The sequence below is a fragment of the Sorex araneus genome, chromosome X, assembly GCF_027595985.1.
Source record: "Sorex araneus isolate mSorAra2 chromosome X, mSorAra2.pri, whole genome shotgun sequence".
Classification (NCBI taxonomy): Eukaryota; Metazoa; Chordata; class Mammalia; order Eulipotyphla; family Soricidae; genus Sorex; species Sorex araneus.
Genome location: NC_073313.1, coordinates 80,973,044 through 81,105,827, shown reverse-complemented (window position 1 = coordinate 81,105,827; position 132,784 = coordinate 80,973,044). Strand labels below are relative to the sequence as shown.

Sequence of the window (132,784 nt, the reverse complement as noted above, 5' to 3'; positions counted from 1 at the left end):
CTCAGGAATTACCTCTGTCAGTGCTCAAGGGACCATATGCGATGCTGGGATTTGAACCCGGGTTGGCCGAGTGCAAGGCAAACACCCTACCCGCTGTGCTATCATTCCAGACCCTACCGAGGACTTTTTGAGGGGGCTATGGGGCCACGTCCTGCCTGCAGTGCTCAGGGTCTGTTCCTGACTCTGTGCTCTGGGGACCCTGTGTGATGCCAAGGATTCAAATCCGCACCAGGAGTGACAGAAATCCCCAGGTTTTCCCCTTGCCAGTTGCCCCTTAGCTTCTCAGAAGAGGCTCCCTCTTAAAATTCCACCGCCATAAGACTCCAGTTTGCAAGGTTCTTTTCTGGATTCAAAAGCTGCTACGGATCCAAGATTTTTCTCCCGACCCGGGCAGCCACCGTTTCTAGGCAACCATGTTCTCGGGTCTGTTCAGAGACAGTCAGTGATGGTGACGTTATGTCCTGAACCAATCCAGGAGGTAATAGAATTCTGCAATACCACTGGCAGTCGAAATCAGACTGAAAGGGCCAGAGAAATTGTACAGTAGGTAAGGTGTTTACCTTGCCCACCAGAAGGGATCCTTGAGCACCGCCAGGTGTGGCCTAAAAAACAAACAAGAAATGACTGGCAGAATTTCTTTATGAAGTGATGAAATTGCAATTAGTGATTTATTCAAGGCTGAAATGTGGTGAAGGAACAGGTGATCATACGTTTACAGGTAATAAATGGGCGGGGCCAGAATGGTAGTATGGTGGGTAAGGCCTTACACATGGCTGATCCGGGTTTGATTCCCAGTATCCCGTATAGTTCCCTGAGCACCACCAAGAGTCATTCTGAGTGCAGAGCCAGGAGTAATTCCTGAGCATTGCTGGATGTGGCACGAAAACGATACAACAATATATACTTCTAAAAATAAAGTAATAGGGGCTGGAGCAATAGCACAGCGGGTAGGGCATTTGCCTTGCACGCGGCCGACCTGGGTTCAGTTCCCGGCATCCCATAGGGTCCCCCAAGCACTGCCAGGAGTGATTGCTGAGTGCATGAGCCAGGATTAATATGTAATGCTGGGTGTGACCCAAAAAGCAAAAAAGTAACAAATGTGATGAGAGAGCTAGTACGGGGCTTAGGCTGAACTGGGTTCAATCCCTGACTCCGCATAAGGTCCCCTGAGGACACTTGGGTTTGGTCCCCTAACGCAAAATAGTTTTGATAGTAGATGGTTATTATAGAAAATTTAAATATTGTGGGGGCTACTGGGCTAATGGTGGAGGGAAGTGGATAACGGGGAAGGGTGTGGTTTGGGATCATGCTATGCATGAAACCCAATCAGAAATAGTATTGTAAATCATAGTGCCTAAAATAAAATTTATTGTAAAAAGTAAAAAGATGGACCAGAGTGATAGTACAGTGCCTTGCACACGACCGACGCAAGCTTGATCCTATAACACCTTGTGGTCCCCTGTGCCCAACCAGGAGTGATTCCTGAGCAGAGCCAGGACTAAACCCTGACCACTACTGGGTGTGGCCCCAAGACCAAAATAATTTTTTAAATGTTCAAAGTTGTACAAATGAAATGTGAGACCACGCCCCAGCTGCCAACCTCTATCCACAAACTTAGTTTTTGGAATTCTGTGTGTGTCGTGAATGTGTGTGTACAAATACAGAAGGTGTACATTTTTGCACAGATCATTGGATCATGTTTGACGCGCACTTCTATACCCTCTTTTTCTCTTGCACAACAAAATGTCAGAAGAAGATTTGTTCATTTTCTGGTTAGCAGCTCGAGTATTGTGTGGACGAACTGCCAGTGTTCAGTCCATTCGCTCAGGCTAAATTGCCCTAAGTGGAACTTCTAAGTAAAAGGTTGATGCATTTAAGGTTCTGGTAAAAAAAAAAGATGCCCTCTAAAAATATAGCAAATTGAAAGTCCATCTGCAGGGATTATTAAATTGCTCTGTTCCACTCCAGAAGAGTGTTTTTTAATGAAAAGAACCTTTTAAAAACACATCTTTTACCAGATGAGCTCTTCCCAAGAATCTTCGAGGGCCAGAGCAAACACATCATACACACTTTGTAGAAAAAAATCGTGTGGGGTATATAGATTAGATTGTATCTCAAAATGGAATATAAATTACCTTAGGGAAACTTGACACATTCATTTGCAAAAAGCTAAATCAAAAGGGTTTTTTTTTAATTGGTGAGTCATTTCCCTTCTTCCCGCTTTCTGAAAAGTAACACATTCTCATAACTGTACATTATTCTCTCCAGATGAATCTTTTTCTGACACTATAGGGTTGGGTGAGTTGGTTAATATGTGAAGGCGTGTGCTGTTTACTGAAATTTTTTTCTTTTTTTGGGGTGTGTGTGGTCGCATCCAGTGGTACTCAGGGCTTCCTCTTGGCTTTGCATTCAGCGATCACTTCTGGTGGGTTTGGGGGACCATCTCTGGTGCTGGGGATCGAACCTGGGTCAGCCGTGTGCAAGGCAAACGCTTACCCACTGTACTATCCCTTCGGCTCCCTATTGAAAATTCCTGTGCTCTTTACCTGCTCCTCGATGTTTGTTCCTCCCCTATCGTGATTGTGGCAAACCAGTGGTCAGTTGTGCAAAACCCAGATACAACCATTTGTGCTTTCACTTTTCAATAATATGTTTTGCCCTTTAAAGGGAATCCTGGGGGCTGGAGTGATAGCACAGCAGGTAGGCATTGGGGTTCGATTCCCAGCATCCTATAGAGTTCCCCAACAATGCCAGGGACAATTCCTGAGTGCAGAGCCAGGAGTGACCCCTGAACATCGCCAGGTGTGACCCAAAAATCTAAAAAAAATAAATAAAGGGAATCCTGGGGCCGGAGTGATAGCACAACGGGGAGGGAGTTTGCCTTGTACACGACCAAACTGGGTTTGATCCGGCAGCGCATATAGTCCCCTGAGCACCGCCAGCAGTAATTCCTGAGCATCGACCCTAAGCATTGCTGGATGTAACTCCCTAACAAAAAAATATTTAATTAAAAAAAATCTTTAGAAAAGGGAATCCCCAAAAATTTTCATCACTTACCATCAGAAAAGCAAATCAGAAAATTGAGGTATCACCTCATACCAGTTAGACTGGCACAAATCACAGAGACAACCAGTGTTGATATGGATGTGGAGAAAACGGACCCTCATTCACTGCTGGTGAGAATGTTGACCAGTCCAGCCTTTTTGGAACACAATATGGACTTCTCAGAAATGTAGGCTATGAGCTAAATATGATCCAGCAACCCTTAAACACTATTCAGAAGAGACCTTTCACTCCTCTGTTCCCTGCAGCACTGTTCACAGTAGCTAAAATATGCAAACGACCCAAGTGCCCAAGAGAAGGTGACTGGATAAACTATGGTGCTGCACATACGCTGCCAGAGTGCATGTGTTGCTGCCACATGCATGTCTCTCCCCTCTTGAGATGTGGACTTTCATACCTTCATACTTCAACGCTGGGATGTATACTGGGCTCTCTCCACTCTGGAGAAGCCCACATTCTCTCTTGAATGTATTACTTTCTCTGTCTTGCTCTCTTTCCCCCCATCCCAACTTCTCCCTCAGAACTTCCGAATAAAACCTGTTTTTACATTTTTTAAAAAAATTTATAATGTAGGGGGCTGGAGCAATAGCACAGTGGGTAGGGCGTTTGCCTTGCCTTGCACGTGGCCGACCCGGGTTCGATTCCCAGCATCCCATATGGTCCCCTGAGCACCACCAGGGGTAATTCCTGAGTGCAGAGCCAGGAGCAACCCCTGTGCATCGCCGGGTGTGACCCAAAAAGCAAAAAAAAAAAAAAATTTATAATGTAAGAGTACTTAATCAGCCATTGATTAAGCTGATTACGGTGGTCATGAACTCCACATTACTTTTTTTAAATTTCTATTCTGAATGTTAATTCTACTTTATTATTTTATTATTATTATTCCCCCCCTTTTTTGATTCACCGTGAGATAGTTACAAAGCTTTTTTTAAAAAATAATTATTTTTTAATTAGTGAATAACCGTGAGTTACAGTTACAGATTTACACATTTTAGTGCTTCTGTTTCCCTCATACAATGCTCAAGAACCCATCCCTCCACCAGTGCCCATTCTCCACCACCAATAAACCCAGTATCTGTTTTCACTTTTTTTAAAAAAATTTTTTTTTGCTTTTTTTTGGGGGGGTCACACCTGGCGATGCACAGGGGTTACTCCTGGCTCTGCACTCAGGAATCACTCCTGACGGTGCTCAGGGGACCATATGGGATGCTGGGAATCGAACCCGGGTCAGCTGCATGCAAGGCAAACGCCCTACCTGCGGTACTATTGCTCCAGCCCCTGTTTTCACTTTTTAAAAAAAATAAAAGGAGAGAGAACTTTAAAAATATAAAATAAAATAAAAGGAATCCCAGAGCCAGAATGATAGGACAGCCTTGCATGGGGCCGACTCGGTTCAATCCCTGGCACTGCATATGGTCTGCAGAACCCGGCAGGAGTGATCTCTTGAGTGTCGAACCAGAAGCCCTGAGCACCACTGGGTGTGACCTCCCCTGAAAAAAAAAGGGGAATTGGGGCTGAAGCAATAGCACAGTGGGTAGGGCATTTGCCTTGCACGTGGCTGAACCCAGGTTTGATAACCAGCATCCCGTATGGTCCCCTGAGGACCGCAAGGAGTAATTCCTGAGTGCAGAGCCAGGAGTAACCCCTGTGCATCACCGGGTATGACCTAAAAGAAAAAAAAAAAGAAGGGAATCGTAGAAAAACCAGAAAAATGGGTTTAGTGTACATATCTTTATGATTTTATCTCCTTTGGTAGAAGATGATATATTTTTTAAGTGATTTTTTTTTATTTAGCAATTTTAAGCAGCAGGGCTGGAGAGATGACTCAAAGGGCTAGAGCACATGATTTGTTTTTTTTTTTTCTTTTTGGGTCACACCCAGCAATGCTCAGGGGTTACTCCTGGCTTTGCACTCAGGAATTACTCCTGGCAGTGCTTGGGGGACCATATGGGATGCCGGGGATCGAACCCGGGTCGGCCGCATGCAAGGCAAACGCCCTACCCACTGTGCTATCGCTCGGGCCCCTGGAGCACATGATTTGTAAGGTGGACCCCTGAGTTCGATCCCCAGCACCGTATGGTCCCCTGAGCACTGAGTCTGAAATAGCCACTGAGAAACTCCAGATGTGGCCCAGAAACCACAAATAAATAAGAGAATTTCGGGTTGGCGGGATAGTACAGTGGGGAGGGCACTTGCCTTGCACACAGCTGACCTGATTTCAATTCCCAGCATCCCACATGGTCCCCTCATGCACTGCCAGTATTGATCCCTGAACTCAGAACCAGGAGTAAGCCCTGAGCACTGCTGGACGTGGCCCAAAGAACAAGAAAAAAGAATTTCCAGCAAGTCACCTGCATGTCTGAAAATAAATTGTTGATAAAATTAATAGATCAACTCAACATGGAGCTGCGTTGTGAGTGTCTAAGGAAAGAATCCCACATGAAAAGTAGTGTTTTCTAATTTTCAAAATTGCCTCTTGTGCTGATTTTCTTTCATTTTTTTCCGGGGGAGGGGTGGTGAGGGGCCACAGCAACAGTGCTCCAGGATTACTTCTGGCTCCCGCACTCAGAAATTACTCCTCGTGGTGCTCAGGGGACCCTCTGAAGTGCTGGGGCTCGAACCCAGGTTAGCTGCTTGCAAGGCAAGCTGAACTATTGCTCCAGCCCCAATACTTTCTAACATTAGCCCGAATCTTCCTTTTTTTAAAAAAAAAAAAAAGATTCCAGTCTGATGTCTAATTCATGAGTATAATTTTAATGTTCTCGTGATAAGCCAGCCTTTGATCATGTTTTTTTTCTCCTTTACCATGTCTACGAAATAAGTCTGATGATGGACAAAAGACGGAAGGACTGTGTTTGAGCTTTTCCCGAACACGACTGTTGTTTTCGTTTCAGGGGTTAGCCAGGCAGCTTAACACAAGGCTTATTTTCCAGAGTTCTTGATCCTGAAGCCCAATAGGCTTATGTTCTATATTTAGTATTGATTTTGTTCTACCAGGAAGCAATCAGTCTTTGGACCCTGGTCTCATATGTTCTTGGTTAGAGAGCGAGTGCAAAAGATAAGCAATTTCTGTACATTTGCAGATCAGAGCTGGAATTTTGGCATTAGCCTCGATTGCAACTAACTGCCTTTCCTGCCTCCTCCTTTGTGTGCTCAGATAGCTTGAGACTGCTCCAGTTTGCTGGGAAGACAGCTCAGGGCGCTGGGTTAAAGGAAGCGTGCCCGCTTAGGGGAGAGGCTTGACAGATTTCCTCCCACCCTTGGGAAGAAGCAGGGTAGAAGAGAGGAGATCATGGGGCTGGAGCAATGGCACAGCGGGTAGGGCATTTGCCTTGCACTCGGTTGACCCGGGTTCGATTCCCAGCATCCCATAGAATCCCCCGAGCACCGCCAGGAGTAATTCCTGAGTGAGTAACCACTCTGCAATACCGGATGTGACCCAAAAAGCAAAAAAAAAAAGAAAATGGAGAGGAGATCTGAGCAGACTCTGCTCTGGCCTTTGAAGTATTTAATTACCGGGCTCAGTCCATTCCCGGTGAAAGGTGAAATGCCACCAGCTGGAGAGAGGAAAATTGAAACAGAACTTGGAACAGTTTCATCTTTATTCTTTTTCTCCTTTGATACCAACCTGGTAACTGTCTGCTCTTCATTTGTAAGATCTGTGCCATCTTTTTCAAGACCGTCACTTTTTTGTTGGTGGGCAGGATGCCTAGCAATGTTTGGGTTCCACTCCCGGCAGTGATCAGGGGACCATATGCAGTGCCAGGAGTCAAGGGTGGGGAACAGACACATGTAAGAGTTCTCTCCTCCCCTCTCCTCCTTTCCTCCCCTTCTCCCCTTTTTTATTTCTGTTTTACCTTCTCTCTCTTATTTTTGGGGGGTCTTTGGCTTTTGGGATCACACCCGGCAATGCTCAGCAGTTACTCCTGGCCTTGCACTCAGAAATTACTCCTGGCGGTGCTTGGGGTGCCATATGGGATGCTGGGAATTGAACCCAGGTCAGCTGCGTGCAAGGCAAATGCCCTACCCGCTGTGCTATCACTCCAGCCCTGCCTTCTGTTTCTTTCTCTATTCTTTTTTTTTTTTTTTGCTTTTTGGGTCACACCCGGCAATGCACAGGGGTCATTCCTGGCTCATGCACTCAGGAATTTCCCCTGGCGGTGCTCAGGGGACCATATGGGATGCTGGGATTCGAACCCGGGTTGGCCGCGTGCAAGGCAAACGCCCTACCCGCTGTGCTATCACTCCAGCCCCTCTTTCTCTATTCTTTTTCTCCTTCCTTTCTTTAACTCTTCCTTTTGAGGAGTCTGCACCCAGAAATGTTCAAGGGCTACTTCCTGCTCTGTGCTGGGGGTAGCTCCAGCAGTGTTAGGGTTAAAACTCCCACCTGCAAATCATGCCCTCCCGCTGAGCAACCACCCCATCCTAAGACCATCCATGTTTTCATCGATACTTTTGGTTTTCCTTTGTTGTTGGGTCAGACGCAACGGAGCTTAGGGGTTACTCCCAATCTTGTGCTCAGGGGATAGAACCCAAGGGATGGAACCCGGGTCTCCCGTGTGCAAAGGGTGCTCTCAGAGTCATCTCCAAACCACCTATTGTCCGGTTCTTCTTCCTGTTTCTTCTGTGAGTCTTCCACGGGGTTCTTTCTTGCCATCCTGAACTATTAGCAGGATATCACCAGCTGTGGTCCCAAACAAAAATATGTCATTTTTCTCTCTCCTCTCCATTCTAGTTGCTGATGAACTTGTTTGAATTTTACTGCTTTGCTTTTCTTTTGGAACCTTTTACTCACATTCCTCACTTCTGCTCTGTGTTCCAGTTCATTCAGATTTGGTTCCTTGGGGCGGCGCTGGAGCAATAGCACAGCAAGTAGGGCATTTGTCAGCACACGGCTGACCCGGGTTCGATTCCCAGCATCCCATATGGTTCCCAAGCACCACCAGGAGTAGTTCCTGAGTGCAAAGCCAGGAGTAACCCTTGTGCATCACCGGGTGTGACCCAAAAAGAAAAAAAAAAAGCCCTGGTTTCTTCTTTTTTTTTTTGGCCACACTCCGACAGTGCTCAGGGCTTAGTGATGACCTTTTGCTCAAGACTGAGCCCTGGCAGTATTTGAAGGACCACGTACTGTGCAGAGAATTGAACCAGGGTAAGCAGAATGCAAGACCCTTTTACCTTAACCCTTGTACTGTCTCTCCAATTACGTGGTCTAGATTAAAATAACTCATAAAATCACCGTCATCCGATGCTCATCAATTTACTTTGAGCAGGCACCAGTAATGGCTCCATTTTGTTTTTTGAGATTTGTTGCTGTTTTTGGCATGTTGAATACACCACAGGTAGCTTGCCAGGCTCTGCCGTGCAGGAAGGATACTCTTGGTAGCTTGCCAGGCTCTCCGAGAGGAGCTGAGGAATCGAACCCGGGTCACCCGCGTGCAAGGCAAATGCCATACCGCTGTGCTGTCACTCCAGCCCACTCATAAAATAAAATAACTCACCGTGTCTAGGAGGGCTGGCGGGTATTACTAACAGTAGGGCACTTGCCCTTTCAAACACTACCTCCCTTCAAACTCACTCCTGTAGTCCAACTCTCTAGTTCTCTAGCCTTTGCTTCATTGATGCTACTTTGCCATGTGTCTACAAGTACCACATCTGAGCGAGCTCTGTTCTGTATCTCTCCCTTCTTTTGGTTTCTGGGGCCACATGCAGTTGTGCTCAAGGCTTACTCCTGGCTCTGCTCTCAGGGAACCATATGGGATAGAACTCGGGTCAGCAGCATGCAAGGCAAGCACCCTACCCACTGTGCTATCTATCCAGCTCCACGATTCCTTTCCTTCTGACTGACTTCATGCAGCACGATATCTTCTAATTCAATCCATGTTGCAGCAAATTCCATGATTTCGGTTCCTTTTCAGAGCTGCATAGTATTCAGTTTTGCATATAGACCAGACCTTTGGTGGAGGGAGAGGCCTTGAACCACATCCTCAGTGCTCAGGTCTTTCTCTTGTCTCTGCACTCAAGGCTCAGGCATCCCTATTGATGGACCAGATAGGATGCCATGAGTAAAACCCAAGTCGGTGTTGTGCAAGGCAAGCACCCTCTCCACCTGCTATACTACCTCTCTGGCTTCAGTATACCACAATTTTTCCCCCTGTTTTTTGGGGGACACACTTGGAGATACTCAGGGCTTACTCCTGGGCTGCAGGAATAGTCCAGTAGTCCTGATTTCTGCACTCAGGAATCACTCCTGGTGGTGCTTGGGGAACCATAAGGTATGTCAAGGATAGAACCTGGGTTGGCCAAATGAAACGCCCTATCCTCTGTACTATTGCTGTGGCCCATACCAAAATTTAATCTATTATTCATGGTTAGACATTTGGGTTGTCCAAATGTTGTACAATAGCCTTATTTGGCTGTTGTACTAAGCACCCACTCGTAGAAATTTAATAGGGCTCTGCAAATATCTGCTCTTTCCTAGGTTAAAAAAATAACCTCAGTTAAGGATAGAGTGAACTGTAGGTCTGAGGGAGGTAAAAAGGCAGAAGCGGAAGTTAAGTGGGAGGTTGAGACATTGCTATCAGACAATGGCATTAACTAACTTGCTGATGAAACCTGCCATGTGCAAAGACAAAGCTTGAAACACATCAGAACACAGCAGTCATTTATGACCTAAACCATGTATATGCATCATTTTCGCCTAGTAGAAAAAAAAATAAAACTGGGGCACCACCAGGGGGCATTCTGTGCTCGCAGAGCCGGGAATAGTTCCTGCACACCTCCAGGTGTGTCTCAGAATGGGCGGAGGTGGGGTGGGGTGGCGAAAGCTTGTGGCATATGCCTGTGGACGGAAATGACTAGAGCTAGGCTGGAGAGACCGAGAGCTACAGAATTGGAGTCTTAATCCCAAATCACATATCGAACTGGACAGCACGCAGGAGCGACGAGAGGCGCTGAAACAATGCAGGGTCTGAAAGACCTGCGTCGGAAGCCTGGTGTGCCACAGTATCTCGTAACTCTGGGAAAGGTATTGGCCTCATCTCGCCTCAGTCCATCCTCCTGTGAAAATGGCAACCTCATCCTTTGTATCACTGGCTTGTCTTAAAAAGCACATAAAATATGGTGCCAGAGCGAATAGTGGATAAGACACTTGCCTTGCAAATGACCGATCTGGGTTCAATCTCCAGCACTCCATATGATCCCCTGAGCACTATCAGGAGTGATCCTTGAGCACAGAATCAGAAGTAAGCCCGAAGATAGCTGAGTGTGGCCCCAAATCCAAACCAAAAATTTCTTTTTATTTCTTTTTTCTTTTTTTTAGGGGGGGGCGCAGTCACACCCAGTGATGCACAGGGGTTACTCCTGGCTCATGCACTCAGGAATTACTCCTGGTGGTGCTCGGGGGACCATATGGGATGCTGGGAATCGAACCCGGGTTGGCCACGTGCAAGCAAACACCCTGCCCGCTGTGCTATCACTCCAGCCGCCCAAAACTTCTTGAAAGAACAGATTGTTTCTGTGGTGTCCCGAGCCCCAGCAGTCATGACCCCTGAGCTCTGAGCTTATGACTTATCTCTGAGCAATAAGCCCTGAGCACTGCTGGGTAGAGCCTCCCAAACCAATTTTTAAAAAAGACCAAATAAGACAAAGCAAGTGTAGGTCAAATGAACTGGTTTGTGGGAGAGAGTAGTGCTCTTTATTTATTTTTTGGTTTGGTGGGGGTCAGAACTAGCAGTGCTCAGGGCTACTTCTGGCTCAGTGCTCAGGGATCACCTTTGCTGGTGCTCAAGGAAGCATGTAGTGCTGGGTATCAAACACAAGCTTCCCACATGCAAAGTTTGTATTCCAACATTCTGAGCAATCCCTGTGGCACTGGCACTGGCACTGTCATCCCGTTGCTCATCGATTTGTGCTAGCGGTCACCAGAAACTGTCTCTCATTGTGAGACTCATTGTTATTGTTTTGGCAAATCCAATATGCCATGGGTAGCTTGCCAGGCTCTGCTGTGCGGGCGGGATACTCTCGGAAAGGCGAACGTCCTACCGCTGTGCTATCGCTCCAGCCCACCTGTGGCACTATTTTTTTTTTTTTTGCTTTTCGGGTCACACCCGGCGATGCACAGGGGTTACTCTTGGCTCTGCACTCAGGAATTACTCCTGGCAGTGCTGGGGGTAATATGAGATGCTGGGAACCGAACCTGGGATGGCCGTGAGCAAGGCAAACGCCCTACCCACTGTGCTGTCACTCCAGCCCGGCACTATTCTTTTTTAATGTGAAAAATAATAGTCTCTTTTCCACGTTGATCCTTCAGATAGCAAAGTGAGACTGCCCCTTTATTTTTCGTTAATTTGTTGGTGGAGGGCACACCTGGCAGTGCTCAGGACTTAACTCTTGGTTCTGTGTTCAAGGCTCACTTGTGGTGATGCGGGGGATTGAACTGGAGTTGGCCGCATGCAAAGCAAGAACCTTATTTTTTTTATTTTGGAGGGGTGGCTTGGGCTTATTATGGGTGGTGCTCAGAGATCACTCATGGCAATTTTTCAGAAAACTTTTGCATTGCTGGGGACCCAACCCAGATCAGTCCTGAGCAAGGCAAAAACATGAACACATGTGCCATCTCTCTGGCCTGGCTTGTCAGCTTTAAAAAGTTTTAAAATTTCGGGACTGGAGAGATAGTACAGTGGGTAGGGTGGTTTGCCTTGCACATGGCTGACATGGATTTGATCCTCAGCATCGCATATGAGTCCCCGAGCACTGCCAGGATTAATTCCTGAGCACAGAGTCAGGAGTAATTCCTGAGCATCACTGGGTGTGACCCAAAAAGCAAAAAAAAAATATTTTCTAATTTCCCTATTCACCAATGAGTGATGGTCCTTCTACTGAAATTAGAAAGTACAGATAACTTAAATCATTCTGGGAACCGTAGAAACCATAGGCCACCATTGTTTTATAAAAATATTTTAAAAAATCATTTTACATGAAATTAAATGGATTGGGCTTGTGTCATACCTATCATAGTATATTCTGATTTTTTTGGGATAATATGGCTGGCAGGACTCAGGAGTTGCTCCCAGTTCAGTGCTCCTTTGGCTGTACCTAGGCGATCACATGGCAAGGGGAATAGAATCCAGGACTTCACACATGTGAGGAAAATGCTCTACCACCACTGAGGCCCTCCCTGACCATGTTCTGTTTTATGTGAACACAAAATTGACCGTATCTTTACAGGTCAGGAAACATACTCTATATCATTGTTATTGGTTGAGTAATAGTCCTTTTTAATGGATGTATTACAGTTTAATCAATCAGTCATTAGATAGTTGTTCTCAGGGTTGGTTTTTGCTGTTATTTTTCTATTGCAAACAGTGTTGATCTGATCCTGAGGAAACAGAAGAAAACCTCTCATCTGTGCTCTTCAAAAAACCGAATCAGGGGCTGGAGTGATAGCACAGCGGGTAGGGCGTTTGCCTTGCATGCAGCCAACCTGGGTTCAATTCCCAGCATACCATATGGTTCCCTTAGCACCGCCAGAAATAATTCCTGAGTGCAGAGCCAGGAGTAATACCTGTGCATCACTAGGTGTGACCCAAAAATTAAAAAAAAAGGAACTGAATCAGAGCCAGAGACATGGTACAGCAGGTAAGGCACTTGCCTTGCACCCAGCTGACCTGGACTCAATCCTCAGCACCGCATGTGGTACCTCAAGCATTGCCAGGTGTAAGCTCTGAGCACAGAGCCAGGTGTAAGCTCTGAGCACAACCAGAGTTTGATTCCCCAAACCAAAACCAAAAAAAAAAAAAAAAGATGATGTCTTGAAAAATAAAGACGGGCTGAAGAAGTGTTCCTATGCAAAAGTAAGGAGAGGGGGCAGAGCGGTAGTACAGTGGGTAGGGCGTTTGCCTTGCACACCGCTGACCCAGGTTCAATCCCCGGCATCCGATATGATCCCCCGAGCACCTCCAGGAGTAATTCTTGAGTGCAGAGCCAGGAGGAACCTCTGGGCATTATCAGGTGTGACCCAAAAAGCCCACCCCCAAAGAAAGTAAGGAGAAAGAACTTACAACTCTAGATTCTGCACCATTTTTTTTTTTTGCTTTTTGGGACACACCAGGCAATGCTCAGGGGTTACTCTTGGCTTTGCACTCAGGAATTACCCCTGGTGGTGCTCAGTGGACCATATGGGATGCTGGGAATCAAACCCAGGTTGGCCGCATGCAAGGCAAATGCCCTACCCGTGTGCTGTCGCTCCAGGCCCTGATTCTGCACCATCTTAAATAGAATCTTAAGTTCAGCAAGAATGAGTTTGTTCTGGGGATGGAGTACAGCAGATGTCTGACCCAGGTTCAATACCAGCATCCTATATGCTTCTTTGAGCCCTGCTAGGAGTGATCTCTGTGCACATACCCAGGGGTAAGCCCTGCACACCACCGGGTGTGGCTCAAAACAAAAAAGAATTTGTTTCTCATGTTTCTCAGAGGGGCATTTGGGAATTACTGAGTCAGTAAATCTGGACCAAAGATGAGATAATATTTCGTCAGTGCTGATTTCTTCATCTGAATCAATGGAGTTCTATAAGCAACTTTTCTTTGTTATTTGGCTTTTTTTGGGTCATACCCAGCGATGCTCGGGCTGACTCCTGGCTCTGCACTCAGGAATCACTCCTAGGGTGCTCGGGGGACCATATGGGATGCTGGGAATCGAGCCCAGGTCAGCCGTGTGCAAAGCAAATGCCCTATCCGCTGTGCTAGTGCTCCAGCCCCATAAGCAAATTTTCTTATCCTTAGAAAATATATATTGATGGGCAAGAGGGACATAGAGGGAGTGAGGTGCTTGTTTTGCATATGGCTGACCCCTGTTCTAATTCTCAGCACCACTTATGGTCCCTTGACCACCAACAGGGATCACTCTTGAGCACAGAGCCAGGAGTAACCTTTGAGCATTGCTGGGTGTGCCCCCTCCCCCAGAAAAAGAAAATCCATATGGAAGCCTTTGGAAAGAATAGGAGTCATGTCTATGTCTCAGCTGTTAAAAAAATAAAGTGAGTGTGGGGGCTGGAGCGATAGCACAGCGGGTAAGGCATTTGCTTTGCACGCGCCCGACCCGGGTTTGATTCCTAACATCCCATATGGTCCCTTGAGCACTGCCAGGAAAAATTCCTGAGTGCATGATCCAGGAGTGACCCCTGTGCATCGCCGGGTGTGACCCAAAAAGCAAAAAAAAATGTGAGTTGTGTGTGTGTGTGTGTGTGTGTGTGTTAAATAAACCATACCAGTAAAATGTCACATGTTGGTCAATCTTGTGAAGGACACACAACAGTTCTAGGTACTATTCTTGCAGTTTTTCTTTAATCCTGACATATCTTGAAGCTGAACACATCAGCAGAAACAGCAGCTCTTATGAAGAGATTTATGGGCACAAGATCAGAGAGATAGAACAGTGGGCAAGGCACTTACCTTGCAATGGTCAACCCAGGTTCCATCCCTGCCATTGCATTGGGTCCCCTGAGCACAGAACCAGAAGTAAGCCCTGAGCAATGCCGGGTGGGACCCCATAATGACAGCAAGAGCACAGAGTTTCCTGAGGAAGATCTAAACTTGGCCTATTGGAGTAAGCCGTTGGGAATCACTGGGTTCAGCATGGTTTCCCAAGGAACCAGGTGGGTGGAGAGAGAACAAACTGTATTTGGGTCATATGGACCTAGAGCAAACCCTCCTTTTTCAGCGCTCAGGGTAATACCCAGCCTTTTCCACCAAATCCGCTGAGTAGAGAAGAAATTGAACTTTTATGTGTGGTGTCTGGGATTGAGCCAGGCAAGGCCTGCACTCTGCCATGAAATTAAACTGGGGGGAGGCGGGGCAGAATGATAGTACAGTGGTTAGGGCATTCCCCTTGCATGCAGCCGGCCCGGATTTGATCTCTGACATCCCATACCTCTGAGCAACGTCAGGAGTAATTCCTGAGTGCAGAGCCAGGAGGAACCCCTGAGCATTGCTGGGTATGGTCCAAAAAGCCAAAAAAAGGAAGAAAAAGAGAAATGAAACTGGCATGACACTGAAATGAAACATCCCTAAGCCAGAAATGAAACTGAGGATGAGGGTCTCCGAAGTAGTGCTCAGAGGCCTGGGGTTCACTCCCACTGATGCTCGGCTATGTGGGCTCAGTGGTTCATTGGCCCAGTGGTGGGATGCTCCTTAGGTCAGGCAGGGCTAGGGGACATCAGGCCCACAGCTGACAATGCTCAGGAGACCACCGCCTAGTTTATGTGGGATATATACACCAGCACCCTTTTTTTTTGCTTTTTTGGTCACACTTAATGATACACAGGGGTTACTCCTGGCATTACACTCATGAATTACTCCTGGTGGTGCTCGGGGGACAGTATGGGATGCTGGGAATCGAACCCGGATCGGCCGCGTGCAAGGCAAATGCCTTACCCGCTGTGCTATCGCTCCAGTACACCAGCCCCTTTAAGCTGTGTTCTAACTCCAGATATTTAATTTTTGAACTACTCTCAGCCTTCTACTGCCACTGTTTTGTCTAAATCTCATGACCTCATCTATATGAAATTTGTTTCTCTTTTTTTAAAGGACTGGAGCGATAGCACAGAGAGTAGGACGTTTGCCTTGTTGCATGCAGCTGACCTGGGTCCGATTCCTCTGTCCCTCTTGGAGAGTCCGGCAAGCTACCGAGAGTATCCCGCCCGCATGGCCGAGCCTGGCAAGCTACCCGTGGCATATTCGATATACCAAAAACAGTAACAACAAGTCTCAGAATAGAGACGTTACTGGTGCCCGCTTGAGCAAATCGATGAACAATAGGATAACAGTGTTACAGTGCTTTTTTAAAAGTGTATGAGTACTGCTATTTATTCAGACATTGATTAAGCTGATTGAATTGGGCATGAACATTAAAAAATGTTTTTAATTGAATATCCGTGAGATAGACCCTTACAAAGTTGTTCATAATTGGGTTTCAGTCATGCAATGATCCAGCATCCACTCCTCCACCAGTTTACATTTCCTACCACCAATATCCCCTGTTTTCCAACCACCATTCCCCAACACCCCACCCCCACCTCAAAGTGCCTCTATGGGAGGCACTTTCTTTCTTGCTCTCTCTCTCCTTTTCCTTTTGTGCATTATGGTTGGCAATACAGGTTCTAAGAGGTCATGGTGTTTGTTCAGGGCATTTGGTATTTTTAACAGGATGGTAAGGCTGGAGTACCTTTTCAATTGTCAGCTTTGGGCTGTGGAAATGACTACTGAGGCTTCTGGAAGTACAGGGAGGTGGGGGAAGTTAGTCCATCCTGACCCCAAGAAAGCCTGGAGAGAGTGCCCAAAAATAGATGACTGGTTAAAGAAACTTTGGTACATCTACACAATGGAATATTATATAGCTGTCAGAAAACATGAAGTCATGAAATTTGAGTATAAGTGGATCAACATGGAAGGTATCATGCTGAGTGAAATGAGTCAGAAAGAAAGAGACAGACATAGAAAGATTGCACTCATATGTGGAATATAAAGTAGCTGAGAGGTACAAGCTTGCAAGGATGCAATTTCTGGAAGATATTTCTTTGGACTTAGTTACTTAAATACTAAAATACAGAAATCCAAAACCATGTGGCCACTAGTTTGGCCACTCGACCTCATAGCTCTTCATTCTCAGCAATGGAAAACAAATTATCAAATGCTTCTTTGCAGCAGGTCCGACTTTAGGGGGGAAAAATCCAAACAATAATAGTGAGTTATTCACCCAAGAACTGTAGAAATAAGTACCAGGAGGTTGACTCCATGGCTTCGAGGCTGGCCTCACGTTCCGGGGAAAGGTCAACTCAGAGAAGCGATCACCAACTACATTGTAGTCGAAGGCCATGTGGGGGAAGGGAGTTGCGGGCTGAATGAGGGCTAGAGACTGAGCACAGCGGCCACTCAACACCTTTATTGCAAACCACAACAGCTAATTAGAGAGAGAAAACAGAAGGGAATGCCTTGCCACAGTGGCAGGGTGGGGTGGGGGGGAGATGGGATTGGGGAGGGTGGGAGGGACACTGGGTTTACGGGTGGTGGAGAATGGGCACTGGTGAAGGGATGGGTTCCAAACTTTGTATGAGGGAAGTATAAGCACAAAAGTGTATAAATCTGTAACTGTACCCTCACGGTGATTCTCTAATTAAAAATAAATAAATTAAAAAAATAATAGTGAGTTATTTGTTGAAATATTGAATGTAATCAAAGTTAAGTGAAAGTAAAGTGAAATTTATCAGTTACACAGGTGGGGTGGGGGGCTGGGGAGGTGGGGGGGAGGGGGGAGGTTTACTGTGATTCTTGGTGGTGGAATATGTGTACTGGTGAAGGGATGGGTGTTAGAGCATTGTATGATTGAGACTTAAACCTGAAAGCTTTGTAAGTTTCCATATTGTGATTCAATAGAAGACTAAATTAATTTAAAAAAGAAAGCATGGAGATTTCAGTCACAAAACCTGCATAACAGAACTTTCAGCAGATGATGTCTTGATGAGACGGTGGAGCCAGGCTGGGGGTATGATTTTGTTTGTTAGTTTGTTTATAGGCCATACCCACAGTGCTCAGGGCTCACTGCTGGCTCTATATTCAGGGATCACTCCTGATGGGCTTGGGGGATCATATCGGATGCCAGGGATCAAACCCAGGTTAGCTGCATGCAAAGCGAACACCCTCCCTGCCTGCTGTACTATCTGTCCTGCCTCAATAGTACTTCTTGATTGTCTTTAAACATTTAGTGTTTACATGTGTCCTGTCCTGTGTTGTTATTTAATGTGTCTGTAATTAACCACTTCTCTGTCTGTTTCTCTCTGTCTCTCTGTCCTTGTCTCTGTCTGTCTCTCTGATTTTTTGGGCCACACCAAACAGTATTTGGGGGTCTACTCCAGGTGTCATTCTCTGATTGATACCTGATTCTATGCTCACGTATCATTCCTGGTAGTGCTCAGGTGGGGGCTGGAGGGAGGGCGTTTGCCTTGCACGTGGCCAACCCGGGTTCGATTTGATCATGCTGTGCTAGAGATCAAATCTAGGGCCTCACACAGGCAATTTATACAATTTTACTTCTTTCAATATACCTCTAATGCTGTGCCACATTGTATAAAATGTAATATATTAGAAAGTGTGTTGGCATGGTAGTACTTTCAAGCTGCTTCAGTTTGAAATTTCAGTGTTAGTTTTAAGAAACACTATTCTCTTTTGTTAATGTAATGATACACAGTGGACTGGAGCGATAGCACAGCGGGTAGGGCGTTTGCCTTGCTTGCAGCCGACTCGAGTTCAGTTCCTTCGTCCCTCTCAGAGAGCCCAGCAAGCTACCGAGAGTATCCTGCCCACACGGCAGAGCCTAGCAAGTTACCCGTGGCATATTCAATATGCCAAAAACAGTAACAAGTCTCACAATGAAGACGTTACTGGTGCCTGCTCGAGCAAATTGATGAACACCAGGATGACAGTGCTACAGTCCCTATACTACAAGTGCTGTATTAGTCCCTAATTCTTTGAAGACTGTTTTTTTCCTTATTGATTGTTTTGTCTGGCTGATACATTCAATGATGAAAGACTGTGGTCAAATCTCAGCTGTTGTGTTGCTGTTCATATCTTTGGGCCTATTAGAAGTTTCCTTATATAATTTGATGCTCCTTCACTTGGCACATATATATATATATATTCATTTATTATGTCTTCTTGATCTACTGGCTCCTTAATATAATATTCATTTCTGTCTCATTCCATTTGTCTGTTGTGTCTTATATACGTATGTCTATCCCTGCCTTTTTGTTTACTATTTCCTGGATGAAGTTTCCCTTCTTACTTATAAAGTATTTATCATGAAAATTCAAGTGGCTCTTTTGTAACAGGCAGAAGACTGGGTTTTGTTTCTTGATCTATCTGGCCAATCTGTGCCTTTTGATTGGTAAGTTCAGGCCATTGGCACTTCACATAACACTGTAGCACTGTCGTCCTGTCCCGTTGTTCATCGATTTGCTCGAGCAGGCACCAGTAATGTCTCCATTGTGAGACTTGTTGTTACTGTTTTTGGCATCTAGAATATGCCATAGGTAGCTTGCCAGACTCTGCCGTGAGGGCGGGATATTCTTGGTAGCTTGCTGGGCTCTCTGAGCGAGACTGAGGAATTGAACCAGGTCGGCCGCTTGCAAGGCAAACACCCTACCCGCTGTGCTATCGCTCCAGACACGTCACATAATTATTTCTTTTCTTTTTGGGTCACACCCAGCGATGCACAGTGGTTACTCCTGGCTCTGCACTCAGAAACCACCCCTGGTGGTGCTCAGGAGACCCTATGGGATGCTGGGATTCGAACATGGGTCGGCTGCGTGCAAGACAAACGCCCTACCCGCTGTGCTGTCACTCCAGCCCCAACATCACATAATTAGTGAAGAAATTTTAAATTGTTAATGATCTTCTAGGGCCGGAGGGTACTGAGGTTAAGGCACTTGCCTTGCATGTGGCCACTTCAGCTTGGATCCCTAGCACCACATACATCCCTCCACCCGTATCAACAGGAGTGACCCTTACGCACAGATCCAAGAGTAGCCCCTGAGCACCAGAGCCCCCAAAACAAAAGCAAACGAAAAGTTCTTCTATAAGTGAGTGTTTGGGAAGTTTGTCTTTGTGTCTTTGACATTTTTTAATTCTTCCCTTGTAATTAATATAGAGATCGGTTTCCATTCGCCTTTCCTTTTGTGTCTTCCAAATCAATTTGTCTCAGGTCACCACAAATTTTGCATCTGGAATTCTAGGCTTATATCCCCTATTAAATTTAAAGCAAGTAAGTCTGAAGTTCATTAAAAGAGACCCTATTATTCCAGTCCTATTTCCCGAAATTTCATTTTTAAAGTATATTGCTAGTTCCTTTTTTTTTTTTTTTTTGCTTTTTGGGTCACACCCAGCAGTGCTCAAGGGTTACTCCTGGCTCTGCACTCAGGAATCACTCCTGGCGGGTGCTCAGGGGATCACATGGGATGCTGGGAATCGAACCCGGGTTGCCCGCGTGCAAGGCAAACGCCCTCCCCGCTGTACTATCGCTCCAGCCCCCTAGTTCCTTTTTTAGGTATAACAGACTTTATAGACTGTATTTGGAAGTTTTGAGGAAGGGGATGGAGGTGGGGAGAGCGAGAGGGGGTGGGAGGAGAGAGAATGCAGGCTTGTCCAGAGTGTCCCGAGTGGAGGGCGCGCCCCAGTACACATCCCAGCCTTAGAGAGGAAAGGATGAACGTCCACATCTCAAGAGGGCAGATGCGTGTGGCACGTGTTCTCCTGCAGCAACACGTGGGCGCGGGCAGCACTTGGGCTCGGGCAGCCTGTGCGTGCCGTTTCTTCCTTTGTTCAAGTCGGCTTTTACAGGGTTTCTCATAAGCTGCCCCGAGTCCCGCTTTTTACTCAGATAAGAGTCGTTGCTAAGGTGGTTGCCAAGGGGTAGCGTTGAGAGCAGTGGATAGTCTTTGAAATTCCTTCCCTGGCCTTTGTTCCTGCTGGAGCTTCTCTCTGAGGGGGGGGGGAGCAGGCGCCTGGCAGGGAGGCGGGGGCGGGGAGGGGGGAGGGGCCAGGAGGGGGGAGGGGCGGGGAGGCGGGGGGGGGGGGCGGGCGGGGAGGGGCATTCAGCCTTCCCAGGGTCCCTGCTGGCAAGTAAAGGTCTTATCATGTCTTTTTTTTTTTAATTATTCTTTTTTTTTTTTTTAATTATTCTTGTATTGAATCACCATGTGGAAAGTTACCAAGCTTTCAGGTTTAAGTCCCAGTTATACAATGCTCGAACATCCCTTTACCAGTGTACATATTCCACCACCAAGAATCACAGTAAACCTCGCCCCCACTCCCCCACCTCCCTAGCCCCCCACCCCACCAGTGTAACTGATAAATTTCACTTTACTTTCACTTTACTTTGATTACATTCAATATTTCAACAAAAAAAAACTCACTATTATTATTAGGAGGTTCTCCCCACTAAAGTCGGACCTGCTGAAATTCCTTTTCAGCATTTGATAATTTGTTTTCCATTGCTGAGAATGAAGATATATGAGGTCCTGTGTCCACAAGGTAGGTTTTTAGCAGCCTTAGAGCTGTCACTGTATCACTGTCATCCCGTTGTTCCTCGATTTACACCAGCGGACACCAGTAACATCTCTATTCCTCCCAGCCCTGAGATTTTAGCAGCCTCTCCTTACTCATCTCTCCCAATCATTGGAGGCTCCTTCAGGGTCAGGGGAATGAGACCTATCGTTACTGTTTTTGGCATATCGAATATGCCACGGGTAGCTTGCCAGGCTCTGCCCGTGTGGGCATGATACTCTTGGCAGCTTGCTGGGATCTCTGAGATATATATATACCTTATAAATCATTTCTTATAAATATTTATGAGCTCTTGAAAAGCTGACTAATCAATTCTTTGAAATGGGGACACCCAGTAGGGCAATCCCTAGGTGTTATATATGTGTGTGTATGTGTGTACATATCTATATATTACTTTCTATGATTTGTTGCCTACAGTCTGAACTCCATCAAATATGGTGTGGTAATTATGGAAAATGGGTAGGAAGTGTCTTATAATGTGTCTTCGTGGCTGCGGTTCGGAAAGTGGCCTAGAGTGTGGTGGCGATTGGGTAGTGGAGGCCGGCTGCTGGGGCTGGGTCCTTTGGGGCAGGGAGGATTCTCACCCTCCCCGCTCTGGGGCGCCCCGAGTGAAAACAGCCTGGCGTAGAGTCAAATTTTCTATATCACTGTATCACTGTCATCCCGTTGTTCATCGATTTGCTCGAGTGGGCACCAGTAACGTCTCCATTGTGAGACTTGTTGTTACTGTTTTTGGCATATCGAATATGCCACTGGTAGCTTGCCAGGCTCTGCTGAATTTTCTACATACTGATTTATTTTAGGCATGTGTTTGCCACTTGGGTCTTTAATGAATAGATACTATGCAAAATGTATTTCTGCCTGAATCATTAATATTTTACTTTTCTTTGAGTATAAATGGGCTATAGGTTTTAACTCGGACATCTATTTTTGTGGCACATATATTTGTATACCTAGAAGTTATACTCCCTCAAAAAAGTCTAGACAATCTGACTTCTAGGTAATATTTACAGTGTACATTTGAATGTAGAAGCCACTTTAATTATCCCGTTCTTAATAGACACTAGTTATAACTAATATACAAGCAGCATGTACAGAAAAATTGGAGCAGAAAGTTTTGTAATTTAGTCCAGTGGCTGTTTCCAGTTTCTAGCGCAGTTGCCATGAATGAGTAAATAATTGTTGGATTATGGTTCTAAATATTTTAGGTTTAATATTGGTTTGTCCTTTTTCCTCTGCCATTCCTCCTCCAAGATGCAAGAAGCCTTAGGGATATTGGTTTTAGTCCTTCACAAGATTTCATTGCAGGGGGCCGTGGTGGGCTGGGGGCGCTTTCCTGTTCCCTATCTGCCTTCCTGCAGACTTCATAATGCCCCTAGAGCTTTAACTGCCTTAAGTGGGGGAAAGTTCCCTCTTCATGCTGACCAAAGACCTAAATATCCTGCCTGCTTCAGGGGCGAAGCCTCATGCTGCCTTCATTTTAATGGGCCCCAGGCAATGAATTGGCTGGGTTTGGGAAGTTATCAACATCTTTAAGAAAGAAATTAGATCAATTGGGCAGAGGAATGCCACCCGGAAAGGATTAGACCCTGGATGAGTTAAAAGTTGTTTTTTTTTTTCTGTCCACGGGAAAGCTGAGTGGCTTGCTGCTTTAGAAAATACTTTCTGGGATGGTGAGACAGAAGTTAAATCAACAAAAATGAAAATAACCTAGCACTGCACCTACTCCTATGTTTTATAAGAACAGAAAGTAATTTCTTAAACACAAGTTTGTTTGATTGAAAAGAATTGTGTCCAGGGGCTGGAGCGATAGCACAGTGGGTAGGGCGTTTGCCTTCTATGCGGCCGACCTGGGTTCGATTCTCAGCATCCCATATGGTCCCCTGAGCACCACCCCTGAGTATCACCGGGTGTGACCCAAAAAGCAAAAAATACGTGTCCAGGTTCCATAAAGGACATGGAAACACTAGGCCATTCAGATACATTGAACCTGATAATAGAGATAGAGAAAGAAAGAAAATCATTTCTTATAAATATTTATGAGCTCTTGAAGAGCTGACTAATCAATAGTTTGAAATGGGGACACCCAGTAGGGCAATCCCTAGGTGCTAGATAGAGGCATAAGCCACATTCCCAACATACACTCTGATTCTTTTCTTTTCTTTTCTTTTCTTTTCTTTTCTTTTCTTTTCTTTTCTTTTCTTTTCTTTTCTTTTCTTTTCTTTTCTTTTCTTTTCTTTTCTTTTCTTCTCTCTTTTTTCCTTCCTTCCTTTTTTTTTTGCTTTTTGGGTCGCACCCAGCAGTGCTCAAGGGTTACTCCTGGCTCTGCACTCAGAAATTACTCCTGGTGGTGCTCAGGGGACCATATGGGATGCCGGGGATTGAACCCGGGCCGGCCGTGTGCAAGGCAAACGCCCTACCCGCTGTGCTATTACTCTGGCTCCCTTTCTTTCTTTCTTTATTATTTTCTTTTTTCTCGAATTTTTGGGTCACACCCAGCCACACTCATGGGTTACTCCTGGCTCTGCACTCAGGAATTACTCCTGGCAATGCTCTGGGGACCATATGGGATGCAAGGGATTGAACCCGGGGAGGCAAACGCCCTTCCAGCTGGATTATCCCCACTTTGACTTCTTTCTTTTGCACATTAATGGGCCCACTGCAGAAACGTGTTAGGCCGTGTTTCTGTTAGCTGCATACCAATAATTATTATTAATTATTATTATTATGGAGCAGTCTTATTTTTTATTTTCTATTTTTTCAAAGGAATATATAACATCCTTGGCAAAGTCTTTACTTGCTTGACTCTATGAGGCACAGTTTTTTCTTTCACGGGGAGTTTAAATTTTGTTCAGTACTTTTTTTTTCTGCTTTTTGGGTCACACCTGGCGATGCACAGGGGTTATTCCTGACTCTGCACTCAGGAATTACTCCTGGCGGTGCTCAGGGACCATATGCGATGCTGGGAATCGAACCCGGGTCAGCCGCGTGCAAGGCAAATGCCCTACCCGCTGTGCTATCGCTCCAGCCCCTCAGTACTTTTTTTTTTAATTTAAAAAAATATTGGGGCTGGAGCGATAGCACAGCGGGTAGGATGTTTGCCTTGCACGTGGCCAACCCAGGTTCGATTCCCAGCATCCCATAGGGTCCCCTCCCTGAGCACCGCCAGGAGTGATTCCTGAGTGCAAAGCCAGGAGTAACCCCTGTGCATCGCCGGGTGTGACCCAAAAAGCAAAAACAAATAAAAAATTAAAAAAATATATTTATATTTTTAACTGAATCACACTGAGATAAATAATTACAAAGTTGTTCATGTTTGGTTTTCAGTCATAAAATGTTCCAACCCATCCCTTCACCAGTGTACATTTCCCACCACCAGTGTTCCAGTTTCCCTCCCGCCACTTCCCACCCGCCTCTAAGACATTTTTCTTTTCTCTTCTCTTTTCCTCTCTCCTCCCTCCCTCCCTTCCTTCCTCTCTCTCTCTCTCTCTCTCTCTCTCTCTCTCTCTCTCTCTCTCTCCTTATGGGCATTATGGTTTGCAATACACATGCTGAAAGGTTATCATGTATATCCCTTTACCACCTACTTTCAATGCTCAGTTCCTGTCCAGACTGGTCATTTCTAACTATTATTGTCATACTGGTCCCTTCTCTGTCCTAACTGCCCTTTGACCCCACACACTTGTGGCAAATTTTTGACCATTGAGTGAAATGAATCAGAGGAGAGCGATAGATGTAGAATGACTGTATTCATTTGTGGGATATATAAAAAATGTATGAGACTAATATCCAAGGCCAGGGAAAACAGGAGCCAGGAGCAGTTTTGGATAGAGACATGATACTTAGCTTTTTGATGGGCAGGATTTTTGAATTTTTCTTGTCTTTTTTTTTTTTTGCTTTTTGGGTCACACCCAGCAATGCACAGGGGTTACTCCTGGCTCTGAACTCAGGAATTACTCCTGGGGGTGCTCAGGGGACCATATGGGATGCTGGGAATTGAACCTGGGTCAGCTGCGTGCAAGGCAAACGCTCTACCCGCTGTGCTATTGCTCCAGCCCCCCGATTTTCGATTTTCGAATTTTTCTTAAAAGAAGTTGTAAGCCCTTGATGGGTTCACAGAAGTTGATTAACTTGTTCTCCGTGGGAATCTCATCACTCACATCTTTCCTACAATACTCAAGCACCCAAGGGCTTAGGAGTAACTTGTAATTGGGCTGAAATTTTCCTGTTACCCTATCTTAGCACACACTCGAGTCTCTCCATTTTCTGACTTGAATCAAGGTCTCTCTTAGGAAATTTCTTTTTCAGTGCCAGGGTTTGAGCTCAGGACCGGGTATGTACTCTACCACTGACCTATATCCTCAGGGCCTGAATGGGTTTTCTTTATGAATGCTTTGTTCACAAATCAGCTAATTGAAATAATATACCAGTCTGGGAAAGAGGTATGCTTTTGTTGTATAAGTTCCCAAACTTTTTTGGCCTATTATCTTTTTACTTATTTATTTATTAGACCTCATTTTATTTGGCTTTTTTTTAATTCTAAAGGATACAATCATAGTATTCATTCACCATGTTTTATTGTTATTTGTAGAGCATTTGCCTTGCATGCAGCCAATCCAGGTTTGATTCCTCCGTCCCTCTTGGAGAGCCCGGCAAGCTACCGAGAGTATCCTGCCCGCATGGCAGAGCCTGGCAAGCTACCCGTGGCGTATTCAATATGCCAAAAACAGTAACAAGTTTCACAATGGAGAAGTTACTGGTGCCCGTTCCAACAAATCGATGAACAACGGGATGACAGTGATACAGTGATTGTCATTTGTATTTTAAAAAATAGTTTGGGGACCAGAGCAATAGTGCAGTAGGCAGGGTGTTTGCCTTGCATGAGGCCGACCCGGGTTCAATCCCCAGCATCCCATATGGTCCCCTGAGTACTGCCAGGAGTAATTCCTGAATATAAAGCCAGGAGTAACCCCTGAGCATGATCAGGTGAGACCCAAAAAAGTAAAAAAAAGTTTTTATTAAGTCACAGTGAGATACACAATTCCAGAGTTGTTAATGATTAGGTTTCAGTCACGTAATGTTCCAGCACCTGTCTCTTCATCAGTTCCCACCACCGATGTCCCCAGTTTCCTTCCTCCCTCTACCTCTATGGCATCTGCTGCTGCTTGCTCCTCTTCTTCTTGTTCTTCTTGTTGTTCTTGTTCTTCTTGTGCTTATTCTTGTTCTTGTTCTTCTTGTTCTTCTTCTTCTTGTTCTTCTTGTTCTTCTTCTTTTCCTCCTACTCCTCCTTCTTCCTTCTTCTTTCTTCTTACTCTTCCTCCTCATCCACCTCCTCTTCCTCCTCCTCTTCCTCTCCCCCTCCTCCTCCTCTTTCTCCTCCTCCTCCTACTTCTCCCCCCTTCTCTTCCCCTCCCTCCTTCTCCTCCCCTTCCACCTTCTCCTCTTCCCTCTCCTCCTCCTCTCCTTCTGGGCATTATGGTTTGCAATACACATACGGAAAGGTTATCATGTATATCTTTTTACCTACTTTCAACACTCAGTTCTTGTCCAGTGTCATCCTTTCTAACTATTATTGTCATACCGGTCCCTTCTCTGTTCTAACTGCCCTTTGCCCCACACACGCTTCTGGCAAGCTTCCAACCCACTGACCAGTCCTCCCTAGCCTATGACCTTTTTATAAAAAAAACCCTCGCTGCCCATTTTTCCTTTGGGGAGGGAGGATTGGGACACACTTAGTGTGCTCAGGGTTGTGCTGCCGGATCTGTGCTCAAGGAATCCCTCCTGGAGGGGCTCAGGGGACTCTGACGTGCTGAGGATTGAACTGGACTTGGCACATGCAAGACAAGCACCTACAGCCCTGTCCTCTCGGCCCAGCCCTCCAACTTGATTGGTGCTGCCTACACAACTGAGGGTTGGAACTAAGCAAAACAGAGTTATTTGGGGAGTGGGTGGGGTACTGTAAAAAACTAAGGCACACCGAGGGGCGTGTGCACTTGTGGGCTCTCCGGGCGGCTCTGTCTCACCGCCCACGTTCGGTGCTCCGGAACCATTGTGTATGGGCTGGATCGGGACAGCTGTTGGCCAAGGACAGGCGAAGGAAGAACAAGGACCAAGCTGGTTGCTGGTCAGTTACCGTTTATTCAATCTTCCAACTTTCTCATCTCCCGCACTCCCAGCTCCGGCCTCTCTCTGGATCTACTGCAGCATCTCTTGATTTTCTTGTCTCTCCCCCTACTTGTCTCTCCCACCTTGCCCTCTAGGCTACACACAGCCAGGTAGCAAAATCAACATAAGAAAGCCCTTCCTGAGGGCCAACATTCCAAAGCCCTTCCTGACTCTTAAGGTGTTTTTCTCCTTTCCTTAGTCCAAACACTCATTAACATCTTTTTGTTTGTTTGTTTGTTTGTTTTGCTTTTTGGATCACACCTGGCGATGCACAGGGGTTACTCCTGGCTCTGCACTCAGGAATTACCCCTGGCGGTGCTCAGAGGACCATATGGGATGCTGGGAATCGAACGCTGGCTGCTCGGCTGCATGCAAGGCAAACGTCCTACCCGCTGTGCTATTGCTCTTGCCCCAACACTCATTAACATCTTAATACTAGTTATTTCTGTATGGACATAGCAAGAGATACATTGAGGCTTGCAAGGCAGCTCTCCTGGCAACATCTTGCCACAGACTCAGACTACAACACTCAGGCCAGATTAATCATTCCTCACCCTAGCAGGGTCCAAATCTAGTTATCACTGTTTGGACCATGACATTTGTCCATGATCAAGCTCTTAACTTATAGTTAAGCATTAGGCACTTTGGCCAGGCCCATCTCGATGCCAGGGTAGCACACAACTCAACGCTTGCCCTGAGTCCGTCCCATCCCTCGTCAAGGACCCTGCTTTTGGGGTGCTAGGAAGTAAGGGCAGCTGAGGCTTAGGTCGAGAGAACAGATGCCCAGGAGGTAAATATCATGCAGAGTCAAATGACTCCCAGGTTACAAAAGCATTTGCTAAGTCTTCCTGTGTCCATACATAAAGGACATTTCTCTGAATAAACTATGCAAAGGACTCAAGGAGAAGAGAGAAACAATATTTACAAGTCAACAGAATACTAAGAAAGAAGCTACAAATATACAAAGAGGAATGGGAGCACTGTGACCGGAGTAACCCAATAAACCTAAACTACCTGAGGCTATATTATCCTACAGGGCACAGAGACAGAACACCAGGTAGGACACTTATTTGTCTGGCACACATCCAATACGGGTTTGATCCCTAGCACCCTATAGGGTCCTGCAAACCCTGCCAGGAGTGATCACTGAGTGCAGGGCCAGGAGTAACCCCTGAGCATGGCTAGGTGTTGCACAATACCTCCCTGACAAAGGGTTCTCTCTCTCTTTTTATTTTTTAGCTTTTTGGGTCACACCTGGCAATGCACAGGGGTTACTCCTGGCTCATGCTCTCAGGAATTACTCCTGGCAGTGCTCGGGGGACCATATGGGATGCTGGGAATTGAACCCGGCTCAGCCGCGTGCAAGGCAAACACCCTCCCCGCTGTGCTATCGCTCCAGCCCAAGGGTTCTCTCTTTTTTTTGCAGTTCAGGGAATGGAACTCAGGGCCTCACAAATGCAATTAATTCAACTGCTGTACAGCTGAGTCACATCCCCAGCCCAAGAAGCAGAACAAGAAGGAAAGGAAGCTCTGACCATGCCTCTTGGGAAATGAAACATTAAAAACAGTTCCCATCAGACGCTAATAGAACCCAATTCAATTTCCCCACCTGGTCTCAGCCCTGTTTCCTTTCTCACTCCGGATGGCAGTATCGTTGGCTGAAGTCATCTGCCTTAGGGCTAAGCTAGGCCCAGATCCTGAGTCTTGAGTGCTTGGAAGGAAACCATCTGTTCGGTTTTCGTTTGGTTTGCTTTTAGCGTGGGGGTTGGAGAGGTTGAGCCACAACAGGCAGTGCTTGGGGACTAATCCTGGCTCTGTGGTGACAGTCACTTTTGGAGGTCCTTGGGGGGAAATCTTGCGGTCCTGGGGGTCCATTGGGGGCCTCCTGCAGACAAATCATGCACTCACCCTTTAAGCTCTCTCTCCAGCCCCTGGGATGGTCTGTTAGGCATATGCCATTGATAGTGATATCAGTATACGCACAGTTGTCTACTTCTTCTTCTTTTTTTTTGCTTTTTGGGTCACACTCAGCGATGCACAGGGGTTACTCCTGGCTCTGCACTCAGGAATCACTCCTGGCGGTGCTCGGGGAACCCTATGGGATGCTGGGGATCAAACTTGGGTCGGCCCCGTGCAAGGCAAACGCCCTACCCTCTGTGCTATTGCTCCAGTCCCCAGTTGTCTACTTCTAGTACAGTCTCTCCTACTGGAACGCTGAGGCTGCTGTTTCTCACTCCGTTGTTAAGACCCACTCTTTAGTTCCAAACTTAAAATATTTTTATTTATTTATTTATTTATTCTTTTTTTTGTTTTGCTTTGTGGGTCACACCCAGTGATGCTCAGGGATTACTCCTGGCTCTGCACTCAGGAATTACTCCTGGTGGTGCTTGGGAGACCATATGGGATGCCGAGGATCGAACCCAGGTTGGCCACGTGCAAGGCAAATGCCCTACTTGCTATACTATTGCTCTGGTCCCTTGAAAACTTTTTTTTTTCTTTTTGGGTCACACCCGGCAATGCACAGGGGTTACTCTTGACTCATGCACTCAGGAATTACTCCTGCCGGTGCTCAGGGGACCGTATGGGATGCTGGGACTCGAACCCAAGTTGGCTCCGTGCAGGGCAAACGCCCTACCCGCTGTGCTATTGCTCCAGCCCCCTTGAAAACTTTTTAGAACTAAAACTTTCTAGAATTAAAAAAATGAATTAAAAAAATGTGCAAATACAACAGACACGGCTATGCGTGGCTATTGGTTTTTTTTAAATGTGATTAGTAGGACTGAGGAAATGAATGATATTTACCTTGGCAGTGCTCAAGGGACTATATGGGATGGTGGGGATCGAACCCAGGTTGGCTGTGTGCAAGGCAAACGGCCTCCCCGCTGTGCTATTGCTCTGGCTCGCATATGTCATTTCTAGCAGGAGGTTTTTAGGCACTCTGAAGAGATTGCTGAGACCACAATTGGGGAAAGAATGGTTCTGTTTTATTTCTGATAGTTATCTAAAGCATTCAAATGTAGGCAAATAGAGAAGCTCATTTGGGAATAATGCACAGGTGCTTGGAGCTACCTTTGACTGTTTGCTCAGTATGATAACCAGGAGGCGAGAATAGGATCACTCCTCAGGCCATGAAACTGTCCAGTGTGTGGCAATCGCTAGCAAACCGCAGAGTTGTTGGGAATGGAGCCATCAAATCTGTGTTAGAAGCCAACTTTTGTTTTGTTTTGGAGTTGCACCTGGTGATGTTTGGGACTACTCCTGGCTCAGGTGTTGTTCGCGGCCATGTGAGAGATCAAACCAAGTCCTACTACATGCAAAGTTTGTGCTCAGGCCTCTTGTTTGTTTTGGGGCCACGCCTGGCAATGCTCAGGGGTTACTCGTGACTATGCACTCAGGAGTCACTCCTGGCAGGGCTCGAGGGACCATATGGGACACCAGAGATTGAACCTGGGTCAGCTACATGCAAGGCAAGTGCCCTCCATCCCCGCTCTACTATCCCTCTGGCCCCAGGATTTGCCTTCTTTCTCCTGGAGGGGTGGTTGTTTGGAGAGACACAGGTAGTATTCAAGGGTTGCTATTTTCTCTGTGCTCAAGGGTCACTTCTGGTGGAAGTTGGGGGAGCTATATGCGGTGCCAATCTGATGTATTTGGAAAGCAAGCATCTTAAGCCCTTCTTGGTGTTGCTCAAGCGTTACTCCTGTCTCTGTGCTCAGGGACCACTCCTGGTAGGCTCGGGGGACAGTATGTGGGATTGAACCTGGGTCAGCCACATACAAGGCAAACACCCAAACTAATTTCTATTGCCTTGGCCCCCAGAAATGCACTTTTTAATAGCCACCCTTTAGGCCTTGCACATAAGCATGAATGTTTCTCAAAAATACACCTTGAGGGGCTGGAGCAATAGCACAGCAGGTAGGGCATTTGCCTTGTATGCGGCCGACCCGGGTTCAATTCCCAGCATCCCATTTGGTCCCCTGAGCACCACCAGGGGTAATTCCTGAGTACAGAGTCAGGAGTAACCCCTGTGCATCGCCGGGTGTGACCCAAAAAGCAAAAAAAGAATACACCTTGAAGCCAGAGCAACTGTACAGCAGGTAGGGCGCTTGACTTGCACATAGCTGACCTGGGTTTGATCCCCGGCATCACATATGATTCTCCCCAGCCCACAAAGAGTGATTCCTGAGCACAGAGCCAGAAATAAGCCCTGAGCACTACACGGTGTACCTCCCCCAAGAAAAAAGCTACTAGGGGATATCGGCAATAGAGGAAGCCTTGCTTCTCTCTTACCAATTGAAGGCACATAGAAAAATGTATGTACCTTCAATCCACTCTTACTGTGAATCTGTATGTACTGGAGGGGACCCTTAGTCAATTTGGGTACAGTGGTTGGCTTAATGATTATAAGTGCCTACTTGCAAATGTGTGCCATCTTTCTTTGAATCCTTATCTTTTAGGACTGTTATCAGCATGGCAGTTGTACAGAAAAGAAAAGATCTTAGGGTGGGGCTGTGTAATTTTCCCGGGGTAACACAGAGCTAAGGAAGAGCCTGGCATGGACCCCGTGGCGTGTTAGATTTGCCAAATACAGTAACAATAACAGTCTTACTCCCCTGACCCTGAAAAGAGCCTCCAATCGTTGGAAAAAATGAGTAAGGAGAGGCTGCTAAAATCTCAGGACTGGGACGAATGGAGACGTTACTAGCACCCGCTTGAGTAAATCGATGAACAACGGGATGACAGTGACAGTGACTTGCAAATGTGAGGCTGTGAGTTTGATCCCCAGTGCCTCCCCTATGCTCTGGGAAAGGCCCCCATACTCTGCTGTCTAGCAGTCCCACCAGTGACACATAAACATGTGTGAGCTCCTGGCCTGCCTGTGAAGCCTACACATACACAAACACTCACACACACTCACACACACACTTCAGGATGGGTGTCATTAGGGCTTTTGTAGTTTTTTTTTGGGGGATTATAATTTTTTGGATTTGGGGCTGGAGTGAGAGCACAGCAGGTCGGGCACTTGCCTTGCATGTGGCCAACCCGGGTTCATTTCGCAGCATCCTATATGGTCCCCTGAGCACTGCCGGGAGTAATTCCTGAGTGCAGAGTCAGGAATAACCCCTGTGTATTGCCGTGTATGACCCCCCCAAAAAAAGCAAAAAAAAATTATATTTTTTTGGATTATAATGCTAATCCCTCATCCTATCACTGGAATGAACATGAAAATGAGCAGCAAGCAGCTATTGTTCAGGCCCACAATACAGGGAAAGTTGTCAAGTCAAAGACTTTGTGTTCATGTTGCAGAGATAGGAAATTGTATATATTTTCAAGTTGTATTTTCTTTTCCCTTTTTTTGGCTGGAGCGATAGCGCAGCGGTAGTATGTTTGCCTTTCACACGTCCGACCCGTGTTCGATTCCTCCGCCCCTCTCGGAGAGCCCGGCAAGCTACGGAGAGTATCGAGCCCGCACAGCAGAGCCTGGCAAGCTACCCGTGATGTATCGTATATGCCAAACACAATAACAATAAGTCTCACAAAGAGAGATTACTGGTGCCCGCTCGAACATATTGATGAGCAACGGGATGACAGTGACAGTTTTTTGGTGGGGAGGGTGCCACATCTGACAGTACTCAGGGCTTATTCCTGGCTCTGTGCTCAGGGTTCGTTCTTGAGGGACCACAAGTGGTGCCTCGGATTGAACCTGGGCCAACTGCATGTAAGGCAAGTGCCCTGTCCCTTGTACTATCTTTCTAGCCCTTCTTGAAAGTGAAGAAACCTGGCATTGCTTTCCCAATGAAACCCAAATGTCCTTCAAGAGGAGAGACAGAGACAGAGACAGAGAACAAGAGAGTACAGTGGGAACAGAAGTTGCCTTCTGTACATGGCCCCTGGGTCCTCGCACCTGGGTCCTATTCCCACCACTGCATAGGGATCTCCGAACATTGCAATGAATGGCCCTGAGCTCAGAACCAGAATAAAGCACTGCAGAGTGAAACCCCCAAATCCAATAAAACAAATGACTTTCAAGAAGGAGACAATATATATAGTCGAAATGACATCTGCACTTGTATGTTCATCGTAGCACTGTTTACAATAGCCAAAATCTGGAAAAAAACTCGAGTGCTCGAGAACAGATGACTTGTTAAAGAAAATTTGGTACATCTACACAATGGAATACTATGCAGCTATCAGAAAAGACAAAGTCATGAACTTTGTATATAAGTGCATCAACATGGAAAGTATCATGCTAAGTGAAATGAGCCAGAAAGAGAGAGACAGACATAGAAGAATTGCACTCACCTGCAGAATATAAAACAACAGAATGGGAGACTAACACCCAAGAATAGCAGAAATAAGTACCAGATTTGCTCCATGGCTTGGAAGCCGGCCTCACATGCTGGGGAAAAAGACAGTTCAGATAGAGAAGGGAACACCAAGTAAAATGTGGTGGGAGGACCCACTCGGGATGGGAGATGCATGCTCAAAGCAGACTATAGACCAAACACGATGGCCACCCAATGCCTCCATTGCTAACCACAACACCCAAAAGGAGAGAGAACAAAAGGGAATGCCCTGCCACAGAGGCGGGGTGAGAGGAATGTGGTGGGGATGTGGGAGGGATGATGGGATCATCAGTGGAGAACGGGCACTGATGGAGGGATGGGTAGTCAAGCTGTGTATGACTGAAACACAAGCACGAGACTATGTAAATCTGTATCTGTACCCTTACAGTGATTCATTAATAAAAAAAAAGAAGGGGACTATATAGGACTATATATATATATGTGTGTGTGTATATATATATATATATATATATATATATATATAATCTGTATCTGTACCCTTACAGTGATTCATTAATAAAAAAAGAAGGGGACTATATAGGACTATATATATGTGTATATGTATATATATATATATATATATATATATATATATATAGCTTCTTGGGTCACTCCCAGCGATGCACAGGGGTACTCCTGGTTCATGAGCTCAGGAATTACTCCTGGCAGTGCTCAGGGGATCATATGAGATGTTGGGAATCGAACCCGGGCTGGCCATGTGCATGGGAAACGCCCTACCCACTGTGCTATCGCTCCAGTCCCAGAAGGGGACAAATTGAGTATGTGTGTCTCTTTCTGTGGGGGCTATGAAGGCCATACCATTGCTACCATTTATGTTTTTGTTCCAGAATGGAATGCTTGCCCTTTAAAGTAACACCAACCAGAGTGGATTAGGGAAATTACTACAGGGTAACTGGCCAGTACCCTTCAAAAGTGTCAATGTTGGGGCGGGGTGGGGGGGGGCGGAAATCCTGGTTTTCTAAGATGCTGGACAAACCGGAATCATAGTAATAATATCATTTTGCATTGCTTATATGATAATTTAAATTTTATTTCATATTGTTGACATGTGTTGGCCATGCCGAATTGAACAAAAATACATCACTAAAATTAATTTTGACTATTCAATTTATATACACAAGTGCCCCGGTCATAAAAAGATGGAGGAACTGTTTCAGCATGAAGGACATTTTCAGAGTTAAGAAGGAAAATTTGAGTCTTCAGAGGGGAAGTTGCAGATTTAAGAAAATGCAACTTGCTTGTGAGTCATATCCAGGTCAGGGAAAAGAACAGTAATGGGACAATTGATGTCATTCAAGTAAGGGCTCTAGGAGCCAGGAAGATGGCTTCAAATGTCAATGCTAACATGGCACAGGGTCCCCTGAGCACTGTCCATGGTGAGCGACTCCTGAGCACAGAGCTAGGAGAAAGTCCTGAGCACTGCTGAGGTATTAATTCCCCCCATTTTCCTTGTTAGGTTTTGGGGGGTCATATCTAGTGGTGTTCAGGACTCCTCCTGGCTGTGTGTTCAGGGTCCACTACTGGTGGTGCTTGGGGGAATATATGTGAGGCTGGGAATCAAACCCAGGTTGGTTAAGTGCAAGGCAAGTGCTTTGATCCCTGCCTGTTCTATCTCTCTCGTCTGGACCACCACTTTCTCCCCTCTTCACAGGGAAGGAACCCCAGACCATAGGGTCATGAAGATCACCTCAGCAAGCACACAGCACTCAGGCTTCAACTTTTTTGTTTTTGGTGTTTGTGCCACACCTGGCAGTGCTCAGGACTTCCTCCTGGCACTGTGCTCAGCAGTCACTCCAAGTGTGTTCTGGGGACCATTTGGGAGCTCCGGGGACCATTTGGGATGTCAGGGATGGAACACAGATGGGTTGCATGCAAGCAAACACCTTTCCCTTACCCTCTGCACTAGAGCTCCAGTCCCTGGGGCTTAAACTCTTTTTTTTTGCTTTTTGGGTCACACCTGGCGATGCACAGGGGTTACTCCTGGCTCTGCACTCAGGAATTACTCCTGGCGGTGCTCAGGGGACCATATGGGATGCTGGGAATCAAACCCGTGTCTGCCACGTGCAAGGCAAACACTCTACCGGCTGTGCTATCGCTCCAGCCCTCTGGGGCTTAAACTCTTGACCTCCTGCTTGCCCTGGGCTCTTTCTCAGCCACTGTGCAGCCTTCTGAGCTGTTTCATCCTGGAAGTCCTAGTGGCTGAGTTGTGTGGACCTGTTCTCAGCGCCTGTAGACAGCGCCATTTATGAGCCAGGCTTATCAGACACAGGCTTAAAGCCACTAAGCCGCCTCCTGGGCTTTTCTCCTCAGGGATCCCAAAGGGCAGAAATGTCTTGAGCACAAAACATATGCGGTGGTACCAGGGCTTGCACTCACGACCACATAGATTCCTGTTTGCCAGGCAAGAGCCTTAAACCATCGAACAATCTTTTTTTGGGGTGGGGCTTTTTGGCTTTTTCGTCACACCTGGCGATGCACAGGGCTTACTCCTGGCTCATGCACTCAGGCATCACTCCTGACGGTGCTCAGGGAGGGGAACCATATGGGATGCTGGGAATCAAACCCGGGTCGGCGGCATGCAAGGCAAACGCCCAACCCTCTGTGCTATCGTTCCAGCTCCAAACCATCAAACGATCTTGTCGGGCTCTGGATTGGCTCTTTTCAGGTTCCAGCTTCTGCCATGGTCTCATCTACTAGCTTATGAGATTCAGGTACTGGGCTCACTTTAACATAAAGTTAAACAGAAATGACAAGCAGTGATAAACCTTCTGCATTTTCCTAATCTTTCCCAAGCAACTGCCATCTCCCTCTCAAAAGCAGCATGCACGGCGTTCGCTGATAAACAAAGCGGAGGCTCTGAGATGTGCAGGATGAGGGACAGCGAACACATTCTCATTCCAGGGGGAGCAATGGCGTCAGAGGGAGGAGATAGCTTTATAGCCGAACCAGAGTGAACAGCACTGAAAACATGAGCGCGAACGTAATATATACTGTTCGAGGTGGCAGGTGGGTGGTGGCGGCAAGAGGGAATGCAGGAACACTGGTGGATGGAAGTTGACACTGGTGGTAGGGTCCATGCTGGAACACTGTGAGGCTAAAACTCAACCAGCGGGGCTGGAGGGATAGCACAGCGGATACAGTGTTTGCCGTGCACGCAGCCAACCTGGGTTCGATTCCCAGCATCCCATATGGTCACCTTAGCACTGCCAGGAGTAATTCCTGAGTGCAAAGCCAGGAGTAACCCCTGTGCATCGTTGGGTGTGACCCACCCCCCCTCAAAAAAAACCCAAAAAAACTAGCAATAACTTGGTAAATCACGGTTCTTTAAAAAAGTTGTTTTAATTAAAAAGAAGATCATTGTGGCTGGAGCCATAGTACAGTGGGTAGGGTGTTTGCCTTTCACAAGGCTAACTTGGGTTCAATTGCCAGCATCCCATGTGGCCTCCCCAAGCACTGCCAGGAGTGATTCCTGAGCACAGAGCCAGGAGTAATCCCTGAGTATCTCCAGGTGTGGTTCAAAAAATAAAAAAGAAAAAAAGAAAATTACCAGGTAAAAAACCTTGAGTTTCATAAAGTTCAATAAATTTTGGTTTAGGATTAGGACAGAATTTAAAACCATTTCTGAAATGGTGCTAAGCACAGTTCTGGCATATTGCACTATGTATTTATGCAAAGAAGTATCCTCAACACTGATGATGAAAAATTAAAAATAGCCATCAACTCTGAAAAATGTTATAGATACTCTATGTCCTCCAATGTCCAACATTTATGCAAGATTAAATTCTTTTTGGGGTGGTTGAGGGAGTTTGGGGCTACATCTGGAAATGCTCAGGGGTTACTCCTGAATGATTCTGCACTCAGGAATCACTCCTGGTGAGCTCAGAGAACCATATGGGGTGCTGGGGATCGAACCCAGGATGACCTTGTGTGGAGCAAGAACCTTACCCGCTGTACTAAATTGTATTATAATACTTTACTTTATGATTTATTATTGTTAAGGTTTGATATATATGTATATATATGTGTATATATATATATATATGCATTTTGGGTCACACCCAGTGATGCTTAGGTGTTACTCCTGCCTCTGCACTCAGGAATTACTTCTGGCAGTGCTTGGGGGGACCATATGGGATGCCGGGGATCGAACCAGGGTTGGCTGCGTGCAAGGTAAATGCCCTACCCATTGTACTATCGTTCTGGCCCAAGGTTTGATTTTTTAAGAATTCAGCTTACCATGGGCTGGAGCGATAGCACAGTAGTAGGGCATTTGCCTTGAACGCAGCCGATCCGGGTTCGATTCCTCTGCCCCTCTTGGAGAGCCTGGAAAGTTATCAAGAGTATCTCGCCCACACAACAGAGCCTGGCAAGCTATTCATGGCATATCCGACATGCCAAACACAGTAACAACAAATCTCACAATGGAAACATTACTGGTGCACGCTTGAGCAAATCAATGAGTAGCAGAGTGACAGTGACAGTGAGTTTACCATGGTGTGGGGCTGGGGGACTGAGGTATGGTAATTTGGTGGGGGTAGGGGGTGTCGTGTTGGAAGAAAGTATGAATGAAACTCTATCATGTACAATATTATAAATCACGGTGCCTAACAAAAAAAATTGGGGGGGGGTGTTGGGCCACACCTAGTGGTGATCAGGACTTACTCCTAGATCTGTGCTCAGGAATCCCTCATGGCAGGTTTGGGAGACCATGTGGATTGCCAAGGATTAAACCCAGATTTGTCATGTGCAAGGTAAGTGCCCTACCCACTGTACTATTGCTCTGGCCTCTCAATGCCATTTGTTTATTTATTTATTTATTTATTTATATTTATTTTTTTGCTTTTCGGGTCACACCCGGTGATGCACAGGGGTTACTCCTGGCTCATGCACTCAGGAATTCCTCTTGGCGGTGCTTGGGGAACCATATGGGATGCGGGAAATCGAACCTGGGTTGGCCATGTGCAAGGCAAACACCCTCCCCACTGTGTTATCGCACCTGCCCCTCTCAATGCCATCTAAAACATCATTTTCCCAAGAACATATGCACACTTACCTAAAACATTTTTTAAATGGTGTGACTGAAAGGAAAAAAAAGAAATCTGATCCATATGAAAATTTTTTGTTTTCCTTTTCTTTTTTTTTGCAGTGTTTTTTTTTTTTTTTTTTGCTCTTTTGATTTACACCTGGCGATGCTCAGGGGTTACTCCTGGCTTTGCACTCAGGAATCACTGCTGGCGGTGCTCAGGGGACCATATGGGATGCTGGGAATAGAACTCGGGTCGGCCGCGTGCAAGGCAAACGCCCTACCTGCTTGGCTATTGCTCCAGCTTCATGCAGTTAAGTAATTTTGAGGGAAACTCACAAACAATGCTCAGGAGGCCTGGGGCCACACTCACTAATTCTTGACCAACTGGCTAGATGTTTCAATGCAAAGGCCCAAGGATTTAATGCTGTTCAAGCCCTGCCATGCTCAGGGGGCTACAAGGGTCAACTCAGTTGTGCATCAGGGGACATGTAGTATTAGGAGTCGAACCAGTTGCTGCACAAACAAGACATGTAACCCAATCCCTGTTTATCTGTCAGAATACCACCAGGAGTAATTCCTGAGAGCAAGGCCAGAAGTAACCCCTGAACATTGCCAGGTGTGACCCAAAAAGAAAAAAAAAATAAAACAACTGACTGTGAGCTAACTCTTTGTGTATGGGGGGGGGCTGGATGCAGAAAGAGTTGAGCATGGATAGTGTGATTTGTGTGGTGCATGTGTATAAGAACTACACTGCATGTAGTCTATTAGTATCTCCGTATGCCTTTGGGGTACGTACATTAACATGTGGACTGGAGCGATAGCACAGCAGGTAGGGCATTTGCCTTGCATATGGCTGATCCAGGTTCGATTCCTCCGCCCCTCTCAGAGAGCCCTGCAAGCTACGGAGAGTATCTTGCCCGCATGGCAGAGCCTGGCAAGCTATCCGTGGTGTATTCGATATGCCAAAAACAGTAACAAGTCTCACAATGGAGGTGTTACTGGTGCCCGCTCGAGCAAATCGATGAGCAACCGGATGAGAGTGACAGTGACTGACAGTGACATTCACATGTGTTGGGGAGTTAATGAGAAGAGTGAAAGATCAGGGTTCTGTACGCTGAGCATGCTACAGCAGCAGGCTGGAATTGGTTCCCAAAGTCTTTCTCTCTCTTTTGTTTTGGGGCCACACCCAGCAATGCTCAGGGGTTACTCCTGTTTCTGCAGTCAGGAATCACTCGTGGCAGTGCTCGGGTGGACTAAATGGGATGCCAGGGATTGAACCCAGGTTGGCCAGGTGCAAGGCAAGCACCCTACCTTCTGTACTGACTCTCCGGTCCCATTTTTTGGTTTTTGTTTTTGGGTGGGGGCAGACTCGGCTGTGCTCAGGGGTCCCTCCTGGCAGGGCTGTGTGCTGGCGATGCAACCTGGGTCAGTCACATGCAAGGGAAGCGACTTGCCTGCTGGCCTCTGCTTTGCGTATTTATTCTTGCATGCAGATAATCCTAGAAAAGAATAGTGGCATTTAGAGCCTGTTTGACACTGAGAACTCAGAGTCTATCTTTTTTTTCTCTTTTTGGGTCACAGCAGGCGATGCACAGGGGTTACTCCTGGCTTTGCACTCAGGGAACCATATGGGATGCTGGGAATCGAACCTGGGTTGGTCGCATGCAAGGCAAACGCCCTACCTGCTGTGCTATTGCTCCAGCCCCAAGAGAGTCTATCTTTTTCATGTGACCATACACACTGGGGCTGGGGTCCCCAGAGGTCCCTCCCAGTGATGCTAGCCTTGGTGATGGACCAGTCTTTAATCTCTTGGGCCTAGCTCTGCAGTGCTTGGGACTCTGTGTGCTTGGGGGTCACCAGGGCTATACTGGGTGGTGCTCACGGGCATGTGCTGCTGGGTAGGGATCAAACTCTGAGCTTGGTACATGCCAACTATGTGCTCTACACCCTTAATCCAAATCCCCAACCCCCAGCATAGAAGATTTGGGGTTTCTTTTGTGAAGCCATATTCAACAGTGCTGGGGATTACTCCTGGCTCTGTGCTCAAGGGTTACTCCCAGTGGTGCTCAGAGAAAGCATTTGGTGCTGGAGATCAAACCTGGGCCTTCCACATGTGAAACACTCACTCAGCATCTCTCCCGCCCCTCCCCCCGATAGATAATTTTGAATTAAAAAATGACATAAGAGCATTTTTTTTTGCTTTTTGGGTCACACCTGGCGATGCACAGGGTTTCCTCCTAACTCATGCACTCAGGAATTACTCCTGGCGGTGCTCGGGAGACCTTATGGGATGCTGGGAATCGAACCCAGTTCGGCCGTGTACAAGTCAAATGTCCTACCCGCTGTGCTGTTGCTCCAGCCCCTATAAGAGCATTTTTGCAATAGTTTGCACTCAGCATTATTTCCTTGGTTTCTTCTTTAGCTTCAAAACAGCTAGCATTTTTTTTTTGCTTTTTGGGCCACACCCAGCGACATACAGGGTTCGTTCACTCCTGGCTCTGCACTCAGGAATTACCCCTGGCAGTGCTCAGGGGACCATATGGGATGCTAGGAATCGAACCTGGGTCGGCCGCACGCCAGGCAAATGCCCTACCCACTGTGCTATTGCTCCAGCCCCAAAACAGTTAGCATTTAAAGAGCACATTCGTTTTAATGATATAGTCCCAGATACGGTGGAGTACTTCACATGAGAAGTAGATTTGACTTTGCAAACAAATGTCTTTCTGCTTGTACCTGGCGCGGTGCTGTTTTAAATCTTAACAAAATAAAGAGAGCCAAGTGGTTCCACAGGATGACAAGAACTAAAAGAATAAGGCTCTTTTTGTTTACAATCACCAAGTTATCACCGTTTCTTTCAACGGGCTGTTACAAGTAGATAGGTCATATCACAAGGGTGGAAAAAGCCAGAAGCAAGTTGAATACATAGTTCTGAATGTGATATACCTAATTTAGAAACAAAGGTTAAACGTCTAACTGATGGGTTTGGAGTTTACTTTTCAGTAGAACACAGGGTTGCTAAACGGATCATAAAAATATGCTGACAGAAACTTCAAAATCTAGACCCAAAGTGCTTTAATTTATATTCACCCAAAAAATTAGGTTAAACAAAAAGTGCTATTTGTTACAATCCGGATGTGGGAAATACCCAAATGTTCATCTTTAGGACAAGAAGTCTTTTTCTGGAGAGGGGTGGGTTTGGGACGCTATACCTGGTGGTGCTAAGTGGCTATGCTTAGATCTGTGCTCCATGGTCCATTGCATGCAAGGCAGGCACCTTAGCTTCCTTAGACACTTGAAGGATAAAATGAGTGAAGAATTTTTCTTTTCAGTTTTCTTTTTGGTTTTTGGGCCACCCCCAGCAATGTTCAAGGGTCACCCCTGGCTCTCTACTCAGGAATTACACCTGGCAGTGCTTGGGGAACCATGTGGGATGGCAGGGATGGAACCTGTATTGGCTGCGTGCAAGGCAAGCACCCTGCCCTCTGTACTATCTCTTCAGCCCCACAGAGATAGGTGAAGAGTTCCTTAGGGCAAAAATGCAATTGTACGGGGTTAAGGCATGCAGTGCTCCCTGAGCACAGAGCCAAGAGTAAAGCCCTGAGCACAACAGGGAATGATTCAACTGCCCCCCCCCAAATGGAATATGGAATATGAAATACATAATATGGTGTTATCATTTATTAATGCAAGCACTATGCTAGGCTGCCGCGGCTTGAGCGGCCAACTTGAACCTCGGCCGGAGAGAGGGAATGAGAGTTGAGTGGGCTAGGGAGGACTGCATGCAATATGCGGCATACAGCAAGTTTACTGAAATCCAAGCGGGTTTATATGGTCTTCCTTTAGCAATAATCAGCAGGTTACATAAGTGGCATAGACATTATTAAGTGGTGAGAGCATCTTTATTTTTGCCAATTTTACTTGTTTTTCGGTTCCTTCTCTCAGCCTTGAGAAACATGGGAAAGCAGATGTGGCCTTGAGCATGGCCATGGCAGACGTGAGCCAGTCCTCCCTTCAGCCTCCTCTCGAGTCCAGCTGCCAGAGCATGGTGGCCCTTCAACTTTTCTCTCGAGGCAGGTAGCCAGAGCATGGTGGCCCTTCGACCCCCTTTCCAGGCTGGCCGCCAGAGCATGGTGGCCCTTCAGCTGCCTGTCAAGGTCGGCTGTCAGGGGATGACTCGCCCTCATGCCACGTTTCTCCATACTCATTTCTGTTTACAGGAACTAAGGCAGGGGGTGCCTAGGCCCGTCCCCAACATCTCCCCCTTTCCTTTCTCAAAGCTGGACAGGCTGTCCAGTTCTAATTTGCAGAGTATGTACGTGGAACCACAATCTTTGAATATTAAAAACAACATTTGTAAGCAAGCAAGGAACAATAATAAAAGTTATATATAAACCTGCAATGCCAAGACCTAAACCCACTAACGCCTGCATCATCCAAGCTGGATCCAAAACCTTATCAAGAGCCTGTAAGAAATCTGTTGTAAAATCTCCTTCAGCTAGAGGAGGGGAATTTTGGAGATCCAATATCTCCTGATGCAACTGCATCAAGTCCAGACTAGCATTAGCATGATGCCAAATCCCCAATACATGATTTTTAACTCTCCCCCAAGGGTATTGGGTATCATTATATTTCTTATGGGTCACACATATCCACTGATACTGCTTGTGACAGCCAGCGGAGGCTAGTCTTCACTCTCAATGCAAGTACCTCATCCCCAATAACTTGCACAGTGTCCCATAATGCATTCAATCGCTCTTCCATCTTTCTCTCTATGTCTTCCTGAATATTGAGAGCCTTACTAACATTCCTACCCATCATGTTTACTGTATGAGCGGTCTGAACTTCTCTGGCTAAAGCAACTCCAGCAGTGGTTGCTGAAGCAATCATAGTAGCTATGAGAGCAAGAATCCCAGCAACCATCATTCCAACAAATCTCCTTTTTCTAGCCAATGCATTAGTGATTTTTCTCCAGATATCTATCCCGCTCTCATCTACCCATCCCCCAGAAATATTGGTGGGAACAAGCAAAAATGCAGGTTGGTGCACAATCAAGAGCTGCTTATCATCCCCTATTCCCATCACACAGTTAGACAATGTACAATTCTCACATGTAATATTCCAACCAGATTTTGTCTTACTTATATTCACATTTCCTATCATAAGACCCCAAGGAAATGGTACACATGCCTTAAGCGATCCTCCATAACGCTGATTTCTCCCATTAACAGACACTTGTACATTAACATCTCCCTCCCCCTCTGGTTCAAAGTTCTCTTGATTATCAGGTCGAGAATAATTGTCCTTAGTCATGGCCAATGCCAATTTCCAAATACTTTGTTGTAGTCCTTCATCAAGCACCCACCTAAGGTGAATCAGTCATCCAAAATTGACCAACACCAAGTACAGTCTCATCTCCCCGAGGATGCCAGGAGACTCACGTGATGTTTCCAGCAGTGTAGATAGTAGCCTTTTCAGCATGACACCGACACCAAGGCCGTACAGGATGTCAAGAGTCCTGTGTAGAGGATTCACACACTGGGAGCGGGGGTGCAGGAACATCACGCTGCGTGGGAGAGTTTGGGAAGGCCAGTCCAGTGACCAGGATCTACATGGTGTTGAAGCAAAGGCGGCATGGATCACCCAAGCAGCTTTCTTGTCGTGGACGGTAATACATCAATGTCTTCAATGGGAGGCATCCATAGGCTGCTCTTTTTGTCCTGTTATTATGTAAGCAAATGGGTGTTAAGTGACTCATCCCAGAAAAGTTAAAAGATTCCCTTTCCCAGCTCAAATGAGAAGCTGAGTATCCTCCCACCAGAGGTGTGCAGTTGGTGTAAATTGGAACCTTTGGCCCTCCCCAAGCAGCCACTTGTAGAACGGGAGGATCGGGTATATAGGTCCAATACTGCTCCCCATCATCACTGTTCACCCTTATGGCCAGGAAGGCCACAAATAGCAAAACTGGATTGGTGCCAGTCTTTTGGAGCAGTTGTAATGCTCCCTGTACTATAGCCATGACTATTGTCTCTGGCTTAAGCAAACCTCTGGGAATATTATCCCTGACGTGGAGAGTCATCTGACTCATCCTTTTGGATGTTTTCCTCAAAGGTCTCTTTCTTCTTCGTCTCCACCGTCTGGACAAATCTCTCCGGTATCCATCTCGGCTCATGTTGGTCTCTGGAAAATATACAAACATGTCCTCTGACCCAAGTTAGTAACGGGTCTGGACCATTCCATTTGTTGGTAACGGGGTCCTTCCAAAGGACCTCAGGTGTAGGTTGTTGCCCAGGGGAACTTTTCCAAAATTTATCCAATGCTGAAAGTCCATCCTGGTCCAAATTAAAAATATTCAAAATTAAAAGAGCATGATTTAGCAAATTATGTGGCATAGGCTTGTAATTCACCACCATTTCCTCCTTTTTTCTTTTTTAATTTTTGTAACATAATTTTTAGAGAACGATTAGCATGCTCGACAATTGCTTGTCCTTGAGGATTGTAAGGAATACCAGTAACATGTTTCACACCAAAAACGTCACAAAATTTTGTAAATGCTTTATTAAGATAACCAGGATCATTATCTGTTTTAATTGGTGTGGTATTCCATAAAAGGCAAATTGAGTTAAACAATGGCGTGCAACATCTTTAAATGCTTCTCCTGTTTGTAGAGTAGTAAAAATAAGTCCTGAATAAGTATCAACAGACACATGAATATATTTAAGATTGCCAAAAGAGCTCTCATGCATAGTTCATTTGGCAAAAGTCCTCTAGGACTTATTCCAGGATGAGGAACAGGAAGGTGAGGTGCACAAGCTGGACATGTTTTAACAATTTGTCTAGCAGCCTCACGGGTGATACCAAACTGTTGTTGAAGGGCTCTAGAATTTTGATGATAAATAGCATAAGAGGAAGCAGGAGTTAAAACTGGGTGAAGCCGGATTGCTTGATCTGTTTTTTCATTTCCCAATGCTAGAGGGCCAGGTACTTTGGAATGTGACCACAAATGGCCAATAAAAATAGGATGTTGTCTAGCTTGGATGTATAACTGTAGCCTTAAGAATAATCTCCCCATAGGAGAAGGAGAATCATGATTTAGAATGGCAGTTTCTAAAGGACCTAAAGCTTTGGCTACGTACTATCAGCATAGATGTAAGTTTTTTATTATATTTCTTAATAACTTCTAAAACAGCATACAGTTCAGCAACTTGTGCAGCTCCTTGTTTTGTTGGAAAGACATGAGTGTCACAATCAATGGTGTATGCAGCATAGCCATTAGAGGAGCCATCAGTAAAAACAGTTAAAGCTTGAAGCAAAGGATTATGAACAAATACCTTTGGAAAAATATAAGAGGTTCGTAATGAGAATTGAAGCAACTTATCAGCAGGATAGTGATTATCAATACTTCCACCAAAAGACAAAAATGCTAGTGCCCATGACTCTGATGTTTGAAATAGCTAATCAACTTCCTGTTTTGTATAAGGAACAATAATTGTATTAGGATATTTACCAAAAAGTAATTGACTTCTACTCCTGCTTGGATTTACTCAAATTAGTACTAAGAACACTGAAAGCAAATCGCTTACTATCAGCTTCAGTCAAAAATATATATATAAAAGCAAGTTTTTAATGGCAGTGAAGCTGGGTAAGTCAAATTGCAGAGTAATAATTATCAATTTCTCCAGAAAAAGACAAAAAGTACTAGAGTTCATGATTCCAAACTGTAGGAAAATACGGATAAAAGAGGGTTAAAATGCTCACAAACATGCATATATTTAATTTACTCACATATTCCTTCAAACTTTGCCCACTTCATCACTCCCAGTGGACTACATTCTGTAGTTTATTTATGAAATGACTTTAAGCTCCATTGTAAGTTTTCTTCAGCACAGAACTCAAATAGCTATATATGCAGGTTAAGCCTGCATTGTTAGGCAAACCTTGAAATTAACTTAATATAGAGAAAGGAAACAAAGTTTTGGATTGTTTATGTTTATTTTAATATGAAGGTCAAATATTCCTTCTACTTTTCTGTTTTATTTCCAATTTTCTTTCATAATTCTTGAAACAAAACACTCTTGCCAAAATACTTTAAATTTTATTTATTTATTTATTTATTTTTTTTTGCTTTTTGGGTCACACCCAGCGATGCTCAGGGGTTACTCCTGGCTTTGCACTCAGGAATTACTCCTGGCGGTGCTTGGGGGACCATATGGGATGCCGGGGATCGAAGCCGGGTCGGCCGCGTGCAAGGCAAACGCCCTACCCGCTGTGCTATCGCTCCGGCCCCACTTTAAATTTTAATTAATATTTTCCCACAGATACATCTCTGTTTTTTGGAATATATTCCTACAAAAGGCATTCAAAAACTTTTAACTCCTAGATATTAACTCATTAACTTTAAAACTGAAATCAGTAAGGTTGTGAGTTATCACCATTCTCAGCTCTAGTTGGGCTCGGCTGAGAAAAGGTGGGGGGGGGGGGCTCGCAGCTGCCTCTGCCTCTGTTCAGCTGCAAACTAAAGCCAAAAAGGCGGTTTTCATTCTTTGGATTTAAAATGACTCACATTTTTTCCTTCAGCAAGAAGACTTGAAGCTGGTCTGAAATGCCAGCAGGGAAACCTGTTGTCTTTAAACTTTTACAAGGGCACAATCCTGTAACTTCAGATTATCAGGCAGACACCGGAGATTAACCCATTATAACTATTTTTGCTAACTAAATGTTATCAAAAGTTTCAGAGATCAAATAAAACACTGATAGGATATATTTTGCAACCAATTTGATAAGTTTAGTTGTTTTTAGGTACCACAATTACTTCAATACACATTTTAACAATCCAAAAGAGATGTAAACAAATACACATATTAGTGTAAGAAAACACCAGAACTGCCAGTGTTTATGGAAATATAAAAAAACTTTACTTTAGTGGCTTCTGTGCCTCTGTTGTTTTATAAAGTGGCCTAATCTTAATCTTTCATTACAATTGGCTGAGGCTTATACTAAAGACTTGCATACTTTGAACTCTAATTTTACTTTAGTTTCAGGCTTTAATTTGTCAGCTTCTTTCTAGATAATACAGATTCTGAAGCTCAAAAGAATTTCAACTGCTAATATCCATCAGTAAGAAATTTTAGATTGGGCACTTAAATTTTTCTGTAGGCTTAGTATCCTGCTGAGAAATCTTTGTTTAAACCTGGTCAACAAGTCCCAAAGCACCTAGACTTTTTAAAGTGTAGAGTTGCATGTCACTCTGACCTCTTGTGAAAATGCTGCTTGTTTAGGTTTAAGGATTTCTACTTCTGATTTTAACCTAACTCTAATATTTGAGTACTCAACACAGACAGACAGACAGACAAACAAAAAGACAACAAACATCACATAGACATGTACACATATATACTTGATTGATCGATCTGACCCTTCAGGAATGGCAGGGAGAAAACTGATGGGCTTAGAACAGATGATTGGTTGAAGAAACTCTGGTACATATATACAATGGAATACTATGCAGCTGTTAGAAAAAATGAGGTCATGACGTTTGCATATAAGTGGTTCTACATGGAAAGTATCATGCTAAGTGAAATGAGTCAGAAAGAGAGAGACAGACATAGAAAGATTGCACTCATCTGTGGAATATAGAATAATAGACTATAAGACGAACACCCAAGAATAGTAGAAATAAGTACCAGGAGGTTGTCACCATGGCTTGGAGGCTGTTCTCTCATCCTGGGCAACTCAGAGAAGGGAACAGCAAGTAAAATGTGGTTGTTGGTCATGTGGGGGAAAGATGATGCGGGCCAAATATAGACTAGAGACTGAACGCAATGGCCACTCAACACCTTTATTGCAAACCACAACACCTAATCAGAGAGAAAGAACAAAAGGGAATACCCTGCCATAGTGGCAGTGTGGGGTGGGGGGAGACGGGACTGGGAAGGGGGGGTGGGATGTTGGGTTTACTGGTGGTGGAGAATGGGCACTGGTGAAGGGATGGGTTATCAAACTTTGTAAGGGAGAAACATGAGCACAAAAATGTATAAATCTGTAACTGTACCCTCACGTTGACTCACTAATTAAAAATAAACTATAATAAAAAAATAAATAAATAAATAAATAAAATATAAAAGCAAAAAAAAAAAAAAAAAAAAAAAAAAAAAAAAAAAAGAAAACTGATGGGCTGAGAAAGGAAGGGGCACTCCCCAGGGCAAAAATTAACCCTGTCGGCCGATTGGGATTGCCTAGGTTTCTCAGCCCAACCAGACTGTTCCCTACTTTCTAACTGGGTCAAGACAGAGCTCTTAGTAACATAAAGCCGGCAAAATAATTGATGACAAAATTGTTGTAAACTTAAAGTGGTCAGATGTTACCATTGTTGACTTTAACTTTAGTTCTTAATTATCTCAAATGATAAGATTTTTACACCAGACACTTAATAATTTCACAGCACTAACATGCTTCCAGACACGCACACAAAAAGCCATTACATGTATCAAATTTTTAAATAGCAGCCTACGCAAACACACAAACTAATTTTATTCTTGCACTGTTTTACAAAGCTTCTAATTTTTAACTAGGCAGACACTTTCTCAACCCATTCCTGTCAGGCCAAGTTTTTCCAATTGTTCCCATAACTGGGGACTAACGTCCCCAGAGTCGGCGCTGAGAGACCCCCTAGCAGACTCTGGTTTGCTTAACTGCTCTCCTTCCTCCTCCCGCTTTTCTATCTCTTCCCGATTGTCTTATAAGTCATTCAGCTTGGAATGACTTATAAGAAACTACAGAGGAAAGTATTACAAGGGTAGACATTTCTGCAGAAAGGGAAGAAGCAGAAGATACAGGACTAGGGAATACGATTTCCCATGTCCTTGGCTCTGGAATAGAAGAAAGGCTAATATTGTCCATTATAAATCACCAAAGCGCAAAAGTATCTACAGGCGTCTCAGCCAGACCACAATTATTATAATACTGCTGAAGCTCATGCCCTACTTGTCTCCATGTCATTTCATTCATAATAACCCTCCTTAGGAAACCAAGAACAAACTTTCCTCACATGCTCAAGAAATGCTTCTATCTGCTTCTCCTGCATTTTCAAGCCTTTTGCTGTGAATATCATCTGCAAAGTTTGCGCGAAAAGCTGCTGGTGGCTAGAAGCTTGCCCCATTTTACTCCCTATATATTTACAACAATACCCCAGAACTCCAGAAATTCCTTTGAATTTCTTTTATTTACTTACGACGCGTCTCTTCTTGCTGGGGACTCTTCATTGACTCCCTCATTCTCCGGTCCCTGTGTTCGGGTGCCACTTGCCACGGCTTGAGTGGCCAACTTGAACCTCGGCCGGAGAGAGGGAATGAGAGTTGAGTGGGCTAGGGAGGACTGCATGCAATATGCGGCATACAGCAAGTTTATTGAAATCCAAGGGGGTTTATATAGTCTTATTTTAGCAACGATCAGCAGGTTACATAAGTGGCATAAACATTATTCAAGCAGTGCAGGCAACTTTATTTTTGCCAATCTTACTTGTTTTTCGGTTCCTTCTCTCAGCCTTGAGAAACATGGGAAAGCAGATGTGGCCTTGAGCATGGCCATGGCAGACGTGAGCCAATCCTCCCTTCAGCCTCCTCTCGAGTCCAGCTGCCAGAGCATGGTGGCCCTTCAACTTTTCTCTCGAGGCAGGTCGCCAGAGCATGGTGGCCCTTCAACCCCCTTTCTAGGCTGGCCGCCAGAGCATGGTGGCCCTTCGGCCACCTGTCAAGGTTGGCTGTCAGGGGATGACTCGCCCTCATGCCACGTTTCTCCATACTCATTCCTGTTTACAGGAACTGAGGCAGGGGGTGCCTAGGCCCGTCCCCAATACTAGGCATTGATGCATTATTTTGTTTAGTCCTCACGGACCTGTGGTTCCATTTATTTGACAAAGGAAAGAACTGAGGCACATGGAGTTTTAGGGTTCTGCCCAATAGACTGAAGAGATAGTAGACGGGTGAAGGCATTTGTCTTGAACATGGCTGACGCTGTGCTCAGGGATCACTCCTGGCAGGGTTTGGGAACCATTTGTGCTGCCAGGAATCAAACCCGGGTTGGCCGTGTGCAAGGCAAGTACCCTACCCGCTGTTGTATTGCTCTGATTCCCAACACATGTCTGATTCTGGTTAGATCCTCAGTGCCACATCTGGTTTTTTGAGCACCACCAGGAATGATCCCCGAGCACAGAGTCAGGAGTAAGCACCAAGCACAGCTTAGTGCAGTCCCCCCAAACAAAAAAATAAACAAACAAGAAGAGTAGGGAGATCCTGCCCAAGATCGTAACAACTAGTGTCAAATCTAAAATTTGAACTTACCTTTCTCAGTCCAAATGTCTTGCCCTAAGCTTGCTGTTTCTGTACTGTACACTGGCAAGGCAGAAAAACTAGGGAAGTACATAGGCCAAACATACATACTTGCTCAACATATAACTGCCACTATTTCTTTTTTTTTTTTTTTTTTTTTTTGCTTTTTGGGTCACACCCAGCGATGCTCAGGGGTTACTCCTGGCTTTGCACTCAGGAATTACTCCTGGCGGTGCTTGGGGGACCATATGGGATGCCGGGGATCGAAGCCGGGTCGGCCGCGTGCAAGGCAAACGCCCTACCCGCTGTGCTATCGCTCCGGCCCCAACTGCCACTATTTCTTGAGCACATATTATGCAGCATGTACTAGGCTAGGTGATTTGCATAAGTTATACATGGGGGCGGTACCCTACGGTGCTCAGAAGATTGTATGTGATTCTGCGGTTTAGAACTAGTTGGTTTTACACCCAGCTGCGTAAAGCATCAAATGGCCTAGTAAATTATTAGACAAGTACTAAACAACCAATCTGATAGCACAATGTTCACAGAAATTGATTTTCTAGGTCTATTGATTTTAATATTGCAACTTTGTTAACTAATCATTTCTTTTTCTTTTTTGCTTTTTGGGTCACACGCAGCGATGCACAGGGGTTACTCCTGACTCTCCACTCAGAAATTACCCCTGGCAGTGCTCAGGAGACCATATGGAATGCTGGGAATCGAACCCGCGTCGGCCACGTGCAAGGCAGACGCTCTACCCGTGTAATATCTCTCTAGCCCCGCTAATCAATTTTAATTCTAGAATTTTACAGAAAGCTGGAGCATTTTTCTACGTTAAAATACATTTTTGAAAAAAGAACTAGTGGTTTAGAAGTATAGAGTTGGTCACGTAAGGCGGGCTGCAGCACTTGACCGGCATCTGTAGCGGAAGAATGTGGCAACAGGTTTTTCTCAGAAAAGAAGAGGAACAGACCATTCTTCAAAGCATGAAGCCCCAGCCCATTGAGAACTCTGCAGCTGGGGCGAGATACCCCTCCTTTCCCTCTTCCTTACAACTTAAGATCTAAATAGAGTTCACCCAGGTGCCTTTGCTCTAGCGGTGTCTGCTCCGCAGCCTTTTTCCTTCCAGAATGCTTTTCTTGCTTGCAAGTGGAGTCCAGTTTGGTTTTTGGCAGCCCAGCCTCTAACATTTGGGTGCCCAAACCTGGGAGGGCTCCGGAGGGCTCCTAAATGGGCCACAGATGCTCCTTGTCCCCCCGCCCTCATCTCTCCCTGACCAGGCTATTGATTCTTTGCCGCGATTCTCTGGCCCTGGAGCTGGGGAATCGTGCCTCCACCGCTTGAAACATCACCTCTGGAGGACATCGTTTCATGTGGTGAGTCGCACACTCTCTCTTCCTACATCCCTTTCATTGGCATGCCTGTCAGGGTGGAAAGCGTGGCGCCACATCTGGTATCTACGGGTCATCCTTTGTGTGACCATGGACCCTTCCTTCACTCCTAGTGGGGATGCCCAGATGGATATGACAGGTTGGGAGGAATTGCATTTTGGGGACACCTGACTTTGATCACCCCCATCCCCTTTCGGAATTGTGTTCGGCCATCCCATGACTCTGGTTACAGGATCTGATCAGAGTCTAACCTGCATTTCCTGGACAACCGCCTCACCCTAATGGAGATATCTGTCTCCAGACTATGGTCCTAAGCTAAGGTGTCTTGAGATCCTGAGAGGGGTCAGCAGGTGACTCCCTGAAAGGGCCCTTCTTCTGATTTCTCTCTCTCTCCTCTCTAACCTTCTCCTTATCCTTCCACTTGTTGTGACTCCATTTGCTTAAATAATGGGAGACATTTACTCAAAAAAATTCAACAGACTCACCTCTGGGGTGACTTATCTGGTCTTTATCGGCCCTGGATATGGAGAAAGAAATGAAAGCCAAGTGACTGACACATTATTGTAATGTCCTTTCGTGTTGGATAACATTGGTTTGTCCTTGTTCCTCCCACAGGGGGCTTAGGTTTATTGAATTACTCCCACCACAGTGCTCCTGAGTCACACTCAATTCCATCAGACACTAATAATCCTATAGGGCTTTTCTTTACTTTATGTCCTTTGCACGGTTTAGCAATGTCCTTTTTGTATAGACACAGGAAGACAATTGATGCTATATTTTTGTAACATGGGAGTTATCATCATCATAATCATCATTATCATCCTCTTGATCATCGATTTTCTCAAGTGGTCTCAATAACGTCTCCATTCGTCCTAGCCCTGAGATTTTAGAAGACTCTTTACTCGTCCTTCCCAATGGTGCAGCATTGGCAGCTCTTTCAGGGTCAGAGGAATGAGACCCATCATTATATTTGCTCCTGGACATCCATCATATTTACTTGACTTAAGCTTTGGTTGGGGCTAGAGCCATAGCACAGAGTGCAGGGCATTTGCCTTGCATGCAGACGACCCAGGTTCAATTCCCAGCATCCCATATGGTCCCATGAGCACCGCCAGGAGTAATTCCTGAGTGTATAAGCCAGGAGTAACCCCTGTGCGTAGCCAGGTGTGACCCAAAAAGCTAAAAACAAACAAACAAACAAACAAACTAATGTCATGGTTACTATCTTGGACTGGAGTGAGAGCATAGTGGGTAGGGTGTTCGCCTTGCATGCGGCCAACCCAGGTTCATTTCCTCCATCCCTCTCAGAGAGCCTGGCAAGCTACCAAGAATATCCCGCCAACATGGCATGGCCTGGCAAGTTCCCCGTGGCATATTCGATATGCCAAAAAACAGTAACAACAAGTCTCACAATGGAGACATTACTGGTGCCCGCTCGAACAAATTGATGAACAACAGGATGACAGTGACAGTGCAACAGTGCAAGCTTTGGTTGTTCTCACTTTGTAACACTTCCAATAGGAGGGTCCCGGTAAGGGACAAGGACAAGCTGTAAGCTCCCCTGGCATCAAAAAAGGACAGGCTAAGCACCATGCATGGTTATGGAACAAACTCTGTCATGACCCAAAAAGAAGTAACTGAATAAGGACCCTGGTGGGGTTAGGAAAGGCTAACCTGGCCTGAGGACTGTAGTCTGGGATTATATAGTGAGATGTCCCAAGGAAGAGCCACTCTTTAAGCTTAGTATATCTCTTATTGTGTTCATACAAAATGACTGAAAATAATAAGAAGTAAATTTAATATGATTGTTTAAATGAATTACTAGCAAGGACTGGAGCGATAGCACAGTGGGTAGGGTGTTTGCCTTGCACACAGTCGACCTGGGTTCGATTCCTCCATCCCTCTAGGAGAACCTGGCAAGCTACTGAGAGTATCCTGCCCACAAGGCAGCGCCTGGCAAGCTCCCCGTGGCGTAGTCAATATGCTAAAAACAGTAACAACAAGTCTCACAATGGAGACGTTACTAGTGCCTGCTCGAGCAAATTGTTGAACAACAGGAGGACAGTGCTACAGCTAAGCAAAGGAGAAAGCAATACCCCTTTAGATGGCATCCTGCCCTCGAGTAGCTCTCCTAGTAATCTAGAGTGCTGAACCCCCAGGTGAGATTTTGGCCCTGAGTTATTCTTCTAAGAAGAACTTCCCCCCGAAGGAGGGGCTTTACATCTGTTTATTGTTATGATAATATTAAACCCCACCTATGTGTATTCCCACCTTTCACGATTTCTATATAACTAATGCTGTGAAAAATAAATAAATAAATAAATAAATAAATAAATAGTCACTGATCACCAACCAGCTTGTGGCCCTGTTCCTTCGTTCCCTGTTCATTTGTTCATCCATCGCCATTGGCTGGCCTGGGAGGCAGTTCTTGGCCACCAAATGCACGCGTCCCATACCCACAGTTTGATCTCACACTTAAGCCCCAGCATTTTACCAAATGGCTCCAAGTGGCCGAAAAATGGCACTTTCCATTATGACATCCTTTCAGCTTTAGACCTTTTCTGTCCAAAGGTGGGCAAATGGCTGGAGATCCCTTAAGTTGAAGAATTCTTTGCCCTTTGCACTTGACCCTCTCTCCTCAGAACCTGCAATTGTTTTCAAGTCCTCTTTGCCAGCTTGGTACCAAAAGGCTCTTTATCTGCTTCCCTGTGAAATAGACTGGAAGCAGTCTGCGAGGGTTGGGAAACACGGGGTAATCTCGAACGGCTGACAGGGTTCAAGTCGCCCTGGAGACTTCCCGTCTTTCTTGACGAACCTCAGCTGCCCTCCTGCCATTTAAAAATTTTTTTTGTATTGCTTTTTTTTTCTTTTTGAGTCACACCTGCGATGCACAGGGGTTACTCCTGGCTCTGCACTCAGGAATCACCCCTGGCAGTGCTCAGGGGACCATATTGGGATGCTGGGAATTGATCCTGGGTCAGCCGTGTGCAAGGCAAACACCCTACCCGCTGTGCTATTGCTCCAGCCCCTGCCCTCCTGCCATTCTTAGCAGGTCATAGAAACGCTAAATGGATCGATCAGGTGTGCACGCTTGTATATATCTGTAGCAGCCACCTCTCTGTTTGGTAGTCACTTCATCTGTCTGTGTGTGGAATACTGGAATGTTAGAGCCAGTAGAAATTCTGAGATCTGGCCAAGTTACACCATCATCACTAGAGAGCAGAGTGATAAGTTACCCCGCAATTTAAAAAGTCTAGGTGCTTTGGGACCTTGTTGGACCACAAGGAAGCTGAAAGGTTTCTAAATGGAATGTGGGACCCACAAGGAAATTGCAATTTTCAATCTAAATTTCTTATTGGAAAAAGTTAAATGGTTCCTAACACCTGAAATTCTCTTGAGCCTCAAAAAACCCCATTAGCCACATTCTTCTTTCTACTACAGGTGGTGGTCGAGTTCTGTAGCCCATCTGGTGGGCCTGCCTTACACTCCCACCCCCTTAGTGCCTTACCCTGTACTATCTTTCCAGTGGTACATAAATAATATATTTTGCAATTCTTCTAATTCTTTAGAGCAAGAATGAACCTCATTTGTTAGATGAAATGAGAAGAGACTGAGCCTCAGGGGAGTTCAATTACTGCTGAGTTTCACTAATGCACCTTCACACAGTCCTCACAATTCTCAGTGGCTTTAATAATATTGGTGCAGGGGCTGGAGCAATAGCACAGTGGGTAGGGCATTTGCCTTGCACGCGGCCGACCTGGGTTCGATTCCCATCATCCCATATGGTCCCCCGAGCACTTCCAGGAGTAATTCCTGAGATGCAGAGCCAGGAGTAACCCCTGAGCATAGCTGGGTGTGACCCCAAAGCAAAAAAAAAATAATAATAATCACTGTCATCACGTTGCTCATCGATTTGTTCGAGCGGGCACCAGTAATGTCTCTCATTGACAGATTTATAGTTACTGTTATTGGCATATCCGATACGCACGGGTAGCTTGCCAGGCTCTGCCGCGTGGGCTCAATACTCTCGGTAGCTTGCCGGGCTCTCCGAGAGGGGCAAAGGAACCGAACTCGGGTCGGCCGCGTGAAAGGCGAACACCCAACCGCTGTGCTATCACTCCAGCCCCAATAATAATAATAATAATAATAATAATAATAATAATAATAATAATAATAATAATAATAATATTGGTGCAGTGCTGCTGGTGGGGTCTGGAGCTAAAATGATGGAACGAGGTTTGTTTGTTTACCTAACTTATTTAAGAATAGTGGGAGATTTGTTTCTCCAGATTCCATATTGGGAATTATGGAGGCAAAAATTTTAAAAAAATAGTCTAGATAGTTCACTCACAGATTTTGAATCACCTTAAGTACTGTACTTAGATACCCACATATACATACACGGGTCGGGGAATGCAAGAATTCATACGTGCCTTGCAGCCTTGCACGTATGAAGTCCTGATTTCAAACCCCGCACCCGTCTTAACAACATACAAAAGCTGACGCCTATGGGTGTTAATGTATTATGTCCCTTATTTATTTATTTTGAGGGACACACCCAGTGGTGCTCAAAGCTTGTTCCTGGCTCTGTGCTGGCAGACCACTCCTGACGGGGTTCAGGGTCCCTATATGGTGCCAAGGTTCGAACTCGGATCATATACGTGCATGGCAAGTGCCCTACCCTGCCTTACTATGGCTCTGGCCCTTACATTATCTCCTTTAATGCTTACGATATTTTTACTAGCCTAAGCCTAAGAGAGAAGCCGAGTGCTTCCTTTGTACTCGGCTCCAGAACCCTTGGGAACTGCACCCTAGCCTGGCCGACTTGAGGGCTGTAGTCTGAGCAATGGAAGCGCAAAGCCGCCCAAGGTCTCAGGAAGGGTACGCCCTGCGAGAGGAACCACGTGGTGGGCCCCTCGGGGCCGGCGCCCAGGTTAGTGCCATCGGTTCGGTTTGAGGCTCCGGGTGCCAAGGGGATGTGGGGTGGGGGGGCCCAGGGAGAGCGGGAAAGGGGCCGCACACCAGGAGCCCCGCCGCTTCTTCCGGAAGAAAATTCCCACGGTCACCTCGCGAGCGTGGAAACCCGCAAGCGTGGGCGGGGCCGGGCGCGGGGCGGGCCCGGGGGCGGGGACTGGGCGGGCCCGGGGCGGGGCCTGCTACCGTCCCACCTTAAGGGGCGTGGCCGCCGCCGGGAGCGCCCGGACGAATCTCTGATCTTTCCCGCCGCCGCGCCGCCCCCCGCTGTGTCTCCACCTCCTCCTCCTCCTCCTCCTCCTCCTCCGTTTCCTCCTCCTCCTCCTCCTCCTCGCTGTCCTCCTCCCGGCCGCCGGCTTCCTAGTCTCCAGACGGCCCTGAGCCCGCGAGCTAGCGCTCTCCGTTATGGCGACCCGCAGCCCCAGCGTCGTGGTGAGCGACTCGGCCCGCCGGGCCTGGGGCGGTGGCGGCGGCGGCGGCGGCGGGCGCGCGGCCCTGAGGGGCGCGTGGGCCCGCAGTGCGGGCTCGACCCGGGGCCCCCTGTGGGGGGCCAGGGGGCGGCCTGGGCGTCCCGGCTCGGGCCGGGGCATGGCAAGGGGTGCGAGGGGCGCGGGGGGTGCCTCTCCGGGGGGCCGCGGGCGGGGGAGGGCGGGCGGCGTGTGGGCAGCCAGGGGGAAATGGCGTTGGGGGCTGACATGTGCCGTCGCCCGGCGGGCTGCTGGGGGAGGGCGGGGGGGGGGCCTGGATCGGCAACGATCTGGAGGCGCGGGGGCGAGGGACGCCCCCGCCGGAACCCCCCCGGGGAGCCCGTTCCACCGGCATGTGGGGCTCGTGGGGCGCCGCGCCGGGCGACCGCATGGAGAACATGTGGGGGTCGGGCGTTTGGGCGGGCTGAGCAGATCTGACCCGCAGTGTCTGTGGGATTGCGCAGTCCCGCCGAGAAGCCGGCCCGCGGCCTCGGGCGCCGTCACCATGCCGACCTTTTTCCACAGCAGGACACGGGGAGGCAGCGATTAGCTCATGCCGGCGCGCCCTCCGGAGAGCTCTCGGGCTTTTGGATGCTGCGGGCGATCCCGCCGCCAACCTGGTCCTTCACCTTCAAGGACATTCCCAGAACCGGCCTTTCATTTCCAGGCGCCAACGTCATTGGCTCCTTGGCTCGGGGCTCGAACTCACCGTGCGGTCTCTCTCCCCTCCCCGCCAGTCCCCGGCCCTCCCCGGACTGCCGGTGATGGCGTTTAGGTGAAGCAGTTATCTAATGAACCTGTTGATCGGCTCCCCGGCCCCCCGCCCCTCCCCCAGCCCCAGATTGGTTTCGCCCCTGAAAACGCAGCGGCTCGTCCGTTGCTTTGGCCTGCCAGTCCATTTGCCTAGCCTGCCTTGTCTAGTCGCAGAAACGGTTGGTTGACTGACTAAGTGAAGTCCCTAACCCCTTCAAGCCCAGAAAGAAAGGATTCTTTTTGGGCCATACTGGCAGTGCTCTGGGTTTAAGTCCTGGCACTGCACGCAGGGATCATTCCTGAGGGGATCCAATCCAGGTCCCTACCTGTTGCCCTATGGCTTCAGCCCCAGAAAAGAAGGATCCTAATTGCATTATTTAGGGCGAAGAGCAGTATTCTTGGTGGAGTCTTGCCTGCAGTATTGTCTTTTTGGGCTATTAACGAACGGTGAGACCGTGGTAGCTTACTCCACCTCTCTGGTCTTACGTGGCTTCCGTTCACTGAGTTTGTCGACCGACCTCGTGGTGTTATTTATGATGTGCCAATCTATAACCTCCATAACCAGGAATAGTAATAGTTGTTAATTATATTTTCTCACAAGTCCTATTTAGTTCTCAAAGCAACCCTGTAACAATAGTAATATTACTGCCGTCTCATTTTGGCATGATGCCAGGGATGGAACACAGGCCTTCATACATGCAAGATACGTGCTTAATTTCTGAGCTACATTCCCAGCACTCCTGACATTTACTGTTTTACAGAAGGTGGAATCTTTAAAGCTGCAGAGGTGTAAAATAACTTATCCTCCTTTTTTTTACTTTTGTTTTTTAAGCCACACCCAGCAGTGCTCAGGAGTTACTCCTAGCTCTGTGCTCAGGGCTCACTCCTCGTAGTAATCAGGGGGTTGAACCCAGGTTCGTGCAAGGCAGGCGCCCTAACCTGCTGTATTATCTCTCTGGCTCCACTTCTGTGATTTTTTTTTTTACTTTTTGGGTCACACCTGGTGATGCACAGGGGTCACTCCTGGCTCTGCACTCAGGAATTACCCCTGGCGGTGCTCAGGGGACCATATGGGATGCTGGGAATCTAACCCAGGTCGGCCATGTGCAAGGCAAACACCCTAGCCGTTGTGCTATGGCCCCAGCCACCTCTGTTATTTTTAAACTGTCTGGGTTGGGGACCATACTGGACAGTGCCGGGGGCTATTTGTGCAGTGCTGGATAAAAGCTTGTTCCCAGCAGTGCTGGGAGACCGTAAAGTCATTGATTGAGCCCTGAGGCTCTGTGCACTCCAGGCTTTAAGCTATCTCTGGCCCAGTAATCTAACCTCTTTTTTTTTTTTAAAAAAAAAACTCGGTTGTTTTATATTCTTCTAGGATCAAAAGAGGCTTATTGCTCAGTCTCAAAGTTGCACACATTCTATCTTTTTTCTCCTATATTCCCCCCATTCAATTTGGGCTGCTATAGTCAAGCAGCAAGGAAGCGTGAGGACTTTCCTCACAGTCTGTAGTAGTTTAACCTCTTAACACACCCTAGGTCACATTTGCTTTTTTGTGGTGCTGGGACTTGAACCCCGGGCCTAGGTGTGAGCCCTGCCATTGAGCTACATTCTTAGCACTACATCAGGTTTATTAAGAGGCTGAAAAGTTTGATTTCTCGAGACCCCTCTGCTTAAATGTTAGTTGGTTCTCAGAAATGATGCTGGCGGTATTTATTTTAGTTGTTTCTAGCTGGGGAGGGTGAGGTCTGCCCCGGGATAGTTAGTTATGGCTATGACAGGCTGTTTGCAGTTTTTCAAAATTTATTTTTATTTTTTTATTAAATCACCTTGAGATATACTGCTACAAAGTTGTTCATGATTGAATGTTAGTCATCCAATGTTCCAGAACCCATCCCTCCACCAGTGGTTATTTCCCTCCACAGCTGCCTTTGTCCCATTTTCCTCCTGACCACCCCCTCTCCCTGTTAGCAAGTTTGTTCCAAGATAGCTTTGGTTTTTAGCTTGCAAGTTTCTGTTCCTTTTAAGAAAGTTTCTTCTGAGAAATTATCTGCATGTTAGCAATAATGAAGTCTTAAAATAGTGCTTTCCATGTGCCTGTTACTATCCTTCTAAAATCCTGTTGCGGATATGAAATAACTTGATATTTATTTATTGGGGAATTTTTTGGCTTTTTCTGGGGTCATACCCGGATGCTCGGGTTCCTCCCAGCTCTGCATTCAGGAATTACTCCTGGCGATGCTCCAGGGACCATATGGGATGCTGGGGATTGAATGCCCTACCTGCTCTACTCCGGGCCCTAATTATTTTTATTAGGGGACCACACCTGGTGGTACTCAGGAGTTACTCCTGGCAGGCTTGGGGGACCTAATGGAATGCCAGGGATTGAACCTGGGTAGACCGTGTGCAAGGCAGACAGACACCCTGCCCATTGTACTTTCTTTCGGGGCCCCTATTTTTATTTATTTAAAATATTTTGGGGGGGGATTTTGGGTCATACCTTGGGTGCCTAGGGGCCTTTCCAGAGCCTGTGCTCAGGAGTGACCCCCCTCGTGATGCCCGGGGTTCATGCAGTGTTGGGATGAAATGCAGTGTGGGGACCCAAAATCCCTCATTCATGAGTTTAACTTAGAGAGCCATCCGGAGTGGTGCCTGCAGGGGCTTGTGGCCACTCAGATGATGCTTGACCAGGTAGTGTGGGCAGAGGCACTGAACCACCAGGACCAACCAGGTGGTGTTGCGGGGTGGGGGGTGTGCCATGCCAGTGATTGAACTCAGGGTCTGCTAAGTGATAAGCATGCGATCTCCCAATGGAGCTTACTCCCTGCACTTGATATTAATTTTTTAAGAGTAAGCAGCTCAGAGGAGTTAAGTCACTTGCTCAAGATCACCCAGCAGTCCTAGGATTAGAGTCTCAAATTTTCTGGCTCCACGAGCCTACTGTTAATCCTTCGACTTTTTTTTGGCTTTTTGGGTCACACCCGGTGATGCTCAGGGGTTACTCCGGGCTCTGCACTCAGGAATCACTCCTGACAGTGCTGGGGGGACCCTATGGGATGCTGGGAATTGAACTTGGGTTGGCCGCAGGCAAGGCAAACACCCTACCTGATGTGCTATCGCTCCCGCCCCAATCCCTCTGCTTTTAAGTTAGTCGTGACAGTAGTAGCTTTTTGTCATTCTTGCCATGTCTTGGGCCCTGAGGTGATGTTCTGTAAACATCTGCATAATGTCGTGCCCTGCAGTGACACAGTAGATGCCCTCGGCTGTAGGTAATCATGTGGAAGCTCAGAAGGAACTGAGGTGAAACTGGCTCCTGGATCTGCCTAATACAGCCTATGTTGCTTGTAAGTGTTACACTGATTTTCTTTCAGTAATCTTTTTTTAAAAATTTGTTTTGGGGCCACACTTGGCTGTGCTCGGGGGCTCATCCTGGCTCTGCATGCAGGAATCACTCCTGGTGAATTTGAGGAACCCTGTGGGGTACTGGGAATCGAACCTAGGTCGACCACGAGCAAGGCAAATGCCCTACCCACTGGACTATCTCTCTGGCCCTAGGATAAATTTGAATATATTTGAACTAAGAGTAAGTTCTTTTTTTTTGTAAATCAATGTGAGGAGCATCAGATACTCATTCTGTGCATGTGATATCTTCTGTATTCCTGGACTGACAGATCCTCTGCTCAGGTTTTCTTGTACAAATAGCACAGGAAGATCCATGCTCACAGCAACTGGGGGTTGTACTAGTGCTCGGCCTCACACTGGCAGACAAGAACCTCTCATGGATTCTTTGTGGGAGGACCCCGGCACCATCAGGACCTTGAGCTGCACCTGTGGCCTGTTTCTGGGTTTGGGTCTTGGTTTGAGCCTTGGTCTTTACTTTGGTTTCTTTTGGTTTTAGGGCCACACCATTTCTGCTTACTTACGGATTGCTCCTGATAGTGCTCAGGGCACCCAATGTGATGCTGGGGACTTGGGCCAGGGTCAGCCACATGCAAGGGACGTGCCTTACCTTCTAGCCAGCGAAGCCTGAAACCCTTGGCATTGCAGGCACACACTTTTTTTTCTGAATTTGGGGTGAGTCATGTAGGCAAACTGGCTGAGCTTACAACTACTGCTGCCTTTTTTTTTTTTTTTGCTTTTTGGGTTATATAGGGCAATGCACAGGGGTTACTCCTGGCACTACACTCAGGAATCACTCCTGGCGGTGCTCAGGAGACCATATGGGATACTGGGAATTGAACCTAGGTCCGGCCGCATGCAAGGCAAATGCCCTACCCACTGTGCTATCGCTCCAGCCCTACTGCCGCCTTTTGAGATGTCAGGCTGGGCCTTATGGGGCTTGACGAGGGCCTGGAGGATCTTGGCATTTTTGGCCAGCATCTAATATCTAATGCAGTCCCTGTGCTTCTTGGCAAAGCACATGTTTCTTAGGAATTTAAGGTCCACCATAAAAGCTCATTATCTTTTCACCTTTTTCTTGTTTTGTTTTGTTTTTTGTTTTTTGCTTTTTGGGTCATACCCGGCGATGCACAGGGGTTACTCACTCCTGGCTTGGCACTCAGGAATTACTCCTGGCAGTGCTCAGGGGACCATATGGGATGCTATGTATCGAACCTGGGTCAGCTGCCTGCAAGGCTAACACCCTACCCGCTGTGCTATTGCTCCAGCCCCTTCACCTTTTTCTTTTTTTCTTCTTCTTCTTCTTTTTGGGTCACACCTGGCGATGCACAAGGGTTACTCCTGGCTCTGCACTCAGGAATCACTCCTGGCGGTGCTCAGGGGACCATATGGGATGCTGGGAATCGAAACCAGGACGGCCATGTGCAAGGCAAACGCCCTACCCGCTGTGCTATTGCTCTAGCCCCTTCACCTTTTTCTTAATGCCGTTTCTGTGTCATTTTCAGGACATCATGGTTTTTAGACTTGGCCACAGTTGCCCCATGTCTGTGACTCCCCAGAGTGCTGGAAATAGAAGAGACAATATAGTACCTTCTACGTCTTTCTGTGTTTGTTTTTTTGGGCCACACCTGGCAGTGCTCAGGGCTTACTCCTGATTGAGCTCATGGATCACTCCTGGCAGGGCTTGGGGGACTATATGTGGTGCCAGGGATCAAACCTGGGGTGGCTGTGTGCAAGGCAGGGGACCTACCCACTGTATAATAACTGCGCTCTGGACCAGTTTCTTCAAAATCATTTTTTTAAATATAGGAGTACTGCTATTTATTCGGCCACTGATTAAGCTGACTGAAGCGGGCATGAACTCCACCATAATCTTAAGACAGCAGTATGGGAAATATAATCCTGTCTTAACTGAATTGAAATCCTTCCCGGTTAATAACTTGCACACAACTGATAAAGTGCATTAACTCTTATCACTATTCATCACTAGCGTTGAGGCCGACAGAGTGTATGCTTTGTGATCACAAAGCAGTGGAGTTCATTTCTGGGCTTTTGTTTTGCAAGTGGAGCGTTACAGATCCATCTTCTTTTCTCCCCATTGTTCATGACTGGACTCTGTCATTTCCTCCGCCCTCATGCTGAATATATGCTAATGACGTGCTGTGTCACTCTTTCCCTTTTCTCTACTTTTTGAGGAAGAGGGAGGCCACACTGAGCAGTGCTCAGGAATGACCCCTGGTGGTGCACCATTTGCCGGGGATGGACGCCTGCTTGGCTGCATGCAGTGGAAGTACCTTACCCTCTGTACTCTCTGGTCCCCTTCCCTTGTAATTCTTTTTTATTTGTTTTTTTTCCTGGGGGTGGGGGGACACCCGGTTGGTTGTCATGGAGGACTGACTTCCAGCTCTGTGCTCAGGAGTCATTCTTGGCTCATCTATGGTGCTGGGGGTATTACCACTCTGGCTACCCGATAAAGTATCTTGCACCTATAACTTCTCGCAGTGGATTTTTCTACAAACCAGTGCCTCTGCTCATCCTTCCTAATACTAGTGTAAATTACTTTCTCCTTTGTTTTTTTTTTCTTTTTGGGTCACACCCGGCAATGCGCAGGGGTTACTCCTGGCTTTTCACGCAGGAATTACTCCTGGCGGTGGTCAGGGGACCATATGGGATGCTGGGAATCGAATCCGGGTTGGCCGCGTGCAAGGCAAACGCCCTACCCACTGTGCTATCACTCCAGCCCCTCCTTTGGGAATATTTGCACTAGTAGTTCATTGGCATCCTGAGTTGAGTTATCGCAAATTATTCATGGGTATGTCATGTTCTTTGCTGCTGTTACTTTGTTTCGGTTTGGTTTTGGGGGCCATAGCCAGTGGGGCTCAGGGCTTACTCCTGCCCTGTGCTCAGAGAACACTCCTGGTTGTGCTCAGGGGACCCTATGGGGTGATGGGGGTCGAACCTGTGTTGGCTGCCATGCAAGGCGAGTGCCCTGCCTACTGTACTCTTTCTCTCCAGCCTCCCTCCTCGCTGCTGTTGTAAAGTATCACTGTATCACTGTCATCCCCTTTGCTCATGGATTTGCTCGAGCGGGCACCAGTAGCATCTCCATCATGAGACTTGTTGTTACTGTTTTTGGCATATCCAATACGCCACGGGAAGCTTGCCAGGCTCCGCCGTGTGGGCTCAATACTCTCGGTAGCTTGCCGGGCTCTCCGAGAGGGGCCGAGGAACCGAACCCGGTCGGCCGTGTCGCTGTTGTAAAGTATCAACATAAAGTTCATTTTCAAGTGCTTGAATTTTAGGGGCTGGAGCACATGCTTTGCAGGTTGCTTTGCCACATGCTTTGCAACCCTGGCACTGCACGGTTCTCTGAGCCGCCCCCAGAAGCCACTCAAAAGCCTTGAGCTATGAGTGGCCCCAGCACACAGCTGGGGTGTGGCTCAAAAGCAACAAAGAAAAGTACCTGGAACTGACCGGATTTAATGATGGGAGGCAGGGCGGGAGGGAGCGAGCCAAAGGGGTGGAGCGGCACCTGGTGTGCCGCCTTGGGCTCCATCTCCCTCACTGTGTGTATGTCCCTTACCAGCAGAGCCAGGCCGTGGCCCAGATAGGCCCCATCACCGCTCAGCCTGACACATACCTTGTCATGGCCCAGGCAGTGAACCCATCGAGTCTGAACTGTAGGGCCACGTGTCCACCAGTGGCCCGGAAATGCCAGCCCTGCTGGGGAGGCCTCTTATATAAAAAAGGTAAAATGTGTCGTTTAGCAACTGCCACCCCTTCCAGAAGCTTGGAATTCTGTCACAGGAAAAAAAGCATGTGTTTTTTTTTTTTTGGTCTGTACACCTTTTAAATGCTGTAGCTTGTCTGAAAGCACACTTCCTTGTTTCCATTTAGTCTGTTTGCACTCACAAACATGGTTAGTGTTTGACCACAAAGAGGCTTATGCAATCTTGCTCATAGCTGATGAATTAATGTTGCAAATATTGTCTTAGCTCAGTGCTTTTTTAACTTTCTGTAACTTAATAACATTTTTATAATTTGATCTTTATCACTGTATCCCTGTCATCCAGTTGCTCGTGGATTTGCTCCAGCGGGCACCAGTAATGTCTCCATTGTGAGACTTATTGTTACTGTTTTTGGCATATTGAATATGCCACGGGGAGCTTGCCAGGCTCTGCCGTGCGGATGAGTTACTCTCAGTAGCTTGCCGGGCTCTCCGAGAGGGGCAGAGGAATCGAACCTGGGTTGTCCGCGTGCAAGGCAAATGCTCTAACCACTGTGCTATCGCTTCAGCCCATCTTTATGTATAAATCACAAAAATTTTCATATGAAAACCACTGTTGTATGGGCCAGAGCGATAGTACAGTGGGTAGAGCAGTACAGTGGGTAGGGTATTTGCTTTGTGCATGACCAACCTGGGTTCAGTCCCAGGCATCCCATATGGTTCTCGAGCACCACCGGGAGGAATTCCTGAGTGCAGAGCCAGGAGTAACCCCTGTGCAACCCCTGAGCATTGCTGGGTATGACGACCCCCCCACAAAAAAAGATAAAAGAAAATCACTGTTTTTAGATTTGATGCATAAATTAAGAGTTTGTCAGGCCAGAGACAATAATGAGGTGAGGCACTTGCCTGGAATGTGAATGACCCCCATTCCAATCCCTGGCACCACATATGACCTGAGTACCACCAGGAATGACTCCTGAGTACACAGGAATCACCCCTGAGTACTGCTGGGTGTGGCCACAAACCCCCCCAAAAAATAGTAATGTTAGGACTATTGAGCGGATCGCACACTTGCCTTGCACACAGCCAACCCAAGTTTGTTTCTCATTATCACATATGGTCCCCGCCCCTTCACCCAGTGATCCCTGAGCACAGAGCTAATAGTAAGCCTTGTAAACCACTGGGTATGATCCAAAACACAAAAAAAATTGTAATGTCAGTTTTCCTAGAAATAATACGTTTATCAGCAATTTATATTAAAATTTATGATATTGAATATTGGTTCTAGCAAGGATACTGATGATGCTTTTTCAGTAATCTTTCATGTGAATCAAATACCTGCATAGATTTTATAAACAAGCATATCACATGAGGCTTTCTGTTCTGAAAGAAATCTGTTGGAGGGCTGAACAGGCTGAATACGTGCTTTATATGCAGGAGGCCTGGGTTCTGTCTATGAACCCCCCAGACCAGATCTGGAGTAGCCCCTGAACACCACCATATGTGGCCCCCAAATGAGAAAGAACTAACCCAAATATATTACAGATAGGTTAGAATGTGAGAGCAGCACGCTTAAGCCTGGAGAGATGCAGTTAGATTTCTGAGCTCCCTGGGCATCTGGCAATACAGAGCCATTAATAACCTCTCCTTTAATTTCCAGTTCAGCCGGAGATTGTCCTAGCCGGAAAGATACTGCCCTATTTGACTCTCAAATCAGGCGCCTCTGTGTCTGAAATAAAACAACCTAGGCTCCCCTCTAAAGGGGGAAATTTATAGAATAAAAACAAAGAACAGTGAATGAAGCTCAACTGTATCACTGTATCACTGTCCTCCTGTTGTTCATCGATTTATTCGAGCAGGCGCCAGTAATGTCTCCATTTGTTCCAGCCCTGAGATTTTACTCGTTTTTCCCAACAATTGGAGGCTCTTTTCAGGGACAGGGGAATGACACCTGTTATTGTTACTGTTTTGGCATATCAAATATGTCATGGGAAGCTTGCCAGGCTCTTCTGTGCTCTCCGAGAGGTATAGGTATATATATATATATATATATATATATATATTTATTTATATATGCACACACATATTTTACTTAATACATATAGTTCTAGAGTATAGTATACATGTACATATACTTATAAATGACCAGATGTTGAGACAAAATAAACAAATGTACTTTGGTCACTCATCAAATTAGTTACGAAGCAAAAAAAAATGCTTTAAATCTATAGATAGGGGCAGGAGTGATAATACATGAGTGAGGGCATCTTGCATGCACCCTAACCCCACCAGTTTAATCCCTGACATATGGGATGCTGGGAATGAACCCAGATTGGCCGTGTGCAGGGCAAACGCCCTACCTGCTGTGCTTTGCTTCAGCCCGCATTGGCCATTTCATTTTAAGTTCCTTTTATAGGCTGAATGTTTGTTACCACCCTGGAACCCCATGTGGTGTTTGGTCAGTGGGTCCTTTGAGAGATGGTTAGGATGAGATATAAGCTTGGGACCCTGGTCTGATATATTGATGGTCTTCTAAGAAATGACACCAGAGGTTTGCTCTATCCTCCTCCATGAAAATATAGGCAAGAGAAGGTGGTTACCTATAAGCCAGGAGGAAAGGCCTTAGAATGAAATCTTAAGGTCACCTTGACCTTGGACTTCCCAGCCTTCAGAACAATGGGAAATAGAGTACTGTTGTTTAGGCTATGGGTACTTTGTTCTGGTAGCCTAAATAGACTAATAGAGTCCTTTTTTTTGGGTCATACCCGGCAAAACACCCAGAGGGTTATTCATGGCTCTGCTTTCAGGAATTATTCCTGGCATTGCTTGGGGACTCTGTGGGATGCTGGGGATCGAACCTCTGTCAGCTGTGTGCAAAGGCAACTGCCCTAGCCGCTGTTCTATCACTCTGGCCCCTAATGGAGTTCTTTAGAAAGTGTTGGTACTTAACATGTGCATCAACATGCTGTACCAGGTCACAAATAATATTAACTTCTCTGATTCTCATTCATATAATCAGTTGGACACTGTTCCTGGTTGGTTTTGGTCCCACGCTAATTCAGTTTTAGAGACTTAAAGGTCAGCTTTCCTCAACCTACAGTGTAGGTAACGCAATGACTGAAGCTTGGTCTTGCTTTGGGCGAGGGGGGGCGGGGGCAGGGGGCAGTCATTGGTGCTGCGTGGCCTTGGGTTCCAAGCTTATCTTTAGTGCATACATAACCACTTGAATCACACATATGTGATTATAACAGACTAGATTCTGGTACCAACTGCAAGTTTTGCTGTGCTCTGTATACTTACGTTACCTATATTTTTAGTTTTGGGAGCCTCCCTAGCAGTGCTCGGCCTAGGTAGAGGTATCCAGACTTCTTTGGCCTATTGTCCCCTTTCTAGAAAATCATTCAGCCCCTCTCCCCCGAAATTAAGTTAACAAACAGAAAGTACCCCTCAGTTGCACTTGAGGCTTCTACTACCACTGTCCCCTGTCATTCTTGTGCCCCCTTGGGACAGTGTCTCGTGTTGTGGTAGACACTGCACTGTACTAGATTATAAGCTTTTGAGTTAGGATTGGATGTCATGAGTTTAGAACTAACCCTGGTCTGAGAGGATTAATGATCTTTAATAAATCCATAATTTTTTTTCTACTTTTTGTGTCACATCCGGCAATGCTCAGAGGTTACTCCTGGCTCTGCACTCAGGAATTACTCCTGACGGTGCTCGGGATCTCCTGGTGGAGGCTGGGAATCAAACTTGGTGAGCCCTGTGCAAGGCAAACGCCTTATTCTCTGTACCATTGCCCTGCCCACTGTAGTATCTTTCTGGCCCATCACCGTTTCTTTTTTTCCCCTTTGGTCTTTTGGGGTCACACCTGGTGATGCTCAGGGGCTACTCCTGGATCTGCACTCAGGACTTACTCCTAGTGGTGCTCAGGGGACCATATGAGATGCCGGGAAATCGAACCCTAGCTGGCCACATGCAAGGCAAACACCCTACCCACTGGGCTATCCTTCCAGTCCCAGCATCACTGTTTCTTATTTCTTAGATTTCCAAGTGTGTGACACATAGAGTTTGAGTTTCCTCTCCACTCCATTAACACTTTGCCTGTATATTCTTCGTAGCAGTTTAACAACTGGTTGTGCAAGGTCATGCCATGCCTTAAGTCTTGGATCAGCGTTTTGGTATGAACCACAGTGAAATAGTTGTGTGTCAGTGAGGAGAATGCAGGCCAAGCGCGTGCCCTTGTAGCACCGTGAAGACCACGACAGCTTCCCCAGCTGGAGTGAGAACTCTGTGAGGCGACATTTTCTTTTCTTTTTTTTTCCCTTTTTCGGTCACACCCTGAGATGCACAGGGGTTGCTCCTGGCTCATGCACTCAGAAATTACTCCTGATGGTACTCGGGGGACCCTATGGGATAATGGGAATCAAACCTGGGTCGGCCGTGTGCAAGGCAAACACCCTCCCCGCTGTGCTATCTCTCCTGCCTGGGGGGGTGTGTGACATTTTCACTGTAACACTTGCCAGGTGTTCTGTGGACTGCCCCCTGGCACCTGAGGCCTCATGCAGAGGATGCCCTGGCCACCCAGCTGCCCATCTCCCTTTCTGTGTGAACAGGACATGCCCAGGGGAAGTACCACCTCATCTCCTTTGCTCCTTAGGGCCTCGCCCTAAGCCTGCCTTTCCTGCTTCCTGTTACTCGTAGTAAAATTGACAACCTTTCTTTGTTTGTTTTTTTGGGCCACACCTGGTGATGCTCAGGGGCTCACTGCTGGCTCTGCACTCCGGAAACACTCCTGGCAGTGCTCAGGGTACCATATGGGGTGCTGTGGATTAAACCTGGGAGGCCGCGTGCAAGGCAAGTGCCCTGTCCACTGTACTCTTTCTGGTCTAAAAGCAGCAGCTTTCTGGAAACCTTGTGTGCACTGGGCATAGAGCAGAGGGGTGCTTTTGCAGCTTTGGCTCTCAGCTGACATTTTTGCTGCTCTCAAGCATCTCTGCACGCACATACACAAAAATGAAACAGGCCAAAAGGTCCTTATTATTTTAAAATGAGTATGAGAATTTTTTTTTGTTTCTGGGCCACATCTGACTGTGCAGGCTTTATCTCTGGCTCTCTGCTCAAGGGTCTCCTGGAGGTGCTCACGGGACCTATTAAGTCCAGGGTTGAGCCTGGGTAAGCCATGTGGAAGGCAAGTACCTTAACTCCTGTCCTATCTCACCAGCCCCAGTCTTAACAAGTTTTTGACCGTTAAATATGAATATAGGGCTAGGGGTGTGGCCCCATGGTAGAGCACCTGCCTTGGATGTTGGAGGCCCTGGGTTCAATTCCTGGTACTGCCAGAACAAGAAGTAACTTTAAAAGACCCGAACTTTTCATTAAATGTAAAATTAGAAAAAGTTGATATTAGTGTCTTGTCATTTAAGTGCTCCTTATTTAATTTATTTGAAACAGCCCCAGGTAGACATAATAGTCTAAGGGCTACTCCAATAAGATTGTTCTGAAATCAGGACTGTGTCCGGAAATACCCTGCTCATTTATAGTGAATTCATAAGAGAAGATTTTTGTTTGTTTGAGGGTCGTACCTGGCCATGCTCAGGGATTACTCCTGCTTCTGAGCTCAGGAATCAATCTTAGCAGTGCTTAGGACACCATATGTGGTGCTGGGGACCAAACACATTTCTCAGTGAACTCATGCCAATAGTATCTCGAGCAGTGCATGATTTATGATTTTTTGTCTTTTGGGCAAGATTTGTATTAACCTGTTTTTAATGTTTGTTGTTATTTTGGGACCACACCTGACAGTGCTCAGGCTTCACTCCTGGTGGTGCTCAGGGGACCATATGCGATGCTGGGAATTGAATGTGGGTTGGCCAAATGCACGGCCAACACCTTAACCTCTGTACTGTCTCTTCAGCCCTCTATTTTTAATGCTTGTGCTGACAAATCAATACTTTGATATTAAATATGATGTATAAAAATAATTATGTTGGTTAAAAATGTCAAAAGTGGGCTGAAGAGAGCACAACACAACTAGCAGAGGCTTTGCATGTCAGAGGCCTGGCTTCAGTCTGCGATACAGCGACCCCTAAGCACCAAGCTGGTAGTAGCTCCCAGGAACCACAGGCTGTGTCACCTTCCTGAAGAAGTCACTTTTGGGGGCTGGAGCAATAGCACAGCGGGTAGGGCAGGGCGTTTGCCTTGCACACGGCCTACCCGGGTTCGATTCCCAGCATCCCATATGCTCCCTGAGCACTGCCAGGAGTAATTCCTGAGTTCAGAGTCAGGAGTAACCCCTGTGCATTGTCGGGTGTGACCCAAAAAGCAAAAGCAAAAAAAAGAAGTCACTTTTGAATTGGACATTAACTCTGTTGAGAGAAGTCCTATATGGGGGGGGGGGTGTGTTCCCGCTGATCTATCTTTGTTAGATGGCTTGTCTGGGTGACCTCTGGGCAAAATTCACCTTTGCTTTGACTGCAACAAACAAGACTCTTGAAGTTCATTTTTTTTTGAACACCCAGCATTGCCCAGTGGCTACACCTGACTTTGTGCTCAAGAGTGCCTCTAGTCAGTGATCAGACGTGCAGTACTGGGGGTTGAACGGGGGTCCGCCATGTGCAAGGCAAGCACCCTACCGCCTGTAGTTTTTTCTCCCGGCTGCTTGTGAAACCTGTAGTCAGGCAGGGATCCACCTTCACAGAAGCAGTAGCCTGGTTGAGTCCTGGGTGGGTCCTGGCTTTTGCCTGGGGCCGAAGTGTGAGTCACTGGGAGGAAGGGCTGAGTAAGCTTCAGAGAAGCCATTAGGGACTGTGTGTCATCTTGATTTGAAAGCACCATGAAGGTAATAGATCCCTTTCTGCTGAGCCGCCAGGAGTGTTTTATCCTCCCATCTGACAGCCTCTAGCACATTCGGTGTTACCAAAACGTGTGCTGAACTTTGGTTTCTAAAATTGATAGGCAATGGGGCCTGAGCCATAGTAACAGCGGGTAGGGCTTTGCAAGTCACTGACCTGGGTTCGATCCTCCAGTATCCCCTATGGTGCCCTGAGCACCGCCAGGAGTAATTCCTGAGTGCAGAGCCAGGAGTAACCCCTGAGCATTGCCAGGTATGATGACCCCCCCAAAAAAACCCACAAAAATAAAATAAAACTGATAGGCATTGTAAGGTGCTCTCCAATGGTGACTTAAAATGTCCTATGTTCTTATTTTTTTCTATGCTAGAAGCACTCGGATTTCTGCCTGCTGTGAACGTTTAGTGTCTCTATTAGTACTGCACCTAGGGTCTGCCGTCATCTTTTCCTCCCCAAGAATAATTTTTCTCTGGTCAGGAAAGTGACAAGTTTCTGTTGCAAAAGCCATCGGTTTGGAGTCCTCACTGCCCCCAGCAGTGCTGTCCTGCTGTGTTGGACCGTGCCTGGGGCAAAGTCCTATCCACCTGCTTGAATCACTGCCCGCTTTCTGGCTGTGTGCATGGACCCAAGTGGATGCAGTTTTATTTTTTGGCAGCCTGATGTGACAAGGCCTAAACTTCAGCTAGTTCTTCAATTAGGACCACGTCCACAAATACTGCTCCCATTTATAATGAATTCACAGCAGATGATTTTTTTTGTTTGGGGGTCATACCTGTCCAAGCTAGGGGATTACTCTGACTTCTGGGTTCTTAGGAGAACATATGTGGTGCTGGGAACCACATATGTGAGAACATATGTGTGTTCTCTTAGGAGAACACACATGTTGATGTGTGCAAGGCAAGCTCCTTACCTGCTGTATTATTTCTCAGTAAATTCATGCCAGAAGTATCTCAGGCAGTGGGTTTCTTTAAATTTATTTATTTAAATAAATAAATTTATTTATTTAAATCACCATGCGGAAAGTTACAAAGCTTTCAGGTTTAAGTCTCAGTTATACAATGTTCGAACACCCATCCCTTCACCAGTGTACATATTCCACCACCAAGAACCACAGTAAACCTCCCCCCCGGCCCCCCACCCCCCACCCTGCCTGTGTAGCTGATAAATTTCACTTTACTTTCTCTTTACTTTGATTACGTTCAATATTTCAACAAAAAACTCACTATTATTGTTTGGAGTTCCCCCCTCCCCCCAAAGTCAGACCTGCTGAAAAGGAAGCAGAAGTCCAGAGAAATTTCTGCCACAAATTGTATCATTTCAGGCAGTGCATTTCTTAGGAATTTTTGCTTTTGCCTATTGGCAAGAGTTGTGTTAACCTGTTTTTAATGTTTGTTGTTATTTTGGGATCACAGTGCTCAGGCATCACTCCTGGTGGTACTTGGGGGACCATATGCAGTGCTGGGAATTGAACCACGGTTGGCCACGTGTAAGTCCAACACCCTACCCTCTGTACTGTCTCTTCAACTCTGTTTTTTATGCTTGTGCTGACAAATCGAACCTGGAAGCAAACACCCTTCCTGCTGTACACTCCTCTTTCCTTCTTTGCTTCTTTCTTCCTTCCTTCCTTCATTTTTCTTTTTGGGTCACACCCAGCGATGCACAGGGATTACTCCTGGCTCTGCACTCAGGAATTACTCTTGGCGGTGCTCAGGGGACCATATGGGATGCTGGGATTTGAACCCGGGTCGGCTGCGTGCAAGGCAAATGCCCTTTGACAAACTACAGGACAGGAAATAAGGTATGGCAGATAGAGTGCTTACCTTGCATGTGGCTGACCTGGGTTTCATTTATCCCTAGTCTCCCATATGATCACCTGAGTCTGCTAGGAGTGATCCCTGAGTGCAGGGCCAGGAGTAAAACCCGGACACAGCCAGGTATGGGGCCCAAAACAAAACCTTTCTTGAAAGCCAAGCTACTTGGTCTTTTTTTTTTTTAAAAAAAAATCCCTTCCTTTTCCTTCATTGTCGTTTAAGTGACCAGAGGGATGCACACACATGCCTGGCTATGGTGCTTGCCAAAGTTGACACACTAATGGCAGTGCTCTCATGTATGCTCCCAGAGTTACAATCTTTAGTTGAGGCATACTCATTCTAGTTGGGGGTTTGTCAAGAGTCTCTGGGGTGCTTATGCAGGTGCCTGCCAGGGCTCAAACTTCCTGGCAGTGGTGCTTGCACACCTTTAGTTGCAGTACACACTTGGGGGCAGTTGGTATCCTTCTGTTGTGCTCGAGTATACCCAGTGGTGCTGGCTTTCACAGGCAGCAGAACTGCTAGGGCCGTGCTGGGCTCATGTGGTGCCACCTGGGTTTGAACACGTCACCATGCACTGCCAAGGCATAGCAGTTCTAAGCCAGGACTTTATAAACATTATATACGCTTTGACCTCCTTTTATGCCTGACAAATGCAACATGTGTGAGCATGGTCAGAAACACCTCAAATTCATTATGTGTTTACTTTTGCATTGACTTTTGATTGTTGCACGTACAGAAAAATTTCATCGTTGACAAAATTTCCATGACTCCTTCATGTGGCTGTGACTCAGTTTAACAATCTAGGTTCTATGCCTCTGAGCCGCTCCCCCAGACCCCAGGCTATTTGTTCTCAGCACAATGCTGACGGACAGTCAGCACTCATAGATAATTAACTGATTTAGTTGGGATTTGACTAGTCCTTGAATACTGCAAAGCTTACTTCTTTTTTTCCTTTTTTTTTTTTTTTGCTTTTTGGGTCACACCTGGCGATGCACAGGGGTTACTCCTGGCTCTGCACTCAGGAATTACCCCTGGCCGTGCTCAGGGAACCATATGGGATGCTGGAATTTGAACCCGGGTCGGGCGCGTGCAAGGCAAATGCCCTACCCGCTGTGCTATCTCTCCAGCCCCTGGGAAGCTTACTTCATAAGCTGCTTCTTGGTTTTGGTTTTTGGGCCACAGCTGGTGGTGCTCCCCGCTTACTTCTGGCTGTGCACTCAGGGATCACTCTTGAGTCGAACCTGTGTTGGCTTTAGTGCAAAGCAAACACTCTTCCTGCTGTACACTCCTCTTTCCTTCTTTGCTTCTTCCTTCCTTCCTTCCTTCCTTTTTTTTTCTTTTTGGGTCACACCCGGCAATGCACAGGGGTTACTCCTGGCTCTGCACTCAGGAATTACTCCTGGCGGTGCTCAGGGGACCATATGGGATGCTGGGATTTGAACCCGGGTCGGCTGCGTGCAAGGCAAACGCCCTACCCACTGTGCTGTCACTTCAGCCCCCTCCTTCCTTCCTTTTAAAATTCTTTTTTGTGTTCTAATTTTTGGTTGGTCTTTGGACAATACCCAGGAGTGATGCTTTGGGATTACTCCTGGCTCAGTAATGTGCCCAACGGTACTCAGGGAACCATGTAGTGTCAGTAATTGAACATAAAACCTCCTTCCCCAGGCAAAAGCATGTGCTTCCGCCCTTTTAGCTAACTTTCCAGCCCAGTATCACATTTTTCTTGTACTGTAGCACTGTTGCTCTGTCCTCCTGTTGTTCATCGATTTTCTCGAGTGGGCACCAGTAATGTCTCACAACAAATTGTGAGACTTGTTGTTACTGTTTTTGGCATATCGAATATGTCACAGGTAGCTTGCCAGGCTCTGCCGTGCGGGCGTGATACTCTCGGTAGGTTGCTGGGCTCTCTGAGAGGGGCAGAGGAATCGAACTCGGCTCCACTACGTGCAAGGAAAGCACCCTACCTGCTTGTCCATTTAACTTGAATATATTTTTAAAATTTCTCCATACTTAGTATAAAATAACATCACATGAGGCTGACACCCAAGGACAGTAGATACAAGGGCCAGGGGGATTGCCCCATAGCTGGAAGACTGCTTCATGACCGGAGGAGAGAAGGCAGATGGAATAGAGAAGGGATCACTAAGAAAGTGATGGCTGTAGGAACCAATTGGGATGGGAGATGCATGCCGAAAGTAGGTAATGGGCCAAACATGATGACCTCTCAGTGTCTGTGTTGCAAGCTATAATGCCCAAAAGTAGAGGGAGAGTCACTGTCACTGTCACTGTCATCCCGTTGCTCATCGATTTGCTCGAATGGGCACCAGTAACATCTCCACTTGAGACTTGTTGTTACTGTTTTTGGCATATCATATACGCCACGGGTAGCTTGCCAGGCTCTGCCGTGTGGGCGAGATACTCTCGAAAGCTTGCTGGGCTCTCTGAGAGGGACAGAGGAATCGAACTCGGGTCGGCCACATGCAAGGCAAACGCCCAACCGCTGTGCTATTGCTCAGAGAGAGTATGGGGAATATTGTCTGCCAAAGAGGCAGGGGAGGGTGGGAAAGGGGGGTATATCTGGGATATTGATGGTGGGGAATGTGCACTGGTGGAGGGATGGGTGTTTGATCATTGTGAGATTGTAACCCAAACATGAAAGCTTGTAACTATCTCACGGTGATTCAATAAAATTAAAAAAAATTCTCTATACTTTTATATTTATGTATAAATCTCATACTATTAAAATTCTCTTGGAGCTGGGGATGTAGCTCAGTGGTTCAGCATTTACCTTTATGCCTGAGGGCCTGGGTTCGATCTCTGTCACTGGGGAGAAAGGTTTTCAACAAGTATTGGACTGGAAAGCTAGCTCCATTTTACGCCTTTCACTCCTGTTGACTCCTGTGAGCTTGAGAGGCTGTTTGGATTTTGGGTGGGGAGCAGCAGTTTTTCCTGTGCACTGTGATGCTCTGACTCATGAAGCTACTCACAAGTGTGGGTTTTTTTTTTTGTTGGGTCACACCCAGCAATGCTCGGGGGTTACTCTTGGCTCAGCACTCAGGAATTACTCCTGGCAGTGCTCGGGGGACCATAAGGGATACTGGGGATCGAGCCCAGGTCAGCCGTGTGCCAGGCAAATGCACTTCCCACTGTACTATTGCTGTAGGCCTAGTGTGATAGTTTTTGTGTGTGATGCTGGGAGTCCAATCGAGGGCCCTGCTCATGGAGGCATGTACTCTCCCACTGGGCCACACACCTGCCCTCTAATTTTTGGTTTTAATGGGTGCCACACCTGGCAGTATGGGGGCTCTGGGATTGCCAGGCTACACTGGCGCTGCTGGCGGACATGTGGTTTTGGGGATGAAGGCCAGGTCCTGACAGTATAGCAGGCATGTGATTTACTGCATGAACTGTCTCTCCAGCCCCTATTTTTTTAAATCATATTTTTGTGGTGCCAGGAATTGAACTTGGCTCACACACAACCACAGTCTACCCCTAAACATCTTAATTTTTTTTGCTTTTTAGGTCATACCCGGCAACGCACAGAGGTTACTCCTGGCTCTGCATTCAGGAATTACTCTTGGTGGTGCTCAGGGGACCATATGTAATGCTGGGATTAGAACCCGGGTTGGCCGTGTACAAGGCAAACGCCCTACCCGCTGTGCTATCACTCCAGCCCAAACATCTTAATTTTTAAAAATGTTTTTTGGAGGTGGGATTTGGTCTCTTCCTGGTTCTGTGCTTAAAAGTGACCCCTGGCAGTGCTCAGGAGACCATATGTGATGTTGGGGATCAAATCAGGGTTCACTGTATGCGAGGAAAGCACCGTACTCCCTGTACTGTCTCTTCAGCACCCTAAAAGTTGTTTTTTTGTGGGTGAGCCCTACCCAGTGGTGCTCCAGGCAGTGAGTTGGGATACCCACATGCAGTGTCGGGGATCAAACCTGGGTCAGCCATGAGCAAGCACCTTAGCACCATGTACTACTATCTCTCTGGCTCCTCCTCAGTGTATTTTTGGTTTGGGGCCACACCCAGCAGTGCTCAGGGCTTACTCTTGACTGTGCTCCGGAATGACTATTGTGAGGACTCAGAACTGTGTGGGGTTCTGGGGATCCATCCTTACAGCTTTTAAAGTAAATTTTCAAAAAAATATTCAAAAACGGAGTAAATAGTGTGAGGAAACCCCTATACCAAGATCATACTTTTATAATCTTGTTTTGGGGACCATATCTGGCTGTGCTTAGGGCTTATTCCTGGCGCTGAACTCAGGGATCATTCTTGGCTGGTTTGGGGGACCACATGGGGGTATGGGTGTGGCAAGCATTGTCACCACTGTACCCTCAGTCGTGATAATTTTCCTAGTCTTTAAGTTTGGCTTTTTGTCTTTATGGGTCACACCTGGCGATGCTCAGGGGTTACTCTTGGCTCTCCACTTAGGAATTACTCCTGGTAGTGCTTTGGGGACCATATGGGATTGAACCCAGGTCAGCCACGTGCAAGGCAAATCCCCTACCTGTTGTACTATCACTCCAGCCCCACTTTCATCATCTTAATCATATACTTTTGCTTTTGTATATTCTCTTAACACATATGGATGACTTCTTGGTCTAATTTATCATTCTTGATGACAGCTGTCTAAATTGCTCTGATAGGTAAATGGTTCTTGACCTCTAAATGCGATCAAGTATTTGTGTGCTGTTATGCTTTCACTGAAACAACTGTATTTCTCTTTCAGATTAGTGATGATGAACCAGGTTTTGACCTCGACTTATTTTGTATTCCTAATCACTACATAGAGGATTTGGAGAAGGTGTTTATTCCTCATGGACTAATTATGGACAGGTTAGTAAGCTCTTATATTGATGTTTTTGTTTTTCTCTTACCTTAATTTTAAGTGGCAGCAACTCTACGTTGCTATTAGACCATACATGAGGCCATTTTGTCAATAGTAGCAGCTTTCTGTTTTCAAAGCCCTGTTTACAAGGCAAGGAGGCAGGACTTACTAATTACCCAGTCTAAGTTACGGTATATGGAGAGCCTGTGGGGAGTAGAATCAAGTAAACACGGAGCGAGATTGAAAGAATTAACTGTAGTCCCATAGTCTTGGATTTCTCAGCCCTGAACAGAATGATGGGCTGAAACTGAAGCGCGTGAAGGTAAGATCAGATTTTTTTTTTTAAGTTTTTTTTTTGGGTCACACCTGGCAATGCACAGGGGTTACTCCTGGCTCTGCACTCAGGAATTACCCCTGGCCATGCTCAGAGGACCATATGGGATGCTGGGATTTGAACCCGGGTCGGCCGCGTGCAAGGCAAACACCCTACCCACTGTGCTATCTCTCCAGCCCCTAGATCAGATTTTCTTGATGATCTGCTTTGAGCTGGAAATCCCCCCCCACTCCCGAAATGAATGCCATTTCAATTAGCTGGTCTTGTGTCTGTCTGTTTTTTTTTTTTTTGGGGGGGGCGCACCTGCTGGTACTCAGGCTTATTCTTGGCGCTATGCTATGGAGTTGCTCCTGGCAGTGCTGGGAGCCCATAGAGGGACTTCGTGCAAGGCAAGCATCCTGCTTGCTGTACTAGCCATCCGTCCTGTGTCTGGCCATTATATATACATATATTCTTTTTGAGAAAAATTCACATTTATTTTATGGAAATGTATTCATACTTTCTCAATAACAAAAAAATATTAAAGAAGTGTAATTTACCAAATTACTCATAGTTGCATATAGCATTGCAGCACCAATCCCACAACCAGTGTCAACTTCCTTCCAACAACATTCCCAAGCTCCCTTCCATATTTTACCCCTTTTTTAAGTAAAAAAAAAATTATACCAGTGTTATAAAATGTACTGATGAGGAAGGCTATAAATGAGAAAAGGCAAAAGATCTTTCCCTTGGCCTCCTATGCACGTTTCCTCTCTCCACACACACACACACACACACACACACACACACACACACACACACAGAAACACACACACAAAATGCATGGGTACTCTATGTAAATATACTATGTAAATATACCTGTATAGTTGCGGGGCAGGGGAGAGGGGTGAGGGTGGGTGGACAGTGAGTGCACAGCTGCCCGCCACACTCAGCCGCACTCTATGCTCAGGAGTGACCCCTGGTGGTACTCAAAGGACTTTATGCAGTGTCAGCCACATGCATGCAAGGCCTGTCCCTTAACTCCTGTACTATCCCACTCATCTGCTCTTTTGTTGCTGTTGATTTGGGGGCATACTCTGCTGTACTCATGGCTTACTCCTGGCTCTGTTCAGGAATCACTCCTGACAGGGCTGTGTGGTGCCAGGGATTGATTCTGGTTCAGCCATTTGCAAGGCAAGCACTTTACCTGCTATACTATCTCTCTGGCCCGCATAGCCTTTTTCTTTTTTTTTTTTCGCTTTTTGGGTCACACCCGGCGATGCTCAGGGTTTAATCCTGGTTCTGCACTCAAGAATTACTCTTGGCGGTGCTCGGGGGACCATATGGGATGCTGGGAATTGAACCCGGGTCGGCCGCGTGCAAGGCAAACGCCCTATCTGCCATGCTATCGCTCCAGCCCCCCCGCATATCCTTTTTAACATAAAGGCATGTACTCTCATCTAGACCTCAACTATATCTGACATTTTTATAGTAGTGCATTCAGAATGAACCCATATATTGATGTATGACCGAGCATGTTGTGTAACCTTCCACTTTCTCAATATTCCATGATTGCTCTTACCTGCCCTCCTGTTGATGAACATGTAAGATCTTCTGTTATTTTACTATTATTGAGCATTCTAAAAAGGAAAAAATATCCTTTTCCACTTGTTTGGGCACTTGGTCAACTTGATGTGGAAATTCTGGGTCAACAGGAAGGCACCTATTGAATCCAGGATTGGATACGCCAAATTATCCCTAAGAGGTTGCAATAATTGGTAGACTCCCACTGGTATATGAGAGTTCACTTTTCCTTCTTGCCTCTTTGAATACTTTATGTTATTGGGGAAATTTTATTTACTCAGAACTTGCCAATCAGCAAGGTGCAAAGGGTATCTTCATTTGAATTTGCAGGATGCTTGGGCTCAGTCCCTGGTCCCACAATCATTCCATGAGGATTGCTCAGAGTGACCCTCAGCTCACAGCCTAGAGTGGCCTCTGAGCACTGCTGCGTGCGGCCCTGGTGTGCTCAGGGGTTACTCCTGGCTCTGCACTCAGGAATTACTCCCGGCGGTGTTCAGGGGACCATATGGGATGCTGGGAATTTTAAAACCATCGCCAGATTTTTTCCCCTTCTCCCTGCATTTTATTTATTTATTTATTTATTATTTAAATTTATTTTTTATTTAGTGAGTCACAGTGAGGGTACAGTTAAAGATTCACACATTTTCGTGCTGGTTTTTCCCTCATGCAATGTTTGAGATCCCATCCCTCCACCAGTGTCCATTCTCCACCACCAATGAACCCAGTATCCCTCCCACCCTCCCAATCCCATCCCCCCCACCCCACCCCACCTCTGTGGCGGGGCATTGCAATTTGATATCTCTCTCTCTCCTTTTGGGTATTGTGGTTTGCATTAGGGGTATTGAGTGGTCATCCTGTTCAGTCTCTAGTCTACTTTCAGCACGCATCTCCCTCCCCGCGCAGGATCTCCAATCACATATTACTTGGTGTTCCCTTCTCTATCTGGGATGACTTTCCCCCAGACCATCGCCAGATTTTATTTTTTAAATTTTTTTATTATTATTTTTAAAAAATTCATTTTATTGAATCACCGTAAGATACAGTTACAAGCTCTCATGTTTGGGTTACAATAATATGATGTTCAAACACCCATCCCTCCATCAACGCACATTCCCCACCACCAATCTCCCCAGTATACCCGCCCTTTCTCACCCTCTCCCTGCCTCCCTGCAGACAATTTCCCACATAGTCTGTCTCTCTACTTTTGGGCATTATGGTTTGCAACACAGATACCCAGAGGCCATCACTTTTATTCCTTTATCTACTTTCAGCACACATCTCCCATCCCGACCGATCCTTCCAACCATCATTTTCTTAGTGATCTCTTTTTTATTCTAGCTGCCTTCTCCCCTGCTCATGAGGCAGAATCGCCAGATTTTAAAGGTGTGAGTTTCATTGGTGGTGGTTTCTTTTCTTTCCTCCCCTCCCCTCTCCTCTCCTCTCCTCTCCTCTCCTCTCCTCTCCTCTCCTCTCCTCTCCTCTCCTCTCCTCTCCTCTCCTCTCCTCTCCTCTCCTCCCCCCCTCCTTACCTCTCCTCTCCACTAGGAGATAGTTCCCAGGGTCTCACAGATGCCAGATGAGTGCTCTGTTGCGGGGCTACATCCTGGGGCAGCTGGAAGGCTGTTGGCAATGACATTGAACTCTATCTCTGTTACAGTACCAATTACTTCCCCATTGGTTAATTCCCACAGGACAGAGCGGCTCGCACGTGATGTGATGAAGGAGATGGGAGGCCATCACATCGTAGCCCTGTGTGTGCTCAAGGGGGGCTACAAATTCTTTGCTGACCTGCTGGATTACATCAAAGCCCTAAACAGAAACAGCGACCGATCAATTCCTATGACCGTCGATTTCATCAGACTAAAGAGTTACTGCGTAAGTATGATACTTTATAAAAAAAAAAAAAACAGGTTTTCCATGGGACTTATTTTTGTTCTGCACAACATACTTATATGTTCCATGCACTTGGGCACAGTACTATTTTTCTAATGTATTCACTTGTATTCACTTGTGCTTTCTAGCAAGTAGATATTATTATCTTTTTTAAAATAGTCACCTTTCAGGCTTTCTACTTAATGATAAGGTTTGGTTTTGTTGGTATTTTGAAATGTCAACTCAGAGGAATTTCTGTTAGCACTTTTGAGTTACATTGGTGCGGGGTGGGGAGTGGTTTGGGGCCACACCTTGTGTCGCTCAGGGTCTATTCCTGGCTCTGTTCTGGAGTGAATATGGTGATGCTCAGGAGGCCAAATGCAGCGGTGGGGATTGAACTGGGGAATGGGGATGAAATGCATGGCTTGTCTTATTTTTTTTTCTTTTTGGGTCACACCCAGCGATGCTCAGGGGTTACTCATGGCTCTGCACTCAGGAATTACTCCTGGCGGTGCTCGGAGGACCATATGGGATTCTGAGAATCGAACCCGGGTCGGCCGCATGCAAGGCAAACACCCTACCTGCTGTGCTATCGCTCCAGCCCCATGGCTTGTCTTTAAGGCGAGCACCTTACCCTCAGTCCTGTCTCGCTGAGCCATCTGGGGCTACTTTTCTCTTAACTCTCTTTACTGACGGTGAAGATTTGTTGTGGGGGCTGATGTAAGGTATTTGCAGCTAGGTCCGATAAATGAGGGTTACCAAGTGCTTCCTAGAGAGCATGGAGAGGAGAACACTGGCACAGTGGAGAAGGCGCTCTTGGTTTAGCCACTCTGCCTGTGTCTCATGCTCTCGGTAGTGAAACAGCGAGCCGTGCTAACACTGCGTATGGATGGAACCAGAATCAGTGTGGCTAAAAAAATGTGGTCATGGTACATACGCATGTATTTAATTAACTTTGATAACTTATTTTGGGTTTGGAAGTCAGAGCTGGCAGTACTCTGGGGCTATTCCTGGTTCTGTGCTCAGGAGAGACCTCTGGTGGTGTACTTGAGGGAGCAGATGTTTTGTTGGCGAACAAATAAGGATTGGATGCATATACAAGGCTGTGCCTTAACCCCTGTACTTAATTTAACTTAATTTTGTTTTCTTGGATCATATGCAGTGGTTTTCAAGGCTTACTCCTGGCTCTGCACTCAGGGATAATTCAGCAGGGCTCGGGGAATCAAACTTGGCTACTTGTATGGCAGATGCTTTATCCATGCTATAGTATCTCTCTGGCCCCTCCACTATTATTTAAAAAATTTTTTTAAAATGTATTTTTAATGAATCACCATGAGATACAGTTACGGACTTACAAAATTTTGTGATTACTTTCAGTCATATAATGATCAGGTACCCATCCCTCCACCAGTGCCCATTCTCCACCACCAATGTTCCTAGTATCCCTCCCACCACCCCCATCCCCTACCCCCGCCTCTGTGACAGGCACTTTCCCTTTTACTCTCTCTCTTTTTTGGGGTTTTATGGTGTGTGATGCAGGTAGTAAGTGGCCATCATGTTTGCTTTATAGTCTCCTTTCAGCACGCATCTCCCATCCCGGGCGAGCCCTCCAAGCATCATTCACTTAGTGGCCCCTTCTCTATCCCAGCTGCCTTTTCCCCCAGTATGTGAGGCCGGCTTCCAAGCTCTTCCAAGAGCTATCTTACTGGCCCTTATTTCTATTATCCTTGGGTGATAGTCTCCCATTCTGTTACTTTATATTCAACAAATGAGTGCAGTCATTCTATGTCTGTCCCTCTCTCTCTCTCTGACTCTTTTCACTTAGCATGATACTCTTCATCTTGATCCACTTATATGAAAATTTTATGATTTCATCTTTTCTAACAGCTGCGTAGTATTGCATTATGTATATGTACCAAAGTTCCTTTGACCAGTCATCTGTTCTCAGGCACTCAGGTTTTTTCCAGATTCTGGCTATTGTAAATAGTGCTGCAATAAACATACAGGTGCAGATGTCATTTCTACTGTATCTTTTTTGAATCTCTGGGATATATTCCCAGAAGTGGTATTGCTGGGTCAAACAGGAGCTCAATTTCTAGTTTCTTGAGAAACATCCATATTGTTTTCCCAAAAGGCTGAACCAGTTGACATTCCCACCAGTAGTGAAGGAGAGTCCCCTTCTCCCCACATCCACGCCAACACAGTTTTTTAAATAAATTTTCAAATTTCTACTGAGATTTGGTTTGCCTCGGAAAATCAGTGTGATTTTGATATGTGAATTTTATCATACCCAATTTTTTTGGTGGTGGGAATGTTTGAACTTCATTATTCCAGACCAGAATTGCTCAAACCTTCTTTCCAGGAGAAAAAAATCACTAGCCCCTTAGAAATCTAAGGGGACAAACAGAAAGGGTCCCTAGCACCCCTCTGGATTGTTGTAGCCCACTTGTAGAGACCCTGCTGTCTACCATTTTGGGCTATGTGTTGGTGTTACGCAGTCCCTGTGCGTTGCCGTTTTCCTTAAACAGTGGGCTCTCAGACCAGAGAGCGCGTTCAATAGGCTGGGCCACCTGCTTTGCATATGGTAAACCGAGATTCATTCCCCAGCACCTGATAATTGCTCATACCCCCTACAGCCGCTACCATGGAGCTTTGGAATAACCTCTAGCACTGCCAGGAGTTGCCCAGGAAGAAAGGAATGCTCCTCGGTTCTTTAAAATTAGGTCAGAGGCCAGGAGAGAGCCCAAATGACTGACTGTGCAAAACCTTGCATATGCGACACCCGGGATTGGATCCCTGGCAGCCTATGAACCCTCACTAGCTCTGCTGGCGTAACGTTGGGCCAGCAGTACCACACCGCCAGGCCTAAGCACTGAACTGTCAGGCCTGCTTACCCAGGCTGAGGACTTTGGGGAGCGACCCCAATGTTCCCTGAACCCTGTCAAGGAAGCCTCCCCCCACGCCATAAAATAAAAACAAAGCAAACATCCATGAAAATCAAATGAAATTTAGAACAGTTCTTTGCTTGCTGCTGCTTTCTGAAGCAGTATTATCTCTGTGCCTTCTCTTTATTTTTTTTTCGAGGAGAACAAAACTACTCCTCTGACTTTAGCATTCAACCTTTATTCTCTTCGTTAATTATTTATTACAGTCACCCAAGTCTTTGCCCTTTTCTTCATTCCTGTCAGTAGCGCTGCTGTTGTGCAACGATTTAAGTCCAATCAGCCCAATTTCCCATGCTCATTAAAACCTTACCCTTTGTGGCGCTTTTTTTCCTACTCAGAAGTGCTACCTCCATCACATGAGGCTGACACCCAAGGACCATAGATACAAGGGCCAGGGGGATTGCTCCCATAGCTGGAAGACTGCTTCATGAGCGGAGGGGAGAAGGCAGATGGGATAGAGAAGGGATCACTAAGAAAATGATGGCTGTAGGAACCAGTCGGGATGGGAGATGCATGCCGAAAGTAGATAATGGACCAAACACGATGACCTCTCAGTGTCTGTGTTGCAAGCTATAATGCCCAAAAGTAGAGAGAGAGTATGGGGAATGTTGTCTGCCTTAGAGGCAGGGGGAGGGTGAGAAAGGGGGGGGTATACCCGGGATATTGGTGGTGGGAAATGTGCCCTGGTGGAGGGATGGGTGTTTGACCATTGTGAGATTGTAACCCAAACATGAAAGATTGTAACTATCTCATGGTGATTCAATAAAATTTAAAAAATTTAAAAAAAGAAGTGCTACCTCATTTAGGACTTGCTTGAAATCAAGACTCATTTAAGCACAGACTTAGAATTTTTACTTATACTAAGTTGGTCATGTACATGGATATATGCACACTCGCGTGTTGCTGTCCTATGCTGAGATCTAAATCTAGACCGTTGTAGTATCACTATAGCTGCCTGCCCTTTCATGTGTTGTCCTTTAGGGTAGAAACGGGTCCTTATAGGGCTTGGTAGTAGAACCTTTTCATTGAATATGTAAGCCCTGGTCTTAATTCCCTGACACTACCCCCACAACAGGCAAAAAGAAAACAGGCAGCTATTGGTAGACCCTATGATTGACTTTCCTTTTTGCTTTCATATATTTATTTTGGGGCACACACGGACAGTGCTCAGGGCTTACTGCTGGCTCAAAGAGTAAAGAATCTCTTGTGCTCGGGAATCCTGGTGGGACTTGGGGGATCATATATGGTGCCAGGAATTGAACTCAGATTCTGCCACGTGCAAGGCAAGCTACCTACCTGCTGTACTATCACTGGCCCCTCTTTTTTTTTTTTTGCTTTTTAGGTCACACCCAGCGATGTACAGGGGTTACTCCTGGCTCTGCACTCAGGAATTACTCCTGGCGGTGCTCAGGGGACCATATGGGGATGCTGGGAATCGAACCCGGGTCGACCGCGTGCAAGGCAAACACCCTACCCGCTGTGCTATTGCTCCAGCCCCTCACTGTACCCTCTTAATTCACCTTCCCTTACACATTAGCAGTCTTGTCACTTTATGATATATATTTTATCCCTTTGGGGATTTGCACTGAAGGTTCTATTTTTTTTCTCAAACAAAACCCAGTAAGGGACTGGATAGATAGTACAGTGGGTAGGGTGCTTGCCTTAAATGCAACTGATTCAGGTTCGATCCCTGGCATCCCATATGGTCCCCTGAGCCCCACCAGGAGTAATTCCTGAATGCAGGGCCAGGAATAAACCCTAAGCATGCCAGGTGTGGTCCAAAAACTAAAAAGAAAAGAAAACCCATTACAGTGGGGGTTTAATGTTTCACAAAATATTTCATAATTTTAAGATCAATTTGAAGCAGTAGAAACACAGAGTAGTTTCATTCCATTTTGACTTGCAGTTTATTGGGTGGGGGCCCTCACCTCTCCTGGCTCTTGCTGGGACTGGAGAAAATGTGCTTCCCGCAAGCAAAAAGCATATACTCAGCCTCTTGAGCTATTTCTATGGCCCTGTACTTTCAATTTTTGAAAACACATTTTATTTCAGTAGGATTTAAATTGTAGAGGATTATTGATCTGAAGTCCACATTTTTTAAAAAAAATTGTGAAAACACAAACCAAAGCACAAGCATGTTGAGCTTCATTTTCACTGAAAGGAAAGGAGTACTGGTTCTTTTTAATGAGAAATTCTGTGTCGTTTTACTGCTAAAACATAGGAATATAAAATATTGGTATATTTTCTGTTATTTTGAAGTAACATTTCTACTCTATTTAATACTCATTAGCTTGTCATCAAAGCTACTTATATATGAATATTTAAAAGCCAGGCAACTTAGGTTAAATCACAAATGGAGATTTAAAATTGCTTGGAGCATCATTAACATTGATGTTAGTATAGCCTTAACCTGCTGATCCTGACCAGTTCGGCATAGTGAATTAACCTTTGATTGATATGTATTAATTCTAAAGAAAAGCCCCATGAACAAGCAAATGTTCTCAGAATATGTAAGGAGCAGTAACAGTATCTGCACACCTCTCTGCTTTTTCTTCAAAATAAAAATGTTAAATTTCAGGGGGCTGGAGCAATAGCACAGCGGGTAGGGCATTTGCCTTGCATGCGGCCGAACCGGGTTTGATTCCCAGCATCCCATATGGTCCCCTGAGCACCGCCAGGAGTAATTCCTGAGTGCATGAGCCAGGAGTAACCCCTGTACATCGCTGAGTGTGACCCGAAAATCAAAAAAAGAAGTTAAATTTCTGATTCTAAAAACACTGCCGAAAACATACAACCACAGAAACTTGATAAATGAATTAAATTACCCTAAAATCAACTATTCCTTTTTTTTTTTGCTTTTTGGGTCACACCCAGCAATGCTCAGGGGTTCCTACTGGTTCTGCTCTCAGGAATCACTCCTGGTGGTGCTTGCGGGACCATATGGAATTCTGGGGATTGAACCTGGATCGGCTGTGGGCAAGGCAAATGCTCTACCCACTGTACTATCGCTCTGGCCCCTGCTCTTATTTCTAATGCTTTGGTTTTCTTTGTTTTTTTGGGCGCCACAGAAAGCAGTTCTCAAGGCTTACACCTGATTCTGCACTCAGGGATTGCTTCTGATGGACATAGGGGGACCATATTTAGTGCCGGGGATCAAGTCTGGGGCAGCTGTATCCAAGGCGAGCACTCTACCTCCTGTATACTATCTCTCCAGCCCCTCTAATACTATATTAAACTTTTTCCAAAGGGAGGATTTGGGCCACACTTGGTGATGCTCAGGCTGCTCCCAGGGGTGCTCCGGGGAACTTGCGGGGCTGGGAATTGAACCCGGGGCTCTTGGATGCAGAGCATGTGTTCCAGTCCTTTGAGTTGTCTCCCTTGTCCTTTAATACTCTCAATCCCCAGCACCACATATGGTCCCCTGAGTACCACCTGGGGTGAGCCCTGAGCACAGAGCCAATAATAGTCCCTGAGCACCACTGTGTGTGGTCATATACCTATCCAGCACTGCATATGGTTCCCTGAACACAGCCAAGAGTAAGCCCTGAATACGGCCAGGTGTAGCCCCCAAATCTAAAAATATAAACTCCTCTCTGTGCACACACACACACACACACACACACACTATAGTTTATGTCCTCTTCTGAAGATAGTGTTGCATAGGGGATCCAGAGTGATAGTACAGTGGGTAGGGTACTTGTCTTGCAAGTGGCCAGTGCTGGTTTGATCCTTGCCATCCTATATGGTCCCCGAGCACTACCAGGACTGATTCCTGAGTGCAAATCCAGGAGTAACCCTGAGCACTGCTGGGTGTGGCCCCCAAACCAAAAAAATAAGTAAATAGTGTTGCATAAATTAAATAAATCCCAGCCCCGAGCAGAGCTCCCATGGCCGAAGACCTCCGGAGCCTAGCCACAGCCATGCTCAAGGCCCCTCTCCACAGGTTCGGATAAGCCTCACGCATGAATATACAGGCAGAAGAACCCAGATGTGTGGGACCCAGGGCTGAGACTTCCAAGCCTGCTCGGGTCGGGACTAGGCCTCTTTCACCCAGGTTCCCCATTTTCCAGTAGCTAGGTGGTCACACCCAAGGACTGCCCCTGGTACCGTGTAATCCCACCAACGGCCAACACCCAGATACTTCAAACCAAGCTCCCGGAAGCTTTGTGGCTGCGCGACATCTTATAGCCTACTTCTGCCTCTGGGAGAACCTGGCAAGCTACCGAGAGTTTCCTGCCCACATGGGAGAGCCTTGGTAACTCCCCATATTTTATTCATATGCCAAAACCAGTAATAATGCTGGGTCTCATTCCCCTGACCCTGAAAGAGCCTCCAATGCAGCATCCTTGGAAAGGACGAGTAAAGAGAGACTCCTAAAATCTCAGGGCTAGGACAGTTGGAGACTTTACTGAGAAAGCTCGAGAAATTTGACGATCAACGGGATGATAATGATGATGGTGATGCATAAATTAACTTATCATTTATAAGCGAGCGTTCTTTCAAATGGTGGAGCTTTTCTTGGCCTTTCAGTATCCTCCAGCTGACTGTAGAAGTGGTTTGAAGACCTCTGCTCCACCGGCCCTCTGTCACCATAGGAACTAGAGTGTCAAGATCCCCACAGCTCATCTCTTCGTTTTGCTTTTGCCACGGAAGAAGCAAGAGTTCTTACTATGCTGGGGGTGATTTCCGTTTTTTTTTTTTTAACCAGTTTCTGAGGGAGGAGCCCCACCTCTTCCGGTTTGGGGTGTTGTAGCATGTGCTTCTTGGGGGCCACACTCCTGGCTGCAGTGCTTGCACATGTCCTCAGTCATGGCGCTGGCTTCACGACTCACCCTTCAGTTGTGGTGCACTGTCACTGTCATCCTGTTGCTCATCGATTTGCTCAGCGGGCACCAGTAACATCTCCATCTTGAGACTTGTTACTGTTTTTTGGCATATCGAATACGCCACAGGTAGCTTGCCAGGCTCTGCCATTCGGGCGGGATACTCTTGGTAGCTTGCCAGGCTCTCCGAGAGGGGCAGAGGAATCGAACCCGGGTCGGCTGCATGCAAGGCAAACGCCCTGTCACTGTGCTATCGCTTCAGCCTGTTGTGGTGCACACAACCTAAACCTAGTGGTACACACTCAGCTACAGTGTGGCTGGAAATGGTTCGTGGCTCCAGCCCTCTCAGATAAGAGCTTCAGGGACTCTTAAATGTAGAGTGCTCAAGATCAGCCCCAGGGATCAAATTCATGGTCTCATGCTTGCAAGGCTGCCGCTGCAGCCCCCTGGCCATTTCCCAGCCACAAAGACTTCCCATGATGCTGGGCATAGCCATTTTTGGCATTTCTCACACAAAAAAGGACATCGATAGTTGCAGTTGTAATTTGGTGTCAGCTGTAGACCATTGTAGAAGTTTTGAAATAGGAATGTGATGGGGCTGGAGCGATAGTACAGTGGCCAACCTGGGTTCAACCTCTGGCACCCCTGTGGTCCCAGAAGCCCTCCGGGAGTAACTCCTGAGTGTAGAGCCAGGTGTGGCCGAAAAAGTCCAAAATTTTAAAAACCCCAACAGAATGCAAATGTGCATCTTAGAACAATGGCATGTAGTACTGTATAGACAGGAATGGCATAGAAAGCCATAAGAGTTCATAAATGTGCAAATATATTTTCTGTATTTTTTTTTTTTTGCTTTTGGGGTCACATCTGGCGATGCCCAGGAGTTAGTCCTGGCTCTGCACTCAGGAATTACTCTTTGCAGTCCTCAGGGGACCATTTGGGATGCCAGGGATTGAACCCAAGCAGCCGCATACAGGGCAAACACCCTACCCTGTGTACTATCACTCCAGCCCCATATTTTCTCTATTGTGAGTTCAATTTTGTAGTCAGCCTTTTTTAAAAAAAATTTATTAGAGAATCACTGTGATGTACAGTTACAAACTTATGAACTTTTTTGTTTGCATTTTACTCATACAGTGATCATATACCCATCCCTCCACCAGTGCCCATTCACCTCCACCAATGATCGCTGTATCCCTCTCACCACCCCACCCCATCCCCCACCACCCTACCCTGCCTCTGCGACAGGGCATTCCCCTTTGTTCTCTCTCCTTTTGGGTGTTGTAGTTTGCAATAGAGGTATTGAGTGGCCATCATGTTCAGTCTATAGTCAGCTTTTTTTTAACTAATAGAGTTTAGTAAAATGATCACACCTCAGGAAGCTTCAGGAAGAAAAGTTGTCAGACAATTATGTTTTGTGGGATTATTGTTGGGTGGACCTCATGCAAAGGAAAAATTACCCTGATTCATGGTGTGTCCACACCAAATAACTTAGGAAAGGCACTGTGATTTATAACACTGTTAATGGTAGGGTGTCCTGCACACAGTGTTCTATTCCCACACCTTCCACCAGAGTGCCTGCTTCCCTACCCCATGGTCTCAGTGTCCCCTCATACCCTCCTCCACCCTCTACCCTTGGGAAAGTTCAGTTCTGTCAACCAGTTCTCATGTTGTCTAGCCTTTGGCCGTTGTTATTCCTTTACTATATTTCTTTATCTCCCACTTGCAAGAGATCACTCGTATCTGTCCATCTCCTCTCTCACTTCACTCAGCATGATACTCTATTTCCATCCACGTAGCAGCAAATTGAACAATTTCGTCTGTTGCTATAGCCAAAGACTGTTCCATTGTGTCTACAGACCACAATTTCTTTATCTAGTCATCTGCTTTTTGGCCACTGGGTTGTTTCCAGATTTGGGCTAAAATGAATAGGGTGGCAGTGAACAGAGGAGCACAAATATATTTTAAGGAATAGAGTTTTGGGATCCTCTGGAATAGTTTCTTTTTTTCCTTTTTTTTCACTATTTTATCAGTCATTTTATTTTATTTTATTTTTATTTTTTATTAGAGAATGACTGTGATGTACAGTTACAAACTTAATGAACTTTTGTGTTTGCATTTCATTCATACAGTGATCGTTTACCCATCCCTCCACCAGTGCCCATTCACCTACACCAATGATCGCTGTATCCCTCTCACCACCCCCACCCCATCCCCCACCACCCCACCCTGCCTCTGTGGCAGGGCATTCCCTTTTGTTCTCTCTCATTTTGGGTGTTGTAGTTTGCAATAGAAGTCTTGAGTGGCCATCGTGTTCGGTCTCTAGTCTACTTTTGGCACGCATCTTCCAACCTGAATGGGTCCTCCCAACATCCTCTACTTGGTGTTCCCTTCTCTATCTGAGCTGCCTTTTCCCCCAGCATGTGAGGCCAGTTTCCAAGCTGTGGGGCAGACCCCCTGGTCCTTATATCTACTACTCTTTGGTGTTAGTCTCCCACTCTGTTATTTTATATGGAATAGTTTCTTACAGTGTCTCTCAGAGGTCAGTAGTTTTCAATCCATCTGTAGTCTCCATGTAGATTTAATTAGTTGGAGGTAGGCCTTTTTTCTCCAGAAAAGTCTAAGTTAAATGTAGGTGTATCACTTTGATGTTGACATTCAATTGCCTAAAGCTAGTCTTCTGTGATCTCTCTCATTTGTCTGTGTGAAGCAAATGAACTGATTCGTGCCTTTCTCCTGCTGCTTGAATTAATCGGACTAAGCAGGGGTGAAAGGAAGTATTTGTTCCATTTAAATTGGCAGGCATGGGGGGCTGAAGTAATAGCACAGCGGGTAGGGCATTTGCCTTGCACGCGGCCAACCCGGGTTTGATTCCCAGCATCCCATATGGTCCCTTGAGCACCGCCAGAAGTAATTCCTGAGTGCAGAGCCAGGAGTAACCCCTGTGCATAGCTGGGTGTGACCCAAAAAGCAAAAATAAATAAATAAATTGGCAGGCATGGGGATGTGTACCCCTTCTGGTATAAGGAAGCTTTCGCACAAAAAGAATTAGTACTCTTTCTAGCCCTTTCTGGTGGATTTTTACTTTGATGTGATTTTCAGGCAACTGAAGTTCTTATATAAGCACCTCAGAACATAAGGGTCCAGGATTCAGATTTGGTCCTATGAAACCACTGCACTGTAGCACTGTCGTCCTGTTGTTCATCGATTTGCTCGAGCGGGCACCAGTAACGTCTCCATTGTGAGACTTGTTACTGTTTTTTGGCATATCAAATATGCCACAGGGAGCTTGGCAGGCTCTGCTGTGTGGGCGGGATACTCTTGGTAGTTTGTCGGGCTCTCTGAGAGGGACAGAGGAGTTGAACCCAGGTCGGCTACATGCAAGGCAATCGCCCTAACCGCTATGCTATCGCTCCAGTCCATGAAACCACAATTTTTTTTTGGGGTCACACCTGGCGATGCACAGGGGTTACTCCTGGCTAATACACTCAGGAGTTACTCCTGGCAGTGCTCGGGGACCATATAGGATGCTGGGAATCTAACCTGGGTTGGCCGCATGTAAGACAAATGCCCTACTTGCTGTGCTATTGCTCCAGCCCCGAAACCACAAAGTTTTAAAAAGTAAAATTAAGGGGGCAGAGAGATCGTATGTGGCTTATTGTGGTTCGATCCCTGGCATTTCATAGGTTCCCCTGAGCAGCGCCAGGAGTGACCCCCGAGCAGATTCAGGAGTAAACCCTGAGCACTGCTGGGTCCCAGCCCCCAAACCCCCTATAAAAAGAAAATTAAGGAAGTGAAAGAATGCGTTCAGAAAAGTTTATTCATCTCTTTATATGTGGTATCCACAGCATAACATGGACCTGTTGACTGTCCATGATGATTTCATCACATCCTAGACCCAAGCCAGAACTTGTATTGAAAAGCATGAAAATTGGATTCAGTAATTTTTCTTTTTGCTTTTTTTGGTCACACCCAGCGATGCTCAGGGGTTACTCCTGTCTCTGCACTCAGGAATTACTTCTGGCGGTGCTTGGGGGACCATATGTGATGCTGGGGATTGAACTCGGGCCTGCTGCATGCAAGGCGAACGCCCTACCCGCTGTAATATTGCTCCAGTCCCATGATTCAGTAATTTCTGAAGGTTTGAAAAATGTACTTGAAACTATGATATTACATATAAGTACTCACTCTGCAATCTTAGTACTGTGTTGTGCTAATTGGCAATTTTGATCTGATCATAAAAATACTGATTGCTAGAGCTTTCTGTTTCATAGTTATGGGAAAATTTTCTATCTGAACTAATGCAGAGCCACTATCATTGATAGCTATTGGGTATTTTCAATGTCTTGTGCAACAGAGGAGCTGACTTTTAATTTAATGTAAAATTTAGTAATTTAGGCTTAAAATGACACGTTCTGTACTAGATTGTCTGAAGGCCCTAACTCATCAAATACACCTTTGTTTTTATACCACAGGTAAAAAAACGTACCTTTTTGTTTGTTTTGTTTTTGCATCACATCTGGTGGTGCTCAGGGCTTGCTCCTGGGATTAGGAGTCACTCCTGGCAGGTTTGGGGGACCATATGGGGCATCGGGGATTAAACCCAGGTTGGCCACATGCAAGTCAGATGCCTTACCTGCTGGGTGATCTCTCCGCGCCCCCCCATCAATATACTTTTGAAAACTGGTAACCTTTTTTTTTTTTATAAAGCAGTGCTGGGTTGGAGAGTTAGTGTAGGGGGAAAGTGCTTGCCTTGCATGCAGCCAGCCCTGATTTGATCCCTGGCACCACCTAGAATCCCCCAGTACTGCTGGGAGTAATCCCTAAACACAGCTGGGTGTGGTCCACATAGATGCATGCATACATACACCCCAGAGCAACACTTTCTTTGGACTAAATAGGTAGATTAGCCACAGAGCACATGCTCTGTGTGTGTGAGGGCCTGGGTTTCATCCCTAGTAATGCACATGCACCTGTGCAACTGCAGAGTTGATTGACAGTGGCCAAGTATCTACGGTTTTCTGTTTTCCATGTGCAATGTCGTTTAAAGTATGTAAGTCTATGGGGCTGGAGCGATAGCACAATGGGTAGGATGTTTGCCTTGCAAGCGGCCGACCCGGGTTTGATTCCCGCCAGGGGTGGTTCCTGAGTGCAGAGGAGTGACCCCTGTGCATCTCTGGGTGTGACCCAAAAAGCAAAAAAAACCGCAAAAAGTATGTAAGTCTAATATTTTCACAAAACTTGTTGATATTTGAATGGTGCTGGCACAACTGGACAACCACATGCAAAAAAATGGGCTTAGACCTTGACCTGACACCATGCACAAAAGTCAGATCAAAATGGATTAAAGACCTCAACATCAGACCACAAACCATAAGGTACATTGAAGACAAGGTAGGCAAAACCCTCCACGATATTGAAGATAAAAGTATCTTCAAAGGTGACACAGAACTAAGCAATCTAGTAAAAACAGAGATCAACAAATGGGAGTACATTAAACTAAAAAGCTTCTGCACCGCAAAAGATACAGTGACCAGAATACAAAGACTATCCACAGAATGGGAAAGGATATTTACACAATACCCATCAGATAAGGGGTTGATATCAATGGTATATAAAGCACTGGTTGAACTCTACAAGAAGAAAACATCCAACCCCATCAAAAAATGGGGCGAAGAAATGAACAGAAACTTTACCAAGGAAGAAATACGAATGGCCAAAAGGCACATGAAAAAGTGCTCTACATCACTAATCATCAGAGAGATGCAGATCAAAACAACCACGAGATACCACCTCACACCACAGAGACTAGCACACATCCAAAAGAACAAAAGCAACCGCTGTTGGAGAGGATGTGGGGAGAAAGGGACCCTTCTACACTGCTGGTGGGAATGCCGACTGGTTCAGCCCTTCTGGAAAACAATATGGACGATTCTCAAAAAATTAGATACTGAATTCCCATTTGACCCAGCAATACCACTGCTGGGAATATATCCCAGAGAGGCAAAAAAGTATAATCGAAACAACATCTGCACATGTATGTTCATCGCAGCACTGTTTACAATAGCCAGAATCTGGAAAAAACCCAAATGCCCTAGAACGGATGACTGGTTGAGGAAACTTTGGTACATCTATACAATGGAATACTATGCAGCTGTCAGAAAAAAGGAGGTCATGAATTTTGTATTTGAGTGGATCGGCATGAAAAGTTTCATGCTGAGTGAAATGAGTCAGAAAGAGAGAGACAGACATAGAAAGATTGCACTCATCTATGGTATATAGAATAACAGAGTGGGAGACTAACACCCAAGAATTGTAAAAATAAGTACCAGGAGGTTGACTCCATGGCTTGGAGGCTGGCCTCACTTTCTGGGGAAAGGGCAACTCAGAGAAGGGATCACCAACTATAATGTAGTCGAAGGCCATGTGGGAGAAGGGAGTTGCGGGCTGAATGAGGGCTAGAGACTGAGCACAGTGGCCACTCAACACCTTTATTGCAAACCACAACAGCTAATTAGAGAGAGAGAACAGAAGGGAATGCCCTGCCACAGTGGCAGGGTGGGGTGGGGGGAGACGGGATTGGGGAGGGTGGGAGGGATGCTGGGTTTACGGGTGGTGGAGAATGGGCACTGGTGAAGGGATGGGTTCCTGAACTTTGTATGAGGGAAACATGAGCACAAAAGTGTATAAATCTGTAAATGTGCCCTCACGGTGATTCACTAATTAAAAATAAATAAATAAATTAAAAAAAAACTTGTTGATATTTGATCTAAATGCAGGAAAACTGTTAAAGCACAGAGGATCCTTGATGATATGAAGGGAAAACATGATTTGATTCACGTGGAGCCTGACTAGAGGTGTAGAAGGGAATGACTGACACCCCCCTGCACCCCCACCAAACTTCTTCTAGTGTCGTGAAAGCATGGGCTGAAGTTCAAGGCAAAACTAGGGCTGAATTTTTAAATGCTAAGCCTCAACTTTCTACCTCGGTCATAGTAGTGAAATCCTTTCAGGAGCCCCGCCTTGGTAATTGGCCTCTCTTGCATCTTCAGTTTGTTTCAAGTTGTCCTTTTGCATCCCACTCATCATTTGTCATCACTTGTCACGGCAGTTTTCTTTCTGTCTCGGCCTGTCTGTCTTTGGCTTTTTGGGACACACCTGGTGGTGATATAGGGCTACTCCCCTCTCTCTGCTAGGGGGTCATTTTCAGCTGTGCTTAGGGTACTAGTGCGGTGCTGGGGATCGAACCCAGGCCTGTAGTATGCAAAAGCTTGTGCTCCAGTGCTTTGAGCCATCTCTGGCCCTGCATTCTCCCTTCTTTTCCTGTATCAAGCTGCAGTTCTGGTTGCTCCCTGGAGGTTTTTCAAGTTCCTAGGGATAAACAAATAGGAATAAACAAAGTTCCTTCTCCTTTTTTTTAATAATTTATTTTTAATTAGTGAATCACCGTGAGGGTACAGTTACAGATTTATACATTTTTGTGCTCATGTTTCTCCCATACAAAGTTTGAGAGCCCATCCCTTCACCAGTGCCCATTCTCTACCACCAGTAAACCCAACATCCCTCCCACCCTCCCCAGTCCCGTTTCCCCCCACCCCACACTGCCACTATGGCAGGGTATTCCCTTTTGTTCTCTCTCTCTGATTAGGTGTTGTGGTTTGCAATAAAGGTGCTGAATGGCCATTGCGTTCAGTCTCTAGTCTACATTCAGCACGCATCACCCTTCCCCCGCATGACCTCCGACCACCATTTTACTTGGTGTTCCCTTCTGAGTTGCCCAGAATGAGAGACCAGCCTCCAAGCCATGGAGTCAACCTCCTGGTACTTATTTCTACTATTCTTGGGTGTTAGTCTCCTAGTCTATTATTCTATATTCCACAGATGAGTGCAATCTTTCTATGTCTGTCTCTCTCTTTCTGACTCATTTCACTTAGCATGATACTTTCCATGCTGATCCACTTATATGCAAACTTCATGACCTCCTTTTTTCTAACAGCTGCATAGTATTCCATCCTTCTCCTTTTTATTTTCATCTTTTCACCTGGGTTCAAGAAAGTAGATAAAAATGGAAGTACAGATGGATAAGGAGGTATCACTGTATCACCGTCATCCCATTGTTCGTCGAATTACTCAAGTGGGCACCAGTAACGTTTCTATTCATCCCAGCCCTGAGATTTTAGCAGCCTCTCCTTACTCATCTTTCCCAACGATTGGAAGCTCTTTTCAGGGTTGAGGGAATGAGACTGTTATTGTTACTGTATTTGGCATATCAGATATGCCAAAAGGAGCTTGCCAGGCTCTTCTGTGCGGGCGGGATACTCTTGGTAGCTTGCCGGGCTCTCCAAGAGGCATCTATCTATCTATCTATCTATCTATCTATCTATCTATCTATCTATCTATCTATCTATCTATCTCTATCTCTATCTCTATCTCTATCTATACCTATATCTATATATATATGGAGGTATATGTTTGAAAAGCCACAGAGCTTTTCTGGGATATTTATGTCAGTGATGTTATAACTCTTGAGTTCAGTCTAGGCTGGGCTCTGTGTCAGGGAACTGCAGAGATGAAATGGGGTTATGGGGAAGACCAACTTTGGAAGGTTTTGCCCCTCTCCATCTCAGGTCAGGGATGCACTGAGAAGCCTATTCCAGACTGGAAGGACGAGAGAGGGAGTGAAGGAAACGCCTTTAGTCGAGGAATTGATTTGTGGATGCCTTTGAAAAAATTAGTCAAGGGGCTAGAGCCATAGTACGCAGTAAGGTGTTTGCTTTGCATGTGACTGACCCGGGTTTGATCTTGGGCACTCCATATATTGTATACAATATAATACATAATATAATTATACTATATAATTATATAAGAGAGTCTCTTGCCCGCACGCCTGACTGTCTTCCCTGGGGTCCCTCGGAGGGGATGGGCTCCAGCTTCCCTCCCCGCCCCGAGCAGAGCTCCCGGCGGCCGAAGACCACCGGAACCTAGCCACAGCCGGGCTCAAGTCCCCTCTCCACACGTTCAGACAAGCCTCATGCATGAAGGTACCGGCAGAAGAACCCAGGTGTGTGTAATCCCATCAACGGCCAACATCCAGATACTTAAAAGCAAGCTCCCAGAAGCTTATAACCTACTTCCAGATATCTTATAACCTACTTCTCCCTCTGGGAGAAACTAGCAAGCTACTGAGAGTTTCCTGCCCACATGGGACAGCCTTGCAAGCTTCCCATGGTGTATTCATATGCTAAAGCCAGTAACAAGCTGGATCCCATTCCCCTGACCCTGAAAGAGCCTCCACTGCGGCATCTTTGGGAAGGCTGAGGGAGAGAGGCTTCTAAAATCTCAAGGATAAGACGCATGGAGAGGTTACTGAGCCTGCTTGAGAAATCGACGATCAACAGGATTTTGTGATTTGTGAATTATAATTATAGCAAGTTATAACAAATTGCATATAATATGATTAATATTTTTAACATCAATCCCATCACCAGTGATTCAATTCTGTAAGAAAGGGACCATTGACATTCTGATGTAATACCAAATTTCTCCAGAAGATGGCAGTGTTGAACTTCCACTTACAGTGTAAATCTGCTCTAAAGCTTTGGGTTTTATAAAAGAAGAAAGGAAAGAAAAGAAAAATAGGGACTAATCAATTCTGTATGTTTGAAACTCGGTATTATGTTACATCGAATAGGAGATAATTTGCATTGAGATGTAATGCACAAGGGTCTTTTGATATCAAGCCATGCTTACATCTTATGTTTAATTTGTAACACTGAGTGAAATAGGGCCCTTTGTGTTTTTCAAAAATAACATCTGTAAAACATGGACATAGATAAAGACATATATAAAAGTAAACTTGTTTGGGATGGAGCAACAGTACAGCAGGTAGGGCGCTTGCCTTGCACGTGACCAATTCAGGTTTGATCCCTGGCATCCCTTATAGTCTCCCTTGCACTGCCAGGAATAATTCCCGAGTGCAGAGCCAGGAGTAACCCCTAAGCAACACCAGGTGGGATCCCAAAAGCCAAAAAGATAAAAATAAATAAAAGTAAACTTGTTTTCTCTGGGGTTTTTTTGGTTGTTCTTTGTTTTTGCTTTTTGGGTCATACCCGGTGATGCACAGGGGTTAACTCCTTGGGTCATACCCGGTGATGCACAGGGGTTAACTCCTGGCTCTGCACTCAGGAATAACTCCTGGTGGTGCTCAGGGGACCATATGGGATGCTGGAAATTGAACCCAGGTTGGACGGGTTTTGCAAGGCAAAAGCCCTACCCACTGTGCTATTGTTCCAGCCCCCAGTTTTCTCTGTTTTTGCTACACAACAGTAACTGACAGTTGTGCACCTTTTAAAATGCTAAACAAATATGGTTTAAAGGCAGCACATTGTTCTGTTTTTATGTTATTCTCAATTTTGATCGTGTTGGGCATCAAACCAAGAGCCTCACGCTTGTCCAAGTGCTCTGCCACTAAGATATATCCTGGAACTACTTGGTTTTTTTATTGTTCATCTCTGTGCACAGCTTATTAGATTCCTTCTTAATAGCCTCACAGTCTTAGAGTGTGTGGATGAATTTAGGTAGTTCCCTGTTAACAATGACATTTCTCTCCAAGGGTTTTTTTTTTGGTGGGGGGGGGGGCGGGTCGCATTCATTGGTGTTCAGCGCTCACTCCTAGCTCGAAACTCAGGGATCACTCCTGGCAAGGCCTGGGGGACTCTGTGGGGAGCCTTATTTGGTAACTAAGTATTATACTCTGCATGTAATCATATGTTCATTTACAGATTTGTGAGTATTCATAATTCCGATTCCTGGAAGTGGATGATTTGGGCAAATGGCATGGATATTGATAATTTTAATAGGTATTGCAATATTGTTCCCGGAGGGGTTGTGCCAAGAATGCTGGTTTCCCCTCATTCCCCCAACATACATCGCTTAAGTTTTGTCAGTTGCATGGGTGAAGAGTAGAATTATACTGTTTTAGTATGTGCTTGCTTCTCGGTTATCAGTTTAAACGTTATATAGCCTTTCCATCTTTGATTGCAGACTTGTGTTCCTTTTTCTATTGGGTTCTTATTGTTAGAGTTCAGTGTTTAATAGGAATATTTGCTACGGATCTTTTTGTTTTGGTACATGTTGAGTCAAGGTTTTAACCCTTTGTAACAATGAAAATAGGGGGCCAGAGCGATAGTACAATGGGTAGGGTGCTTGTCTTGCATGCGGCCGACCCAGGCTTGCTCCCGGCATCCTGTATGGTCCTCTGAGCACTGTCGGGAGTTATTCCTGAGTGCAAAGCCAGACGTGATCCCTGAGCATCGCCAATGTAGCGCAAAAAGCAAAAAGAAAAAAAAAACAAACAAAAGAACAATGTGAAAATAGGGCTGGAGAGAGAGAGCTCAATATGTTGAGCTTCATGCAAAATATTCTTTGCATGTAGAAAGCCCAGGTTTGGGGCTGGAGTGATAGCACAGTGGGTAGGGCATTTGCCTTCACGTGGCCGACCCGGATTCAATTCCCGGCATCCCATATGGGTCCCCTGAGCACCGCCAGGAGTGGTTCCTGAGTTCCTGAGTGCAAAGCCAGGAGTAAACCCTGTGCATCGCCTGGTGTGACCCAAAAAGCAAACAAGTAAATAAATAAATAAGAAAGTCCAGGTTTGATTTCTAGTCGTACCTGGTCGCCCACGTACTGCCAAGAGCGATCCCCAAAAGGTGTGGTCCTACAACCGACAACAAAGAATGCAAAAATATTCTATATTTTCTTCCAGTTTATTTATAGCTTTATTTTCTACATTTAGATTTAAATGCATCCGGAATTTATTTTTGTGTATGCTATGAGGTAGGGATCATACTTTATTCCTCACCCATGCATAACAAATTTATCAAACATCATTTGTTGAATAATTCATCTCTTCCTTCCTAACTGACTCGAAATAACATCTTTATCATATACTAAATGTCCATCTACTTTGGGGTCTGTTTCTGGGCTTTATTTTGTCCCTTGTTCTCTTTTATTACTGTGCTGGTACAGCCCTATGGTCATTGCTGTGCCTTTAAAAAAAAAAAAAAGCTTTGCTCCTGGGAGGGCAAGTGCAAGCCCCTGGTCCACCTTTTCACCTAGTTTTTGTCTCTTGACCCCAGTCAGTTGTGATTGTTCAGCTCCCCCAGCTCCCAGAGGTGGAGTCAAACTCCTGTAAAGGTGTCTACTGGAGAGGCTGGTCACTAGCCTGGTGGGTAGGGCGTTTGCCTTGCATGCAGCAGACCCGGGTTTGATTCCCAGCATCCTATATGGTCCCCTGAGCACCGCCAGGGGCAATTCCTGAGTGCAGAGCCAGGAGTAACCCCTGAGCATCGCCCAGTGTGACCCAAAAAGCAAAAAGGTCTACTCGATTCTGGAATAGCAGGAAATCGGGAGCTGAAGAGGTGTGCCTTAAAGAGCTACCTAGACTCTATTAGACTAGGTTTCCTAGCCTTTGTGGAAGATGACCTGGGCTTGAACTGAGCTTATGACGGAAATCACCTTGTTATTGTACGTGATACGGTTATTTGCTACTAAGACAACTTACTTGACTCATGGAAATGGTTTAGGACCAGAAGCAGACACCTGTCCTGCCCATAACGCCCCTCACGGTTCAGACAGGACTGTGCCTTCAAGATGGGTAGCTGCTGTAAAACTGCCGTGGAGAAACGGCTCTTGTTTTTAGGACACTGAGAGCATCAAATCAGTAACAGCCATTTCCTCCCATTACTCACTAGTCAAATGTTCCCTAGTCATTCATTTCTAGAAACATAGTTCTTAGAATTTCTATCATTTAGAATAACCTAATACGATGACATTAGATTTGATATTAGACCTAACTTCTTAAATCTGCCTGTTCTCGTTTGACAATTTCAAGCGTGGATATATTCAAGGATGTACATCCGTATGTATTCATATGATTTTGTTTTTCACTAGAATGACCAGTCAACTGGGGACATCAAAGTCATCGGTGGAGATGACCTGTCAACGTTAACTGGAAAGGTATGTATTTTGGAGCCAGTTGACAGTAAAAATCAGTCACTAACACCGTGCCCTCTGAGAGGCAGTATATAGCAGAGTTCATCTTCACAAGCAGTGAGGTCGGGGGTCTTTCCTTGCCTAAGTCCATAGAGCAAAAGAGGCAGCAGAATGCACCATGACACTGGAAAAAAAAATCTATAGCTAAATCCTGCTATTTACCTCTCAGGGCTTAGTTATGTGGTGTTAAAAATGTGGTGTGGGTGGGGGGGAGCGGGACTGGAGAGACGGTGCGGGCAGGTAAAGCTCTTGCCTTGCATATGGCTGAGCCAGGTTTGATCCTGGCACCACATATACGGTCCTCCAAGCCCTGCCCTGAGCACAGAACAAGGCAGGAGAAAGCCTTGAGCACTGCTGGGTGTGACCTCCAAAGCAAAAGTGTGCGTTTGTGTGTGAAAATTCTTGTTTTAGAAAGTTAGCTTGCTCTTGCTTTTCTCACATTCGCAAGAGGGGACACACTTGTCTGTAGGCACAGTGCTCAAAGGCCTTTGTGATGCCCTTTGTGAGGTCTAACGAGGCCCTCAGCATGCAGAGCACACGCTGCAGCCCTGTGAGCTACCTCCCCCGCCGTGCCATGTGTAAGCTGCAGTTTCTCTTTTTCATGTAAAGCCTCTGTCAAATGTGAAGGCATTGGGGTTAGAGCGCTAGCACAGTGGGTAGGGCGTTTGCCTTGCACACGGCCAACCCGGGTTCGATTCCCAGCATCCCATAGAGTCCCCTGAGCACTGCCAGGAGTAATTCCTGAGTGCCTGAGCCAGGAGTAAGCCCTGTGCATTGCCGGGCATGACTCAAAAGCCAATATATATATATATATATATATATTGGAGGTACTGTTCCCCCCCCCACCCATTTACAGATCGTGAAGAGTCAGCAAGGTTGAAGGACTCCCTAAGTCCTAGAACCATCCACAACCAATAAGTGGTTGAGCTGGAATTTGAATGTAGGTCTGGCTTGCAGTTTTTCTTCTTTTAGATGTGTGTGTGTGTGTGTGTGTGTGTGATGGGGGAATGCTGGGCCACACATGGTGGTGCTCAGGGCTTCCTCCCGACTGGGCTCGGGGGACCCTTTGCAGTGCTGGGAAGTGTGTGTGGTGGGGGAGGGGGAATGGTCAAACCCAGCTTGGCCGCATGCAGGGCAAGTCCCTTAACTCCTATCCTGTGTCTGGCCCTAACGCCCACAGAGGATACTTGTGCGGGTGTGTTAGGAAACTAACAGACAACACCTGTGTTCAATTCCGCGGGTCCGTATCAGGGTCAGGGCGGGCTCACGTTGTCCTCCTCAACATCTTTTGAAAACTTCAAAGGCGAAGTTATGATCTGCCGACTCTCCTTCCTGCCCGTTCTGTGCACCCCTGCCAGACCGGTCCTCCTTCCCTTTCAGCGAGCTTTGCCTATATTTAGAAGTCATTTGAAGCCTCACTCCTGTAATCAGTTTTTACTGCTGAAAGGGGCCCCGGCCTTCAAAGCACTCTGTGATTCCGTTTGACCTTGCCTTTCCCACCTAATGGTTCTGATCCACTAGGTAGCTCTGTGATCTTAAAAGGTCTCTCTTTTTCAAATCACTTTCTTTTCATGATAGTTGCAGTAGAGCACATTATTGTGAGTGTGTGTGGGGGGGGGAGTCCAGACACATAAATCGGGTGAAGTTACTTCTTGCTGGTGAAATTATGGGTCATTTAGACTTTGATTTCGTTCGCTCTTCTGGGGACACTGTGTGCAGATACACATCTACCTAAAGCTCTTCCTCCCCCTCTTGAGCGATGAGTGCTTCATACCGTGGGCGCTTTGGGCTCAGGGAGCACCTCTTCGAGTCTCTGAGCTCCCACCTGGCTGCTTTTCTGACCTCAGAGACGTCACTGCACTTCTGAGGCTCATTTTTCATTTATTAATGAGCACGGCTGCTCTTTATAACGGCAGTAATTCTCATTATTGTATTTTTAAGATTTTTATCTCGCAGGCAGCACAGCTTTTCTCATTTTATTTTTTTTCAATAGTACTGATCATAATCTAGATAGTGCAATTTTGTACTAGAACAAGTATTAAATCACTCGGGACTTGTATTTGTCTAAATCAGTATTTCCTACCGCGCCCCCCAGTCCAGTCTTGTTACTTTCCTGTGCCTCCCCGCCCCACTCTCTGTCCTACCAGCTGGACCCATGCCCTGGCCTCCCCCATTGAAATGTTTTTTTTTCCCCTGTGGTCCTCTCGGAATATGCTGAGGACCCACAGGGCCCATATGGTTCCCAGTTGAGAAATACTCTGGTCTAAGCTCACTTGTATGACTGAAAATCTAGGGAAAAATACTGTCATTGTCACTCTCACTGTCATCCCGTTGCTCATCAGTTTGTTCGAGTGGGCATCAGTAACATCTTTCATTGTGAGACTTATTGTTACTGTTTTTGGCATATCCAATACGCCACGGGGAGCTTGCCAGGCTCTGCCATGCGGGTGAGATACTCTCAGTCGCTTGCCAGGCTCTCCGAGAGGGACAGAGGAATCGAACCTGGGTCAGCCGCGTGAAAGGCAAGTGCCCTGCCGCTGTGCTATCACTCAGAAAGAAAGTTTTATTATGACTTAGCCAGGATCGTCGAGCTCGATTTATTTGAGTGAAGGCTAGAATCGAGTGTCTCTGTTCCCAAATTCAGGGTTGTGTTCAAACCCTTCATTCTATCCTGCGGTACAAATTACTGCCGTAGTGTGCCAAGGTTACTGATGGGAAAACATCATCCTTCATGTGTGTCTCTAAGGGTAGAGAAACTGTGCAGATAGAACCACAATTGTGACGAAATAGTGATCCATCCGTTAATGGATGGTATTCTGTTATACTGAATTTTGAAAATGCAGTATTGGGGGCCGGAGCAATAGCACAGCGGGTAAGGCGTTTGCCTTGCACGTGGCCGACCTGGGTTCGATCCCCGGCATCCCATATGGTCCCCCAAGCACCGCCAGGAGTAATCCCTGAGTGCAAAAGCCAGGAATAACCCCTGAGCAACGCTAGGTGTGACCCAAAAAGCAAAAAAAAAAAAAGAAAATGCAGTATCTCTGAAAAGAGACAAATGAGTGAGTTGTGGTATGAAGGAGGGAAGTAACAACTCTCTGTGGCTGTATTGTCTGCTCACTGTCTCAGGTCATCTTGCTGGCTGCCCTGTGAAGATGTTTTGATCAGATAGCTGGTAAAGTGACAGCGCCACAATTTGAGTCAAGAAATAATCTAGTAGAGAATGTTGGGAGGACCCACTCGAGTTGAAAGCTGAGTGCCGAAAGTAGACTATAGGCTGAACATGATGGGCACTCAGTACCTCTATTGCAAACTACAACATCCAACAGGAGAGAGCACAAAAGGGAATGCCCTGTGCAGAGGCAGGGTGGGTTGGTGGGGGTTGGGGTGGGGGTGGTGGGAGGGATACATCGGTGGAGGAGAATGGGCACTGGTGGGGGGATGTAAACGAAATGCAAACATGAGAGTTCATTAGTTTGTAACTGTATCTCACGATGATTCACTAATAAAAATTAAAAAAAAAGAAATGTTTGATATCTGCACTCTTTACATTTGTTGGAAAATAATTACATAAGGCTTTTCTTCAGTCTTTAATGAATTCACAATTTAATTAGAATTGATGTGGGTCTCCTCAATTTAAAAAAAAACTTAATATTACTCATTTGCTCTGTGCCTTTGGATTGCCGCAGTTTGGGGATATCTCTTTCCCTCATTTTTGTTTTGTTTGGGGGCCGTACCCAGCAGTTCTCAGGGGCTATTCCTGGCTCTCTGATCAGGAGTGACCCCTTGCGGTACTCAGGGGACCATACACAGTGCCTGGGATCAAACTCAGGTTGATCACAGAGAAGGCAAATGCCTTTACCCCTGCGCTATTTCTTTGGCCCTGTGGCAGTCATTTCAGTCAGTCTGACAGATGTTCCCTTATTCTCCTAACTAGGAGAAGAGCAGAGAGTACTGTCTACCTTGGATACATCCTCAGTGTTTTCTCTAAGATTTCTTCCAGCTTTAAATTTCTGGGAGGTAGAAATTTGGGTGAAGGTGATAGAGGAAGAAAGCATTGGTGTCTTTTTTTAAAAAAAGAAAACAATCCCAAGAATATGAGGATATCCAGAAGTTGTAGTAGATAAGTTTCCGCCTGGATTCCAGTATCTTAAATTCAGCGTTTTCGTTTGGGGGTTATTGTACAAATTAGATTTGTGTCCGATGACAGATACTAGTTCAGGTTCGCAATTTTACCCATGGGTAAAATTCTGTAAATCAGGATTTGGTTTAGTAAGGGTTGTCAGACAAAAATGTGTACAATTCCTTAGAGTTTATTATGATGTGATTTGCGTGCTTAATCGGAAACACTGACTCATTGTACTAATCTTCATTTCTTTTCTCTTCTAGAATGTCTTGATCGTGGAAGTAAGTTCTTCATACTTTTCATGTAATGTCTATGTTTTTCTAATGTGGTATGCAGAAGCTGAAAGGTAAGCCAGGGCAAGAAATTCCTCTTTGTCTCTTTGTTTGTTTTGGGGCCACACCTGGCTGTGCCGCAGGGCTTATTCTTGGCTCTGCATTCAGGATCACTCCTGGCTGGCTCAGGGGGCTGCTGGGGATCAAACCTGGGTCTGCTGTGTTCAAGGCAAGCACCCTCCCCACTGGTGCTATATCTCCAGCCCCTCTTTATAAGTTTGTTTTCTTTTTCTTTTTCTTTTTTCTTTTTGCTTTTTGGGTCACTCCTGGCGATGCACAGGGGTTACTCCTGTCTCTGTGTCTCAGGAATTACTCGTGGCAGTGCTCAGGAGACCATATGGGATGCTGGGAATCGAACCTGGGTCGGCCGCGTGCAAGGCAAACACCCTACCCACTGTGCTATTTCTCCAGCCCTCTTTCTAAGTTTGAATGCTCAACCTGTCTTAGAAAAAAAATTCTTGGAAAAAACTTTGTAATTGATTTTTACTGAGTAATAGAGGGAACTTGCTATATTTCTTACCCTCTTTTTGACTTAGAACTTCAATCTTTGCAAACAAATATCCTGCATAGGGCCCAGTGGGTAGGGTGTTTGCCTTGCATTAAGCATGTAATCAACCCGGGTTTGGTCTCCAGAACCACATCCGGTCCCCTGAGCGCTGCCAGGAATGATCTCTGAGACAGGACTAAGTCCTAAGCACTGTTGGGTGTGGCCCCCAAACAACACACACACAACAAGGCTTAAATAATGTCCTGTGCAATATTTGACACATATAAAAAATATAATTTGATAGTAGTTTTCAGGGGCTAGAGCGATAGCGCAATGGGTAGGGCATTTGCCTTGCACGAGGCTGACCCGGGTTTGATTCCTTCGCCCCTCTCGGAGAGCTCGGCAAGCTACTGAGAGTATCTCACCCACACGGCAGAGCCTGGAAAGCTCCCCGTGGTGTATGCCAAAAATAGTAACAACAAGTCTCACAATGGAGACATTACTGGTGCCCACTTGAACAAATGGATGAGCAACAGGATGACAGTGACAGTGACCGTGACAGTAGTTTTTGGGTAGGGCATTTGCCTTGCATGTGGTCGACCCAGATTCGATTCCTCCGTCACCCTCCAAGAGCCCAACAAGCTACCGAGAGTATCCTGCCCGCACGGCAGAGCCTGGCAGGTACCCGTGGTGTATTCAATATGCCAAAAGCAGCAACAAGTCTCACAATGGAGACGTTACTGGTGCCCCCTTGAGCAAATCGATGAACAACGGGACGACAGTGCTACAGTGCTAGCATAGCCCTTAGGATCTTGTATTTAACAACAGTCAAATATATTGAGGGTTCCCTTTGTCCCAACCTTTCTTCTAAGTGCTGAGGAGCTGGGTACCCAGAGGTTCAGCAGAGTTGAAGTAAGTAAAAATCAAGTCATCACTTCCTGTAACTCCATGGATTTCATAAGTTAACCTTAATGAGCCTTCTCTGGTCACCCAATATAGAATCCGCATCCCCTCGCCTTCTTTTCTCTCCTTCCATTCATATTTCCCTGATCACGTATCACTAGCTACCAGCTTATATATACATAATTTTTACTTTTTATCTGGGGGATGGGATATTGGGCCCTGAAGTGCTCAGGAGTAACCCTGGCCGAGGCTCATGGGGACCATGGGTAGTGCAAGGGTTTGAACTGGAGTTGGCTGCGTTCAAGCTAAATGCCTTCACTGTCTCTCCAGCCTTATTTTTTGAGGCCCTATAATGTACAATACCTTTAATAAGAAAGTTTGAGGCATACACCGACTCCAGAATGTGAGCCTCCTTGCACCACTGTCTCAAGTACATATGCTTTTTCAGGATTATTTTTTGTCCCCCCTCCCCCTTTCAGATTTTTTTTTTTGCTTTTTTGGGTCACACCTGGCGATGCACATGGGGTTACTCCTGGCTCATGTACTCAGGAATTACTCCTGGCAATGCTCGGGGGACCATATGGGATGCTGGGAATCGAACCTGGGTCGACCTCGTGCAAGGCAGATGCCCTACCCAATGTGCTATTGCTCCATTCCCCCCCTTTCAGATTTTTCTTTGGCTTTACCATTGTCTAGAGACCTAAGGTCCAGCTGTGATCAGTGCCTCCTACTGAGATGCTTTTCGCGCTTTAGTCCGGCAGAGGTTTTCAGTGGTGCCCCAGCATGAAATCAGAAGTTTCCAGAAATTTCCCAGAAATTCGCCTGATTTCTTCAGCAGCCGCCCTTCCTAGTCTCTCTACTTGGCACTCTCTCCCTCTGTCTTTTCGACATAACCCCCCAAGAATCTTTAGTCACATTATGAGCCAGCAAACGAACAACTGAGTAATTACAAACATGACACCTAACAATTCTCAGGTGGAGTTCGGGGAGAAAAAAATGTGCCCCACTTCAGATAGATCTGTTCAAACTGCAATGCCCAACTTCTGTCAGGAGCTTGAGTATTTCCAAGAAATTGAGCGCAAAGACGCATACTGTTATCAGACTTCCTGCCTCTGTTTGTTCATGTAATTAACTGCCTTTCACGTGCGATCCGAGCAGTGCTGTAGCTACACATTTAGACGCTCATTCTCGGCAATTTAAAGACCCTAAACTCTCTGTTTACAGACACGTCTGCAGATAGAGCTGTCAAACGAGTTTTCTTAAACCCAACGAGGCAATCTTCATGTTTACTTCTTTCCTACTTCCCTCACGAGGAAAATTTTGCTCAGCTCCTTAACCCAGCCTGAAAAAGCTCTGCCGGAGCTGGTGTAGGGAGTGAGGCACCTGCCTTGTCTGCCAGCGATCCGTGGTTTGCGTCCTCAGTACCGTTTGGTCTCCTGAGCACCGCCAGGGCTCCTGAGCATAAACTAGGAATAAGTCCTGAGAACTCTGGATGTGGCCCAGACCTCCCACCCCCGTAAAAAAATAAATACTGCTCTGTTTCTCAATACTTGTATCCCCCAGTTTTCTGCCCTTGATTCTTTCTCCGTTCTTTTTTCAAATCTGTTTCATTGAGATACAGTTCAAGTCATCCATCCCCGTCCCTAACGTTATGCAGGTCAGTAGGGTTTACTGTAGGGTTTACAGCATTGTGCAAGCATCTACATATTCAGTGTTGCAGAACATGTTATTAATCAAGCAAATTTCTCCACGTGGGGACTGGTGACGGCACTAGTTTATTTCCCTTCCCAGAGACCAACTGTCACCAGTCGAAGCAAACATAACCTCAAACTTTCATATTCTTTCCAATAAAGATGAAATTTAGAACGACTCCCTTGACCCTATCTTTTTGATCCTCCTCCCCATGAAAAATGCTGTCTTCCCCCTCCCCCCTCTTTATCTCTCTCTCTCCACTCTCCCTCTCTCCCTCCCTCTCTCCACACTCAGCGCTGTTCAGGGGTTACTCCTGGCTCTGCACTCAGGGATCACTCCTGTCGGTGCTCAGGGGACCATACGGGATGCCAGGGATTGAACCCGGGTGGACCATATGCAAGACAAATACCCTCCCTGCTGTACTATCGCTCTGGTCCCAGGTGACTTGTTTTTCTTAGCCCAGCGCTTTCCAGGTCCCTCTCTCTTGCAGCCTTTGTCAGTACTTCATTTTTGGGTGAATAATGAATAATAATTATTAATATTTTGATTAAAAATTAAATAATAATTTCATTGTATGGATATACTGTATTCTGTTGATCCATTCCCTGGTTGTCATTTAGACTGTTTCTGCTGCTTGCTTTGTATTTCTTGGGCTGGATGTGTCCTTATTCTCTCTCTCCTCTCATATTTAACCTTTTCAGACTCCACTCCAAAATCACCTCCCCAAATGCAATCCATTTGCATCTTTTGCTTTTCATTTTTAGTTCTAAGATGTTTCTATTTCACTTTTTTTGGGTTACACCTGGCGATGCTTAGGGGTTACTCCTGGCAGTCATCGGGGGACCATATGGAATGCCAGGAATCAAACCCAGATTGGCCGAGTGCATGGCAAATGCCCTATCGGCTGTGCTACTGCCCCAGCCCCAGTAGTTTGTTTTTTAACACAGAACAAAGAGCAAGTCCTTTTGATATCTCAGCATCCAATCCAGGACAAAAACGATTTCTCTAAACCTCTAAATCTAATATAGCCTTAATCCAAACTGAAGTCCTAGTACTCTTTAATTTTTTTTTGGCTTTTTGGGTCACACCCAGCAATGCACAGGGGTTACTCCTGCCTCTGCACTTAGGAATTACCCCTAGCAGTGCTCAGGGCACCATATGGGATGGTGGGAACTGAACCCAGGTTGGCCATGTGCAAGGCAAACGACCTACCTGCTGTGCTATCACTCCAGCCCAAATTTTTTTTTCAAATTTATTAAAGAAAGTTGATAGTTGAGCTTTAGATAGATCATGTAGTAGCACCAATCCCACCACCAGTGTCAACGCCCCTCCCCCTGTGTCCCAAGTTCCCTACCATTCCTGCCGTCTCCCACCTTCACAGGCATACCTGTCAAGTTTGGTGGTTGGAGATTGACTCTCCTGTTTCGTGTGAGTCCGTGGTTTGGATTAGAGCTATACCGCACCGTCATACTGCCAGTGTACCCGAGGCTTCCTGACCCTGCTCCCCCGTGACTTCATTTCCTCCTATTCTTCCCCCCTCAATTTCTTCCATTCTAAGTCCTTTTCTCTGTTCTCTGGGGTCAAGGGTGATGTAGGCATCTCCACATTTTAGGTATGAAATATTTTGAAAGAATATGTTAATACCCACAAACCCACCACAACCACACTGTTAACATTTTGCCATTTTTGCTTCTGGTCTCAAAATGGTTTTGCTTTTCTCTTTTCTAGATTTTAAAAAATAAATACCAGTACTGGCTAAAGGCCATCCCTATACTTTATCTTCTTTTTCAGACATTGGATTACAGTTCTTAATGTTGGCATGTATCATTCCCACGCAGAATTGGGCAGAGCTGTGTTGTTTGGGGGACACATGGTGGTGTGCAGGGGCGACACTAGCACTGAAATGGTCACTCTGGGTAGTGCTCAAGGGGCCGGGTCATACTGGGGATTGAACCCTGGCCTCCCACATGCATTGCCTGTGCATTTACAGTTACTGGTCTATCTTGTGCTCACATAAAACTCTATGGGTTTGGGGACTGGGGTGATGCCTCTGAGGACCGGAGCACATGCTTTGCATGAGGAAGCCCTGGATTTTATCTCTAGCACTGCCCAACGATCCTGCTAACAGCACTGGGAGTAACCTCAAGGCATCCATGGGTTTGGCTCCCAAACCAAAAGCCAAACAACACAAAATAAAGCGGAGCAAAAAGCAGTAGATTGGCTTTAAGGTTGCTCATGTTGAAACATATGGAGTTAATTGGCCTTTAAGTGCCATATAACATGGCAGTGTACAAATGAATTTATTGCCCTATAAATAGGGAGTTTGCATCCCATTTTTGCAATGACAAAGAGCTGCTAAGAGCATCCTTTTTTGCCTGTTCCCATGTGCCCGGGTACGAGATCCCCCTAGATGCAGGCACTTAGAAGTGAAATTACTAGAGCTGCAGAGTTGATGCGTTTTCAGCTGTACTATTGCCAATATACGTATTCACGTGGATAGATGCTTTATATCCCCACAAACAGAGACTCCATTCCTTTATGGAAAATTATAGCTGACGGCTTAAGAACAACAGTAACCCTTGCTTCCTCTTTTGTTATTAAGGTTTGTGGAAATGTCAGCTTCTTGACTTAAAAGCTTTGTGTACATTGAGCGCCTAGGAAGCTGCTTGTGTTGTTTTTTTTCCCCTCAAACGTGGATGACTCATTAATTCTCTTTTGAATTGATTGCTTTTTCTTGGATAGTCCTGCTTTACAGAAGGCCACAGGCTTTGCGGTTTAAAAGAAAATACAGTGCTGGTTTCGGGGCCCGAGTACAGGTTAGCTGGGCGGGGCTCTGGACTCTGCTTCTCAGGCAGGACTGAGGCTGGAGCCCGGGTCCCAAGGCAAGAGTGCTCAGGAGAGCCCAGGGCCATCGGGGTGATCCTCATCCAACAGGCTGGATGGTGGAATATTCAGGCTCAGTGCGGCGGTGCTGCTGAGGCCTCCAGGGGCCACCAGGGCCACACCTGGTCATGCTCTGGGGCCTCCCAGGCTATTGCTGGGGATCCAACTTGGGGTTCTGAGCATGCAAGGCATGTCCCCCAGCCCTTTGAGTTAGCTCCCTGCTGCCAAGGGGGGGGTCCATTTTCTCTTTTTTAATTTTATTGAATCACCGTGAGATAGTTACAAGCTTTCATGTTTGGGTTATAGTCACACAATGATCAAACACCCATCCCTCCACCAGTGCACGTTCCCCACCACCAATATCCCCAGTATACCCCCCCTTTCCCACCCTCCCCCTCCCTCCATGGCAGACAATATTCAAGAGGGGTCCATTTTCTTGCTGGATATTGCCAGGGGGTTCTTCATTTTTTTTTTTTTGGTGGGGGGCACACCCAGGAGTGCTCAGAGCTTACTCCTGGCTTCGCACTCAGGAATCACTTTTGGTGGTGCTCAGGGGACTGTATGGGATGCTCCTTGCATAATTGGCTAATGTAATTATTAAAAAAAACACTTCTTGGGGCTGGAGCGATAGCACAGCAGGTAGGGCTATTGCCTTGCATGCGGCCGGCCCGGGTTTGATTTCCAGCATTCCATATGGTCCCTTGAGCACCGCCAGGAGTAATTCCTGAGTACAGGAGCCAAGAGTAACCCCTGTGCATTGCCGGGTGTGACCAAAAAAAGCAAAAAGCAAAAAAAAAAAACCCAAAAAACCAAACACTTCTTCAGGGGCTGGAGAGATAGCACAGGGGTTATGGCGTTTGCCTTGCACACGGCCGACCCGACTTTGATTTCTGGCATCCCATATGGTCCCCTGAGCATCGTCTGGAGTAATTCCTGAGTGCAAAGCCAGGAGTAATCCCTGTGCATTGCTGGGTGTGACCAAAAAGCAAAATTAAAAAAAAAACAGCAAACCTTTAGTAAAAGAAACTTGTGAAAATTGGTATATATCACCAGGGGAGACATTAAATCCTTGTCCGAGGGTTTACTAAACTGCTGTTGCTAGTTGAGCCTTCTGTGTTCATATTTTTGTTAATTGAGCCTAGTTGGCCGCTGTGTTACTTTCCCATCTAATTTGGTGAAAGCACAGCTTTCTATCTGTGTTTTCCTGGAAGAGCTTTAGGGTTGTGGTATTAGAAATATTTTCCCAGGTAGAGATGGGTTGATGGGGAATATTGTCCTAATTTTTTTTGTGGTGCAGGGAGAACACCCCGCATTGCTCAGGGCTTGCTCAAGGGACCATATGGGGTGTCAGGGATCAAACCGTTTCAGCCAAGTGCTGCATGGAAGGTGAAGGAAATGCCCTAGTCGCTACATGGCTGCTCTGTTGTCTAATGCTCTACTTTTGACCGAATAGCTGAGTCACTCCATGTAAAATCATTTTATATAGTAAAACCGTATTTATTTGAATACTTTTTCGGGGCTTGAGGGTGACATTCAGTGGTGCTCAGGGCTCACTCCTGGTGGTGCTCGGGGGACCAGGTGTTGCCTGGTGGAACACCCGATCAGCCCTCCTGCAAAGGATGTTTTCAGCCCATGAGCTAGCTCTTAAAATACTTTTAGAGGGTCTACAGCAGTTTCTCAAAGTTGGAGTGAGATGCATATGAAATTTATGTATTTGTGATGAAGCACCCTTGCTCTGATAAAAAACACTCCTACTTGCACGTCTGTTCTCAACTTTGCTGTCGTTGACCTCATTTTTATTTTTGGTTTTTGGGCCACACTCAGCTGTGCTCAGGGCTGACTCCTGGCTCTGCTCAAGGATCGCTCCTGGCAGGGATTGGGGGACCATATGTGATGCTTGGGATCGAACCCAGGTCGGCCACTTGCAAGGCAGATGCCCTCTCCGCTGTACTGTCACTCTGACCCAAACCTCTTTGGGGCTCTAAACTCCAGCCCTAACGATTGGCGTTCGTTCCTGCTGCCCGTGGAGAGCCAGATGATTTTTAGATGTCCAGGTAGCTCAGTGCATGGATTATGGTGAGAAACACCACTCTGAGAAAAATGCATTCTCCTGATTACCCCTGGGGTTTTGATATTTCATGTGTATGCATAATGACTTTGAATTTTAAGCGACGATAGTTTTATTTCTCATTCACCTGCCTTTTCCTTTTTGTAAAGGACATCATTGACACTGGCAAAACAATGCAAACTTTGCTGTCGTTGGTCAAGCAGCATAATCCCAAGATGGTCAAGGTTGCAAGGTATGTATTATTTTTTAAAAAATCTGTTTTTGTTGGGGGGGGCAGTGGTGCATGAGGGGACCGTGTGGTGGCAGGGATAAAATGCAGGCCTCCCACATGCAAAGCATGCATCTTAGCCCTCCATATGAAGCTTTGACATCAGATTGTGTCTTCATTTGGAAGAGGATTAAGTGATTATTTCTTTGTCTGGGTGAATGTGCTTAGTGTCCTTTTATCTTCAAAAGGCATTCAATCGCAAGGAAGACTCAGTAAGAACTCTTTGTAAATAATTTTCTTGTGGGTTAATAAAGCCCTTTCTTGTAGTCACCTTCTTGCCTAATCATCTGAACATTCGGTTTTTCAGGAGACTGATAATGATAGCTTGTTCTGAGTGTCAGAGAAGCAGACTTGGGGTCATTTTTCCCCCTGCAAAATCAAAACCCAAGATCCCAACTCAGGGTTAGAAGGTTATGGTAGGAAAGGTTGTGCCCCCCGAGAATCGGGAGGTCCTAGAATTGAGTGTTGGGATGTTGCATCATGTTTTGTATCCACATTGGTGTGTTCTTTTATGTGAGTTTGGGGGGTGTTGGGAGGTCACACCCAGGGGTGCTCAGAGGCTGTTCCTGTTCCTGGCTCAGTGCTTAGGGGTGACCCAGGTAGTGCTCCATACCAGGCATCAAAACAGAGCCAGTTGCATGCAAGGCAAGTGCCCTGAAGCCCTGTACTACTATCTCTCTGCCCTGTATTCATCTTGAAAGTTTATGGTGCTACTTTTCCCTCCCTAAGCCAGTCTTACCTTCTGCCCAGCCTGTGGCACTCAACATTGGCTTGATTGGTTGTTCCACCTGGTTGTAGCCATCATTTGCGTTGCCTCCCCCAACAACCTACAGCTTTTTGTCTCACTTTCCAGACAGAGCTACCGAGGCATAGGGATTTGCCTGGCTCAATGGGCAGTGGAGGGTTAGAGCTGAACCCAGGAAGCCAGACTCCGTATCCATGCTTTGCTTTCTTGCTTTTTCTCTCTTTCTCTCCTTCCTTCCTTCCTTCCTTCCTTCCTTCCTTCCTTCCTTCCTTCCTTCCTTCCTTCCTTCCTTCCTTCCTTCCTTCCTTCCTTCCTTCCTCCCTCCCTCCCTCCCTCCCTCCTTCCTTCCTTCCCTACTTCCCTCTCTTTCTCTCTCCCCCTCCCTCCTTCCCTTTCTCCCTCCCTCCGTCCCTCCCTTCCTTCCTTCCTTCCTTCCTTCCTTCCTTCCTTCCTTCCTTCCTTCCTTCCTTCCTTCCTCCCTCCCTCCCTCCCTCCCTCCCTCCCTCCCTCCCTCCCTCCCTCCTTCCTTCCTTCCTTCCTTCCTTCCTTCCTTCCTTCCTTCCTTCCTTCCTTCCTTCCTTCCTTCCCTCCTTCCCTCTCTTTCTCTCTCCCCCTCCCTCCTTGCCTTCCTTCCTCCCTCCCTCCCTCCTTCCTTCCTTCCTTGCTTCCCTACTTCCCTCTCTTTCTCTCTCCCCCTCCCTCCTTCCCTTTCTCCCTCCCTCCCTCCCTCCCTCCCTCCCTCCCTCCCTTCCTTCCTTCCTTCCTTCCTTCCTTCCTTCCTTCCTTCCTTCCTTCCTTCCTTCCTTCCTTCCTTCCTTCCTTCCTTCCTTCCCTCTCCCCCTCCCTCCTTCCCTTCCCCCTCCCTCCTTCCCTCCCTCCCTCCCTCCCTCCCTCCCTCCCTCCCTTCCTTCCTTCCTTCCTTCCTTCCTTCCTTCCTTCCTTCCTTCCTTCCTTCCTTCCTTCCTTCCTTCCTTCCTTCCCTCCCTCCCTCCCTCCCTCTCTCCCTCCCTCCCTCCCTCCCTCTTTCTCTCTCCCTCCCTTCCTTCCTTTTTTGAAATTGGGGGTGGCTGCTCATTCAGGTGCTGCCTCTGACTCAGTGACCAGGGGCATCACTCTTGCAATGCTTGGGGCACCTTGTGCAGTGCTGGGGCTCAAACCAGGGCTTCCCCCATGTAGCGCATCGGATTCCAGCCTGTTGAGCTAGCCTTTTAACTGAAAAGCTCGCCAGCCCTTTAACTGAAAAATTTTATATCTTTGACATAGCCACATTTTGTGGGTGGGTATTTTTTGTTGGTGGTGGTGGTGTAGGGGTCCAATAGGGCTATGGTTTCTGTTCTTTTTAAGTTTTCTTTGTGTGCCTCTCCAGCAGTGCTCAAGTACCCAGGGGCCACTCCCAGCCGCACTGCCTGGCCCGTAGGCCTGGTGATGCGGTGCTTGGGACCAGCAATGTATGGGACTTCTCAGGCCCACCAGTGCTGGGGGCTGTCGGGGCTCAGTGGGCCTTGCTATGCCAGGATTCAGAATGGGGCCTTGGGGCTGGAGCAATAGCATAGCGGGTAGGGCGTTTGCCTTGCACGCGGCCGACCCGGGTTAGATTCCCAGCATCCCATATGGTCCCCTGAGCACCGCCAGGAGTAATTCCTGAGTGCAGAGCCAGGAGTAACCCCTGTGCATTGCTGGGTGTGACCCAAAAAGCAAAAAAAAAGAATGGGGGCCTTGTGCACACGAGGTACGTGCTCCTGTCCTTGGAGCTGCCCTCCCTGGCCCCACATTTTACTCTGACCTCAGTGCTGGCCCGGGCCTCAGAAACCCCTTTGAAAGGATCAGGTTTTTGAATCTGAGTAATCCTCCTCATGAGTCAGATGCCTGCACTTTGTTCTCTAAGGCTCTCCTGATAGTGAGCCGTGCCTGTGTATCATCAGCGGGTTTTTGCTTCCAGTGGGTCAGGCAAATGGTGAGGATTTTATCAGTGGTTAAACGTGTCTGAAAAGTGTTGCTAAGTCGCATTCTGTAAAGCGGTCCGTGTTCTTGTCGATGGCTCTCGGCATCATCCCACCGTGGCCAAGAGCAGACTTGTCTGGGTCATCTTTTGTGCCTCTTGCCTAGAAAATGCCTTGGAAGCAAGATGGATGGCCTCCGGAGAGAGAGAGTCTGCATTGCTGGAAGTAGGGCGGCTCCCACATCATACTTAGGCCATGCGGTGATGGAGTCAGCCTGTACATGGGTTTCGGAACCTTTCTTTCCCTAATCTCTTCCCATTCCCACCGTTAAATTTTAGTGGCACGAATGTAGTGTCTTAGGTACTTTCCCATTTTGTTTATTCTTTCAAAGAGCCAGCTGCACATGTATCTGGATTTTTGCACGTACAGATTTGAGAAGACATAAAGCTGGTTTGTTTTTATAGTTCAGTCCTCATATAAGAATGACTCGGTACACTTTTAACTTAAGTGTTAAATGAAAAAAAATTTTTAAAGACCTTTGAAAGGCATGAAAAATGGTCCTCAGGGAACAGTCATGCAGTTATTATTTTTTTTTGTAGAAATGAAAGTTGGACCTGGGGCTGGAGTGATAGTGCAGCGAGTAGGGTGTGTTCCTTACACGTGGCTGACCTGGGTTCGATTCCCAGAGTCCTATATGGTCCCCCAAGCACCGCCGGGAGAATTCCTGAATGCAGAACAAGGAGTAACCCCTGAGCATTGCTGGGTGTGACCCAAAAAGCAAAAAAATAAAAAATAAAGAAAGAAATGAAAGTCGGACAGAGACGTGGTTCAGAGTGGTAGGCCCTAGATTCTATCCATCATCCCTAGACAGTGCATCGTCCTCCCGGATTCAGCACTACTGGTGTGGCCCCCAAAAGAATGAAATGAAACGTGTCATCTCCATGTGACATCAGCATTTGTATCCCAGAGACATGCAGCTTTCCTTTGCAGCCATCCCACCTGGAAACAACCACCAGGTCCTTGGGCCTGAACGGGTGAACAGCTCTCCCCGAGCGGTTCCCAGCCTGGCCTGCACATGGGGATCCCCAGAGCAGGCCTAACCACCCGAAAGCTTGCCTCCCACTCTCAGATGATTCTGCTGTCATCAGGTTTGGGCCCCAGCCCCCAGTCAGTTGATTCGGAATACTTACACATAGTGATGTTTCCACACTCTCCAGAACATTCAGATCTGAAGGACAATTTGAGAACTCTGGGGGATAGCCTGCCATGGGTTCCACAATCAGCAATAAGAACGCTTGACATATACCTCTGTGCTGTCGGGGATGAATCGTAGGAGAACCTCTATTGCAGATTAAAACCCCATCTCAGAAGGCTCTGTTCTGGATCAAGGATGGGGCTCAGTGGAAAGAGTGTGTGCCTTTCTTGGGGGGCCCTGTGCTGGACTCCAGCACAACTACAGTTTCATGCTTCCAGATTTCATTTCAGTGCCTCTATTGCAAACCCTAATAAACCATAATGCCCAGAAGGAGAGGGAAGGAGAGGAAAAGGAAGAAGGAGGGAAGGAGAGAGAAGGAGGGAGAGGGAGGGAGGGAGGGGGGGAGAGAGAGAGAGAAGTGAGGTGCCTGCCATAGAGGTAGTGGGGAGGCTGGGGTGGTAAGGGGGTGGTAGGAGGGAAACTGGGGACCTTGGTGGTGGGAATCGTACACTGTGAAGGAATGGATATTGGTTCATTCTGTGACTAAAACCTGATCATGAATTGGGGCTGGAGCGATAGCACAGCGGGTAGGGCGTTTGCCTTGCATGTGGCCCACCCGGGTTCGATTCCCATCATTCCATATGGTCCCCTGAGCACCACCAGGAGTAATTCCTGAGTGCAGAGCCAGGAGTAACCCCTGTGCATCGCTGGGTGTGACCCAAAAAGAAAAAAAAAAAACCTGATAATGAATAACTTCGTAACTGTGTATCTCGTGGTGATTCAATAAAACATTTTAAAAATTAATATAAACACACAGACATGCAAAAGAAAAAGGGCCCAACTAAAAAGGGAGACCAGAGTGATGGGTGGCGACGACTCCAAAGACCTATTAGGAGCAAGCCTGTGTGACTGAAGGAAAGTTCTGTGCCTTGAGGGTGGTTGCACGAAGCCATGCATTCAATAAAAGCCACAAATCACCAACCACATGCAAACACAAATATATGTCACTGTCACTGTAACTGTCATCCCATTGCTCATCGATTTGTTCAAGCAGGCACAGGTAACGTCTCTCATTGTGAGACTTACTGTTACTGTTTTCGGCATATTGAATACACCACGGGGAGCTTGCCTGCAGGCGCGATACTCTCGGTAGCTTGCCGGGTTCTCTGAGAGGGGCGGAGGAATCGAACACGGGTCAGCCGCGTGCAAGGTGAACGCCCTACCGCTGTCACTATAGCCCACAAATATATTTATGTAATATATACTGAATACTGGTTAAGGGGAGTTCCAGACCAGTGTCATGGTTGTGGTAATTACAACAGTTATGGGAGATATTTTGGGGCAATTTCCTGGGAATTTATAATTTATTTCAGACTTTTTTGCCACATCTGGCAGGGCTCAGGGCTTGCTCCTGGCTCTGTGCTCAGGGATCACTCCTGGTGAGGCTTGAAGGACCATATGGAGCTAGGTCAGTCATGTGCAAAGCAAGCATCCTACTCACCTGTACGCTCTCTCTCCGGCCCTTATTTCAAAATTAAAACTATTCACTCCCTACCCCAGTGAACATAGGATTCCAGTATCTCCGTGTATTGGTCAAGACGTGTTATTGTCTGTTTCTTTTTATTGTAGACATCTAGTGGGTAGGATGTGGTAGCTCGTTGTGGTTTAGGTTTGCATTTCTCTCATGATCAATGATGTCGAATGTTTGCTTTCATCTGCTTATTGGCTGTTTGTGTGTCGTCTTTGTAGTGGCAACCCATTTAAATGTAGAAACTGCTTCAAGAACAAGCTCAAGTTATGCGTTACAGATAGAACCATAGGCATAAGGGAGCATGCAGTTTACACTCAGTACAGCTTCCTCTGTCCCTCTCGGAGAGCCCGGCAAGCTACTGAGAGTATCCTGCCCGCACGGCAGAGCCTGGCAAGCTCCCCGTGGTGTATTCGATATGCCAAAAGCAGTTAACAACAAGTCTCACAATGGAGACATTACTGGTGCCTGCCCGAGCAAATCGATGAACAACGAGACGACAATGCTACAGCTTGCATTGCATTTAGAGTTTTTATTTTCTGGAGGGTTCCTCAGTAAGATTTAGTAGAGGGAAAGGTTTCTGCTCTGCTGGCTTGGTTGTTTTCATGCTGGAAGAGAAGTCCAAGGGTATCCAAGTGTCTCATTATTGAAAGGGAATCATAAGGGACTTGATTAGTAAGCCCTTGGAGTCCAAGGTTTAGGCCTGATGTTCTCAACTGCACACTGGAATCACCTGAGAGTTTCTGGAAACAAAAATACCTCCCGTGTGTGTTCCAGACTTGGCAATTCTGATGTCATTGGTCAGAGTAGCTGAGTTTTGTTTGTTTTCCATTCTCAGGTGATTGTGATGTGCAACTAAAGTTAAGCATCTCTTTATGTTCTCCTTAGTGATTTATGGGGAAGCAGGGGAGACAAGGGGAGTATTTTGGCCATTCTTGGCACTGTTCAGGGTTTACTAACAGCTCTATTTAAGGGTTGCTCTGACAGTGCTGGGGAACCATATGCCGTGCTGGGATGAAACTGGGGTCAGCAGCACTCAAGGGCAAGTGCCTTCCTTGTTGCGCCTCCTTCTAGCACTTTAAGTACATTAGAAACGTATGCCATGGTACGATGTTCTTTCTTTTGGGGTGGGGGAAGACTGTCTTTTACCCATGCAAAGACTTTCAAAACACCATCGACACCATTTTTTGTGTTAGCTGAAAATCACAGAAACAGGCATTCGATTTACAAAATTAACTTTCTGTTAATTTATCAAATGCTTCTTTTCCAGCAGGTCCGACTTGGGTGGGGGGGGACTCCAAACAATAATAGTGAGTTTTTTGTTGAAAAATTGAATGTAATCAAAGTAAAGAGAAAGTAAAGTGAAATTTATCCACTACACAAGCGGGGGGGGGGGGCGCAGGGGGTTTACTGTGGTTCTTGGTGGTAGAATATGTGCAGTGGTGAAGGGATGGGTATTGGAGCACTGTATAACTGAGACTTAAGCCTGAAAACTTTGTAACTTTCCACATGGTGATTCAATAAAATAAATAAATAAATTTTTAAAAAAGAAAAAAATTAACTTTTGGAGACAGTGGTTGGGACACACCCAGTGACACTCAGGGTTACTCCTGGTTCTTCTCTCGGGAATTACTCCTTGTAGTGCTCAGTGGACCACATGGGACCTAGGGGATCAAACCTGGCTTGGTCGTAGACAGAGCAAGTGCCCTCCCCGCTGTACTCTCTCTCCCCTCCCCCCAATGAACTTTTATTTGAATGGACTCATCCTTCCTGCAGGTTTTGCTCTTCAAAATAACGCTAGCTACTTGTGCCTGCACATGCATTTTTTCCCACTCTTTGTAAACCACATAGCACAGCGGTAGTGCGTTCGCCTTTCACGCGGCCGACCCAGGTTCAATTCCTCCACCCCTCCTGGAGAGCCCAGCAAGCTACCAAGAGTATTGAGCCCGCACTGCAGAGCCTGGCAAGCTCCCCGTGGCGTATTGGATATGCCAAAAACAGGAACAACAAGTCTCACAATGAGAGACGTTACTTGTGCCCGCTCGAACAAATCGATGAGCAATGGGATGATAGTGACAGTGTAAACCACACATGGAAAAGTCTTCAGGGGTGATACTTGCCTCTCCCATATGCCCTTTGCAGCTTAAGGGATGTATTCCCGGAGATTCTGGGCGGAGAGCCCCCCATGTGTTTCATCTTTGCTCATTGGCACCCTTCCACCCTCCTGCCTGCGGTGCTTGGGGCAGACCGTCAGTGTTCTGCTTCCCTGTGCAGTGAGCGAGCCCATGATTGAGCCCTCTTAGTTTCATGGTCTTTTTTTTTCTTTTTGGGTCACAATTGGCGATGCACAGGGGTTACTCCTGGCTCTGTGCTCAGGAATTACTCTTGGTGGTGCTCAGGGAACCATATGGGATGCTGGGAATCGAACCCGGGTCGGCCGCGTGCAAGGCAAACGCCCTACCCACCGTGCTATCGCTCCAGCCCTTCATGGTATTTTTGTGGGGATGTGAAACCCAAACTGTGAGAACTGCAGATGAAACCTGGTCTCTGAGCAGGAATATCCTATTTTTATGTTTGTTTTTTTTTGGGGGGCACACCCGGTGATGCTCGGGTTAGTCCTGGCTCTGCACTCAGGAATCATTCCTGGTGGTGCTCGAGGGACCATGTAGGTTGCTGGGGACTGGTCAGTCGCATGCAAGGTAAATGCCCTATTCACTGTACTCCGGGCCCGGAGCAAGAATAGTCTTATGTAGATTCAGGAGACCCTGTAGCGTCTCCATATGTGACATGACATGTTTTGCAATTAACAGCTTGCTGGTGAAAAGGACGCCTCGCAGTGTTGGATACAGACCAGACTGTAAGTGAATAACTTGTTTTGCCCACCGTTGCACCATCTCTGACCCCAGCCCCTGTTCTCAACCTCTCTGGTTTTGCGCCCACGAGTGAGGAGTGGGGTCGGGAAGATCTCCCTGCGAGGTGAGCGTGTGCGAAGTGACGCTTTCTCTATCTACATGATTGAATTCTGATTCTTTGTAGTCGTTGGATTTGAAATTCCAGACAAGTTTGTCGTGGGATATGCCCTTGACTATAATGAATACTTCAGGGACTTGAACGTAAGTAATGCTGCTTTTTCTCACTCTCATTTTTCAGAACCCACATAAAAATTTACGAAAGAGAGGAATTGTTTTTTCCTTTCCAGCACCTCATAATTTGAGCAGACTGATGGTTCCCATTAGTCACATAAAATTGTAGTCAAGTACAGACGTCCTTAGAGCTGGAACCCGTCCAGGTTAGGGTGACACCACTTGCTGGCTGAAACAGTTGAACAGCTTTAACATACAATAACTGTCCCATTATTAGTTCAGATGATAGATGTGGCCATAAGTAAAGAACAAATGAGCTGGTTTCCGTCTTCTCATTCTCTCCCCTACCGCCGAGGCCGGAATCCCAAAGAGGCGTTTATGAACATGGGGGAGGAAGTCGGGGGAGGTCACACAAACTTTTGGAGCTAAAAAAAACACATACCCTGGGCCAGTGAGATGGTTCAGGGGTTACGTGCTTGCATTGCACACAGCCTACTCTGATTCAGTTGTCAGCACCACAAACGGTCCCTGAGCACTGGACAGGAACAATCCTGGAGCACAGAGCCAAGAGTAAGGCCTAAGCACAGTCAGGTGTGACCCAAACATCCAGCACCCCAAATCTATACACACACACACATGCTCTAGAGCACACGCACACACAAACACAGCCTGTTCATAACACTTGTAGTATTAGATATGCCAAATCCTGTTCCTGCCCTTATTTTTGCTTTTTTGGTCACACCCCACAATGCTCAGGGGTTACTCCTGGCTCTGCACTCAGAAATTATTCCTAGCAGTGCTCGAGGGACCATATGGGATGCTGGGAATCGAACCCGGATCAGCCGAGTGCAAGGCAAACACCCTACCTGCTGTGCTATCTCTCCAGCCCCTGTTCTTGCCTTTTGTTTGTTATGTTAATTTCTCACCTTTTATCTTGTAGCATGTTTGTGTCATCAGCGAAAATGGAAAGGCCAAGTACAAAGCCTAAGATGTGAGAGTTCCAGTTAGATACGGAAACCCTGGAATTCTAGTGAAGACACCATTAAAATTAGCAAATGTTCCAGTTCTGTGGCCAGCTGCTTCATTGAGCTTATTGCATGCATCCTCTATGAATCGTGTCTGTTTGGGATTTTAGAAATGTCAGTTGCTGCATTCCTAAACTCTTTTATTTGCACTATGAGCCTAGACTATCAGTTCCCTTTTGGTGGATTGCTGTTTGTTTGACTCATGAATGAATTCTCTCTTAAGTGTCACCACTACTGAATGGAAAGATTGAAATTGTATCTGTAAGAAACATTGAAAGAGAAGATATATTAGTTTTGTAATTGGTAGCTTTTTTATATATTCAGGAAAGAACAGAGATGTGGGATGGTTGTTAATGATGCCACTGTTGTTTATAGTCAAGAAGCGGTCTGTTAGTGCAGCGACGACAGCACCTTGGAGGTGGTGTGAAGGGCAGTGAAACCACGAAGCCTGGAATTATTTTAGTAATGTTTCTGTAGTACTAACTGTTACTCTCCTGCTTATTTGGATTATTTCTGGTGATTTGTTAACAGTTGTTTCTTTTCCGTCTCCAGATCAATAATTTTGAGAAACTTTACCACTTTTTTCAATTCTGAAGTGTATTTGAACCTTAAAATAAAGGCTGTCTCTTTAAAAACGAACTGCAAGTGTGTCATTTCTATTTGATGGGAAAGGGGATGTTTAGGACACATCTGGCCATGATCAGGGGCTCCTCATGCTCCTCCTGGTTCTGTGCTCAAGCGACATGTGGCAGGGCTTGGGGGATCATATCTGGTGCCAGGAATTAGAACCAGGGTCAGCCACATGCAAGGCAAGCAAATGTCGTAATCTCTGTACTAGCTCTCCAGTCTTGAATCAGTTCTTTACCAGATAACCTAGCATAGTCTTCTTGGTTACCTTTTCCTTGTCTGTGAAGTGTTGGTACTGATTTAATTTTAAGCTTTACCAAGCAATAATGTTTGTGGTAGAATGAATTGGAGCTAGAGAGATTCTTCAGAACATTAATTATTCTTGATTACGTTTTACTATGATAAGATAACTTGGGGGTGGGGTCAAACCTTGCAGTGCTCAGGCTTATCACTCCTGGCGGGGCTCGGAGGACCATATGGAGTGCTGGGGATCAAGCACGGGTCAGCGGCATGCAAGGCAAGCACTCCATCCATCTGCTGTTTGTTTTGGAGGCACACCTGGCCGTGCTTAGAGCTTAGAGCTCACTTCTGGCTCTGTGTTCAGGAATCATTTAAAGTTTATTTATTTTTATTTTTAGGGAGTTTGGGGCCACATCTGGTGGTGCTCTGGGCTCACTCCTGGCTCTGTACTCAGGAATCATTTCTGGTGTGCTTAGGGGACCCTATATGGGATGCCAGGGATTGAACCTGGATCGTCAGTGTGCAAGGCAAACACCCTATCCACTGTACTGCTTCGGCCCCCACGAGTGATTCTTGAGCTCAGGAAGAAGCTCTGAATATCCGCAGGTGTGGCCAAAGTATACCCCTAAGCAAATGCTTTCTTTTCAGCAGATCGACTTTAGGGGGGGAGAAACTCCAAATCAATAATAGTGAATTTTTTGTTTAAATATTGATTGTAATCAAAGTAAAGTGAAAGTAAAGTGAAATTTACCAGTTACACATGCGGGGTGGGGGGCTGTGGAGGTGGGGGGAAGGGGGGAGGTATATCGTGATTCTTGGTGGTGGAATATGTGCACTGGTGAAGGGATGGGTGTTTGAGCATTGTATAACTGAGACTTAAACCTGAAAGCTTTGTAACTTTCACATGGTGAATCAATAAAAGAATTAAAAAATATATATTGTATAGGTCAAACCTGTAAATATAGATTAGTCCCCATCTTAACTTACATATGTGAAAGGTTTGTTGATCATCTGGGGGATGCCTACAGCAAATTGGCGAATTCATCAGGCAACATCCTTCGTAGATTTTGAGGTTCTACTATGCTGAATGTGTGTTCTCTGTGCGCCAGGTTCTAGGGTACACAGGTGGGGCTGAAGGTGCTGTTCTAGGTGGGGACAGAGGTAGGAAAAAAAGAATTTCATCAACTGCAGGATCTGCGGTGGCCCCGAGAGCTCAGCACCTGATGGAACAGTGGGTGAGGGAAGGGTTGTGACTGCTTTGGGCAGGAAGGGAGAGCTAGGAGCAGAGCTCTCCAAACTGGAGAGAAAACAGATGTGAGAGGTGTGGAGACAGGCGAGCCAGTTGGAGAAGGCTAGTGTGCCCGCAGGGCAGCTGAGTGGCAGCATCTGAGTTTGGAGGGCAAGACCAGGAGCATCCTTGCATCCCCCGCTAAGTTGTGGCCAAGTGTGTGTGGAACCCACAGTGGGAAGATTTGAAGGAAGTTTATTAAATACATTTAATGTAATGTCATAGCCACGTGACATCTTATAGCCTAATCCTCCCTCTGGGAGAACCTGGCAAGCTACCAAGAGTTTCCTGACCACATGGGAGAGCCTCGCTAACTCCCCATGGTGTATTCATATGCCAAAACCAGCAACAATGCTGGGTCTCATTCCCCTGACCCTGAAAGAGCCTCCAATGTGGCATCATTGGGAAGGACGAGTAAAGAGAGGCTTCTAAAATCTCAGGGCTAGGACGAATGGAGACGTTACTGAGACCGCTCGAGAAATTCGACGATCAATGGGATGATGAGGATGATGATGATGATGATGATGATGATGATGTAGGGGAGAGTGAGGGGGCTGAGCAGCTGTGGCTCCAAAACAAACCAAAAAAATCAAACAAAAATGGGGCTTAGGGCTAGGGCATAGGAGGTAAGGTTTTGGTCTCCCACCAGCCAACACTGGTTCAAACAGCACCACACAGGGTTCCCCGAGCACCAATAGGAGTGACTGCTGAGAACAGACTCAGGAGTAAACCCTGAGCATAGACAGATGTGGCTCAGTCTCCATCCCTCCAAGACTGGAGCTATAGTACAGCAGGTAGGGTGCTTGCTTGCATGTGTTCTGGTTTAATCCCCAGCACCTCCGGGCATGGCCCCACCTTCACCTCCAGTACTAAAATTTAAAAAGTAGGGAGCTGTCGGATTAACTTTACAGTTTTCTTTCTTTTTTTTTTCTTTTTGGCTTTGGGGCTACCCCATTGGTGCTCAGTGGCTCTTACTTGGCTCTGTACTCATGAGTGACCTCTGGCAGTGCTCTGAGGATCCAATGTAGTAGCAGGGATTTGAACCAGCATTGGCCGGACCTGGCAGGCTCAGAAAACTATATGGGATGCTGTGGATTGAACCCAAGTTCGCTTCATGGAAGGCAAGCACCGTCCTTGTTCTGTGGCTCTAGTCCCTCCTTTCGCATTTTTTTTCTTTTTGGGTCACACCCGGTGATGCAGAGGGGTTACTCCTGGCTCTGCACTCAGGAATTACTCCTGGCGGTGCTCAGAGGGCCATATGGGATGCTGGGAATTGAACTCGGGTCGGCCACATGAAAGGCAAACACCCTACCCACTGTGCTATCACTCCAGCCCCCCCCCCTTTTCCATTTTTCAAGGCAGTCAATGGCATCTTTCACAAAGGCAGGGACTGCAGGAGTAATCCTGAAAAAAAAAAGGCAGCAGGAACTACTATTGGATAGGTTTCAGATATTCTACTAAGATATTTAGACCCATTATTTGCTTGCTACACATTTTCACAAACCCCTCTCAGAGAGGTTTGATTGCAGATGGGTGGAGGGAAAGGATTTCGTGAGGGAAGGCTACCATGGGCAAACAGACCGCCATGCCCTGCCCCAGTTACTATGGAATGCTCCCTCTCCATCTCTGACTTCCACCCTTGGCTTCCCCTACCCACCGACTAAAACGCACACGCACCAGCTTAATAAGTGGTCCTAATTAGGACACGCATCAGATTGAGTCACTCCTTGGCTCAAATCCTTGCTGAGTCTCCCCATTTGGGAATGACAGCCATGTCCTCACAATGGCAGCTAATCTGCTCCTCGCACCTGGCTGCTCCCCGCCCCGGGAGGGTCCTCTGCTACCACAGAGAGGTTGGGGAGCTCCGGCACCTGTCCACCCCGACTGTCACCCACTTTGCTCAGAGCACCGTGTCTCAGCTGGGGGCCAGGTGGGCCCCTGCAAGCCCCCAGCACAATCCAATGGGGACAAGGGTGAAATTTGTGTTGATGCGGGGCCACAGCATGAGACTATGTGGTAGAGCGGGGGTCCATGGGAGGAAGGAAGCGGGGTCGCCAAAGGGGATGGTCACAGTGGAGAAAGGGCGAGAGACACTGGCTTAGAGGACTTGGAATAGCTGCTACCATCTTTTTTTTTTTGCATTTTCAGATTTATTTATTTATTTATTTTTTAATTTTTTAAATTTCTGTTGAATCACCGTGAGATAGTTACAAACTTTCATGTTTGGGTTACAGTCACACAATGATCAAATACTCATCCCTCCACCAGTGCACATTCCCCACCACCAGTATCCCGGGTATACCCCCCCTTTCCCACCATCCCCCTGCCTCCATGGCAGACAATATTCCCCATACTCTCCCTCTACTTTTGGGCATTATAGTTTTGCAACACAGACACTGAGAGGTCATCATGTTTGGTCCATTATCTACTTTCGGCATGCATCTCCCATCCCAACTGGTTCCTCCAGCCATCATTTTCTTAGTGACCCCTTCTCTATTCCATCTGCCTTCTCCCCTCTGCTCATGAAGCAGTCTTCCAGCTATGGGGCAATCCCCCTGGCCCTTGTATCTGTGGTCCTTGGGTGTCAGCCTCATGCGATGCTACCCTAGACTCCACAAATGAGTGCAGTCCCTTTATGTCTGTCCCTCTCTTTCTGACTCATTTCACTTCTGCTACCATCTTTTCCCAGCCTCCTTTTAACATATTTTGAGGAGTACCATTCCTAGTGGTGCTCAGAGCCTATAGTCCTGGCTCTACGTAGGAGTAACCTGTGGTGGTCCTGTGTGGATCAGGGTTAGCAGCACTCAAAGCAAAGGCCTTAACCCATGGACTATCTTTCTGGCCCTTTCCTGTCTTGTCTATGATGATATGCTTGAAACCAATGAGTATCCTGCACATGTCAGGCCCTGGTGTTCAATCCTGAGCCAAATTTGCTCTTGATAGTTCCAGGGTTAAGGCATTGCCTTGCATGTGGCCAGCTCTGGTTCAAATCCTGGTACTGCAGGGCTGGAGCGATAGCATAGCGGATAGGGTATTTGCCTTGCACACTGCTGACCCGGGTTCGATTCCCAGCATCCCATATGGTCCCCTGAGCACCGCCAGGAGTAATTCCTGAGTGCAGAGCCAGGAGGAACCCCTGTGCATCGCTGAGTGTGACCCAAAGAGAAAACAATCAAATCCTGGCACTGCATGTGGGCCCCTAAGCACCCTCAGAGTGACCCCTGAGTATAGAGCCAGGAGTATTCCCTGAGCATTACCAGGTATGACTGCGAAAAGTGTCAATGGACAACCAAACAACCAGAGTGCTTTACGGGGTCAGAGATAGAACAGGTGATAAGGTGCTTGCCTTTCATGCAACCAACTCTGGTCTGGTCCCTGGCACTACATATAATTCCCTGACCAGAAATCACTCCAGAGCACCAAATGAGGAGTAGTGCCTGAACACTAGAGCATATGGAACAACAACCCTCACCCCCAATAAAAGAGTGCCTGGAAAATGTAACAGTGTTCAATAAATATTCTTAGATAAATGATAGGAAGTTAAAGTGCAATTCAAATAGTTACAAATTATATTGGAGACAATAGAATGAGAAGCAAATTGCACATTGACCAGGTGGAGGAAAAAACTATTTATTGCCCAAAGCTTGAATTATTACCATATGCAATGGAACTTTATTAAGCACATCTGAATTCTTAGAATGATCCTTGGGAGATAGACTTTGGCAGGGGATGGGGGGATCATCCCAGTTTTACATATGAAGAAATGCAGGCCCAGAAAAGTTGCAGCATTTGCCCAAGCGCGTAAGTGGCAGCTGAAGAACTGGCACCAGGACCTTTCAGATCCTGCCCTCTTGGTTTGTAGCCACTTAAGTTGTAGATCTCAAGTCTGGTGTGGAAACACTGATAGCACAGAGGAAAATATTAAGCTCATTGGAAGCAATCATTTCCAGTGACTTGTACATGAAGCAGTTTTTTGAGGTCACAGCTGATCTTTAAGAATGTGGACTCACTTCCTCTGGCACTCGGAAGCATTTTCCAACACAATTGCTGTGTTCCTTCAGTGGGATCTTCAGGGGATTTTCTGCCAACTGCTTTTATGATCCCGTGGAGTGCTCCAGACAAAACATCTTGTTGGCATGAAGGATGCAAAGAGGGAGAGGAGGGGAGAGGCACATTGCCATGTTTAAATGTGAATTTTATAGACACGTCAACCCCCTGGGAGGAAGAATGTTTTTTTTTAAATGATTTTTCACTCGTCCTCATACCTTCCAACAGGCCTGATCAAAACTGTCAAGTGAAGTTGCAAGTTTTCTCTGTCCGCAACCGGGTGATCATTCTGAACCAGCTGCCTTGATGTGATTCATGATTGAAGGGACTTTCAAGCTTGCTCGTTTGTCAGTGGCACTTCCTTTCCTCATGTTTTTTGGTTCCTTTCATTGTGACAGTAGTGGAGCTCTCTCACATAAATCACAAGTTCTGCTCGATTGCACAGGATTCCCTCTGGCACACTTGCCCCA

General features: G+C 46.4%; 1 protein-coding gene across 1 annotated transcript; it reads left to right on the top strand.

Annotated features, from left to right (window-relative positions):
• The first annotated feature begins 57,624 nt into the window (after positions 1 to 57,624).
• On the top strand, positions 57,625 to 126,751 carry HPRT1 (hypoxanthine phosphoribosyltransferase 1). Its single transcript, XM_055122691.1, has 9 exons — positions 57,625 to 57,852; positions 79,155 to 79,261; positions 82,842 to 83,025; positions 103,739 to 103,804; positions 108,227 to 108,244; positions 116,478 to 116,560; positions 124,815 to 124,861; positions 125,041 to 125,117; positions 126,028 to 126,751. The coding sequence occupies exons 1-9, from the start codon at positions 57,826 to 57,828 to the stop codon at positions 126,073 to 126,075; spliced, it is 657 nt and encodes a 218-aa protein (XP_054978666.1). The 5' UTR covers positions 57,625 to 57,825; the 3' UTR covers positions 126,076 to 126,751.
• Positions 126,752 to 132,784: the final 6,033 nt, after the last annotated feature.

Excerpts from the sequence above, each read along its gene's own strand:
- HPRT1 (XM_055122691.1), top strand. The coding sequence starts at position 57,826 with ATGGCGACCCGCAGCCCCAGCGTCGTG. Across the intron at positions 79,262-82,841 it reads CATGGACTAATTATGGACAG|GACAGAGCGGCTCGCACGTG; the intron begins GTTAGTAAGCTC and ends TAATTCCCACAG. Across the intron at positions 116,561-124,814 it reads AAGATGGTCAAGGTTGCAAG|CTTGCTGGTGAAAAGGACGC; the intron begins GTATGTATTATT and ends TGCAATTAACAG.